At 37.5% G+C, this 144,179-nt stretch overlaps 3 protein-coding genes, 1 long non-coding RNA gene and 3 pseudogenes across 4 annotated transcripts; 4 read left to right on the top strand and 3 right to left on the bottom strand.

Annotated features, from left to right (window-relative positions):
* The first annotated feature begins 13,729 nt into the window (after positions 1-13,729).
* On the top strand, positions 13,730-15,231 carry LOC121744848 (calmodulin-like). Its single transcript, XM_042138522.1, has 2 exons — positions 13,730-13,895; positions 14,550-15,231. Exons 1-2 carry the CDS (start codon positions 13,820-13,822, stop codon positions 14,921-14,923), a joined length of 450 nt encoding a protein of 149 aa, XP_041994456.1. The 5' UTR covers positions 13,730-13,819; the 3' UTR covers positions 14,924-15,231.
* A 6,461-nt stretch (positions 15,232-21,692) lies between these two features.
* Positions 21,693-26,085, bottom strand: LOC121796905 (annotated as a pseudogene).
* Positions 26,086-36,940: 10,855 nt separating this feature from the next.
* LOC121796912 lies at positions 36,941-40,579 on the top strand (annotated as a pseudogene).
* Positions 40,580-45,605: 5,026 nt separating this feature from the next.
* Positions 45,606-53,271, bottom strand: LOC121805055 (annotated as a pseudogene).
* A 7,384-nt stretch (positions 53,272-60,655) lies between these two features.
* On the bottom strand, positions 60,656-63,317 carry LOC121796920 (calcium-dependent protein kinase 17-like). The gene is made up of 5 exons (XM_042195686.1): positions 62,387-63,317; positions 61,941-62,093; positions 61,219-61,630; positions 61,041-61,140; positions 60,656-60,840 (listed from the first exon to the last, which is right to left on the bottom strand). The coding sequence occupies exons 1-5, from the start codon at positions 63,213-63,215 to the stop codon at positions 60,730-60,732; spliced, it is 1,605 nt and encodes a 534-aa protein (XP_042051620.1). The 5' UTR covers positions 63,216-63,317; the 3' UTR covers positions 60,656-60,729.
* Positions 63,318-131,483: 68,166 nt separating this feature from the next.
* LOC121804715 (rust resistance kinase Lr10-like) lies at positions 131,484-133,349 on the top strand. Its single transcript, XM_042204354.1, has 2 exons — positions 131,484-131,545; positions 131,835-133,349. Exon 2 carries the CDS (start codon positions 131,999-132,001, stop codon positions 133,082-133,084), a length of 1,086 nt encoding a protein of 361 aa, XP_042060288.1. The 5' UTR covers positions 131,484-131,545; positions 131,835-131,998; the 3' UTR covers positions 133,085-133,349.
* Positions 133,350-140,049: 6,700 nt separating this feature from the next.
* LOC121756283 lies at positions 140,050-141,504 on the top strand. Its single transcript, XR_006040911.1, has 3 exons — positions 140,050-140,128; positions 140,325-140,377; positions 141,380-141,504. It is a non-coding gene; the product is annotated as an uncharacterized LOC121756283 (long non-coding RNA).
* Positions 141,505-144,179: the final 2,675 nt, after the last annotated feature.

Raw genomic sequence — 144,179 nt, forward strand, 5'->3', positions numbered from 1 at the left:
CGGGTTTTAATGTGGAATTGGTAAAGTAAGAGAAAAGGGATAAAAGTAAGAGAGAAGTAGTGTCAGTGGAATGTGATGTCCATATTATTAGTAAGAGAGAAGTTGCTGAAAACTTTCATTTTTTAAAACATGACCTATTTTTCGTGGACAATCAAAAATGGCAAATGTGATCTATTTTTCGTGGACGGGAGGGAGTATCATTTTTCCAAAACGAGAAATAAAAATGGAATATGTCAATTTTTCAGGGACGGAGGGAGTATTATTTAGTACGGAGTATCAATTAATGACAACCCAATTAATGATATAAGCGACAATAAATCTTCTGTGCACTGCATTTGGTAGTTTCATTGTATATAAAGCTAGTTGGTGATACCAAATATTCTTTAACTTTTAAATCTGGCGGTTTCGCGGTTCGGACCCGATGGTTCCTACACAGTTTCGATTCCATTTTTTCCAAACCGTAACCGGCTCGCATCCTTCAAACTCACTTTTCCGATTCTACATTGTTCTCACGGTTTCGGTTCCGAACCGTAATTGGCAATTCCGGATCAAGGAACCTTGGGCATCTCTAATTATTTGGAGTCCTTTCGAATATAATTTCACTCTGTAATACGTATATTTGTGGCTTCTTTCTACTGTCATGCAATAAATTTGTGCGGAGTAAAGTCGGTTAGGTGATAGTCAACAAGCGTATGTCGGGGTCCTTGTTGTGCCCACTGAGGATGATATTCAACAAATAACTCAATTTCACATGTTCGAATAGCAGATGCAAACTCATCCCTCATACATGCTTTGCAAAGTCAAATGTCCATAAAGTTATATCCATTACCCAAATAAATAGCGCGCTTCCATGACAAAGTAGTCTTATTCTCAATTAATACTTATTCCAATACAATCACAAATTCTGTTAACAAACTCATTGTATGCAACCAAGTTATCCAACAATTATGCATTTTCCATAGGTGGATCATAAGAAAAACTAATTCCACCTATCTATACTATTCCTCCATCTTAATAGAAAAAAATGCATACAAAATATGTATCCAATCTTGCAGTACGTACACACATTTATCTCAATATTTAAACAATTTAAAATACACCATATATAAAACCCTAAAATGAAGTAATATTAACAACACATCAAATACACCTTAGTGTTTTGGAAGATTCGTCAAGATTTACCTTGTTTTTGTCCAAAATAGGTAAAATTTGGAGGTATTTCGCGAAATGAGACTGTCTGCCTTAAATGCGTTACACATTTTAAGAATGCGTGTTTAGTTACACATTTATAGAATGCGTAACACCCTTTTTTAGAAGTAAAAAAAGGTGTCTCATTTAGGGACATGATTTTACATACATGCCTATTTTGAGAATTTTTCCCACTGATAGGATGCCACTGTTCGCTGGAAGGAGACGCTTGCAACGCGTCTCCCCGTACCTCATCTCGCCAAGACGAAACCCGCTCGTAATGGCTCGCCCATTGTGGATGCTTTATTATATTGCATTGGAAGCAAAAACTTATAGAGTTAATAATTACACATGAAGGTAGAAGATATGCTTCATGGAGAAGAATATTATGTAGAAGAGTAGTCCATGTATGGCAATGGCAGGGTCTTTTTGTGTTAGCAGTGTAATGACAAACAACACCCTATTGGAATCATACTAATTGTTTTAATTTATATTGGATTCATGTGATTTACTAAAGTTCGTTGCAATAGGGATTTTAGACTAACTATTTGGGGCTGCATGCATTTAATGTCTGACCAACCCCCTACATGCAATTACCTTCTTTGTTGTCCAAGAGGAAACTTAGAATAGTCATGCAATTGGTTATAGTAACCTTCGAAGTTAATAATTGGATATCTTAACTGTTTATTAGTAAATTAAAGTAGTGAAAATTATTCTGGAATCCCCTTTTTTTGTCTAATTAAACTCATGTGTATTTTGTTTTATTTTAAAATTTACTTGTTTCGGTTTTATTTTATAAAAATCAAATTGAAACCCCCATTTCTCTGGATAGTAAACGACACTCACTTATACTAATAGATAGTTTGTATTGTATTTTCCAATGTTTTAAAAACCGGACCGGTAAGCGAACCGGTGAAGCTACTGGTTCATGGTTCAACTGGTCGGATCGGTTTAATCACTGGTCGGACCGTTTTACTGTTACAAATATGTATAATTCAATTTATAATGTAAAATATAGTGTCCAATATAATAAATAATAAAACATGATCAATAATGTAGCACAAAAACATTCAATCTTACAAATAATTAGTATATATACAAATATAAAACACTAAAATTTAGTGAATATAATAAAATATACAAATTGTTAGTTAGTGTGAATAAAAATTAAATATTTTACATATAAAAATAAATCAAATTTATATTAATTCAAAAAAAAATATATGTGGTGGAATAATCGAATACAAATTATTAGTTAGTTTAAACAAAAGAATACTTTAATATCAATAGTTAGGCTACATAAATTAAATATATGCTATAAAAATATGTATTTAGTAAATAATAAACTATAATAAATATATTGAAAAAATCGAATCTTACTCCCTCCATCCCATGTTGTTCGCACTTTTCATTTTAGGCCGTAAATTTGGGATTGATTTTTTAGTGTAATTAAATTAGAATTTTAAGTATAATGAGACATCACTTAATAAAGGATCTCTTAACTTAAACTAACATATTAATTGAATGCATTAATTCTAACTTAAACTATAAATAGTGTAAGAAGTTTGTGATGAGCCGAAAAGCAATAGTGCAAGTAACATGGGACGGAGGGAGTATAATATAACGATAGTAATAAGCGTTATAGTAATAATATAGTAACTAGGAAAGTATAGATAAAATTTAGAGGATGATAATTATATGTATCATAATAAATAATTACATAAAAAATATAAAATAAATAAATTATTAGTTGGTTTAAATAAAAATATTAATATTTTATGTATAACATTGTTTAATGTTCTTATTTTTCCATGTGGGGCATGTGGTGGAGTGGTTAAGCTCTTGTTAATTGGAGTGGAGGTCATGAGTTCAAGCCCTTCCAACAACAAGTTTTTAAAATTTTGAACACAAAAGCAAAAATCGGTTTCCGGCCAGCCGGCCCAAACGGCCGGTTCAGACGGTTTTCAGTGGCTCAATCTCACACTGGTCTAAATAGGTAAACTGGACCGGACTACCTACCGGTTCGCGGTCGAACCAACACAAAAGCAAAACCCGGTTTCCGGCCAGCCGGCCCAAACGGCCAGTTCAGACGGTTTTCAGTGGATCAACCTCACACTGGTCTAAATAGGTAAACCAGACCGGACTACCTACCCGTTCGCGGTCGAACCAACACAAAAGCAAAAACCAGTTTCCGGCCAGCCGGCCCAAACGGCCGGTTCAGACGGTTTTTAGTGGCTCAACCTCACACTGGTCTAAATAGGTAAACCGGACCGGACTACCTACCGGTTCGCGGTCGAACCAGTCGAACCGGCCGGTTCAAACGGTTTTTAAAACACTGGTATTTTCTGTGATTATATACCATGCGCTTACTTTTGGCTATGCTATCCGAATCTGCCACCTAATAAAAATGTGGATACGCTTCTTCCAATAAATTTTCTATCAATTGCCAAATTTTTCTTTCCCCCCTTTTCTCTTTACGTACAATAGAAACAAAATAATCTCATCATCTTCTTTCCAATCTGCTTGTGGGTTGTGGAGAAAATTAATCACTCTCCTACAGTTCTATGTTATTTCACATGTATGAATTTTTTTCTCATGAATGTATTTCTTTTGATTCTTGTAATATTTGTTATTCCTGTTTCTTTTTATGAACTGATGGTGTCTAAATATTTGTTATTCCTAAGGCTTTGTGAGATGCATGGTTTTCCTTCATGAATATAATCTTACTTTAACTTGTTATTTGAGCTTGCCAAATATTGAAAGTAACAAATCAGTGATGCTTTTTCCACCATTTTATTCCAAGGGAAAATGTGAAATAGGTTAGAAGAGTTAGGATTTATGTTGAAGTTGAAGAAGAAGTTAATCTCACGTATATTATTATTGATGTTTCTATCTACATAAAAATTTCTCTTTGCATATCATCTACTCCCCCCGTCCCACGTTACTTGAGGCGTTTCTTTTTAGCACGGGATTTAAGAAAGTTGTGTTTAGTGAGTTAAATAAGTAAATGAGAGAATAAAGTAAGAGAACGAAGACAAAGTAAAGTAAAAGAAAGAATAAAGTAGGTGAGATTAGATGTTTTAGTTTTAGCAAAAAAAAGAAATGACTCAAGTAACTTGGGAAAATGGAATACGACTCAAGTAACTTGGGACGAAGGGAATATATGTTTTCATGCTTTAGTGGCGCTACAATAGAGTTTTCCAACATTTTTTTCAACGATGAATATGAGCTTAGATTCTGATTTCAAGCCTAGAATCGATATGGAATTTGATAGCTTAGATGATGCTTTGATGTTTCGGGTTCAATATGGAGGAAAAGTTGGATTCGGAGTTCGGAAACACTACTTTAATAATGCAAAAAAACTGGTCAAATAACATCATATTAATATGTTTGTTGTAGCAAAGGTTTGCGTAAAGAGGACAAAAGGGATTCTTTGACGCTCAATCCTCGACTTGAGACTCGAACAAATTGCAAGTAAGGTTGGAGGTGACCTATGTGAAGGGTATATATAAAGCAAAGGAGTTTAAGGAAACACATAATCATCCCCTCCACCTTCTGAGACAGTACATATGTTATCTTCTCAATGTTAGATTACTGAAGTTCAAGCACATGAGATTGATTTAGCATATGATGTTGGGCTCAATCGGAAATCATCTTTTGATTTGATGACCAGACAAGCTGGGAGAAGTGATGTGATTGGTTACACTATCTTAGACGCTAAGAATTATCTTCGATCTAAGAGACAAAGAAGCATCGTGTATGGAGAAGTCGGTTGTCTAATGAGGTACTTTTTCAAGACCAGTTATCTTAAAATCCATCATTTTACCATGCGAATCAAATGGATATGAAAGAGCATATAACTATGTTTTTTGGGCAGATGCAAGAATGTTCATTGATTATGAGTACTTAGGTGATGTTGTGTCTTAGGATACGTACAAATTGTGATAATAGACCACTTGTTGTCTTCTCGGGTTTCAATCATCATAGAAGAGCTGTCATTTTTGGTGCAACACTTTTGTATGATGAAACAACGACATCATTCAAATGGTTGTTTGATATTTTTTAGAGGCACACAAACACAAAATGCCTCTCATTGTCTTCAGTGACCAAGATCAAGCTATGACAAAAGCCTTGCACGAGGTAATGCCGAAGACATTTCACGGGGTTATGCACATGGCATTTAATGCAAAATGGAATCAAATATCTGGGAAACCATATGAAGGAAGGATTGTGTTTTGACAGGTTTTAAGAGGTGTATGTACGGCTTTGAGGAAGAAACCATGTTTGAGGAGGCTTGGAGCAACTTATTGACACAGTTTAATCATCAAGATAATAAATGGTTGAAGCATATGTATAGTGTAGAGGAAAAATGGGCATGATGCTACATAAAAGATTTCACACTTGGTATGAGAAGCACACAACTTAGTGAGAGTGTCAATTCTAGTATCAAGAATTGTATGATACCCAATTTTTAAAGAATTTTGAGCATCTTATGGAGGATAACGGTACAGTGAACTGAAGTGTGATTTTGAGGCACGCCAAAAGTTACCCAGATTGAGGTTGGAGAGCTCTCCTATGTTAAGACAACTTTCTAAGATCTATACTCCATCAGTTTTTTATCTATTCCGGAATGAGTTTATCTTGTTTGCAGCTGCATACATCAAGCATAAAGATGAATCGAGATCATCATTTGAATATGTTATTGGAATAATCAATCATGATAGGGAATGTAGGATGACATATTATCCCAATACAAAGATGATTCATTGTAGTTGTCGAAGGTTTGAGATGGTTGAATTAATATATTGTCTTTTTGTGAAATTGTTTGATGTGTTAGTGTTGGGGTTACCGCAGCAGAAGACACGGAAAACAAAACAGTTCCTTACGGATCTATTTAGGTGATTATGTATTCGATTCCAATTTCATGCAAATAATCTAGATCTATAGATAAAATGCATCAAATACACATAAACATGCTTATTTGATGTAGATCTGATTGTTACCTTTTGATCCATGGTTTCTTGACCACGAATCTCCCGGTAATCCATGGTTTCTTGACCACGAATCTTCCATTCCGTTCCCACGTCCTTGATTATTCATACGGGTGGGCAGAACTTGAATAATCAATAATATTGATATGAGATCTTGGGAGACCAGAACAAAACATGAGATTGTCTTGATCTAATCCTATGAAATATGATGGAACAACAACAAAAACCAAAAACCCTAATCTCCCTATAGCAAGGCATGAAAATCGATGCAAGAGGGAGAGAGAGAGGCCATGTGAATGGCGGCTAGGGTTAGAGAGAAATGTGTTGTGTACTGTGTGCTAGGGTTTCCATATCCCTTCACTATTTATAAGGTGGACTTGTTGGGCTAGAATGGAGATCCATGGAGTGATTAGATGTTGGGCTAGCTGATAAGGATCCATGTATTGTGAGATCCATTTCCCAAGGAAAACCCAAATTGATGTTTAGCTTACTAATTTTTTTTGTGGTGATTTTCAATTTTCCAAACAAACAAAAGATAAAAATATATCCAACAAAAACACATTGAATCTAAGCCAAAAAGATGGAAGATCAAGGTATGTAGAATATGGAAATGAAGATAAATGTCATTGATTGTCACGGCCGCCCTTACTAAGGATAGTAAAGACGGAGAAATCGCAACTAGGGGAGGGACTAAGAAGCGGGGAAGAAAAGGGGGACACAATAAAAGACAACATTTAACAGGAACCTCAAATAAGCTTCAAGTGATAATATTTTAATCTAGCAAAAGTTAAGCAGCGGATTTGTGTCTCAAGGTACTTAATGTCATAAAACAGTATCAAGTAATGCGGAAGACTTCTAGAAAATAATTTCAAGCAAGGCAGCGGAAAAACAAGTATCAAAGGAGAGTCTTAGGATGACGCTCATGTATGAAGACACGACGCATCCGAGAATTCCTAAAGCTCTAGTCAACACCCGCCGCAACATCCCGCTCAACCTGCACATAGAGAAAACATATGCAGGGCAGAGTACTTGATATACTCAGTGGACACACGCCGAAATAGTTGATAAAAGTTATGTCATCCATACCACAGTGAACTCGAGTTTTACATTTAGGAAAGAAATATCACCGAGTATCACAAAAACAGTTTCATAGTCTGGCCAGACAATCAATCTCCCCACTTTCTCAACAATCCAACAATCACATCATCTTTCCACAGTGCGACGAAAGTGTGGCCACACTATTTGCCCATGAGACCGTCCGACTAGCAAGGACGGCTCCTGATCCCACCGGTGTACACAGCCTGATATGGTTTGCGGCCCTACTCAGACCCGAATTCGTTTCACACATAGCCCTATAGCCTAACGGAGCAAGCTCAAACGAACTAGGCATCATGCAACAATCTCAACATCAAAACAATCATGGCATGACATAACACTTTAAACCACCCTTATAACTCCATAATCATACTTTTGAAAAAGTAAAAGAGTTTAGTAAAAGAAAGCCCACCTCGCTTGCTTATACACACAATTCACAACTTTAATGCAACCCTTGCTCTCCGTACCCACGTACGCACAACAACCCTTGTCAACACCATAACACAATCAGTTTTTCCATCAATACATTTATCATGCATTCCCTATCGTTCCTTTCATCATTTTTCTTTTATTGCCCTTCCCAAACGTTCACCAATATAAACGAAACGAACACTCTAGCATACAACAACGTCCAACACATAGCCACATCATAGGATACGTTCCTTATTCACAAATGTATCATGTAATTCACTCAAAACTTGTCAACAAAGCTTATTTCAACAAAACCAGAATCTGGCAGAACACCCTAAACCCTAAACCGTAAACAGCGCAGTCATTTTGTAAAAAGCATTAAAATTCCATCCGACCTCATACGACCCTAAATTTTGGTCACCACACAGTAGACACATAAAGGTTTATTCAGTTAAAATTTCACACCAAAATCATATCTTTTGATCGGTCAAAATAAAAACGAAACTCACTGGACGGAACACATAATTCTGGCAGTACTACGCAGTTCGATTAAAAAATTCATCCGTCATCAAAAAAGGCTGAAATTTTGACATAACACAGAAGACATATAAAACATCATCCATTTAAAAATTCGTGTCAAAATAAGATCGTTTGAGTGGTCAAATACCCATCGGAACCTACTGTCCGAACACAACAGTTTTCATGCTCAACATTCACAAACCCTAGTTTGTCCATCATACATCCTGGAAGGACTTGGAAAGAGACGAAAACGCGATTAGAATGCGGATCAAGTTATATGGAATGATAACTGAACCGGTCGGATCAGTTAGCAAATGTCGTTGCCACTTAATTAATGCAGTCTTGCTCTTGCTCTTTCTTCCTTACCAAATTAATTTGTAAACTCCCAATTTTACACAACTTTAACAGTAAAACGGCAAGTTCGGGGTCGATCCCACAGAGAAGTTGGTGTGTTGAGTGTGTGAATAGTGAACAGGGGGGTTGGCTGCTGCCACGCTTTAACTTGGGAGTTTTTAACTACTGTTTTTACTCTAGGAAGAATTAAACTAGCTAGCTTGATCAACGAAAATTTAACTACTGGGTCAAGTAAATTGCAGGTAACAGCGGAAAAGTAAATGTGAGGATGAAAACGAAATAACTTTGATTAAACTAAACTGAGAGCAATACAACGTGAAATTAAAACTAAGCTAATACTTCGGAAAATAAGAAAGCAAGTAAAACCGAGAAGAATCTCGACGGGTAATTTAGGAATACGCCGACAGAAAACAAGTATTTTGCAGTGCTTCTTTAAATCCTCCTTCTAACTACGCATTACTTTATCTAAGCTAAGCTATTCTAGAGAACTGGACTAAGCTAAACTAGACGGAAAGTAAAGTATATCCTCTTTGTGATGGCACACCCTCTATTTATAAGCTCGATTCGGCCTCCAGCTGGATAACGATCCTGACAGGGAATATTCGCTCATGCTGAGAATGAGCGACACATTGATTGCTACGTGCCTTTCTTCTAGAATGACGACGCTTTTGAGTAACAGATTCATGACTCAGCTTCGTCCTTGCGTCTCATAAGCTAGCTCGTGTCCCCTTCTAGAACGTTGTCCTTGATAACAGAATGGTGCGCCACATCCAGCTCATTTCCTCACGTGTTCTTCTTCTAGAAGCCAGTGGTCCCCGCCTAACTGCTTGATCACTCCCTTTGATCAACTCCCCCGATTCTTGGCCTTTTATCGCCTTTTGTACTTGCTTGATCAGTTTGGCCTTATTGCCTTGGTCAAGTGGAATTCCTGCACATTTAATACTTGTTTTGCGCGATAAACCGATCAAGCAGCGTACATTTTACCCTTAAACCGATGCATGAAATGAGCCTTATCACATCCACACATACATATTCATGCTTCCAACACATATTCATGTTTCAAAAACGAAATTACAACCATGCTTTCATAATCACTCATAACACTCACCAATGATTTAACCACACACTTACACACACACAAACATACGCGCGCACACACACATATTATTCTTGTGCAACCATCCTTCCCAACCAATTAATTCTTAGATTTACGATTCTCCACTCACTATATGCATGAGGGGTTCAAGAATCATGGATTCAATGATAAGAAGGGGAAAGGTGGATTAAATATTCTACCTTTCTCTTGAAAACAATCGCTAGGAATGACAAGTGGTTGATTTCTTCGATGAATCTTTGAGTTTCCAACTCCAAAATGAAGCAAGAACAAAGAATTGGTGAAGGATTTGTTGAGAGGGAGAAGAGAGGGAGGGAGGCGTGTGGGAGGAGAGGGAGAGAGGGGTGTGTGAAAATGGGGGCTTGGGTTAGGGTTTTGAAATTTATAGTCTAGGTTTAATCTCACACTTAAATAAAACAATTAAAATTGTGGAAGAATAAAATAGAGGTCAATGAATAAATTCCACAATTAAATAAAATAGGCGTGTAGTGTGGGGGAGGGGTTTTCGAAATTTTGCTATTTAATTAGCTTAAAAATTGATTTGGTATTTACTTGGAGAGAAATATACTCACAAATCAAAAATCTCCAAGTAGGAAAAGAAGGGGGGTGTAATATGGGAAGCAATTGAGAAAAATATTTAAATCCTCAAATTAAATAGGAATAGGATTTAAATTTGATAATTTCTTGTAGGAAAAGACTCTCACAAAATAGGTAACAAATAAATTAATCCCACAAGGAAATTTATAGGTATCAGGGGCTAAAATTATGAGGTCTTAAAGAAGGAAAGAGTCAAATCCTAATTAAAATAGGATATGAAGAGATTTAATTGGATTTTAATTCAATGGAAGGAGATAAGTAAAGTACCAATTAAATCTACAAAATAATTTATTCTCCTAATCAATAGGAGATTTTGAAAATGCCAAGAAATGGGCAAGGGGTCGAAATTTTATGTAGAATAACATAGGGATAATTTGGTGTGGATTTAATTTGGATAAATATCCCAAAACAATTAATTAAATCCCAGAAAGAAAATACTATTTCAAATAATTTGGAGGGCCGAAAATTCCAACAAAAATGGCTAGAACAAATATGCATGATCCCATTTAATTTAATCCACACATTGGAACATAATTCACCTTTATTCCACATATCTCACAACAACTTATTTCACATAATTAACTCAATTACCGAGAACAAATAAATTTCAAAAAAGAAATTCTCATTCAACATCCACATTAACAAAACAAAAGTCGAAAATTTTCGGGGTGCTACATCCTTCCCCTCTTAACAGAAATTTCGTCCCTAAATTTGGTCGTCTCACAAAAACAACTCGGGATACTTTTCCTTCATCCTATCTTCTAACTCCCACGTGGCTTCCTCGGGACCATTGTGTTTCCACAACACCTTCACGGATGCAATGGGCTTGTTTCGTAACTCTTGCACCTTTCGATCTAAGATTGCTTCGGGTCTCTCCTCGTAGCTCATATCGGGGGTCAGGACAACCTCTTCTTGATGAATCACATGCTTGGGATCAAACACGTACTTGCGCAATTGCGACACATGTAACATGTTGTGCACATTCCCAAAACTAGGAGCTACAAAACGTGGTTACAATTTGCCCTTCACTCCAAACCTCACAACTCCTCTCGTCGGGGATACTTTCAAGAACACTTTGTCACCAACACCGAATTTGATCTTCTTTCGGCGCACGTCGGCATACGACTTCTTCCTATCCTAAGCTTCCTTGATACTTGCACGGATTTGATGCACAATTTCGGTCATCTCCTTGATAGCGTCGGGTCCTAACATTCTTCTTTCACAAACCTCTTCCCAGTAGAGTGGGGACCGACACTTCCTACCATACAGGGCTTCATACGGCGCCATGTCGATCATCGCTTGATAGCTATTGTTGTAGGCGAATTCAACCAATGGCAGAACAATTTCCCAACTTTCCCCTTAGTCTAGGACAACGCCTCGCATCATATCTTCAAGTGTTTAAATCGTCCTTTCCGACTGCCCGTCAGATTGCAAGTGATAAGCAGTGCTAAAGTTCAACTTTGTGCCTAGCTCCCGTTGCAAACTCATCCAAAATTTTGACGTGAACTTCATATCACGATCGGACATAATGGTCTTTGGCACTCCATGCAAACGTACAATCTCACTCACGTAGAGTTTAGTTAATTTGTCTGATCCATAGGTAATCCTAATCGGTAAGAAGTGTGCGCTTTTAGTGAGTCGATCGATGATCACCCAAATCGCAGTGTTCCCCTTTTGTGACTTCGGTAAACCCGTCATGAAGTCCATGGCCAAGTGATCTCACTTCCATTCGGGAATTTCGAGCGGTTGCAATTTTCCATACGGTCGTTGGTGTAAGGCCTTCGCTTGTTGACACGCTAGACATCGTTCCACAAACGATGCTACATCCCCTTTCATTCCATTCCGCCAAAAACGTTGCTTCAAGTCTCGATACATCTTCGTGCTTCCAGGGTGAGCAGTGTAAGGCGTGTCGTGTGCTTCACTCAAAATCTCATCTTTCAGCACCTCATCGTTTGGCACACACAATCGTCCATCGAATGTTAAAGCATTGTCCACCTCCTCACGAAAGTGCTCATGTTTCTCGGTCCTCACCTTCACACGTGTCTCTTCCAAAATCTCATCACGTCGCTGAGCTTCTATGATTTTGGTTCTTAAGTCTGGCGCAATCACTAGCTTCGCTATTCTTCCTCCTACTGTCTCGGGCGCTTTCACTATCTCCAATTGCATCCTATCGAACTCACGGATCAACGCTCCCTCTTGAGTTAGAAAAGAAGCTAGTTGCGATTGGTTCTTCCTACTCAAAGCATCGGCTACCACGTTCGCCTTGCCAGGGTGATAGTGAATACCGCAGTCATAATCCTCTACTTGATCCATGCTTCACTAAGAATTGATGGATTCAAGAAACCTATAACTAGGAATTGAATAGGAAACCCTCTTCAAGAGGAACAAATCTCTCAAACATCTAATTTCATCAATAACCAAGGAATAAAATGGGAAAAATTGCTATTTATAGTTTAGGCTCAAAATTTAAGGAAATGGCCCACAAAATCTAAGTTCACGTGATTTGCCCGGTCAGATGAATTGTTAGACACAAAACGCCCGGACGGGCGTTCTTTCTGGAATGCATCATCGCTTCGCCCGGTCGGGCAATTTCAAGGTGAAAAACGCCCGACCGGGCGTTCTCTCTGGAATGTTGCGCCTCTTCGCCCGATCGGGCGATTTTCAAGGGCAAAATGCCCGACCGGGCGTTCGTTCTGCCTCGACGTTTCTTGCACCCCCGGTTGACCTTCATTCTTCAACATGATCCTCATCGCCGGCTCCTCCGCCTTCATAGACTCTTCCCGCATGGTATTTTGAATGAAAGTGGAAAGCCCTTCTCATAGCCGCCTGGCCATGGACCTTGTCGTGGGTCCTACACGTGGGGTCGCATCATTCTCCCCTTCTTGGAAAGGATTTGTCCTCACAAAAAATTTAGAAAAAATATATTCCATCCGTTCCACAAGAATATATAGTATTTTTATTTTAGTTTATTCTATAAGAATATACACTATCTAATTTTAGAAACACTCACTCTATTGAGGCGAGACTCATTTTCTAGTAACAACACTTTAATTACTTTTTCTTTATATTTCTTCTCTCTTACTTTATCAATTGTGTATTAAAATCTGTACCTAAGTGCATATTCTCATTGAACAAAGGGAGCAGTAATTATGGATTTAATTTGTAAATGCATTATTGTATGTTGAAAAAATAAATATTTTAATTAGATTATTTTAATTCAGCATCTAAACGGCAAATAACCAGGCTATAGCAGCAAAATAAAGATTAGGAGAGCATCGAATATATGGAGTAGTAAAAGAAGAGAGGCATATATTCTACAATAACAAAAGCAAGAAAAGAATTTCTCTCTGCTGTCCAAAGAAATAGTACTATAAAAAAATACTTTAAAAAAAAGAAAAATGAAAAAGAATTCCCTCTTCCTTTGCCGATATTATATAATAGCCCCACACTCTCCCTTCATTTTCTTCGTTGACGCTCTCTCTCGGTTCACCGATTCGACACTGATTTTCTAGTATCGCCTGACACCAAAAAAGCTTCGTGAGGATAAGTGATGGCGGTTCAGCTCACCGACGAACAGATCTCCGAATTCAAGGAAGCCTTCTCTCTATTCGACAAGGATGGCGACGGTCAGTCATCTAATTTCATTTGCATCTCGATCTCTATTTTCTGTGTTTTCATGTTCGATCTGTTTCCGCCTAGATCTGTTTACTTGTTTAATGCTGATGGTTCCTCGCCCTAATTTTGAATTTGTTTTGCCGTCGTCTGAATTGATTTTTTGCGAGAATTATAGATCGCAGTATTTTCTAATTCTAGGGCGTCGGAATGGAGGTTTACGCTCTATTGTTGCCGTTTATGGTAGAATTTCGTGGTTGTAATTTTTGGAAATGGATTTTCGATGAGCTTAGGGTTTTCTCTCCCTCTCTCCTTTTTCGTTGAGAGGTGTATATATTATGAATGATGACCTTATCCACTGCTTTTTTGGTGTAAAAATCAATCAAATCTAATCGTGTTCTGCAGTGATAAGAGTAGTATAGATTATTCGAGCCATTTATGGAACAAATATTTGGTCGCATTTTCACATTTGATCGCTCGTTTCCTTCATGTCATTGTGATATAATCTTTCTTATGCTTTGTGATGAACATTTTGAGCTTACAAATGCCTTGTGATATACACAGCATAATTTTACTTGGATTCTATTATACATTTATTCGATTAAGTTGATTGGGTATTGTGTGGCTTGCTAATTTCTTACATTTTTTCTGGAAAAATTGATTGATAGGTTGCATCACCACGAAGGAGTTGGGAACTGTGATGCGTTCTTTGGGACAGAATCCGACTGAGGCTGAGCTCCAGGATATGATTAATGAGGTTGATGCTGATGGTAATGGGACGATTGACTTCCCTGAGTTCCTCAACCTGATGGCTCGCAAGATGAAGGACACTGATTCCGAGGAGGAACTCAAGGAAGCTTTCAGGGTCTTCGACAAGGACCAGAATGGATTCATATCTGCAGCTGAGCTCCGCCACGTGATGACAAATCTCGGGGAGAAGCTAACTGACGAGGAAGTTGATGAGATGATCCGTGAGGCTGACGTGGATGGCGATGGCCAGATCAACTACGAGGAGTTCGTCAAGGTCATGATGGCCAAGTGAGAAACTGACCAACTCCCCAAGTTAATTTTTTTTTAAGTATTTAAGATTGACAAAAAATGAAGCAGGAGTTCGATAAGATGTGCTTTTGACATTATTAGCTTCGTTGTTTGGGTGCTTACCTGTTTTTTCCTGCATGCATTGTTTCAAAGTGCTGTTCTTTAGTATATGCTTGTTTTTTTTTGCCCTGTATTTTAGTACTTTTGGTTAGTCTTCGCAACTATTTTCCTTCAGTATTTTGTGTCTAGAACATTTGGAGAACTTTGTGCTTTGATATTTTTTCATCAGTGGAGAATTTGTTGATATTCCAATTTCTTGACTTTGTCTTTTGTTTACCATTTCCATTGAACACTTTGATTTGACCCCAATCCTAGAGCTAACATCATATATAACCTGATTGAGACATTATCGAATAGGTTAAACCCCTATGTCCGCGATTGCTCTAAAGAGATTGAGATTGATTACAAATTCTTTTGCTTCATCTTTCTCTTGTTGCTCCAGTGAAAGAACATAGACAACATAGTGCCCAAATCTTAACCTGTGTGATAGCTTCACCATAGGTAGGTTAATAATGTCTTCTCTCCTGCCCCCTGTAAACGACATTGGTAGACCAAAGGCATGGTTCGTGGCAGACCGCTTCCGAACTGAATTTGATAAGTATCATTACCTTATGGAGCAACAGAATTCTTGGGAATTCAACAGAAGGTCATGGTGAGACGAGCTGTTTATCAGTACTATATGTATCAAGTGGAAGTGCAATTATGTATGCAGCTGAAGCATTGAATTGATGAGGCACTCGCCATCTATTCTAAGTTCAAATCATGTCTAAATGGAAATGACCAATTATAAGTTGCTGCATCCTGCATATGCTTACTCTCAAGGAGATATGATTGTCTTCAGGAGCATCGGTTAGTTTGCATTATCATAAACATTGGCTTAGCTAAAATTTCACAACCACTCTTATCTCTTGATAATGCCAAATGCCGAAGAATTTCAACCTAGCTTTTTTTCTTTAAAACTCGACAAATTTGGTTTTGGAACACTTTTTTCGTGCCAAAGTGAGAAGATTCTGATTTGGTTGCCGCGTATCAGATGTTGGTATATTTTACCCACTAGTGTTGCTTTTGGATCCCCTCTGAGTTGGGTTGATGATTCCAACCTTGTTGTGGTGGTGGTAGTAGTATTCAAGGTAACTCGTTTTCATTATGGACGTTCCATTACATGTTTCTTAAAATGAAAATATCACTATCTTTAACTTTTGCTTCTTTGATGGATTGCTTTCTAGCTTTCTAGAGAAGTTGAGGGTTTATCTTTAATCTTATCTCCCATGTCTTTGCCACTTCACTTTGATATCGAACAAACATGGTACTTCCTCCGTTCTTTCATAGCCGAGTCGCTTCCTTTTTGCACTCATCTTGAGTAAAGTAAAAAAAAATAGAGACTAATGTAGAAAAGACATCAAAAAGATTCTTTTTGTCACTCGCAAACGTTGTGGAAGCTATTCAAACAGCCTGTGTTTTAAATTCCAAATTGGGAATAAACTTTTCTTTGAGATTTTAAAAGAAATTTTGGAATTAATAAAACTATATCTCACGACATTTGTTATGTTACTTTATTCTTCATATCTCTACCCCTCCCAAATTCGTTTGAGTGGATTCTTCAATTCAAGAAATGTAATTATCAAATCTAATCCCACTTCTAAAGATACTCTTGGATAATCAAAAATCAGGTTCAGTTTGTCATTTTCAGATTGCGAATCTCATATAAAGGAGGTGCTTAAAAATTATGCTAACACCACAAAGAGAGAAGAGAAATAAAAGAAATAAATTCCCACTACATTACTTCATTAATTTTTTCATATTCCTTCCTCGCAATCTCGTTTTTTTTTTTTTTAAAATTAGATTTAATTTAAAAAATCCAAATTAAATAAATAAAATATTTTCCCACTTCCCAATAAATTATATCCGTTTTCTCCCCACTTTTAATTTATTTTTCAATTTTTCCCCCAAAATTCACATTTTCATCTATAAATACACTCACTTCCACACCAAAAATTTCACACCACACTACACAATTCTCATCTAAATTCTCTCATCTTCTCTTATCAATTCTCAATCTTTCACTCTTACTTACAAAAAAAATGTCCGGCTCCGGCGATCACCCCTCCGACTCCCGCAGTTGGAACCACGAATGGTTCGGCTCACAACCATTTCCTAGTCCGAAAATGCAATTTTTGGCCCCTCCTCAAACCCAAGGTTCTCAAGTTCCGGGTGGCTACCGGCCTTACCCGGTAGACGACCAATATACCCCCGATGGGCGATACGGGTGGGCACCCGAACCTAGATCGGGAGGGAGCGGCGGTGGCAGCTCTCAAACTCCTCCTCTTCCTACTCCTACTCCTACTCCTACTCCTCGTGGTGTCCGCACCTCATACACTCGGCGGAGATGGATCAATTATTCAAAGCCTATTTGATTATCTCCGAAGATCCGGAGATAGGCACGAACCAAAGCAGGGATAGGTTTTGGTGGCGCGTCTCTCACCGGTACAATAAAAACCACCCGGCTGGAACCATCAAGCGCAATGAAAGTATGATGCGCAATGCCATATTCAGAGCCAACGAAGAAATCCAAAAGTTTAAGGGGTATTACCTACAGGAAGAGCGGTCGGCGGGGAGCGGTAGGAGCGAGCTCGACATCATCAGTGCTGCCTTGGCGACCTACCAATCCATAAATTACAAACCGTTCAAGTACCTCAGCGCTTGGCAGGAGGTGCGTGTGCATCCGAAGTATAGGGGAGGTGTATCATCCTCCTCCAGCTCCTCCAGCAAACGGTCGAGGTCGGCATCCCTATCCGACGCCGGCGAGGATGAGATGGCTAGCCAGCTTGCCGGAGCTAATTTGGGTAGCCCCAACGTCGACCCGAGCAGTTCCCAACGCCGACCGCAAGGAAGGAAGAAGGCGACGACCAACCGCCGTCGCTCCGTGACTCCATCCGCCCCCGCTCCCGCTCCCTTTGTGCCACCTCAACCCCCCACCAACTCGTTGTGGACCCTTTTGGCCCAACTCAATTTGGCCGATAGGTCAAATATGACCCCCAAGCAACTTGATTCACATTTGGCAATGATACGGGGTCTCCGGAGAACATTGGGGAAAGGGCCAGAGAAATAGTCTTCCACGGGGGTATTTTTTAGCCTTTAATTATGAATTTTTTATTTTTTAGGATTTTAATTATGTAATTTTAAATTTTTAGTATTTTAATTATGTAATTTTTAAATTTTAGTATTTTAATTTTTAGTATTTTAATTTTTTTGAAATTTGTAATAGTATTCCAGAAATTTTTAATGCATTTTAATATTGTGGAAATATTTTTATTTAAATTGAATAATGGAATGGTGGGACCCTTGAGCATGTCTTGGCGGAAGAGCATGGATATGGGTGTTGTGCTCTTGCCTAAGAGCAGGGAGTAAAAAAGTAATAAAAGTGGATCCGGGCCCACATCTGTGCTCTTTGGCAAGAGCACGGATGGGGATGCTCTAACTACTCCCTCCGTATTCAAAAAATAGAAACATTTGAAACGGCACGGATATTAATATATAATTGATAAAGTAAATGAGAAGAATCGGTAAAGTAAGAGAGAGAAAAAGAAAAATGAGTAAAGTAAGAGAGAGGAAGAGAGAGGAAGAGAAAAAGTAATAAAAGTAGAGTTAATGGATTGTGGGGTCCATATCCTAAAATAGAAAGATTCTAAAGTTTTTATTTTTAAGGAACGACCCAAAATGAAAATAGTTGCTATTTTTAAAAAACCGAGGGATTAATTAGCATTTAAAATTAAGACAAATTCCTAACCATTAGATGAAGAGATCTAATGGTTGAAATAATGTCAAATGGATTATATTATAAATTAAAATTATATTTAAATAAATTCAAAGGATATTAATGTCAATTCATATATAGTAGTTAAAGCTAACTACTTTCTCTCTCTTCAAAATCATTTCAAAACTTTAAATTTACGTAACTCTCTCGATTTAAATTATTTTTCACAAAAAATATATCAAATTAAAGATAATTTTATAAGGATTCTAACGAGATCTCAATTGCATATGTTCCGACGACGTTTGAATGATTAAATTTGATAATTTTAATTTCAGTTTTCGTATATGTTGATAAGCATATTTATATCAACAAATGCATCAAAAAAAATTAATATAATGCATGTAAAATCTCAATAAATTGTGTTGATATTTTCATGTACTTGTGTTGAAATAAACATGTCATTGTGTTGATATTTGTAATACACTATATTGATATAAAAAAATTCACGAAAATTATAATATGATAACTAAATGACGATTTTACCCCTTTGTTGATATTTTGTCTATTATTTATTAAAATTCGTGAGGTTTAATCTTATCCATTTATTTTAAAATTTAAGGGTGTACATTTGGTCTTAATTTTGGATTATAATACTATAAGCAATAAAAAGGACTCTATCATTAATAGTATAGTCAATAGTGTGCCAATTTCATACATGAATTAAAATATATGCTTTCAAATATATCCAATTGTTTTAGTACAATAGTTGTTTAGATTATCTAGACATTTTAGGCGCCCACCTCAACATTAATTTGGAGTTAATTGATAAGCGTATCAATCATAATTCATGCATTTGGAAGTACTTATTCCCTCCTCCGTCCTCAATGAGTATGAATATTTGGTTCGGTATGGGTTTTAATGCACAATTTGTAAAGTAAGAGAGAGATAGGAAGAAAAAGTTTTAAAAGTATTCTTAGTGGAGAATGAGTCACACCTCATTAGAGATAAATGAGTTTTCAAAATTAGAAAGTTCATACTTTTCAGAACGGACTAAAAAGGAAATAGGTATACTTTTTAGGGACGGAGGGATTATAATTTTTCATTAGGTAATTGATACACTTAAGTTTTACTAGCATTTATAGTCTCAACTTTTGACTTAGTTTTGCAAAGTTGAACTTTCAATTTGTTTTCATTTTATCGTCTTAACTATGATATAAAATTTTTGTGTAACCCGAACTTTCAAAAGAAAAAACAGTTTATAACCTCATCTTTGAAAAACTTCCAATCATAGCCTGTAAAAATGTTGAAATGTGACTTGGATTAATTAAAAGAGAAATTGGTCAAACATCTAACTTTCACAAAAATCTTGTATTTTCCATATTTTTAAATATGGTCATAAAAATCACTAATTTTTCGAATTGTGTGGATTTCACACACTAAAGTTTTTGGTATAAATTTTGCCTATGCAGAATGCAAAAAAACTCATGTGTGATAGTTAGAGCTACATTCCATCTTGTGGGGAAAATGAAACTGATGATGTTATTGATACTTTAGAATTAGTGTCGATATTCCGTATAGGCACAATTTATACAGAAACTTTAGTGTGGGAAAACAACATCATTCATGTCAACGTCTATGGTCATAACTTTGATTTTTTTTGTATAACCTGAACTTTTATTTTTTTTTTCAATTCTTAACATCATCTTAAGAAAATTTCAATCATAGCCTATAACAACGGTTGAAGGTGTGGCATGGATGATAATTAAAATGAGAAAGATTTTTTATTTTCCACCTTAATACTAGGAAAACAACGACGTTCATGCCAACTTCCATCCAATAAAAGTGGGACAAATATTCTTCTATGATTATCTAGATATTTCAAGAAGTGAACTGTAAAAATAATCCATGAACAATGTAGGATGCATATTTGTTGTAATTTGTAAAATTAAATTGCACCCGAGATATTTGGACAAAACTTTTAATTCATTTGAGGTACTTTTTCACATTTTCCGACCTTTTCTTTCTCATTTACTCTTTTTAACCTCTAGGACACTACTCTTTGTGTCCCATTAAAATAAAACGTTTTCCTTTTTAGGTTGTTCCAATAAAAATGAAACATTTCGTAAAATGAAAACAATATCATCTCTACTTTTTCATCTTTCTTATTTTATTCTCTCGTCATTAACACACAAAACAAAACTACATAAAATCTCATGCCGAAAAACAAATGTTTCATTTCTAACGGGAGGGAGTATTAAACTTTTCTTTTTAGCTATCACTAGCTTATTAATGCAGCTGCATGTTTGTCGATTTTTTGCAAATTTTATTTTATCCAACACGCCTAATAGTATATGATTTTGCAGGGGTAATGAAAGTATTTGGCAAGTGTATGCTTTAACTTTTCAAACTTCTCTTCTTTCTATTCTCTCTCTCTCTTCATAGGTGGTAACTTTCATCTCCCCCTTATTTCATTTTACAAATTTGAACTTAGACATTTTCTATAATTTTGATCTTCATTTTACTCGGTTGCTTCATTTTTTTTATGGATCGAAGGCACAACAGATTGAAAAGGTAATAAATTCAATATGTATCAGTAGGATTACACCATTGAAAAAAGACAACCACCAACCTTCTCTTTTTCTTTCACGAACAAAATACAACCTGTTACAGACTGAAGAAGTATAAGGAATGGATGTATTCTGTACTTATATAAATACTATGACATCACAATTTCAAACATAATAGAGTTAGTCAAATTTTTGCAAAAATAAAATTCTAACAGCAGCCTTCCAAATCCCCTGCTGTCTCTCACATATTATTATTTTAATCATAAAATATAACATTAAAATAATAATTTCTTTTTTAATAAAATAATGAATTATTAGAGACAGCATCCCCTGCTGTGCTTCTCTCCACAGCAGGGGATCCAAATCCATTCAACTCCACTATGCAATCAATATAAGTAAAAATGAATCATCATTCATAGAGAAAAAGAGGCAAATCACTTTTTCTGATGGGATCAATGAGTGACCAAAATCAATTTCCAAAATAGCAGAGTTGAATAATGAGGATGTACTCTTCTAACATGCTTACTGATACAAAATAATACTTTTACAGCAGCAGATCCCAAAATCAGAGACTTTAAAACTTGATCCACACCATAACTTCTATACTTTTTTTTGTATGGGGGTCTCAACATACTCTGTTTCCAACAGTCTGATAGAGTGATTTTAGCTGTGTGTTCCATTTGTCTATTGCAGTGTACTTCTTCATTCCTTTTGATCTGCAATCATAACATAAAGATTTTTATATACATGCTTGAAGTATAGATAATGAAACAGATCGTATTATTGAGGTTGAGGTAAAGTTCAAAGCTCGACCTGTCACCACGCTCCAACAGCCGATTCACTTGATCAATGTGCCCACTAATCCGATTATCCAAAATAAGCGACACCAACAACTCTTCAACGTCCTTCTCTGGGACGTTAAGCTCCTGTGTGTTGCACGCTTTATTAATTTAAATGGTATTTAATGACAAAACAAAAAATGACATTTGCTTGATAAATGCAGCATGCAGAAGCCTATATATAAGAATCTACTTTACATGATATGTCTTTCTGCTCTCTGAAATATCATAACAATTGGATTTTACTGTCTGTACTCTTCCATATTCTTTTAAACTCTTTCCAGGATGTGAAAACAAACCAAACCAAAATGATAGAGAGAGAGAGAGAGACGATAGAGGGAGAAAGAGTTTCCTTGGTAAGCTATGAGACTTGTCTTTACCCTTGATATGAAGGGGATCCGAATCCTTGTGTAAGGCGTGATGAGTTTGAGCAGCACTTGTGTTCTCACATTCTTTAAGAGATCTTCAATGTAATTGCGAATAAAAGGATCATCCATAATTGTCCTCCTGTTACTCTGCGGTGTTTCCAACAAATCATTAAGGGGTCTACATGCATAAGCTTATAAAGGGTCAAAAGCATACCTTCAAAATTTTTTCAAACTCCAAAATCTCATTCCTTTGGTATGCTGCGATTAGGTTTGTCATAGCTAGAATCTCAGGGTCATTTTTGTATCTGCAAAGCAAAAGAGACAAGTAGGCAACTAAGTTCAGATTCAAAATATACACTTGAGTTTAACAATTTTTCTAGTACACAACACTTGAACAAAACAATGAGATGCTAAAATTCATTGAACAACTTACGGCTTTGCCTCTTGACCATCAAAGGGATTGACTTCTGACTCCATCAGCATATTTGCTAGAACCAAGTACCTGAGATGTAACAACCACTTAATTGAATTCAATGAGCAGATCAACTGCATGAACAAAGTCGATAAAATTAAATAAGGTCCAAACATTCATCTACATAATCTAATAGGATTCATCAATAAGATAACTCGTGGATAACAACTATCAAGGTATCCCGCCCAACCAGCCTATATATGCAAAAAGTATCATAGTTCATAATTATTTACGTTTCAATTGGCATAGATGACAGTTGCTGAAATAGCTCATCAGTCATTGATTCTAATAACAATTAACTACTCAGGGTGAGAGCTGCTTCCTCAGAACATTGTCCAGCCTTTTGTGATTAATATATGAAGGCACATATGACTAACTTCAAAGTACAAAATCTCGGATGTCAATTGGATAGGCAATCATTAGACTCAAAATGGATAGAAAATAAGTTACATTTTTTACGAAAATACAACCACACACAACACAAACAACCTATGTCTCAAAATAAGTGGTAATAATATAAAGACACACAGACACACAAGTCTAACCAAACATTTGAACTGAAATGCATGTTAATTATCCTAGATATGCAAAAGAGGAAAATAAAACTCAATTCTAGCATCACATATAGACTAAGTATATTCATTTACTAACATCCAGATAGTGTTCTCAGATTAGCATGAATACAGCTAAAGAAAAAAATAGTAGTACCATCCCTCCATCCCAAAAAGTCGTAAATGAAATATATAAGTTAATGCATACTTTAGGCATTGGATGCGCCTCTGATTCCCAGCTTCATCATAGTTTTTGAAAGCTTCAAAGAAATCAGTGGCTGCATCTGGCCATTGTCGCTCTGCCATGTGCATTTTTCCACCACATTCACGAATAATACCCATGATTCTTGGATGAGGGATTGCAGATTTGACAGATAGTGCTTTTTGATATAATTCCTAGAATAAATTCAAAGCAATGGTTAAACTAGAGGGACAATATATAATATCATCAGTAGATCTCTTTTACTCCGAAAGTAAAAATATGTTACTGTACCTTCAGTTTTTTGTTGTTTTTAGTTTCAGTGTACATTTGGATTTCAATTGCATACACTTCCAACAATTGTGTGCCTTTCTTTTGATCATCAGTACCATCTTCTTTTTGACAAGATTTATGAAGCTCCTTCAAAATCTGAGAAAATAAATTTGAATCAGTTTAAATAAAAACATACTGAATCAAGTGTATTAGCTTGCAAACTTCAGAAATACCTTACTCATCAGCCCATATTCACCTATATCAAACTATATTTTACACAACTTTAGATTCGTCTTGAACCATAGCCGCTGTACTAAGAAAATAAATAACATGAGAATTATCCACAAAAGAAAAAAATGAATTAATTAAATAACTAAAACTTAAATTAAACAAAAACAGCACTTAACCTCGTTCATTGCCTCTTCAAGGGCCTTCAGGGTCGTTTGGTAAAACTCTTGCAGCAGATTGAAGTTCTGACCAGCAGATCCAGAGATAAAATCCATGATATTGTTTATGCATTTTTCACTGTAATTTCGAGTGACTGCAGACTTGATGTAAGTTAACATATCCCTGTAGGCATCCATCATTTCCTTGTACCTCCCAAGTTTGTAGTAAAGCTTAACAGTTTGTTTTAAAGCTTTGAATCCCCTGAGCATAAACAAGAAACGAACAATCAAAAAAGACAGTGATTTATTCAAGACACAGAGTGTTAAAAACAACAGGGATCTCCTCTACCCAACCAAATAGCACGTACAAGTTACAACATATTATATTGAATAATATAACATCACTTCAGGTAAAGAACTTCAAACCTTTCAAATTGAGAAAGTTATATGGTTAAATATTTTCAAACCATAGACCAACAGATCTCCACTCAAGTTGAAAGAACCTATTGCTGATAGAATTTCCTTCAACTAACAATGCTTGTCATCAGAAAAACATAAAAGAACAAACAAGTAGATATGGCCTTACATAGCATGCAAATGCGTCCTCTCATTTTTTAGTTGGAAAGATGAAAGACACAGTTGTCTTCTCACCCATGATAAAGCAAAAGAAATTTATTCAGATGACTTGCAAATCGAGCTGATCCACAAAGATCAGCACGAGCCATCAAAACAGAAGCTGTATCACGACTCAAGAGTAGAAGATGATATCCCATTATCCATAATGCCCACTTCTACTCCAACAATGAGTAAAAAAAAATTCAACTGAAGAAATCAACAGATTAAGGAAAGAGAAAAAGATGTCAATACACTCCACGAAGACCTTTCACATATGTATCCAATATCCATAAAACCTTTGACCAAAGTTACAATAAAGCAATGGGGATGAGAATAACACACTAGTTCCCATTATCAGCTTATTCAATCAATGACAAAACAGAAGAAACTAAAAGCACACTATAGCTGCAACAACTGATCAATTACCATTCAGCTTTCTCCGGCTCCATACGCACCACTTCTGCAAAACCTTGAAGTGCCCCTTCAGGGTCTGTTTCGACTAACCATATATGGAAACGAAAGATATTACACATAACAGAACTAGTAGCAACGGCTTATAAAAACCAATGAATTTTACTCAGAAATGGCGATTCAAGTCCTTAACCTAGTCAATCAAAACCCCCCCGAATTTTACTCGGAAATGGCGATTCAAGTCCTTAACCTAGTCAATCAAAACCCCCAAATTCCCAAATTCAAGTAATGTAAGAGTCAGCAAATATAAAAGAGGGTTAATTTGAGAAACCAAATTGTACCTTTAGAGTTGTAATACTGATTTTCAATATCAACGTCCTGTTCCTCGGGCTCCTCGTCGGAGTATTCGAAGCCGTAATCCTCCATATCAGCATCTGCAGCCACATTATTATACGATCAAAAACAGAAGGCATCAATGAATGAAGAAAGGATAAAAACCTAGAATCGTGGCATTACCGGAACCCATCGCGACTTAGTATCGTTTTCAACTGAAGATTTCGTGTAGAGAAGGAGAGAGCGAAAGAGGGAGATTTTAGTTTGATATGAGCAGTACTGTAATTGGGTCATCCTTTCCTTTCCTTTCCGCTCCGCTGTAATTGGGATTCTACTAGTAAGATTCACACCATACATAACTAATTTTATCATTCAAAATTATTTATTAATAATATAAATAAATTTAATTCAAACTGAAAACGTATCCGCATGTAGTAGTCCTATTTGATTTATGCATGATTTTTAAGAAATATAAAAAAAAGTAGTTGAATAAGCTTTTATATATATATATAGGATTGTGATCAAGGTAGAACCATTCTTAAACGTAGAACCATTCTTAAACGTAGAACAAATGCCAAACGGAGGTCGTTAGATCTTTTAATCCAATGGTGTTGATTTGCACAACAACTTCCCATTACAACCAAAACTATTATTAATGGGTGAATGCAGATAAGTGAAAAAATAAAGCATGCATGGACTCTTCTTCGTTTCATTCATTCTTCCATCAACATGTGAGTTTTTTCACATGTTGAGTCCGGAATGTCGTGAAAACATAGTCTAATATGTATGATTTTTAATCTTGACCGTCATTTTTTCCTTATCCAATGAATAAAATATGTAGAGTTCTAGGTTCTACACTTAAGAATGGTTCTGTCTTTAACGCAACCCTATATATATATATATATAGGGTCATGATCTATGGCAAACACCTCTTAACCATATAACTAGAGAACAAATAATAGCCACAAGATCAAAAAAATCAAGGGCTAGTATTAATTTTTGAATTTAAGGAGAAATTAGTTCCCTCAATCACAAATTTACTCTACAATAACAAGGCAGGGGTATAATGGTCATTGCATATCCAAAAATAGGATACGTCGGCAAATTAGAATTCATCTCCTCTTCTTCTCTTCTCCATCCTCATCATCGCCTTGTACCTGTCGTTGTCGCAGCGGCGGCAGGAGATTCAACCTCATTGTGCGATTCAACCTTTTCTTCTCTCTTCTGCAAAATTCGCGCGATTCAACCTTCTCGTCGATGTTGGCGTCGCCGTCGTCACGTTCTGCAGGAATCGGACGCTGAATTGGAGGAAAAAGGCGTCGCTGATGGTGGAATTGGATGCTAGAGATGAGCGAATCCATGTTTTGGAAAGGATTGTGGAGAAAGTAGAATCGGAAGATTTGGCAGAGTAGGAAATGCAGATGTGCTTTGATGAGAAGGAGATGGTGATTAGGGAGATCGGCGGTGGAAGGAGGTGGATGGTCACAGCCATTGCCACTGCTGCTGCTGTCATATTCTACTTCCATGCTCACATAAATCATTGATTTTTGTTAATTAGAGTTTCAGTTTTGGATAAATGTTGCTAAATAATGCACTTAATTTGCTTCAATTTTGTGTTTGCTGCACTGGCATATATTTTTGAACACTACTATTATGAGAATTTGATTTCTTGAATCTTGATGGTGCTTGAGTTTGGAATTAGATCACTTCATATTTATGTGTTGTTCTTTGTGTTTTGTTAACAAGAGTGAAGTAAAATAAGAATAAGAGTGATGTAATTTGTAAACAAGAGTGAAGTAAAATCAGAATAAGAGTGATGTGTTTTGTAAACAAGAGTAAAGTAAAATCACAATAAGAGTGACGTGTTTTGTAAACAAGAGTGAAGTAAATTAACAATAAGAGTGATGTGTTTTGTAAACAAGAGTGAAGTAAAAGAGTGATTTGTTTTGTAAACAAGAGTGAAGTAAAATCGGAATAAGAGTGATGTGTTTTGTAAACAAGAGTGAAGTAAAATCAGAATAAGAGTGATGTGTTTTGTAAACAAGAGTGAAGTGCTTTCTGAACAAGAGTGAAGTGTTTTGTGAACAAGAGTGAAGTAAAATCAGAATAAGAGTGATGTGTTTTGTGAACAAGAGTGAAGTAAAATCAGAATAAGAGTGATGTGTTTTGTGAACAAGAGTGAAGTGTTTTGTGAACAAGAGTGAAGTAAAATCAGAATAAGAGTGATGTGTTTTGTGAACAAGAGTGAAGTAAAATCAGAATAAGAGTGATGTGTTTTGTGAACAAGAGTGAAGTGTTTTTTGAACAAGAGTGAAGTGTTTTGTGAACAAGAGTGAAGTAAAATCAGAATAAGAGTGATGTGTTTTGTGAACAAGAGTGAAGTGTTTTTTGAACAAGAGTGAAGTGTTTTGTGAACAAGAGTGAAGTAAAATCAGAATAAGAGTGATGTGTTTTGTGAACAAGAGTGAAGTAAAATCAGAATAAGAGTGATGTGTTTTGTGAACAAGAGTGAAGTGTTTTCTGAACAAGAGTGAAGTGTTTTGTGAACAAGAGTGAAGTAAAATCAGAATAAGAGTGATGTGTTTTGTGAACAAGAGTGAAGTAAAATCAGAATAAGAGTAATGTGTTTTGTAAACAAGAGTGAAGTAAAATCATGCTAGGAGTGATGCGTTTTGTAAACAAGAGTGAAGTAAAATCATGCTAAGAGTGATGTATTTCAGGGTTATGAATTGGAAGGTATCGAAATCCATTTGCCTTTGCTGAATAATTAAGCTACTTTTTGCCCGATTCCTCTTAATTTGTGCAATTTTTTTTAGTTTCATCTTCATAATCTTGCAAATATGCAATTCACAAGTGCTTAACAAACTGCGAATCTTGCAAATCATACAATTCACACGCACACAAATTCCTACTTGTATTCCAATCACAACATACAATTTTCAGCTGCGTAGATCAAACAATACCAAAATAGTTCATACTTACAATTTACAATAATCATCCAATGAAATTATAGCCATGTATCACAAACTAGAATCGCCATTAACGAGGTGCTATCACAAACTAGAATCGATCAAAATGTTCGATTCTATGAACAGTGCAAATGATCAATTTCATAGTAATCTTAATTTGAATAGCATAAATCGCATGAATCCACCATAGTTCTTTCTTATTGAGATCAGATCTTGCAGATGCGATCAAATAATTGACGAAATATGGATGAATTGCAATTGCTAACTGCCGCTGTAACGTGGCGAATGCGCCGGGGAGCCTTGCGCCCGCTGCACAGGTTGAAGGTTTGAGCGTGGTGTTGGTAGGGTGGAGGCGGATGATGAGTTCGGCGGCGGAGCCTACATCGTCGCCGCCTTCATCGGTGAAGAACAGCGAGTCGCCGGGGGAGAATGGCGTTTTCATAATGAGAATGAAAGGAATCTGCGTAATTCATTTAAATTTGATAATTTAATTTCCAAAAATACCCTTGGCCTATTTTACATTATTAAAATAATTAATATTTATTTCATTAAGATGTGTGGCTGAGATTTGTTCTCTAGTTATACACTTAAGATTAGTTATACCTTGATCACTACCATATATATATATATATTAGTTTTATTATAAAATGTGGGTAGAATAAGTTGGTGGAATGTGAGGTCTACTTACAATTTAGGGAGAAAGTAAAATATGACTCTTATTGTGGGACGAACGAAAATGGCAAAATAGGACTTTTATTATGGGACGAAGGGAGTATTTTGCAATTTCATTAAGTTTCATTCACTGTACACAAAGAAATTATTCCACAAAGCATCCCTAAGTACAATGACGCCATGGAAATGCATTTGTACAACGCCCTTGGGTTGGAGAAGATTAGGCGTAGGCCATGGTTGGATAAGAAAAATAATCATGTAGTGTTCGTGTATAGTGTGTTCTTGGTATTCTTGTAAACACATCAGAGTATTAATTCAGTTTGTTTCTTTATTCTTGTCGCTTATAATAACAAGTCTTGGGCTATATATCGTACTTTGATTCACATCATTTTGGTATCAAGAGCCATAAGTTCTTGCCCTTGTGATAGATTGATTCAATGTTTCTTTTTTTCATTTTTTGTCATCTACTATTTGACTCATGAACGGAAGAGGCAATTTGACTTATTTTATCTGACTTATTTATTTTGTTGTATATTTGAATAAGCTTGTGGACAATGCTACCTCGTCATAAGTTACACAACACATCTCTCTCTCTCTCATTCAAATACCATCTATGAATGTTATATTGTATTCAAGTTAGACTAGAATCCTCGCGGACTCCAATCTGCAAATGCATTTGTGAGATTCACGAATGATGGAGTTGATGGTGATGGTGATGGTGATGTTGATGAGAGGACAGCTATTCTCGATCACTTTGGCCTCGAGAATGCTCGCGACCACCACAAACTGGAGATGCCCTGGTTAGGATAAGGGAAGGTGATGCAGTTCAGAAATACATGACTTGGAGGCTAACCAAGTTATAATTTTAGTTTTATTTATTTCATAGTTAATAGAATTAAGAATTAGTAGATGGAAAAATATTATGAGTAATTATTTTTCCTTCTATCAAATTAGATTTTCCTTTTTATTTATTTCCTTTTAGTTTTATTTTCTATAAGTTTAGGATTTCTCTTTGCCTATATAAAGGCCTCATTGTTGAACTAAAAAGACAAACTTTGATTATTAATATTACATTGAATTTTTATACTCTTGGTTCTCAATTCATTGAGTAATTTATTTACTGATCCATCCATTCTCCATATGTTTCTACATTAGATGTATTGGCTGAGATTGAGAAGGTGCATCAAAAGAAACATATAGAAATAGAGTGAGAGAGAGAACGAAATGGTTCTAAAAACTAAATATATAAAGGAAAACCTTTGCACCATAATAATGACACTAACTAGAATTCCAACATTACCCTCATGGGACATGGGTGTCATTTAAAAATTAAAAATGAATATTTTAGTGACAAGTACCATAAATGATATAAAACAAAAATCAAATATCTTTTTATACAAAAGTGAAAGATATATACTCCTTTTGTCCCACCACAAGTGGTCAACTTTCCATTTTGAATTGTTCCACCATAAGTGATCTATTATAAAAACGGTGGTTGATGATCGATCAAGCAAGAAAGTAAATCGACACGAAGACTTTAGGTGGTTCGGTGTAAACCTACGTCTACGGGCAAGGTAAAATGGTTTCACTATCTTTGATCTGAAATTACAATACACGATCACTCAAGAATCACACTATACAAGATCTAACTCTCCTTATTTCTCTCAAGAAATTAATGGAGCAGTAAGCCAGTAACTGCAAGTTTTTCTTCCCCTCTTGATGAACGAATGTGTATCACTCACTAACTGAATCCGAGACTCTCTTTTGTGTTCATATACATACCTCCTTATCTGGATAATCGACTGTTGACAGCTCATAAACCGAGCTCTTAACATAACCGAACACAAACAGCAGCTTGTGATTAGCTTGGTTTTGAGTCCATCCTTCCTCATTTTGCTTTCTTTTCCACAAATAGCAATCCTTCTCGAGGTGCCCAGGCTTCCTGCAATAGTGACAACTTCTAGTCTATTTGCCTTCACCATCCTTAAGTTATAGAATTATTTTAAAATTAAATATAGTACTATAATTATGTAGTACACTGCACCTCTTCAAAAGTAATGGTATTTTCCATACCATAGAGCATCGCATGTCGCATGTGATTATAGCTTTTTGGCAACACATTGAGTAATAGAATTGTCTTATTCATCTTCAAGTTTCACATCAATGTTCTCTAAATCATCTACTACCTTATTGAAATCAGTTAATTGCTCACTTATACTCCTATCTTCATAAAACTTGTAGGAACACAACCTTTGTTTAATGAACAAACGGTTTGCTAGAGACTTGTCATGTAGAGGAATTCAAGCTTTAGCCAAACACCTGCTGCGGTTGTTTCTCTGGCTATATCGCGCAGCACATTATCGGCCAACAAAGAATGATCAAGCTATGTGCCTTCTTTGCAATCTCTTGTTTCTTGAGGATCGTTTTCTTATCCTCTTCCTCTGCCTTCCCTTTCAGAGCATCGCCCTTTAGCGCCACAATCCGAAGTCGTTCTTCCCCGAGAACTTCTCCGTTTCAATCCTTGCCGTAGACATCTTCAAGAAAAAAATCCAATAGCCGCTCGATCAAGCTGCAAACACCTTCGCTCTGATTCCCACAAACGGCGCCACTTGTTATAAAAACAGTGGTTGGTGATCGATCAAGCAAGAAAGTAAATCGACACGAAGACTTTACGTGGTTCGATGTAATCCTACTACATCCACGGGCAAGGCAAAATGATTTCACTTTGATCTGAAATTACAATACACGATCACTCAAGAATAACACTGTACAAGATCTAACTCTCTTCTTCCTCTCAAGAAATGAATTGAATAGTAACTGCAAGTGTTTCTTCCCCTCTTGATGAACGAACGTGTATCACTCACTGAATCTGAGCTACTCTCTTCTGTGTTCATATATATACCTTCTTACTGTTGACAGCTCATACACCGAGCTCTTCAAACCACCCAAGAATGACATAACCGAACCAACTAACTTGTGCTCAATCTTATCTGCACATCTGAGCTTGCTCAATCCAAAGGTTCATATCAGTTCAAGATTATTATTCAACATGTATCAATTTCCTTTTTTAGCTAAAAACAAAACTTCAATCCTCTCTTACTTCATTTTCTCTTTCTTACTTAATTCTCTATTTCTTATTTTATTATCCCTTTATATTTCTTACGTTTTTTTCATACTTTATTTATTTTTACTTTAACTCAATATATACTCCATCCGTCCCAAGGAAGATGACCCCTTCCTTAGGCAGTACGAGATTTTATGCAACTTTATTTTGTGTATTAAGTGGAGAGAATAAAGTAAGAGAGATAAAATAAAGTAGAGATAGAATAAAGTAGAGATAAAACGTGCCTCTATTTTTAGTAAAAAGTCATTTTAATTGGGACAAACAAAAAAGAAAGTGAATCATCTTTAGTGAGACCGAGGAAGTACCATTTTCTTCAAATACGTATCCTAAAGAAATCCATTACCTAGAGCATCTCCAAGGAGGGAAGATATATAGAAAAGGTATATCATATATTTACCTTCTTAAAAAGTGAAATATACTCTTCTAAAAAGTAACATATTCCAAAGGAAAATGGTATATAGAAAGGTAAATTAATTCTTTTAAATAAAATAATCATATAAAATGCTTTAAAAACATAAGGTGTAATACCTTCTCAAATACCTTTCCCATTGGAGAATAATTTTTCATGAAAAGAAGGTAAATATGGTAGTTATAAGATTTTACCTCTCCATCAATGGAGAGGTAAAGATACCTCTTCAAAATGGAAAAAGGTATAATACCTTCTCAAATACTTCTCCTATTGGAGAATGATTTTTCATCAAAAAAAAGGTAAATATAGTAGTTATATTAGTTTACCTCTCTATTTACCTCTCCCCTTGGAGATGCTCTCACAGTGGGATGTATATCATCTATATACCTCATCAAAAAGTGAAATATATCATTCCAAAAAGAAATATACTCCAAAGGAAAAATGTATATAGAAAGGTAAATAATTTTTTAAACATAAAATAATAGTACAAAATGCATTAAAAAAACATAAAGTGTAATACATTCTCAAATACCTTCTCCCTTTGAGAATGGTTTTCATGAAAAAAAGACAAATATGGTAGTTATAAAATTTTACAATAGAGAGGTAAAGATACCTCTTCAAAATGGAAAAAAAAGGTATAATACATTCTCAAATACCTCTCCACTTGGAGAATGATTTTTCACAAAAAAGGTAAATATGGTAGTTATATAACTTTACCTCTTCATTTACCTCTTCCCTTGGAGATGCTCTCAATGATCACTCATAACTGAAACTCCATAAATAGTCAACACTGGTGTGAATCTGATTTCCATCAATCCCGATTCCCCTAATTTAGAGCATCCGCAATGGCGCCCGTCCCGGCACACGTCCGCGTGGGACGTCCGCCATTGTGCAAAGGTGACGCGGATACGGACGTCTGCTGCGGACACCGGAGTTCAGCGACGTTCCCGGGACATCCGTCGCGACGTCCTTGCGGACGTCAGCCATTGCGTTGACCCCACGGACGTCCGCGCGGATGTCCCGATATATTTTTTTTTGAAAATTCTATAAATACAGCTCGTTGAATTTCATTTCATTCGCACCACTTGTATTAACGAATATCTCTCTCTCTACGTTTCTTTTTTATATCCAGAATGGCTGGTAGTGGTTTTGGTGCGGGCGGTAGCGGTGCGGGTGGTAGTGGTGGGGGTATGATGACATTATGAGGCGAATTCATGCACGTGTGCGGGAGGCAGCGGAGAGAGAGATACAGGAGGCCTTGGCGCCGGCGGTACCTTGACCCATCCATCATCGATCTATAGTACCCCGGGACCACCTCGCTGCACACATTCGGTTGTACGAGGATTACTTCACTCCGGAGCCACGATTTGGGGAGAACATGTTCCGAAGACGTTTTAGGATGCATCATCCGCTCTTTCTGCGTATCGTGGGCGCTTTAGAGTGTCGATACGGGTATTTCAGGGTGCGGGAGGATGCGGCTGGTAAACCTGGCCATACTCTGATTCAGAAGTGCACTGCCGCAATCAGGCAGCTGGCACACGGAGGCAAGGCCGACATGTTCGATGAGTACCTCCACATCGGCGAGATGACTGCCCGCGATTGCCTTAAGTATTTTTGTCAGGGCGTTAGGGAGAAATTCGGGGATAGGTATCTTCGGAAGCCTACCTCCGAAGATTGTCAGGCCCTGCTAGATATGCACGGGACTCAGCATGCAGCATAGCTTGTATGCATTGGGAGTGGAAAAACTGTCTCACTGTCTGGAAAGGGGTGTACACTACGGGTTTCAAGGGCAAGAATCCCACGATGATCCTTGAAGCGGTAGCTGACTACCTGCTATGGATTTGGCATGCCTATTTTGGAGTAGCCGGGTCGAACAACGACATCAACGTCTTCTAGTCGTCGCCCCTTTCCAACGACCAGTGTATGGGCGTCGGTCCGGCCGTCAATTTCGCCGCCAACAGGAACCAGCACAACATGGGCTATTATTTGGCTGATGGGATATACCCTACGTGACCCGTCTTTGTGAAGACGGTCAGATGCCCAACAGAAGAAAAGAAGGTATATTTTGCGGGTCGTCAGGAGGCAGAGCGCAAGGATGTGGAGCGGGCATTTGGTGTGCTCCAGAGTCGATGGGCAGCAGTGAAGGGTCCATCACGACTGTGGTATGCTGAGAGCATCGCCGATATCATGTACGCATGTATTATCATGCATAACATGATTGTCGAAGATGGAGGTCCAGCACTGACGGATTGGGCCAATGATGATGTACTTTTTTTTGTGGAAATGTACTTTTTTTTGTTTTTTTAAATGTACCTTTCTTTTTTTTATTTAATGAAATTTTTACTCCGTAATCGTTCCGTAAATTTTAGTTCCGTAAATTGTTTAATTCCGTATATTATTTATCTCTCAAAAAAGCAAAAAATGAATCCCGGTGGTCCCCCAACAAATCTCGAAGGATATCCGACGTTAGCCGACGGTTCCTTCTTCGGTGGTCCCCCAATGTTGCCCGGTGGCAGACCCATGACTCTTGGTCTCCAAGTCGCATTCTACAACTTTTCTCAAGCCCAACGTATTGACCCTAACTATGGCGACGAAGTATATCGACCAGCCATTAATACCCAAGAATAGGGTAGTACCTCGGGAACACACAGCTCAACCATTGACCCGAACTTCAACACCAACAAGTATGAGCATTCCAATATCGATACTCCAAACTCCCCTTCGGAACAGGCTCTTGCTCCCTAGGTGCGCACAAATGGGAAGGGGAAGGGCATAGCGCTGAAGACGTCTCAGCCTCCTACTCGCAGGAACGACAACCCCGAGGAGTTGATGGCCCTGGCTAGGCGCTAAGTCGACATCTCCGAGGACTCGATCTTCGCGAATAGATTCTTGAAGCCGTCATGGGCAAAAGAGCACAGGGCATACCACCTCAGCAAGCACTAGAACCGAGAAAATTATATTCCCTCCATCCGGCATTAGGAGTCCCGGTTGAGTTGGGTGCGGATTTTAAGAAATGTTTGAGTGTGTAACAATTGGAGTGTGTGATAATGGAATGTGAGACCCATTTGTATTATTATTTGCTTTATTATTTGGATGTGTTTTTACTTGTGCTTTTTAGTGTTTTATTTTATAATATTTTTATTTCACTTTTTATGGGAATGTCTAACCGGGACTCCTAATGCCGGACGGATGAAAATGGTCAACTGGAACTCCTAATGCTAGACGGAAGGAGTATTATTTTTGAATTTTTTCCAAATTTTTTTGTTAGAATAGGTGGGGGCGCATGTACCGCTAGAATGGGCTCATCCCCGCCTATAGGGGCGGCCGATGGGACGTGACGGGAGGAAGCATCCACATCAATGACCCAACGACAACACGTCCCGATGGGACAGGCAAGCACCACATCAAGCCTACCGTTGTGTATGCTCTTAGACTCATAACGATTATATTTAAAAGAAATTTACGTTACTATTTACGTATGCACCAATTTAAGATCTTATTTGCAGAAAAAAAGTTATCTAGAAACAACCAAGAATTCTTAAAACTATATGACCTACTCCCTCTATCCGCGAATAGGAGTCTCATTTTTCCATTTTGGTTCGTCCACAAATAAGAATCTCAATTCATAATTATCATAAATGATAAAAAGACCATACATTCCATCAATTCATTTCACTCACATATTATTTAAAACTAGTATATACAAGTGGGACCCATATTCTACTAATTATTTTTTACCCACTTTTCTTAACATTTTTTAAAACCCGTGCCGAAAAATATTGGGAGTATCATTTAAATTTTGGAATGTGGAAGAAAACATAATTTGATCAAATAAATAAAGCTATAATTAAAGAATAACTAATAAATTGCATTTTCGAAAGCTATTAAACATATTTTCTAACGTGTAAAAATAGACTAACGTTCAAAATTATTTTGAAATTTTTAATTGAATAATAGACTAGGTGAGATGGGCTTGTTCCATTTGATTTTACTTGTTTTGTAGATTTGTAGATTGAGAATCCGTCATTTTATAATTTGGGATTAATAAAAATTTGATCTTTGTATGGGATGATTACATTTATTTCTAGTAATTTTACCCCTTTTGTTCAAATCTTGCTGATTGAGCTCTGTATTTCTAGGGTTTGTGATTTTGGATTAGTTAATAAGTTGAAGATTGGGTTTTCTTAATATGAATTGATGCTAAATTGGGACATCTTGTATGCATATATTGGTTGGAATCTGATTAGAAATTGTAGCATATTGGTGTATGCAATCCAAAAATGGCAATATGATAAATGAGCTTAAGTTGGTTAAGGTGTTGTTAAATACAAATGATTGAGCATTCTTTATCGTGTGATCAAATTGAAATACTTTGCTTTCCAGCTGTTTAAAGTGGAGTAGTGTGCACGATTCTTTGTGTATGACTCGGGAACTATTTGAGTGGTTATAATTTATGCTGTTCTTGCAACTCTGCATTGATCTTATAGGAAATTCCTTTGGTGTTATATTGTTCGACGAAAATCTGCAGCTGATCTCGTATCGAGCATTAGATTCGCCTGATCCTCTTTATGGAATCTCCACGCGAAGAAAGAGGCATTGCAAGTCACCCTTTAAATGGCTCCATGGATCAGGTGTCAGAGTCCAATTAGTAGAGCAATAGCCAGCAGGTATGCAGCTTTATGTTGAAACTTGATATGATTCCCTGTGAAGTATCCTGTAAAAACCATAAGAGATCTTGTTTTGAAGTAACGGTAAACAGAGGTGCTTGTATGGGTTTGTGATTGGATAATGTTTTGACGATATTTTCTTACATGTTCGAAACAAGTTTCTGGCATGCGTTAGCCTACTTTCTTAAAACTCAACCTGTATAAGGGGATCTATTGAACTGGTAAAGATAAAGAAAGTCCGTAGGAATTCGAGTTGGCCCCAAATCGCTCTTCACCGAAAGGATGTCTTTTTCTTTCCCAAGCTAGGAATATGACTGCGACTAATATGTTCATGAATGAACTCTCGAATGAATTCTTCTTCACCGTGCTTCATAGCTCTCATACCATTCATTATTGATCTTTGTCGTGATTAGAATATGTTTCTTTTGTCATTTGATTAATCATTCTAGCATTCTTCTTTGCTGTTTAAGACATAGTTACACGGAACTTGTCATAATTTGGAAACGACACTTATTTCAACTTTCACAATATATTGACTGTTGTCATTTACTTCTCAAATGAAGTTGCTATGATTGAAACGACTCCCACGAGCATAGTTGTTGAACTCTATGCTCCCTTTCACCAGATCTACTTTAGGGATGAAGATAAACAACGAAGAGATTGACGTGGAGAACGGGAGGTTCGAAAAGGACAGAGAACGAGGATTTCAAAGTAGAAGAAGGCTGGCATTACACAACCAAGCGTTGCTATCTGGCATCTCCTACTGCCTTTCCTCATGCGGAATGATACTGGTTAACAAGTATGTCCTCTCCAGTTATGACTTTAATGCCGGAATATCTTTGATGCTGTACCAGGTTACCTTCCATATAAATTTCTCCCGTCGTATTCCATCCACAATTTTCTTACTAGACTCTAATCAGGTTCTGTTGATTCAAACCATTCCCAAGTTCGTTTATATATATGTTTGTTTGTGCTTGCAGAATTTTGTAGCAGTAGTTGTTGTCTCAGGTTTAAGTATCTTTGGCATAATTAAAACGGAACCGCTCAAGTGGAGATTGATCAAGGTCTGGTTGCCCGTCAATGTTATATTTGTTGGAATGCTTGTTACGAGTATGTTTAGGTACAAATCTTTCATCTTGTTATCTCAGTTTTTACATTAGTTTTAGGGTTACTGTAATTACACAAGCTATGGCCACATTCAAGTTTTCAACTAATGCAGAACTCTTGGTTGAATAAAATAGACATGTTATAAGTTTTGGAATTTGGTAGGAGTCCAATTTTGTAGGCCAATAACTTAATTTCTCAGAGTCCGTTGGAAAATGCCATGGTATCATTGGAAAGCTCTGGATGGTATGGTACTCATAGTATTGGGTTTTGGTCATGGAGAGTGGTCGAGGAAGAACATGAAAGTTTCTCTAATGAAACTAAATCGTTTCTTCTTTTTTTTGACGAACTTTGGAGTCCTGTACCACATGCCATTAAAAAGCTATCATTGAGTGCTTTCCAACTGTATTTTCGGGTTTTTCATCGGACTCTGGAGAATCGAGTTATTGGGTAGTGATGTTTTTTGGTCCTGTTATGTAGATAATCTTCAGCAATATCAGGAGGATTCACTGATCTGTCGTTTGATGCGACTGGATACTTGTGGCAGTTGATCAATTGTGTGTAGACAGCTTCTTACTCCGTAAGTGATCTTGTGTTGTTGAAGCGAGTTATGGAGTATCAGAATTAAAATAGTGAATTGTTGTTTTGGTGAAGTTGCAATTGCGTAGTGTGATGGATACAGCGAAGCAAGTGACAAAATCGGGGGAGTTGAATGAATTCTCGATGGTGATGCTAAACAATAGCCTGTCATTGCCTCTAGGAGTTGTGCTTGTTTGTGGCTTCAAGGAGGTGGATTATCTTGTAGAAACAGAAGTAGTTAATAGTATGTGAGTACGGTAATGGGGTACGCATAGATTGATAAATAAAATGTGTACGACAAGATCGGGTTGGTTCTGGGTTGTGATGACGTTTAGCGATCAGCTTCAACTCGATGTGGTTTCTCCATCTACTACATACAGGTCTGTTATTTATGAAAGGTTGTTGCTTATTCTTATGGACTGTTGGAATTTTTCAATTGATAAATGAACAAAACTTTTTAAAGACCGTGTCACGGTGGACTAAGTATTTTCGGTTGTTTTGGTTTCAGCGGAATTCTCCTATTCAAAGTGCCTACCAGCTTGGAAAATTCTGCTAGCATTCTCTTTGGTAACTTGTTTACAACTTGAACACTTATTATGTACACATGGGATGAATGGATGTAATCAAATGCAAACTCTATATATTGTATAAACTCCAAACTATAATTTGGACCGTTAGACTTCAAGATTTGATGACAACAGATGACAAATAACGTCAACGAAACATCATCATTGTCAATCGATTGATGTTGTGCTGACCTATTCTGTTGACGTTATTTGTTATCTATTGACATCAAATCTTGAAATCTAACGGTCCAGATCATAATTTTGGAATTTGTACAATATATAAAATAAGTATTTTATCACTACAATGGAGTACTACATTATACATATCTTGTCTTATATATTCGTCTTATATATTCTCTTACTACATTATAGTAAGTATTTTATCACTACCATGGAGTACTACATTATACATATCTTGTCTTATATATTCTCTTACTAAATTATACATATCTTGTCTTATATATTCTCTCTCATAGGTTTGTTGTCTTATATATTCTCTCTCATAGGTTTGTTGGCAGGAGTGTTCTTTGCAAGAGCCAAAATGCGTTGAACATCTCAACCACTTTTATTCTACTTTTGTTTTTGTTTAATATGTGGCCACCATCCTTACCTTTTCTTCCATAATCAAATACATTTCATAATGAACCCTTAAAAGGTGATTTGTGTAATGGAACGATAGGAATATAGTAGTCATTACTCCTATGTATTTCCTTCGTTAGTGAAATGTTGTCTATTTTTGTCATTTCGATCCGTTAGTGGAATATTGTCCACTTTGCTTTTTTCTATTTTTGATAAATGGAGTGCCCACTTTCTACTAACTCATTACACTCACATTATATTTTAAAACCAATAGATAAATATGAAACTCACATTCCACAAACTTTTTCCATACACTTTTTTTCACAATTTTTAAAACCCATGCTGAGTCAAACATGGACAACATTTTGCGGACGAAGAGAGTAAAAAGGTAGGTATATTTACATGAAGGATATAATTTCTCCCTTTATATGTTCATGATTGTAATTGTGATTTATATGTTTCTGTTATCCACTTTGTGGTCTGTTCGTTCTTTATTTCAATTGAAATAATTACATGATAACAAACAACAACACATCACACAAGTTTTTAAGAGGTCGGATGCTTTTGTTTATGATGATAATTTCAAGTGACAATGGAGAAAATGGATGCCATTATGCTACCAATATGAGAAGAATATTTTCACCCATGATTTTTTTTTCAAACAAGGAGCAATATATTTTGATGATAGGTTTTGAACTAGTCATTAGTCATATAAATTTGCTGAGACTGAATCAAAATCACGACAACCCCTTTTCTAATTACAGACACTGAAACTAATTATTTGAACTAAAAATAATATGAAACCTGGTTATATTAATACATTCTCACATCATGCGGGGATAGCTCAGTTGGGAGAGCGTGGTCACGTGTTTGTGTAAAAGTATTATTTTTGGTTGCTTCTTTATATTATTATCGTTTTGGAATTTCCTGGTGCAATAATGAACGGTTAATTTTTATATTGTTTGACCGTTTAAACCTAAAATCTCTAGTCATATACTACAATCTACGTCAATCTAATATGTGTGAATGACGAAGAAAACGAAGGGGTACATCAAAGACATATTCCTATCGGATGTCTACATGGAAAACATGCAGCGAGGAATCAAGGCAACGGGTCAGCGATAAATATGACCCCAATGCCCTCCCAGTCGTGCCGGCATCAGCTTCAGTGATAGCCGGGGTATTCTCCGGTATAGACGAGTCCCCATTTACATCCATATGCCTCTCCAGCGTCTCCCTCACTGCTTCATATGACCCATCCTAGTCTTGGATGTGTGCTTATGTTGAGGGGTCATCCGTAAATGTGTTGCCCAGAGCTCCATGTCTCGGGGTCTGGCCCCTCCTCCGATTGCTTTATCTTCTTGAATCCAAGCAGCCAAGTTGCAGCCTTGTGAAATTCTTCCTATATTAGGTTATTTGCCACTTTCATTGAACGGTCGGAATGAGATACACACGTTTTCCCTTGCCGGTGCTGCATGCAATCTTTAGTCGGACTGAGGAGAAGGTGGAATATTATCATGCCGGGTGGTGGTACGCGGCGGTCGACTATGTGTACAATATCAGTTCTTATTTCATTCATGTGTAAGAAAAGTTTTAGAAGTGCAGATCTGTTTGTCTTAGAATTTGTTTACATGTTTACTTTTGGTCATTTTTTATTCACTGGAGATTTGTTTGGAATTTGCAAATAAAATTTCAATAGTGCATTAATTTTCTGGGTCTTTTTTTTCATTTAAAGTTGGCGTTACAAAGAATTCGTTCAGCATCACTTTAGTTTCATGTTCTTAATTGCCTATTAAATTAGGAAGTTTGATCACATTGTCGTTTTCCCGATATTTTGCAAAACTTGAATATAAATCACAAAGTTTCAAATATTTTTCACTGTTTCATTTGACTAAACTAGTATCTACTCCCTTGCGATGCACGGTTCAATTAATTTTATGAAAATAAATTTAATATATCACTTTACTATTACTTGAAAACTGAAAAGAAGCATAACTTAACATCTACAAAATATTTATAACAAGCATATATATAGACTTCACATATGTATTTGTTCTAAGGATTTTAAAACTATTATTTTAATTCTAGAATTCTCTACTTTTTTTATATATATTCTAAATATTCATAGATATTACTATTATAAATTATATTTAATTTTTAATTATAAAAGTCAAGCTTATTGTTTATTTGAGCACATCCTGTACAATGATATCATACTAAAATAATAAGACGATGATGCGCAATTAAGTTAATAACATGTTTTATCTCAATCCAATAGGTTAGGATTTCAAATGATATCATACTAAAATAATAAGACGATGATGCGCAATTAAGTTAATAACATGTTTTATCTCAATCCAATAGGTTAGGATTTCAAATCATCATTAGAATAAATAGAGAACCATTGTTGATCTTTTTTTGAAAATAAAAATTGTAGATTAAGTAGGTTTCCTAAAATGGTTTCTCTCTCAAAGGTATCTTACCACTTCAAACCTATAAAGATGGCCTAACTCGTCGTGCCTTTGTCTCATCTTGCCTTGTCGCATTTTTGCTCATGTGCCTCGCCAGATGTCCTTCCGCATTGCCTCGCTGTCCTCCTGCTTCATCGGCCTCGGTTGTTGCAGCAGTTATTGATTTTCATCAATTTAAGTATTCTGAACTTATTATTTATGTTCGAATTGTTTTGTTACTATTCTAGATTAAATTACTGCTCATTTTTATATGGTATTTCTAGATATTTAAAACTTATTCCGGAAGCCATTATCTCTCCATTATATGTATTAGTTAGTTATCTTGCCCAAAAGTTTCGGCGGTATTTCTTCACAATCACAATAGCTTTTTTCTAACTAATAAAATGAATATAGCTGACTCTATTTTTAATAAATCTATCTCTAACTCTACTTTTGATAGATCTATGTTTTGACTTTAAAATAAATTTTTATAATATGTTTCAAATATAGTAACCAAACTCTTTTAAGAATTTATGATATATCCCTTCAAAAGATAGCTTCATAGCATTTTTGAAAATAATCCCAAAACTCTCTCCTTAAATTAGTATAGATATAGATTCATTTTATTTTACTTATATTTATGCTTCTTAGTGCACTCATGATGGTCGTCCCTTATCCATCCCGTTCCTCAGGGTATTATTCTACATCCACCTGATGCGATCGGCGGGTTTATCAACGTTGTTGAAACCATCTGTTCAAAAAAATGCCATGGCGGTCGCCGCAGCTTAGAGATTTCCTCAGCGCTCCGATATGCGTTATTGTGGCGGGTTACACCAATATTTTTTTATTTTTTTACTATTTTCAGTTTATAAATATCTTATTTTCAGCCCATTTTATCACTCTTTCACTCCAATCTATTATCATCTCATTTATCTCTCAAAAAAGCAAAAAATGAAACCCGGTGGTCCCCCAACAAATCCCGAAGGATATCCGACGTTCGCTGATGGTTCCTTCTTCGGTGGTTCCCCAATGTTGCCCGGTGGCAGACCCATGACTCTTGGTCTCCAAGTCGCATTATACAACTTTTCTCAAGCCCAGGGTATCGACCCTAACTATGGCGACGAAGTATATCGACCAGCCATTAATACCCAAGAATAGGGTAGTACCTCGGGAACACACAGCTCAACCATTGACCCGAACTTCAACACCAACAAGTATGAGCATTCTGATATCGAGCCTCCAAACTCCCCTTCGGAGCAGGCTCTTGCTCCCTAGGTGCGCACAAATGGGAAGGGGAAGGGCATAGCGCTGAAGATGTCTCAGCCTCCCACTGGCAGGAACGACAACCCCGAGGAGTTGATGCCCTGGCTAGGCGCTAAGTCGACATCTCCGAGGACTCGATCTTCGCGAATAGATTCTTGAAGCCGTCATGGGCAAAAGAGCACAGGGTCCCTCTGTCTAACATTAGGAGTCCCGGTTGAGTTGGGTGCAGATTTTAAGAAATGTTTGAGTGTGTAACAATTGGAGTGTGTGATAATGGAATGTGAGACCCATTTGTATTATTATTTGCTTTATTATTTGGATGTGTTTTTACTTGTGCTTTTTAGTGTTTTATTTTATAATATTTTTATTTCACTTTTTATGGAAATATCTAACCGGGACGTCTAATGCCGGACGGATGAAAATGGTCAATCGGGACTCCTAATGCCGGACGGAGGGAATATTATTTTTGAATTTTTGCCAATTTTTTTTGTTAAAATAGAAATGCAACGGTCAAATCCAACAGCCAATTTAAAGGCGTCACATATGTGGGGGCGCATGTACCGCTACAACGGGCTCATCCCCGCCTATAGGGGCGGCCGATGGGACGTGATGGGAGGAAGCATCCACATCAATGACCCAACGACAACACATCCCGATGGGACAGGCCAGCACCACATCAAGCCTACCGTTGTGTATGCTCTTAGACTCATAACGATTATATTTAAAAGAAATTAACATTACTATTTACGTATGCACCAATTTAAGATCGGATTTACAGCAAAAAAGTTATCATGAAACAACCAAGAATTCTTAAAACTATATGACCTACTCCCTCTATCCGCGAATAGGAGTCTCATTTTTCCATTTAGGTTCGTCCACGAATAAGAATCTCGATTCATAATTATCATAAATGATAAAAAGACCATACATTCCATCAATTCATTCCACTCACATATTATGTAAAACTAGTATATACAAGTGAGACTCATATTCCACTAATTATTTTCCACCCACTTTTCTTAACATTTTTTTAAAACCCGTGCCGAATAATATTGGGAGTATCATTTAAATTTTGGAATGTGGAAGAAAACATAATTAGATCAAATAAATAAAGCTATAAATAAAGAATCACTAATAAATTGCATTTTCGAAAGCTATTAAACATATTTTCTAATGTGTAAAAATAGACAAACTTTCAAAATTATTTTGAAATTTTTAATTGAATAATAAATATATGCGGAACACAACAATAAAAAATACTAAAGGGCACTCGAGTATCAACTTCATGTGTTCCCAAATCATAAAAATACAAAAATCAACTCTGCAATAATCTAATACGACGCCTTTCAACCAAAACAAAAAAGATGATGCAACTCACCATCTCACTTTCATGTGAAAAATGGAGACAAGAATATGAGCATACTTGCGGTTCCCAACCTTGTCTTAACACAACGATACAACTCTCTCTCTCGGCATTCATTGGTGTGATATTGACTGACTAGCAAGTTGAACCCAAGCAAATTCCTCTTTGTAACTCGCACCTCCTTCACACGAGGCCTCACATGTGTAAACGGCAATGGTGGCCCAGTCGAGAGAATCTCTGTCGCCTTCCACATGGAAGAAGTAGAGTATCTGGGGTAGAACCTACAAGAGACCAACAAAAGAAGCATCAGTTTAGGAATCAAACGTGGTTGCTGACGAAAGCCAGTACAGCGATGACACTTTATTAGATGAAATGTGAATTGTAGAAGCAATAACCTGAAATTCAAAAGCTCGTGTGCCTCCACAATGGTTGCACCTAGGAATATCGGCTCTTGACGGCCGGCCACTAGAAACGGGCCATAATGGCTTTGCTTGAGAGGAGCTAGAGTATCTGCTCATCAAAAAAACAGATGCGAAGTTAAGAAAGCAACAGATGATCTAGCAACTCGTTTCAAAGATTTCACTAGACATAGTAAAATGCAATGTCTATGAAAATGGAGATTGGAGACACAGTTCGTTATATTCAATTCCAACTGATCACCTTAAGACTTGTTTGGGAGCTGAAGATATTCTCTCTTGGAAAGATGCCCAACTACTGTTGTCATCAGATGCCTAAGCAATAATTAAGAAAATCAGATTTTAACTATTTATTTGAGTATTAAGGCCAGAAATAAGAGATTACAGAGATGAGAAAAAATCACCAGGAAATTATTCATAAGATTTCCATCAGAACCCTCTGTTCGGCTTCTAGAAACCAATGCATTACCAGATCCATTTTCACTGGATATTGGCTCATCAAATTCACGCTCATCCTCACATTGATCTCATACTCGGACCAAAGGGAGTTGCTTGCAGCTGTTTGTTAATAAAAATCATGATCATTGGACACAGAAGTAAATAGTTAAGAAACTTCCACAATCCAACAATGTTTCCCTCCAGTACCCAGGACACACTCCCCCTTCGACATGGAAGATACGTACTAACCATATGATATTGTCATTAGCATATATGACTGGAATATGCATTTAAAGTTCAGAGCAAATAGAAGAATCTTTACTTCTCGAAAGTAAGCATATGAGCATGGGTCAACACAAGCCACACACACTATAATCATTTGTGTAGTCTAGAACTATTACCTAATTCAGACTCCATGCCAGATGGCTGCAACTGTTGGCATAGGACTCTATGATTTGAGCTACTGGATCGCCAGTGAGAAGCCTGCAAGTATTCCATTTGTTAGCTGAAGCTCAAAACCATATTGCATGCCTTGCTTTAGCTAAGTTAAGTACCTGGTGATTCCCAGAACAATAGCGCACTCTTCCACAGCTACATCTTTTGTCTCCTTTCCACGACTGACACCAATCACATAGCATTGCTGGAAAATTCTATCAATCATCAGTGTACATGCAAATTAATATGTTACATAAAATCATAACATGCAGCCCTCTATAACAACAATGATAGAGACCACTTCAGGAGATAAGATAAAATTACGAGTACCTTAGTAGAAACATTCGAGGAAACAAATTGAAGAAACACAGATAATTAAACAAATCCTCATTCTTGCACAATTGACTAAACAATACTTATACATCTTACCTAACATCCTTTTATCTAAATAGCTGCCATTTCCCAACCTTCAGCCCATGAAGGGTCCAATACAAATGACTGAGCAACCAAACTAACACAAACAATATATGAACCAATGAAAACTGATTAAGAAATACTCCCTCCGTCCCCAAAATTCGTCACCATTTGACCCGGCACGAGTTTTAAGAAATATAATAGAAAGTGGGTTGCAAAAGTTGGTGGCATGTGGGTCCTACTTTTATATATTAGTTTTATAATAAAATATGAGTGTGAATGAGTTAGTAGAATGTAGGGTCCACTATCAAAAATGGTAAAAGTGAAAGGTGACAAATTTTTAGGGACGGACGAAAAAGGAAATAGGTGACAAATTTTCAGGGACGGAGGGAGTAACTAATAAGTAGGTTCCTCCCGATTTGCAGGAGTATATCATATAGGCATATACACAGCACACCAATACCATCTTTCGATCTCAATACTATAGCACTTCTCAATTTCTCTCATTCGTAGGTGCAAATGCCATATTGTGTTCTGCACAATTCCCGCCACATTAATATAAATTTCTTCCTATCCAAAGCTTTGCACCCCAAAATTTATATAAGGTTTGGGGGGAAGAGAATGACCATTAAAGTTATCGTCATTGCAATAGTTGAGTACTGTGACAAGAATTTTCAACCAAACCAACAACCTGTAAATAGGACATGTACATAAAAATTACCAAAAAATTACCTCCAGCTGTCAATGGCTGCTGGCTCCCATCTTCAGCAGGCGCCACACTAGAATAGAAGGGGTTCACCCGTGGCAATTGGCAACGAAAAACCTTGATACTGTTAAAGCAATTTTGTTATCAGAAACATAACATAACAAGCAATTGATCATTTCAAACTCATATGCGTTGTAACAATTTTAGGGATAACGAATGAGAAAACACTTACCTTCTGGACTGGACTTCTGGAGACCGCCTCCACTGCTCATGCTGATCACGAAGAAGGCAGGGCATTGACAAACACATGAAAACGAACAGTGTTCGGTGAAAAGTTGATTCCTCAGGTAAAGGCGCGTAAACCTACTCAAAACAAAATAATGAGAAACAGAAATTGGACGAGTTACAATTTGTAAACTATATACTCCCACCGTCCACGAAATAAAGTATTGTTTCTTCCATTTTTTTTCTGTCCATCAAAATTAATCTCTATCTTTTCATGATAAATTTCACTCTATAATGAGGTGAGTCTAATTTCCAGTAATATTAACCACCTTTTCTCTCCATATCTCTCTTACTTTAGCTATTTTGTATAAAACCTGCTTCTTCCACTACTAAGACTATTTTTTTTGTGAATGGAATGAGTATATAGCATGTAGTCCCCAAAACTTAATACATCAATTTCATTACTACACCTGAAGCAGAAACTGCAAAGGCCGACGGCAAAAATCACAAAGACTGGAGCTTCCCGAAGGCAAATTAATGGGATCCAACCATGCCTAAATCACAAAAGTATCATAATAAGATTTCGTTATATTCATAATACAATAATAAAATTAATGCATAGAAACAAACACATGAGTATAATTACACAAGTGCTACAGCTGGAAATCCAAATCTGAAAGTGAAATCACAAAATTTAACAAATTTAAATTACCGGTGAACCACCAGCTTTACACGGGAAGTATTGGCGGCGCAATGACCAAGGATTTCTAGGCTCCTTCGCAAACCCTAAAGTCATAGGAATCTGATCCTCGTCATCGTCAATTTCATCACTCTCTGCATCCTCTAAGTTGTCGACTTCATCCTAGGCATGCACAAACCGACCCGGCCCGGCGGTTAACCGGCGGTTCGGAACCGCCGGTTCATGAACCGGAACCGGGCCCGGAACCGGCGGGTTGAACCGGCAGAAGGGTCGCAGGGTCGGAAGGGCCGGTTCAGGTTCGGCAATATATTGAACCTGAACCGGCGGTTCGGCTGTTCGAACCGCCGGTTCAAAGGGTCGAACGGCATAGGGTTCGTAGGGGTTCGTAGGGGTTCAAAGTAGGGATTGGTATGAACCGGCGGTTCGCCGGTTTTGGGCGAAAACCGCCGGTTTTGGACAAAAACCGCCGGTTTGAACCGGCGGTTCCGACCGGTTTCCGCCGGTTCCGGGAGCTTTTCAGGCGTAGGGGCTAGGTGAGGTCAGAAACCGGCGGTTTGTGTCGGAAAACCGTGGACCAACCCGCCGGTTTTGTGGAAAAACCGTCGGTTTTGTGGTTGAACCGCCGGTTCAGGCGGTAAACCGGCGGTTCGGCCGAAAATTTGAAAATTTGAAATTTGAATTTTTTTTTTATTTCTTCCAATTTTACTCCTATAAATACCCCACTTCTCCTTCATATTTCCTTACCCCATTCTTGTGTTAACAAGGATTTCATTCTCAATCTCCATTTCTCTATTCTCTCCTCATTCTCTCTAATTGCGCAAGTTTAATTCTACACTTTCTGCTCACTACTATATTTGTTGTGCTCATAATTTACCACTTCTTTTATACTTTATACATATTTCATTCCAAGTCAATATTACTTTTCATTTATCAATATATTCAATATGTCTTCTTCTCGTGGTGGATCGGGACGTGGTGATCGGGGCAAGGGAATAGCCCAAGATCAAAGCACTACGCGTCCCTCAAAATCTCGACGACCTAGTCGTCGAGATGTTATGGAAGAGGTTTCCCGATTGGCAGCCGAACGCATGCAAGTAAGTAATGAAAAATTTGTTTTCCAATTCACATGCACAAAATTTCATTAATTTTTTTTTTGCGTTCATACTTTTAACTTCTACTTACATAATATTTGTAGATGGAAGAAGATCATAGGACCGCCATGCTACTTGCTGAAATGCAACAAGGTGGGGGTAGGGGAGGTCGTTCCCAACAAGATGAGGAGTTCGACGTTACTATATCGTCGGACTCGGACAACAATGAGGATAGATCGCATTCTCGTATTCCTTCTAGCACCGGCGGAAATGAGGAGATGCCTCTCCCTGCACCCACTAACACGGCAAAAGCTTTGAAATCGGACATTTTTATCAAACACTACAAGAAGGTGGCGGTGGTGATTCCAAGTTCTCACGATCCGAACTCTCAAGAAGAGACTTCGGACTTTCATGTTTACTGCAACTATTGCGATAAAGTGTACAAATGGTCCGCCGGTGGTGGATATGGCACCCTCCGTCGCCATTTAGTGGCAAAGCATCCGGTAGAATGCGGCACTGCCTCTACCCAAAGCCAACTAAACTTCCAACCCGCCGGCTCGGGTTCGTCAGGTGCGCCTCTATTTAAATATGATAAAAAGAATTTTGATGATACAATGACTAGATGGGCGGCTATGAAGCATATGCCCTTTAATGTTTTTGATGACAAAAGTTTTGAGGTTACTATGCAAAGTGGGTTGAATGTAGCAATCAAAAGAATAGGTCGAATGACCGTGCAACGATCTACCGTTCGGCAGTGCTTGGAGAAAAAGGTAGAATTATCACGTTATTTAGTTAACATGGGCCACAGGGTGAACATTTGCTCAGATGTTTGGACGGATTGTTTTAACCGTCATTCATACATGGGTATTACGGTTCACTTTGTGGACAACAGTTGGACTTTGAACAAGCGTTTAATTGGTTTTAGAGAATTTGAAAGTCCACACACTGCACCCGAAATTGCTTCTTTGATTATACAAGTGTTGAATGAGTTTCAGTTATGCAACAAGATATTTTCTATTGGTTTTGATAATGCAACTGCCAACACCGCAAGTATTGCCGATTTGATTGCGGCTTGTACACCGGTAATTGGAGGTAAGTATTTTCATCAAAGATGCATTTGCCATATTTTAAATTTATGTGTACAGGATGCGCTTGAATTATGGCAAAAGCATGTCTCTCCTATTAGACATGCAGTTAGATTAATCCATCAAAAGCCAGCTATTGGCAAAGCATGGAAGAAATATTGCCATCAAAAGAATGTCAGGTACACGAATTTTACTATGGATGTGTCTCATAGATGGAATTCGACATATGATTGTCTGAATTCTACCTTGACACATAAAGATGCTTTATGTGATTTTTATAGAACTAACCCCTACCGTGATTTATATCTTTCGCATAGTTGTTGGGATAACAGTTTGGCTTTATTTAAATTGTTCAAATATTTCAAAAATGCTACTGTTGAATTGTCGGGTGTTTATTATTGCACTGCTGTTCGTGTTTTGGAGCATTGCATGTACATATCCCTTGGTTTTAAAACTGCAATGAAAAATGCTTCCTCTTCTCCCGAGTTAATGTGCGTTTTGTATTATATGATTGAAAAATGGCTCAAGTATTTCAGTGAGATTCCTAACGTGTTTTTGATTGCAAAGGTATTGGATCCAAAATGGAAATTAGCAGGTACCTCTAGAATTTTAGATTTTTATTATAACAATTTGAGTTCAATTGATCTTGGTCCCCTTCAAGCAATCCAATCGGATACCAGTGACGAATTTGGAGTCGACCTCTCAGAAACCTTTCAAATAAACCTCCCGGACCGGTCAGTTGTGCAACAAAACCTCGAGTATAACTTGCGCTCTCTCTACACCGAATATGAAACCAAGTATAACACCACTCACCAAGTCAGAAGACCACCTCCTCCACAACATAACTATGGCTTTGCATTTCAAGCCGATTATGATGACCCCGACGCGCAATCCCAACTAGCCGACCTATACAACTACAGCACCGGCGGAAGGTCCTCAGGTATGGTCAGTGAATTAGATTTATATTTTGAATCACTCTTTTCCTTTGGTGATGAAGGTCCTACTCCTCCCGCCCAAATCGACGTCCTCGATTGGTGGGGAACCCACGACAAAGATTTTCCCATCCATGCTTCAATGGTCAAGGAGATTTTTTCTGTTCCGGCTTCCACCGTCGCCGTCGAGTCCGCTTTTAGTGTTGGCTCGCGCGTTTTGGATGAATCACGAAGTAAGCTCTCGGCGAAAAATATGGAAGCCGTGATGTTACTTGATGATTGGGCCAAAGCTGACGTCCGAGAACAAGAAAATGATTGGAATGATCGTCAAGAGGGATCACAAGATGAATTCACCGGGGATGAAGATTAGGCCAACCGTCAACCGCCGCCGGCCAAGCAAATAGGTAAGTAAGGTAAGAGAACTACGTGGACTTTGATTCCCTAATGCAAATGAGCAATTGGGATACGTAGGCACCTCAACTTAAATTTTTTAATTTAAGTTGAGCTCAAGTCCTTTTTCTTTTATTTCTTTTTTTTCCCATTAATTCCTACTTTAAAAATATGCAAATATAATTACATAATTGTATTTGTATATACTCTAGTCGATGAAGTATATTTCTCTATACGACTAAATGAGGGAAACTTTTGACAATTCTACTATAATTGCTGATTGTTAGACGAAACTCAACATTTAAAGTTGAATTGCTAAAGGTGTCCTTAATTTAGTTATGTAGAAAGATCTTCTTCGCCGGTTAAGAGTATATATATAATACACTTATACGTTTAAGAACTTCAACGTCATTTCTTGTCATTTGTAATTAGTTCTTCACTAGTAGTCTCATTTGTATTTAAATTTTGTTTAAGACTTCAAGACCGCCATATGTTTTCAATTTGTAATTGTTGTAACTTGTCACGTGTAATTTGTAAACATGCAATTTCAATAAAATTGCAACATTAGCCGTATTTTTTTCAATTTTATTTACTCACATTGCATACAAAAACAAACTTGAAAAGTGTAAATTAATTTGATTAAAATTGAAAAGTTGAAAAATGCAAAAAAAAAAAAAAAAAAAAAAATTCGTCGAACCGCCGAACCGGCCCGGAACCGGTGGTTCAAGCCGAAAACCGGCGGTTTTGAACCGCCGCGTAACCCGCCGGTTTTTTGAACCTGAACCGGAACCGCCGGGAGCTAGGCGGGCCGGTTCAGGTTCGGCATTTTCTCGACCCTTGAACCGCCGGTTCGGGCCCGGAACCGGCGGTTTACGACCCTTGTGCATGCCTACTTCATCCTCCTCACTGAGAGATGATATCGGCAAAGATTCGACATCAATGTCCATCTCGGTCGAAAAACTTCGCAACTTTCAGTTTGACGAACTTCAATCGGATTTGGGAACAAATTCGACAGTTAATCGCCGGCGAGAGGCTAGGGTTTTAGTCTCAGAGGTTTAGGCCAAAAAAATTATACTCTTTCGTCCAATTAAAATAGGTACAGGCCGGCTCGAATAGATTATCAAATTTATAGGGTCAGCTTAAAAAATTTTAACCTAATAAAATTAAAATTTAATTAGCCCGCACGCACCCGATGAATCCGCAACCCGTTAGGGCTAGACCCAAAAATCCGATATGCTAGCTCGAAAACCTAATAAAATTTCTATTATTCTATTTATTTTACTCGACACTTAATTAATTAATTTGATAATATAGATAATTGAAAAATAGCTTTTCAATTTTATATTAAATATAAAATTGTATATAAGATTTTTATTAATATAATAATAGACAGATAAATTAAAAACATTAAATTCACAAACAAATATTTAAATTTCTGAAACATGCATCAAAATTTCTCGGAATATGTTTATGTTTCATTTTGCACAAATCTCAAATATTAGTATTTGATCATGTTTATGTTTGAGTTTAATCATATATCTCAAATTTATTATAATTAAATATTTTACATTTTAAAATATAACTTATTTTCATTATTATTTATTGGATTGATCGCATGCTAATTTTATAGGTATCAACCTGATTAAACAGTTGGGCTAGCCTGAAACCCGAGCTTTTAGGATTGGGGTCGAACTTTTATAACCCGAAAAAATCACAACTCGATTAGCCCGCACCCGATTGACTCGCAACCGAGTAGGGTTGGCCCGAAACCCATTGGGCCGACCCGATTGACAATCCTAAAAATAGGGACTTTTGGTGGTCGTCACAAATTGTAAAATAATTGGCCCGCGGGGCTGACCCGATTGACAAAATTAGAAAGAAATGTAGTTAGAAAAAATAATTGAAGTATTGTTAGAGTCTCACCTACTCATTAAAGAGAACATATTTTTTAAAATTAGAAAGTGCATACTCTTTTGTGATGGACTTAAAAGTACATACTTTTATGGGACGGATGAAGTACTTTTTATTTATTTCCTAATATTCTTTTCAAAAATATGTAACATGAACTATTTATTTCTTTCGATCCACTTTTGATTCATTTGAATTCAGCTTCAGCATTAAATAAGGCAACGACTTTTTATTTTTCACTCTTGCAAGTCATCAAGTTTGCCCTTATAAATGTAGAGTGCCCTAAGGTAGACCGTGTGCCAACTGGATTCCATCCCAATCTGCATGTGTATCAATGCACTCCTAGGTGTCTTCCTTCTTAATATCACTCTGTATCTTGTAGTTCCCTATAAGTATTTAAAAATTCTCAACGCAACCTCTATATGATCAACCAGTGGTTGGTGTATGAACTAGCTTACAATTATGACTGCATTGTATAGGAGTGATAGTGTACGTTTCATGCATTGACTTTTGGGTGATAGTGTTTCCTGTCGAATAGAAATATAAATTTTTAATTGACATGAATTTTAATGTATAATTAATAAAATTAAAAAGTTTTAAAAAAAGTATACTCATATTATTGACACTTTATTAAAAAATAAAAATACTCCCTCCGTCCTGGGCTACTCGCTCATTTCTTTTTCGGCTCGGAGATTAAGGAATGAGTGTATAGGAAAGTCAAAAATGACGGCTGTAGGTGAAATTTTTTACTAAAAATGGAAAGAGTGCAAGTAACTTGGGACGCCCAAAAAGGAAATAAGTGCGAGTAGTGCGGGACGGAGGGAGTATGTTATTTTATAGAACGGATAAAAATAAAAATTTGTTCGACAATAGAAAAAGTTTCTTTATTTTTTGACATATTAGGAGAAAAGAGTTTTTATTTCTATCTAACATGAACTATATTTATCTTATTTAAAATTTAGTGGATGATTCAAAATTGACATATAACAAATTAATAAAGGCAGATCGCCCGAATAATTATAAAGTTTGACAAAATTCTGGTTACAACTATAATTTTCAAAAGAGATCAAATGTATCATAATTTAAAATAAAATTCAACTGTCTTATGGAGAAAATATCATATTCTAATTTACCAAGTAGCGCATACATGTATAAAAAATAAAGGTAAAATTGACTAAGTGTAATAAATAATGTCTATGTAATATTTTTTGTCTATCAAATCATACATAATTTCCCGCAAATCATAGATTATGGATGGGACAATTGAGAAAAACATCAAATTATGATATACTGTAATTGGTAATTTTTAAAAGTTGTTGGATTGACCAAAATTTGACCAAGCTTCATACTTTATCTGTCCCCCATTAATTGTCCATTTTTGTCATTTTCATCATCCTACCTTTAATTGTCCACTTTCTCTTTTTTATCATAAATGATAAACATATCTCACATTTCATTAATTCATTCAATTCACATTTCACATTTTATTCCACTAACTTTTTCAACCCGCTTTAATTTACATTTTTAAAAATCCATGCTCAAACCAAAGTGGATAAATATCGGAGGACGGATGGAGTACTTTTCTTGAAGTGGATCCAACAGAGAAGGTTAGCTCTACCACCGAGCAGGCCTCAAACACATCAGCAAGCCCGCTGAGCCTAGTGGCGAGGCCCCAAGATCCCTGATTGATTATCCTGAGGTAAGGGATTCAGACCTAAGTGAATTCGATGTTATTAAGACTGACCTTGATTATAGAATGGAAACTAGCCAAGGGGAGCCAGAAACTTCAGGAAAACATGTCCTTCATGTCCTTCCTTCACGAATTAACAGACGAGTGCCTCCAAAACGGTACTCCCCATAGTGGAATGGAAGAAAAGCCCGCTATCCCATTACCTACTCTATGACTGCCCAGATGACTGAAATGGCACGAGAATTTGAAGCTACCTTATATGGGGATGAAATACCGAACTCAGTAGAGGAAGCAATGAAGCACAAACACTGGAGAGAAGCTATGAAAAAAGAGATGGACGCACTCCTGAAGAACAACACTTGGGAGAAGTGTACATTGCCAGAAGGAAAGAAACCAGTTGGGTGCAGGTGGATCTTCACAATCAAACGACGAGCTGATGGAAAATTGAGAGGTACAAATCTAGACTGGTCGCAAAGGGGTACACTCAGACCTATGGAGTGGACTATGCTGAGACCTTCTCACCTGTGGCGAAAATGAGTACTGTCAGAATCCTACTTTTTGTCGCTATAAATCAGAATTGGTCCCTCCGCCAATTTGATGTCACCAATGCCTTCATCCATGGTGAATTGAAGAAGAAGAAGTATATATGGAGGTTCCCCCTGGATACTCGGATGATTTTGCATCTGGACAAGTCTGTCGCTTAAAGAAAACCCTATATGGCCTAATACAGTTCCCAAGAGTATGGTTTGGAAGATTCTGCCAAGCAATGGAGAAGTATGGCTACCAGCAAGGTAACTCGGACCACACTTTGTTCATCAAGAAAGTAGGTAACAAAGTAACTTGTCTTCTTATCTACGTGGATGACATGATTATCATAGGAAATGATACAAAAGAAATCAAGGAGCTGAGAGCGAACTTGTTTAACGAGTTTGAAATGAAGGATCTAGGTGCACTAAAGTACTTCCTTGGAATTGAGGTCTTAAGATCTAAAAAAGGTATATTTCTATGGCAAAAGAAATATGTTCTCGATCTTCTGACAGAAACTGGTCTACTTGACTGCAAACCAGCTGAGACGCCCATGACACAGAATCATGGCCCAAAGATAGAAGCGGGAGCACAAGCCACAGATAGAGAACATTGTCAATGTTTGGTGGGAAACTAATCTATCTAGCCAATACCAAACCGGACATAGCTTATGCTGTTGGAGTTATAGCCAGTTTATGCATAACCCATAGGAGGAACACATGAATGCAACAATGAGGGTGGTGAGGTACCTAAAGGGCACAGTAGGATACAGAGTTTTGCTAAAAAGTGAAGGGCACTTGGAAGTCTCGGGGTACACTGATGCTGATTGGGCGAGTAATCAGATTGACCAAAAATCTACTGTCGGATACTTCGCATTATAGGTGATAACCTTGTCACTTGGAGAAGCAAGAAACAGAAAGTTGTGGCACTTTCTAGCGCTGATGCAAAATTTCAAGGAGTCAAGAGTGGAATCACGGAACTCCTATGGATACAAAGACTGTTGACAGAGGTTGGCTTTCCACCCACTCAGAAAAGCAAATTGTTCTGCGACAACAAGGCAGCAATCAGCATAGCAGAAAATCTTGTCCAACATGATCGAACAAAACATGTGGAGATTGATCGCCACTTCATAAAGGACAAGATTGAGAAAGGGATCATTGAGCTACCCTTCGTTCGATCAGAAGACCAACTTGCAGATATTCTAACCAAAACAGTCAACTCAAGGATGTTTGAATATGTACTGGACAAGCTAATCATTGGAGATGCCGTCACTTAGCATGAGGGGAAGTGTTAAAATATAGAGGGAAAATGGTAGTTTCTAGGAGTATACCATTTATGATATCATGAGTCCCAATTTGTAGAGTTCATGTGCTCATTTATTGTGTAAGTTCAAGAGTCTCCTCCATCCCTATAAATACATAGATGTAGGATATTCACAATACCAAGTTGAAATCAAATTCCCTATAATGTCTAATGCTTCTTCCCTCTCAGTTATCCAAAACAATACATACATCATCATTAAAGGGAGACTGTTTTACCTGCGAATTCCTTTTACAAGAGATTATTCATTGAAAAGCCAAATATCGTTCTACACTTGAGATTGGAGCAAGAGAATAAAGAGAAGACTAAAGCCATCAAGATTCTATCTTTGGGTTGTATCATAGATTGTTTAATGGTTTCATACTTTACTATGAATTTTGTTACTTCATTCATAAGTAACTAATTTGTTGAATTCTGAGGATTGGAAAATAGTTCTTCATGTTTATTTTATTCCTATATTTATACCCCAAGACTTATATTTACTTTGTTCAATTTTTTATATAATGCTTCAAGTTGCATGACACATCTTATCGATTTATTGGCATGTGGGGGAATCGAAAGATGATCCATATGTTAGATTCAGATTGATGACACTATAGTTAATATCCAAAAAAAGGTAAACCTAAGAGTGAACGCATTATGAGGGTCTAAATTGTGCTTTTAGGATCTATTAACTAAGATTGACAACCTTAATGCTAGTAATCCACGTTGTTCGGTCAACTGCAGTAATTAGGTGATTTGCCTTAGTAATCCTGGAGTTGTTGTATGGATATCATAATTGTGTATTGAATAAATTGAAGTAGTTAACCTTATCCCTATAATTCCCTTTGTCTCCTCTATTTTTTCAAGTCAATTCATTCTATGCTTTAATTCACTTTGCTATTTAATTGCTTTTGTTTATTTAATTGTGTTTTTCAAACTAAACTCCGTTGTCTAAATAGTAGTTGAAAATAAGTACTTGATAGCCAACCTGTGTAACTATTTCCTGTGTTCGATATCCGATACTAACCTTGACCTATACTAGAAATACTTTTATGTTTAGATTGATATCTTAGAAAAGTCTAGAATGCTAGTAGTTTGGATTTTTACTGTTCTTTAATTTTTGTTTTCAATTTTCTACTGGCAGTGCATGCGAACACGCTATGGGAAGGACATCATAGAGCCATTAGACTTTAGATCGCAAGAACCTATAGGAAACTCAAGTGTGAAAAGATGGGAGATCATGAGCGCATCGCAAGTTTGCAACAGAGAGTTGATATGCTCGTGGTAGAACTGGCAGAATAAAAGGCTGAAGAAGAGAGATTCAGTGAATGAAATTCATGTGTTCTCAGGTAGCTTCAGCGGGATTTTTTTTCACTTTATCAACGTAGAGTAAAGTAAGAGAAAGAATAAATAGTTAAACTGGAAAACGAGATGGAAGGCTCGAACTATCGTGTGGAATAGCGAGTAAAGTTACCAAGCAGTGAAAGTACTCTGTAATTTACGAGCACATTGTGAGTGCAAACCCAGTCATTAACCTTTAGCTATTTTAGTGGTTTTTATGTGTTGAATGTGTGCTAAGCGACTTAGAATTAAAATGAAAACTACTACAATAGATTAATTTATCACTTTATTGTTTAGTTGTGGAATGAATGAACACGTAGTGTAGTATTGAGGTAGAGAATAGAGCTTAGGCCATGTTTAGTTGCCAAGATTTTATCTGGGAAAGTAATCTGATTCCTTAAATTTTAAATTCATGTGTTTGTTTCTGTTTTTTATCAAACTGGGAAAGTAATCAAAATCCTGAAACAAGGAAAGTTAGTACAACTTTCCAGGATTCTGAATCCTAACTTTTCTTAGGTATTCTTTTTTCTCAGTTTTAGGATTCTTACCTATTTAATGCAATATAGTACAGTTTATTATTATTATTATTATTTTTATTATTATTATTATTATTATTATTATTATTATTATTATTATTATTATTATTATTATTATTATTATTATTATTATTATTATTATTATCATCATCATCATCATCATCATCATCATCATCATCATCATCATCATCATCATCATCATCATCATCATCATCATCATCATCATCATCATCATCATCATCATCATCATCATCATCATCATCATCATCGTCGTCGTCGTCGTCGTTATTATTTATTACAATGTTTTAAAAATAATTTAAAAGTATAAACCATAATTAATTTCAGAAATAATTTAAAAGTATAAACCATACTTAATTTCAGGATAATAAATAACTATAATTTAAATTATCATAATTATAACTATATTATTAATATTTATTTTTATTTTTATTATCATAATAATAATAATTTATTAAATAATTAAATATAATTATAATTATATTATAATAATAATAATAATAATCTTATTTATTATTATATTATTATATATTATGATGTATAATCCATATTTAAACTATCCATCGTAATAATAAATAAAATAATATAATTATTATCATTTATAATTAATAATTTATTAAATAATATGTATTATTATTTTTTATAAATAAAAAATGATAAGTATATTTTTAGTTTAGTGTTTAAATCAAATATATACTTTCAAATCTTGATATTTTCCAAACACGGGAAAGTAAAGTTATTAGAAATCATATCCTAGTGATTCATTTTCCAGAAATCATTTTCCTTGCCAACTTTATTTTCCCGCTAATCAAACATGGCCTTGTGTTTTGCGAATTTACTGAGTTACTAAGAGGTATAGAAGAGCAAGACTGGGCCCTTTTCTTTTTCCTCTCTTAGACATCATTATAGCCATTTTCTTTTTCCTCTCTTAGACATCATTATACATGTTATGTTTAGAAAAATGCTACAATACAAATCTAAATATGTTTGTACATAAAGCCTGTCATATTAGTATCCCTTCCCTCCATCAACGAAAATATATTTGCATATTCAGTTCAGAAAATACACAAATAAATACTCATAAATCACTCTTGGGGGCCCTCGGTAAAAACACCACTTCTTCTTTTCTTTATAGCCTTATCTGGATTACCTTTCTTCATCATAGCTACAAATTCTTCGTAGTTCACCCGACCATCCTGCACAGTTTTTAAACATGTAATCCATCACTAATTTAGTTATTTCTATTACAAAATACGGAGTAGTTTATTACTCTATCCGTTTCAGATCGCACATGAGTTGTGAAAATGATCATAAATAGTTCACCCTTTACTTTAACTATTTATTATCATTTTCACAAAACATGTGCAAAAAGAAACAGAGAGAGTAGTATTCTTACATTATCAGCATCAACTTCGGAGACGATTTCATTGATGTCCTTGTGAGTAGCCATGCCAAATTCTTTGAGAGCACGCTCTAGTTCTTCAATGGTAATGTAGCTGATGGTACATATAGTTTGAAAAGAAATGAGTAATATAGACATGAAAAGAGGTGCGCGTGAATGAAATGAAAATTACCCGCTGTTGTCTTTGTCGAAGAATTGAAAGGCGGTGTAAAGATGTTCCTCTCTATCCACTCTATTCATGTGCATTGTTGCTGTAATGAATTCTTCATAGTCTATGGTGCCATTTCCATCGGCATCGGCAGCTTCCATCAGTTGTTGGACTTCACTTTCGGTGAGCTTTGTTCCGGAATTCGACAATCCTTGCTTCAGCTCTTCTAGGGTTATCGTTCCGCTGTTATCCGTATCCATCCCCTTGAACATTTGTTTCAGCCCCGTGATTTCTTCCTCCGACAAGCACCCCGCGATCACTCGCAACGCTACCTTCTTGAACTTATTCATAGCTCTGAATTGTTTCAGCCTGCTGAGGACCGCGTTGTCTAGTGGAGTATCTGGTGCTTCTCCTTCCTCCTTAATCCAAGGATGATCTGCAATGCAATTATATGTATACATCATATTCTCACAAAATGCTATGCAATTAACAAACAAGATTATATGGTACTGATAAAATGCAAACTCTATTGTTGAAACTCCAAACTCCTCAACAATGTCAACACAATGTCAACAAATAGTAAAGTTTCAAGATTTTGATGTCAGCGCGTTGAAACTTTTTGTTATTGTTATTTTGTCATCTGTTGGTATTTTCTAACTGTCCAGATAGTTTGAAATTTGTATAATATTTAGAATTTGCATTCTGATTACATCCCAATAATATATATACTACATAGATATACTTACTGAGAACTTGGGCTGCTGTGAGCCTTTGGGTGGGGTCTGAAGCCAGCATCTTACTCACTAGGTCCTTTGCCCCATTCGAAATGGTCGGCCATGGGTCCGCTAAGAAATCTACGTGTCCCTCTAGAATCGCGTTGAATATCTCCGCCTCCGATTCTGCACCCAAAATTCAACACCACCTTGCCTTTATTAGATTGTATTTCTCTTGAAGTAGGAAGCAGCATATAATTATTGTCTAATTGTAACTAGTTTGAGGACTTTTTAGAATGATCAGAAAATAAATCGGTGAAGACTTGCCCAAAACGGACAATATAAACTAATGTTAACTTACCTAGAATTTAATACCACCTTCCCATTTATTAGACTGTATTTTACTTGAAGTTGGAAAAATTGTTTAATGGGAATGACACAGAATTAAATGCGTGCAATATTAAACTAATGTCACCTACCTGCCCAAAAAGGAGGAACCCCAGAAAGAAGAATGTAAAGCATGACACCAATACTCCAAACATCAGCTTCTGCTCCGTAGCTTCTTTTCAATACCTCAGGAGCTATGTAATAGGCGCTTCCGACTACGTCTTTGAATTCCTCTCCCGGTTTATAAAACACTGAGAGGCCGAAATCCGTAGCCTTGAGTGGCGAATCTTCGTCCTTATTCAACATCAGGAAGTTCTCCGGCTTGAGATCCCTATGAATGATTCCCATCATATGGCAAGTGTGCACGATCTGGACAATGGTCCTCATGAGCGTCGCGGCCTCCTTCTCGGTGTAATGGCCTTTAGCAATGATCTGATCAAAGAGCTCCCCACCGCCACAAAGCTCCATCACGAGATGGACTGAGTGCGCGTCCTCGTAGGCCCCCTTCAAGTCCACAATGTTCTCCTGCCCCGTGAGATGGTACATGATCTGCACCTCCCTCCGTACATCCTCCACGTCCTCCTTGCTCTCCAGCTTGTGCTTTGCTATGATCTTGCACGCGAACTGCTCCCCTGTCTTCTTGTCCGTGCAAAGATGGGTCACCCCAAACTCCCCCCGCCCCACCTCTTCCCCAATCGTGTAGTGCTTGTTGATGTCCTCCATCGCCCGCTGCAGGACCGTCCCCATCTTTGGTGAACCAGCCTTTGGGGGTGAACCTGCCTTTGGGGATTCGGATGTGGGAGGGGTGATCATTTGGGGGGCTTCAGGAGCGGTGGTATCGGTTGCGTCATCGTTGGTGGGGACGGTGTCGTCGGCAGGAAGGGTGTCGGTGTCGTCAGGCTGGGAGCAGCAGTTGCCCATTGGTTTAGGGAGGGAGCCGGCGAGGGCGCCCTAGGAAAGAGGGCCAGGAGGAACTTTGGATATATATTTTTTTTATGGAGGCTGGATGTTGATGAGAGGAGAGAGAAGCATGCATGGGCGCGGTAATGAGGAGAGAGAGATAGAGGGGTAATGGAAGTTACTGCATTGGAGAGATTTTAGGAGGGAAGAGAGGAAACCCCATGGCCATGGAGATACAACTAAGTTCAATTTTTCATATTTACATGTTAAATAATATTATGATCCATGTTCTAATATTTTAGATAGTCTAAAGCTGTAATTAGGGGTGATTAACAGTATTGAAACTTTATTATATTGGGCTATCATATCTGGTTTTAATCGAATTATCAATTACACTTTTGAAATCGTAACCAATTATCGGACTGTTAAATAAAAACCAACATATCAATTCCAATAGGCTGATACATACTATATATTTTAACTTCCCTTTTATAATAAACTGACACATGCTATATATTTATTTAATATTTATTTTATTTAATATAAGAATATATTAGTCCATAATTAAATTAAGCTTATGGCAAAAAAACATAGGAGTGCTATGGCATATCCTTATCCTTAGTTCACTAATTAGCTAGCTTTATTATCTTAGTTTGAATATCTCGTTGCCTGCCTACATCCAAATGAGGGGGTTTGGGGTAATACTCGTGTCGTATCAAATGTATCTATTTTTTTAGGGAGTATTTCTCTATCATCTAATCTCATATATAGTATATTTATATACCAAAATGTAATATTTAAATTTTTCTTTAATAATAAATTACTTTTGAAATAATGCTTAATCATTTATTCGATTTTCCAAAGATGTTTTATTTTATTACAAAAATTCTTGCCATTATTTTTATTTATTTTAATCCTCATATTATACTGCTCTTAGCTTCTTAATCCCACATAAAATTTAATTGAATCATATTAATTAATTCTATGCAATATTTAATTTTGCCCCCTATCGGCGAATTTCACGCCGTAAAATGATTTGCAACTAAGCCATGTTTTTGGGATGTTACATAGATAACTATTTTAACATAAAAACAAACCAAAATAAAACAAAACAAAACTTCATTTCGTTGGTCTTCTAAGTGGATTGTACATATAAATATGTGTGCATTTAAAGATTTTTCAGTCGAAAAATAGTGTTAGTTTAGTTCCAAATAACTTTATTCTGCACTTGTTCCTGCAAGGTTAGTTAGAAATCGGAAGGAAGATGTTTCTTCAAAATTTGACATTATAATAAACAAATAATTCAAAAAGATGTAGCTCCTTCGAAACGTTGTACTATCTATAAACTAGTAGATTCACTAATGCTAACTAAATGTTTGCAAAACAAAATCGAACAGAGTAAAGACAAATGTACAATAAAATAAAATCATACATGGCTGTGCGAAATGTTAATAACAAACTATTCAATAATCCATGTTAATTCTTTTATAGATGGTTGCAGATTTATTGGTATAACATTTGTAATTGTATTAATTTGGCATAACTAATTTCTGCTATCAATTCGCGGATTGCTTCTTCCATTTCAGGCACAGATCATATGCTGCAAAAATAAAGAAATTGTACGTAGAGGTTAGTAAGAGGCCAAGCTAAAATTTACTAGCCAATATTGTGCAATATGAAAATACACGTATTGTTACCGAGAACAATTGTCATAATGTTGAGAATGTCCCCTCAAATGTAAGAATGACCACAGTAGGGAGGCCACAGCGGACTATAGGGGGACGGGAGGGCGCCGCGGCGGGGTTAGGTGGACGGGAGAGAGCCACATTTGCAACGAGGACATGGCGGTGGCGGCGGAAACGCGGCGGTGTCCGACTCCAATTTTTTTTTAATTTTTTATCTAAAAAAACTATTCCGAAATCATTTTTTTCATTACATTCCATTATATTTATTTTTGTCCAATTAATTTTGTTCTAGTCCAATTAAAATATACCAATAATTGATAAAATAATGTGATTTATGTTGGAGATATAGTGGCCTTTACACTGGCAACCCTTGCTATTACAAAGAACACAAAGCTGGAAGGTAAATGTAACAAATAAATTACAACGAAATTAAAGAGATGCAAACTAAAGTATTCTTCAAGTCGAGTCGAGGTATCCCTCTCTCCGCAAGACGAAATACGCCCCGGCTAGTGCTCACGGATTGGCGTAATGTCCCCAAAGATGAAACGACTTTCCTCCTATCGAGTTGAAGCACCTCAAACTCGTAGGCTCCGGCGAACTTGAATTGGAGGCGAGAACCGAGCTAGACAATGCTCCTAGAATGCCCACTAGAATGCTTAAGTGATGTAGAGAGAAGATTTGTTTTTGTTGTCTTCTTCTCCTCAAAACAAGCCTATTTATAGGCTAGGAAACACAAGTGAAAGGTCTTGTAATTAGGGCACCTCATAAAGGTTACACCATGTGAAAGGCCAAAGGCCTAGCTTTTTGAAATTATCACATGTGTTTTTCTACAATCCCCCACATTGGTTAGAGCGCTGCAAGCTCAAACCAACACTAGACATGTATGCATGTATGCAGACTCTTTTGCTCAGTTCTCAGGAAACGATACTGTATTTGGAGAGGTAACTTGTGGTTTTGAACCTTCCATAGTCAACACTATCGGACATACCGGCGGACTAGTGGACGCGATGCCTTGAACTATTCCTCTTTGGTGTATGCCTAGTCAATAGCATTAACACAATATTGTCTCAACTCCATCAGTTCTCACGTTTGTGTCCGATTCGGCCGTGGAACACCTCTTTGGAATTCATAAGTGACTTACTCACACGAAGCGGCCTCACTTCTCACTTATATAGGTGATTCTTTCATGAGTATCCTGCCATACTGCATCTCCTTGAGATTTCAAGAATCATTAAAAGTCAAAAGACTTAACCTCTTACCACCTGCAGGTTATAACACTCAAAGCTTTCTAAAGAATGGGCGAAGATTAAAAATCTTCTAAGTGTTACAGCTAGATTTGTATAGCTTCGTTTTCCCATTGAACCAATCCCATGGGATCTCCAATCGTTTGGTTGGGTTACCACTATACTCATCTTTTAAGATGTGGTTTTCAGTCCCATTCCTTTTAGCAATTTATGCATTTGATCACGGTTTAAACCTTTTGTTAACGGATCCGCTAAGTTATCCACTGACCTTACTTAGTCAACTGTGATAACACCACTTGTGATCAATTGTCTGACGGTATTATGTCGCCGACGAATATGTCGAGACTTACCATTGTATAAGCCACTGTGTGCTCTACCTATAGCTGCTTGGCTATCACAGTGTATCACTACTGTCGGCACTGGCTTCTTCCAACATGGAATATCTTCTAGGAAGTTTCTAAGCCACTCGGCTTCTTCCCCTGCTTTATCCAAAGCGATAAACTCAGATTCCATGGTGGAACGAGCAATATACGTCTGTTTCGTTGATTTCCACGAGACAGCACCACCCCCCACAGTGAACACAGAAAATGAGTCTTTTGAATCAGAGATCCAATTTGCATCACAGTACCCTTCAAGTATTTGGGGATATTTTGTGTAATGCAACCCAAAGTTAAGAGTATACTTCAAGTATCTCAAAACTCTACACAGAGCTTTCCAATGTTCCTTACTTGGGTTGCTCGTAAATCGGCTCAACTTGTTTACAGGACAAGCAAGATCAGGTCGAGTACAGTTTGTGATAAACATCAAACTTCTTATGACCTTTGCATACTCTTCTTGAGCAACAGAATCACCCATATTCTTGCTCAGATGGACATTGAGCTCCAAAGGAGTCTTTGCTGGCTTACAATCAGACGAGTTGAATTTCTTAAGCATTTTCTCAACATAATGAGATTGCGTTAAGGCAATTCCCTCATTAGTCCTCAATATTTTGATTCCAAGAATCACATCAGCTAGACCCATATCTTTCATATCGAAATTTCTTTTCAACATGTTTTTTGTCTAGTTAATAATGGCACTATTGCTGCCCATTATCAACATATCATCAACATACAGACACACAATAACAAAACCGTTATCTGTGTTCTTAATGTAAACACACTTATCGCACTCATTGATAGTGAATCCATTTGCCAACATCACGTTGTCAAATTTCAAATGCCATTGTAATGGTGCTTGCTTCAACCCATATAATGACTTTACCAGTTTGCATACTTTACGCTCTTGCCCAGGCACAACAAACCCTTTGGGTTGTTCCATATATATTTCTTCTTCCAGATCACCATTCAGAAACGCAGTTTTCACATCCATTTGGTGAATCTCAAGATTGTGCAAAGCAGCAATCGCAAGAAGCACCCGAATGGAAGTGATTCTCGTAACAGGTGAATAGGTATCAAAAAAGTCATGCCATTCTTTCTGCTTAAAGCCTTGGACAACTAGGCGAGCTTTGTACTTATCTATAGTACCATCGGGCTTATATTTCCTTTTCAGAATCCACTTGCACCCTAAAGGCTTACAGCCTTCAGGCAAGTCTACTAACACCCAAGTGTTATTTCTCATGATAGATTCAATTTCACTGTTGATAACTTCTTGCCACCACGCCGCGTCTGGGCCAGACAGAGCTTCCGCCAATGACTTTGGTTCGTCATCCAACATAAAAGTTATGAAGTCAGGACCAAATGTTTTAGCAACTTTAACTCTTTTACCACGTCTTGGTTCAACATCCTCAGGACTTGACCTCGTCCTTTTTGGAGGATTAGAACTAGTGGATTCATCCATCATTCTTTCACTAGAACGATCCTCTTGCCTCTTGCAAGGGTATACATTCTCAAAGAATATAGCGTTCCTTGACTCAATCGTTGTTCCTTCACCCACGCCAGGCACAGCTGACCTATGGACTAGGAAATGATAGGCACTACTATTAAGTGTATGGCCAATAAAGATGCAATCGACTGTTTTAGGGCCTATTGCAACTTGTTTCGGAGGTGGCACTTCTACCTTCGCTAAACACCCCCACACTTTGAGGTATGTATATGAAGGTTTCTTCCCTTTCCACAACTCATAAGGAGTCACATCCCTATTTTTTAGTGGAATTTTATTCAGGATATGATTCGCTGTTAACACAGCCTCCCCCCACATGTTCTGGGATAAACCAGAATTAATCAACAGAGCATTCATCATCTCTTTAAGTGTTCGATTTTTTCGTTCAGCAACTCCATTTGACTGGGGAGAATATGGAGCCGTTGTTTGGTGAATTATACCACTTGCATGACATAATTCTGCAAACGGGGCTACATACTCACCGCCTCTATCACTTCGAACACACTTAATTCGACAATTAAGTTGATTTTCGGCTTCATTTTTGAAGTCTTTAAACGCTTCAATTGCCTCATCTTTACTTCTTAATAAGTAAAGGTAACAATACCTTGTGCAATCATCTATAAATGTGATGAAGTACTTTTTACCACCTCTAGTTTGCACAAATTTTAAATCACATACGTCTGTATGGATTAACTCTAGAGGTTTTGTGCTCCGTTCTACCGAGCGAAACGGTAGCTTGGTCATTTTTGCTTCAACACAGACTTCACATTTTTCTTGTGAGTTAAACTTATCTACTTTTAGTAAATTAAGATTTACTAATCTTTTTATAGCATTTAGATTTACATGTCCCAATCTTTTATGCCATAAATCAGAGCACTCAAGCAAATAGGAGGATGTATCATCTTCCTTATTTCTTAATCCTTTTCCACGGTGAATGACCGTAACATTCAGCTCAAAAAGCCCATTCACTAGGTGACCTTCACCTATGAACTTTTCATACTTGGTCAATATAACCTTTTCACACTCAAATTCTAGTGAAAATCCATGATTTACTAGAAGTGAGCCTGACACCAAATTATTTCGGATGTCAGGGACATGCAGCACATCCTTGAGGGTAAGAACCTTTCCGGATCCTAATTTTAGGAACACATTACCCACACCAACCACCTCGGAAGAGGCTTGGTTTCCCATACGTACTTTTCTACCTCCAACAGATTTGTAAGTAGAAAAAACGCTTCTCTCGGAGCACACATGACATGTGGCACCCGTATCAACAAACCATTCATTTGGATTATTACCATGGTCCACGTCGGAGACCACTGCGATCACCTCGTGATCTTTGTTGTTTATAACAACACGTTCAAATAATTTGTACAGTATTGTTTCCAACAATAAGTACACAATTATATTGAACCAAATGTGCATTGGTATATTCATCAACCCATGCATCCCAATTACTACTACCAAATCTAAATTGGTCTTGCTTGTCAAATGACAAACGAGAAACATCATTCTCAAGAGAATAGATCTCAAGGAATTAACCACTCCATAGCGCATCGACATTGCGACCGTTCGTTGCTTTATTCCAGCTTTGAATTTCATGTTTCCTCCGTCATCGGTCGACATGATTTCAACAAGAGTACAATATTTCGTCTTGCGATTGTTGGAGATATAGTGGCCTTTACACTGGCAACCCTTGCTATTACAAAGAACACAAAGCTGGAAGGTAAATGTAACAAATAAATTACAACGAAATTAAAGAGATGCAAACTAAAGTATTCTTCAAGTCGAGTCGAGGTATCCCTCTCTCCGCAAGACGAAATACGCCCCGGCTAGTGCTCACGGATTGGCGTAATGTCCCCAAAGATGAAACGACTTTCCTCCTATCGAGTTGAAGCACCTCAAACTCGTAGGCTCCGGCGAACTTGAATTGGAGGCGAGAACCGAGCTAGACAATGCTCCTAGAATGCCCACTAGAATGCTTAAGTGATGTAGAGAGAAGATTTGTTTTTGTTGTCTTCTTCTCCTCAAAACAAGCCTATTTATAGGCTAGGAAACACAAGTGAAAGGTCTTGTAATTAGGGCACCTCATAAAGGTTACACCATGTGAAAGGCCAAAGGCCTAGCCTTTTGAATTTATCACATGTGTTTTCCTACAATTTATGGTTGTGGCGTGACTGTTATCGGGCTGAATAAGTTTTTGTGGTTGTGGAAAGTTTTTTTGGCTGTGCTTTGGTGGAATCGTTGTTGTTCCACTCGATTGTGGACACTCTAAGTACTAGTGATTAAAGAAAAGAAATCTAAACTGAAGACTTCAACCTGAAAAGAAGAAACTAAAGTTGACTTTGCTCCTAAAGTATGTCTTTATTGTAAATAAATGATAAAATGATTAGTGCACTTTATTTAAAGCATACCAAAATAAAAGAGGGATCAACACAAAAGTTTTGCTTTAAAGTTTGTATTTGCATAAATAAAAGAGTAGAGCTCTTTTTTAAAACAAGAGAAGAATCAAACAAAAGTTTTGCTTTGAAAGAAAAAGTAAGCCAGTGTTTTGAATATTATTTTTCTTGAATAAATAGTGAGTGTTAAATAATACAGTATAAATTATTATGATCAGTGTCACAATCGTGATCAAAACTGACTTATTATCCAAATCCAGATTACCGAATTCGGACTCCATAATTAAATTTATTTTTAATGCTTAAGATATTTTATGTATATTAAGTAATCAAGCTTGTTGCTAGCTCGGTTTAATATCATACTTTTGTCCAAAAAGTGTTAAGAGTTTCAGGGCATTTATATACTCCCTCCATCTCAACAAAGTTGACTCTTTCCTTTTTTGACAAAAAACAAAACATATAATCATTTTATTTTGGTCAGTCACCTATTTTACTTTCTCCTATCTCTCTTAGTTTTTTACTATATCATGTTTTATTTTATTACTATTATTTAATTTATTCAACATAATTTCTTAGTTTTTGTGTTCAAAAGAAGTAAGCTAACTTAATTGGGTCAGACGGAGCACTATATTGGAAATAAATTTCAACTAACTATGTTTTATAAAATTAAGTCTTGTTCAAAATATCTATTGGGGATAATATCACCTCCGACGGACTGAGACGTGATTCCTAATCATTCTTATATACACTAGTTATCGTTACCTAATATGCCGTTACGAAAAACTTGCACCTCTTGACAAATCAAAATAGAGTATAACTATAATACTGCCCGCTCAATGTTAATTTCAGAATTATAAGATTAAATCACCACGAAGATATCGAAATTAGTTTAACTAGCATGAAATACTTATCATTACGCAATTCATCCACTGTTATATAGCACTCAAGTATAGCCTGTCACCTAAGATATGAAATGACTTTAGATCAACAACGATATGAAATGACTTTAGATCAACAGTAGCAATCGTCCACGATATATTTTCCATGTTGTAATATACCACTTCCTCTGTTCACCATTAAACAACCTATATTTCTATTTTGTAATATCCATCATTAAATATCTAATTTCATTTTTAATATTTTTAGTAATTGGTGCTCATATTCACCTAGATCATTTCACTCATAAGTTTTTATAAAATTAATATACAAAGTAGGATCTAAATTCAAACACTCACTTTCCTTTATATTTTTTGAAACTCATGTAAAGTCAAAATATGAAATTTAATCAAAAAATGAATATTCCCTCGAATCAAATTTAGTGTGGGCATGGTTTTTAAGAATTGTGAATAATAGTGGGTTGGAAAAGTTAGTGAAATATGAGGTTGAATTTTTTATATGGGTTTTATAAAAGAATATGAATTGGTGAGTTAGTGGAATATGAGACATACTTATCATTAATGGTAAAAGTGAAATGTGACTCTTATTGTGGGACAGACCGAAATGGTAAATGTGACTCTTACAGTGGAACGGAGAGAATATATCACAATAAACCTCTTAAAATTTAGTTAGATTATTAATGCTCAAGTATATTTTTAATCATTTTATATAGAAATTAAATACTCCCTCTGTCCCATATTTTTATTTCTATATCTGGTTTTAATCGGATTGCCAATTCCACTTTTAAAATTGTAACCGGTTATCAGACGGTTAAATAAAACCCAACATATCAAATCCAATAGGTTGGTTTCAGTTCAAAGAAAAATAGAATGTTTAGTGGCGGTTGATCGCGTCACCTCCACTACAAAAAAAACTGCGTTTACCGAGCACCAAAATGTTCGGAAAACCCTAAGTGCTAGGAAGAATAGTGTTTTCCGAGCATAAATCATGCTAGCTATTTGCTCCGTCGAAATTATCTCCGAGCACTTTGGTGAGCAGAACACTAGTTTTTCCGAGGACTTTCGGGTGCTCGAAAGTATCGGTCAAGTCCTCTATGCGAAGTTTTGTGCACCGGAAGTGCTCGAAATTTCCCAAGTACCAACTTGTGCTCCTATTTCACCTACCTACTCTTCCTAGCACTTGCATGCGGTCAAAATATGCGAGCAACAATAGATTTTTCAACAATGCTAGCACAATTTGGTGCTAGGAAGGTTTTAATTGTCATGTTATATTGCGAGTTATGTGCTCAGTCCTTCAACTTTTTCATATTATTCATTATATTTTTAGTTTTTTTTATTATTATTCAGTTTCATTTTAAATTTTTATCCAATGACATTAAATTAAAAATAGGAATACAATAAACAAATTTAAAAAACATTAAACTCAAAATGTCAAATGCAAGCACTAAATTATTTCATTAAGTCATTTAAGTTCAAAATGCTTAAAGTCAAATTCTATAATTCACCATTTTTTTCATTAAATGCTACTCCATTCCACAAGAATATGCATTCTTTTCTCTTTAATCCGTTGATGAGCTTGCAGGTTCACGGTGTCTGGTTAAGCAAGGATCTTCCCTCCTGATCAGGATAGAAATCCCAACCAACCTGAACCTGGCATCAATAAATTCCTCAACCCACTTCTACTGGTTAGTATAGTGGAGGTAAGGGTCGAATCCCGCAGAGATGGACGCGCTTTGGGTAATTGTGGTGATAATTTGGAGGGTTTTGGTTAGCTACCACGCTTGAGTTGAGATTCTACCTAGACAGGAATTAAAGGTGGTACTCTACTGACTGGGTGGGACACGGTGTAGTTGTGTACGTTGTAGTTGTGTACAACGTGAATGACATGTAGTTGTGAACCCTAGACAGGAATTAAAGTGAATGACATGTAGTTGTGTACGTGAGAGTGGGGGACACGGTGTTTCAGGAACATGTGGAAAGTACTCAGTTACTATAAAAGGCTAAACGGAATATCAGAGAAAAAGTGGTGGTTGGGTGGCTACACTGTCAGATCTGTAGGGTACCAGCAGAAAAGCAAAGGACAAAAGCAAAAGCAACTAAAAAGCAAAAGTGGTCCCAAACTTGGATGTGGATATTACCTTCTTCAATAAGCATGAGCAAAAACAAACAAACTCAGATTCCATAAATGAAATTACAGATTAACAACTCCACAATTCAGATCCACAAATTAATACTCTAAAATCCAAAGATTAATCTACCGAAACAAAAATCACGCTTACTGGGTGACATGCAAGGTGGCAGAATTCACATATTAAGCTTTCGCACTTAACCACGTCAAAACTAATCTAACAACAAACTAAACTCATAATCTCAGATCGTTCAACTCCAAATGGAAACATGCTTTCAACACTTAGAAATTAGCGCAACAATTAGATCTAAGCTACATAGGCAGAATGAAACAGATTCAAATCGAAAGAGATGCATAAAAATAACTTCATTGCATAGAACGTTTGGATCCTAACAAAACACTTCAAAAGATCACAAGTACTGAAAATGCAACAGATCCAACGAAAGGAAAACAAGTAAAGATTAACTAGGAAAGCAAATAAAGATTGTTTTGCCACTCCGGGCGATGAAACTGCTATAACTACGAAATGAACTGGCTGGAACGATGGAAGGCGATTCTCCGGTGGACTGAGGTAGTTCAGGTGACCATGGCTGTGGCGAGGAACGAGAAGATTTGGACGATGCTGAAGGAACTTCACTACCGAGAGAGAAGATTCTAACTAAGTGTGAATGTCGATTCTGATTCTCTCTCCAAGCGGCTTCCTTTTATAGGGAGGCCTGCCCTTGCTCTTTAGGGTAGACTCTCTGCGTGAAATGACTCTTTTGCCCTTGTTTGTGGTTGATCCTTCCCAGCAGTCCTTCTTCTCCATCTCGAGCCTTTTTGGCATGCATCCTGGTCAGTATTGCACCCTTTTGGCGCTCTTTTCACCTGAGTTATCCGAACCCTCTCGTACTAACTGGGACCTTTTTCCTGTGCACTTTAGCAACTATTTTGCAGATATAATCCAATTACGCACGTTATACTGACCAGTAACCAAGGCCTAGAATGCGACTTATCATCCGTCTCATAAGAATATAAACTTTCTACATTTAAATTTTTTTTCTCTAATGAGGTGTGACCCATTTTCCACTAACATTACTTTAATTACTTTTTACTTCTACTTCTCTCTTACTTTACCAATTGTGCATTAAAACTCTTGCCCAACCAAAAGTGCATATTCTTGTGGGATAGGATCTTCATTAGTTCCTTCATTTGTTCCATGAGTAGATCCCTTTTCTTAACCGACGCTTCCTCTATTTTTCCATTTGCTCATATATTTGCTCACGCTCTTCTGGCAGTCGTTTGCTCGAAGAGCTACCGGTCGAGCGCACAAATGCATATGTTGAAGTAGCTGATGGGAAGTATAATTTTGTTGCACTCCCTGCACCGGGAATCTGTTTTCTCTTCCTCACCTTCCCATGAAGCTCTAAGAAGATGGCACAATCCGGGTTGTCCATCCCTTCAGCTCTTAATTCTTCGGCCCTTCTCATAACATCATACTTCCAACAAGCAAACACAAATTAGATACTACTATAAGTATGCGATCAAACAAACAAACAGTTTCACAACATTCTCTTCAATAATGCAATGCAGCATGTTATCCTGCTGATGGAACAACAAGCAACGGAGAATTCAGTTGCGTTCAGATGGTTGGACTAACTAATGATGAGAGACTCAATGGAATCTCAGTTTTGGTTCTGTATTTTGTTTCACTTAAGTTGTATGACTGTATTTTGCTAGCTCACAATACTAGGTATTATCATGTAGTTCTAATAAATTAATTCAAGTTGGAATGTACCTTCTGATTATAACTTTCCCTTTCTTTATCATATACTTTTACTCTTTGCTCTTTGTAGCATGATAATTATGAGACCATATATCTAATGCAGTGGGGTTTTGAAAATATGAACTAACTAAAACAATCCACTGAATATTGGAAGAATAACGTGGAGAGTAGAACATGACCATGAAATGGAGTCCCTCTAAGTTTAATAATACCATGCATATAAAAGGAAGAGAAGCTACAACCTGTATTTATAGACTACCGTATTTATTTTTGTACAATGCTTAATTTGAATCTTTAGTTCACAAAAAAAGTCGTGACTTTATATTCAGAAATTACTAATCATGTTACGTTTGTTATATATTCACATAATCAAATTCGTGTCATGATTCACGATTCCAAGTTTTAGCATGATGTGGCAATAATGGCAATTTAATAGTCAGAAATTATATAACTGGGAGTCATCTAAATGATAAAGTTTCAAGCCTATGCACAATAATGGCTTTCATCTTTTTTTTTTCTCAAATACCAAATAGGGATCAAAAGCCCAAAATTAGTCAAATTAAGATGAAACATGATTGAATTTGTGTGGCGCATTGCGAAACCATCCCTTGTGAATCTTTTGTTCTGAACGTGTGGGTCTTACTAAAGACTACTACATATATCCCATTATTTTCCTTGGTCTGCAAACAACATTAAAAAGGATTAAAAAATAATTAAAAAAGTAAACAAATTAAACTAGAATAATATAATTTTTACCATTTTTCAACTATCTTGTCAAATGGAACACAACCATTACACTGTGTTCCAAAGGCCTTCTCCTGCCCATGTCTACCATTTTTCGAGCACCTTATAAAAATCATGGATTAAATATGCCCGGTCAATGGATTTTGACCAAATAATAAATGTGACGAGACATTTAATTTTGTGAAATTAAATGACATAGCGTCGATCTACATTTTACGTAGATAAATGTAGTATATTCACTTTCTCAAATCCGATTACCGGTGAGTGAGAAATAGTGGATTAAAGTTGGACATAATTAGCTTTTAATTAAAGCTTGGAGTTGGAGCTTAGGGAATAATTAACTAGTGTTAATTATCCCACATTGGAGGATTAACACAACTTTTAATGTGTTTAAATTAAATGACTTTATGTTACTTAATAATTATAGTGGACCAAGATGGGTGAAAGAGCCCACACGCGCGCACACGCGCGCACCGCCGCCGCCACCTGCGAGGCCGCGCACGTGGTTGCGGTAGCGGGCCCGGTCCCGATCCCGATCCCGATCTTGGACTTGGACTTGGATCTTGGCAATTGGTCTTTGGGTGGTCTTTGGGCTTGGTGCTTGGGCTTGTCCCTAGCCCAAACTTAATCTTTTTATACCACCGTAGAGTCAGCAATCCAAGTGGCTTGACACGTCGTCAAGCGTGGCACAGTCAGAGCTGCCACGTGAGAAAAGCATACGCTCCGCACGCGAAAGGCACACTCCTGCCACACGCTCGTAACCGTCGGCAGTTACGAATCTGCCATGATGAGCCTTCATGGTTGTTGACCCACAGCAGTGGACTGAGCCTATAAATAGGCTAGCCACTCCATGCATCTACACTACTAATTCACAAGCATAACAGCATAAGCACTCTCCCTCTCTCTGCATTGTCTTTCTGTCGAGGCTCTGCCCTCTTCTTCATCCAGTTCGCCGGAGCTCTGCTGATTGCGGTGCTGCATCAAAAGAGACGTAGCCGTTTTACCTTTGGGGACGACACGCCAAACCGAGAGCACTACCGGGGCGTATCTCGTCTTGTGGGAAGAGGCCTCCTCGACTCGGCTATCATACTGGTTCAGTTGTTTCGATTTCCAATTGTAATGTCATTCTGTTCAGTTTCTCTTTTTCTTCCTTTTGGGTTGTATTACGCCCGGTTGTATCTCTTGTAATCCCCAGAAACCAACAATCGCAAGACGAGATATAACTTGCCTTTGAAGGAATTTGGACCATTAAACTGAACTAAAACTTTCGAAACTTTAAACACCTTTGCTGGAGATGTCGACTGAATCGAACACTGCTGCCGCCACCTCCGCCGCTGCCATTCTCTCTACCATGGCGACCACTGGACCCGTCAACACTTCATCGATCCCCTCGATGATGCCAACCCCCAGCTTCCCAGCCGCTTCTTCAACTGTCCCATGGGTTTGGGACAACCCTTTCGGGGCGTCCACTGGTTCCACCTTTGGTGGTTCGGTTGGTTCCACTTTTAGTGGTTCCTTCGGATCCTTTAATGGATCGAGTGCTGGGGCCTTCGGGTCTCACACGAATGCTCGGGCCTTCGGGTCTCATGCGGGTGCTAGTCCCTTCGGGGCTGGTACGACCATGGCGGGCTCTATGCCCAACATGACCATGGCGGGCTCTATGCCCAACATGAATGGTGGGGGCTCTATGCCCAACCACATTATTGGCTCCTTCGGGGGCAACGGAATTGGTTCATTCCATGGACCAAGTTCGGCACCTTTGGCACCAAGAATGATGCCACCTGCCGAGAAACCACCCAAGTTTGGAGGATCTGACTTTAAGAGGTGGTACCAAAAGATGTTGTTCTACTTGACAATATTGGGCGTCGCCAACTTCCTCACGGAGAACGAGCCGCCCGTGCCAAGCGACCAAAAGACTAGGCTCGAAGTCATGGCGGACTATGAGGCTTGGAGGAAAGGAGATTATCTTTGTAAAAATTTCATTCTAAGTGCTTTAGATGATAGTTTGTACAATGTATACTCCAATGTAACCACATCTAAACAAATGTGGGAAAGCCTAGAAAAGAAATATAGCATAGATAATACTGCAGGGACTAAACAAGTTGTAGCATCCAAATTTATGGACTACAAGATGGTCGACTCTCGACCCATCATGGAGCAAGTCCAAGAGCTCCAAATGATCATCCACGCATTAGTGGCTGAAGGGATGACCTTGCCTGACAAATTCCTAAGGTGCACGATCATTGACAAACTTCCTCCTAGTTGGAAGGACTTCAAGAGCTATCTCAAGCACAAGCGAAAGCAGATGACCCTTGAAGACTTGATCGTGAAGTTGCGCATTGAGGCTGATGTGCGCAAAAGCGACCAAAAGGCTAAGGGGTTCACCCCACTTGAAGCCAAAGCCAATCTGTTGGAGCGGGGCGGTCTCTCCAACAAACGCCCTCGCCCAAACCGTCCAAATGACAAAGGGAAGGGAAAGCAGTCTTCAAAGAAGTTCGAAGGCGACTGCTACCAATGTGGCAAACAAGACCACTTTGCTAAAGACTGCCGCAGCAAGAAGAAGAAGCCGACTGCCCACGTCGTTGAGAAGGAGTTCAAGGACTGGGACGAGAACGACCTCATTGCTGTGGTCACTGAAGAGGTTAACCTTGTTGATAACAAGGGTGGCTGGTACATCGACACCGGCGCTACTGCTCATGTCTGCTCAGATAGGAGCAAGTTTGCCTCCTACACCGCTGTTGAAGGAAGGAAGATCAACATGGGGAATCAAACATCCTCCGAAGTCCTTGGCATCGGAAATGTGATCCTCATGATGACGTCTGGCGTCACAATAACATTAAAGGATGTGCTGCATGTCCCGGACATCCGCAAGAACCTAGTGTCAGGATCAATACTAGTTAATAAAGGGTTTAAACTTGTATTTGAGTCTGATAGGTTTGCTTTATATAAGTTTGGAAAATCCCTCGGAAAAGGTTATGTAACCGATGGGATTTTCAAACTTAGTGTGACGACTCGCAGTGTTGCTAAGCCTTTCGCTAATAAGAATAAAGCGTCTACTTCCTCTTACTTGACTGAGTGTTCAAATTTGTGGCATTGTCGATTGGGACATGTAAATTCAAAAGCCATTAAAAGATTAGTAAATTTAGATTTACTAAAGACTAATGAATTGGATATCCAAGATAAATGTGAAATTTGTCTTGAAGCAAAAATGACTAAGTTGCCGTTTCACTCGGTTGAACGAAGCACAAAACCCCTTGAATTAATTCACACGGACGTATGTGATTTAAAGATGGTGCAAACTAGAGGTGGTAAAAAGTACTTTATCACTTTCATAGATGATTGCACAAGGTATTGCTACATTTATCTTTTAAGAAGTAAAGATGAAGCAATAGAAGCATTAAAAAATTATAAGAACGAAGTTGAGAATCAACTTGGTTGTAAAATCAAATCGATTCGAAGCGATAGAGGAGGCGAATATGTAACCCCGTTTGAGGAATTAAGTAACGCAAGTGGTATAATCCATCAAACGACTGCACCATATTTACCACAATCTAATGGTGTTGCAGAACGCAAAAATCGAACTCTAAAAGAGATGATGAATGCACTGCTTCTGACTTCAGGATTACCACATAACATGTGGGGGGAAGCTGTTTTGACAGCCAATTATATCTTGAATAAAATCCCTCTCAAATGAAAAGATGTTACTCCTTATGAGTTGAAGAAGGGAAGTAAGTCATCCTACAAATACCTCAAAGTGTGGGGGTGTTTGGCAAAGGTGATGGTTCCTCCACCCAAAGAAGTTACAATCGGACCTAAAACGGTTGATTGCATCTTCATTGGATATGCACTTAACAGTAGTGCATATCGATTTGTTGTTCACAAGTCTGAAATATCGACTATCACAGTAGGAACAACAATTGAGTCGAATAATGCTGTATTTCTCGAAAATACATTTCCTTGCAAAGACAAGGAAAAAGTCTCAACCAATTCTGAAACAAGAATTGAAGAAGCCACTAGTTCTGAACCAGTGGAAGAAGAAGCCACTAGTTCTAAATCAGCGGATGCAGAACCTGAATCGCGCAAGCGTGCAATGCCCGATCCAAAAGATACAGTACTAAGACGTGGTAATAGAGTCAGAACACCAAAAACATTTGGTCCTGACTACATTGCTTTCATGTTGGATGAAGAACCAACATCGATAAAAGTAGCCTTTGTTGGCCCAGACGGGCTGCATTGGAGAGAAGCTGTTCAAAGCGAAATTGATTGCTAAACCACACTTGGGTGTTGGTAGATCTACCTGAAGGTGCGAAACCTCTAGGTTGCAAATGGGTACTTAAAAGGAAATTTAAGGCCGATAGAACAGTTGATAATTATAAAGCCCGATTAGTAGTAAAGGGTTTTAAACAAAAGGAAGGACATGACTTCTTCGATACATATTCACCTGTAACAAGGATTACATCTATCCGAGTGCTTCTCGCTATTGCTGCATTGCACAATCTTGAGATTCATCAAATGGATGTAAAGACCGCGTTTCTAAATGGTGAATTAGAAGATGAAATATATATGGAGCAACCCGAAGGGTTTGTAGTACCTGGACAAGAGAAAAAGGTATGCAAGCTCGTAAAGTCTCTATATGGATTGAAACAAGCGCCATTGCAGTGGCACTTGAAGTTTGATAATGTGATGTTATCAAATGGGTTTAAAATCAACGAGTGTGACAAATGTGTCTACATCAAGAGCACTAATAACGGCCATGTTATAGTATGTCTATACGTTGATGATATGTTAATCTTGGGTACTAACACTCAAGTAATTAACAATACAAAGGCCATGTTAAAGAGAAACTTTGACATGAAAGACATGGGTCTAGCCGATGTAATTCTTGGAATGAAGATTCTAAGAACGTCTGATGGAATCATCTTAACACAATCACATTATGTTGAGAAGATATTGAATAAATTCAAAGCCTATGATGGCGCGCCGGTTAAGACTCCAATTGAACTCGACGTTCACTTGAGCAAAAACAAAGGCGAGCTCGTTGCACAAGAAGAGTATGCACGGGTCATCGGGTGCATTATGTACTTGACTAATTGCACTCGACCTGACATTGCTTGTGCCGTGAACAAGTTGAGTCGTTACACGAGTAATCCAAGCAAAGAGCATTGGAGAGCTCTTGTGAGGGTTTTGAGATATTTAAAACATACTCAAAATCTAGGGCTACACTTCTCGAGATACCCCCGGTACTTGAAGGGTACTGTGATGCGAACTGGATATCCGATAATAGAGACTCACTTTCAACAAGTGGATACGTCTTTACTATTGGAGGTGGAGCTGTATCGTGGAAATCCACAAAACAGACATGTATAGCCCGATCAACAATGGAATCGGAGTTCATTACCTTAGATAAGGCGGGTGAGGAAGCCGAGTGGCTTAAGAACTTCCTTGAAGATATTCCATGTTGGTCTAAGCTAAGGCTGGCAAATCGTGCGGATTGGGTCGTTATCTGGTCAACCTGATAATGACCCAACCCAATAAGGCCTAACCTGAACCCGACCTGTTAAGGAAACTGTAAATCCGAACACGAACCCGACCTGCTACCTTCAAATCCGAACACGACCCGCACCCGACATGAACCTGTTATCGACACGATATAATATGGGTTGACACGACACGATAACAACCCGAACCTGATATTACACGATTAAAACCTAATATTACACGATTAAACCTTAATTTTTAACCTAATTTACACAATTAAAATTCGTTTTATACTATTTAAACCTAATTTATAAGAAATTAAAAAATTAAAGTAATATATATTTTTATAAATAATAATAAAAATAATAATATTATTTCTTAATGGGTTACCCTTATCCGACCCGCATCCGACCCGAACCCAACCCGAAATTATCGAGTTCTTAATGGGTCAACCCGATAAGGACACGGATCCAATAAGACTTGACCTCAACCCAATAATTTCGTGCGGATACGTGTCTGATTATCGTGTCGTGTCGAAAATTGCCAGCCCTAGTCTAAGCCAGTGCCACCAGTGCTGATCCACTGCGATAGCCAAGCAGCTATTGGAAGGGCAAACAATGGCTTCTATAATGGTAAGTCTCGACATATACGTCGACGACATAACACCGTGAGACATTTGATCACAACATGGGTGATTACAATTGACTATGTGAAGTCAATAGATAATCTAGCGGATCCGCTAACCAAAGGGTTAAACCGTGATCAAATGAATAAGTTGCTAGAGGGAATGGGTTTGAAATCCACAAACTAAAGAATTATCATAGTGGTAACCCAACCATGATGACTGGAGATCCCAAGAACTTGGTTCAAAGGGACAACTAAGCTATGAGAGTTCATGAGAAACACTCAAATATATCTATTCCATAGAGAGCAATAGAGTGTTAGAGAACTTGCCTAGTGGTAAAGGCTAAGTCTATGACTTTTGATGGTTCTTAAGGATCTCAAAGAGATGGAGTTCTCAAAGAGACCAAGTATGGCAAGGTACTTGACTAAGAATCACCTATGTAAGTGCGAAGTGTGGTCGCTTCATAAAACACACTTATGAATCCAAAGTGGTGTCCAAGACCGCAATGGACACAAAATGTGAGAATGGATGAGGTTGAGGTGTTTAAGCGTTAACACCATTGTCTCGGTGCACGCCGTGGGGGATTAGTTCAAAGTATCGCGCTACTAAGCCGCCTGTGTATCCGATGGTGTTGACTATGGAAGGTTCAAAGCCAACAACTACCTATCCTTATGCTTATATACCTCTCGAGGGTTGAGCTTGTGTCTGCATGCATATGCATTCGGCTATTTCCACTCATGTGGGGGATTGTAAAAATCATGGATTAAATATGCCCGGTCAATGGATTATGACCAAATAATAAATGTGACGAGACATTTAATTTTGTGAAATTAAATGCATAACATCGATCTACATTTTACGTAGATAAATATAGTATATTCACTTTCTCAAATCCGATTTCCGGTGAGTGAGAAATAGTGGATTAAAGTTGGGCATAATTAGCTTTTAATTAAAGCTTGGAGTTGGACCTTATGGAATAATTAACTAGTGTTAATTATCCCACATTGGAGGATTAACACATCTTTTAATGTGTTTAAATTAAGTGACTTTATGTTACTTAATAATTATAGTGGACCAAGATGGGTGAAAGAGCCCACACGCGCGCACACGCACGCGCCGCCGCCCGCCCCCCCCGAGCCCGAGCCCGCGGTCGCGGTCGCGGGCCGCGGGCCCGATCCCGATCCCGATCCTGATCTCGATCTCGATCTCGATCTTGATCTTGATCTTGGACTTGGCAATTGGTCTTTGGGTGGTCTTTGAGGTTGGTGCTTGGGCTTGTCCCTAGCCCAAACTTAATCTTTTTATACCATCGCAGAGTCAGCAATCTAAGTGGCTTGACACGTCGTCAAGCGTAGCACAGTCAGAGCTGCCACGTGAGAAAAGCATACGCTCCGCACGCGAAAGACACACTCCTGCCACACGCTCGTAACCGTCGGCGGTTACGAATCTGCCATGATGAGCCTTCATGGCTGTTGACCCACAGCAGTGGACTGAGCCTATAAATAGGCTAGCCACTCCATGCATCTACACTACTAATTCACAAGCATAACAGCATAAGGACTCTCTCTCTCTCTGCATTGTCTTTCTGTCGAAGCTCTGCCCTCTTCTTTATCCAGTTGGCCGGAGCTCTGCTGATTGCGGTGCTGCATCAAAAGAGACGTAGCCGTTTTACCTTTGGGGACGACACGCCAAACCGATAGCACTACCGGGGCGTATCTCATCTTGCGGGAAGAGGCCTCCTCGACTCGGCTATCATACTGGTTCAGTTGTTTCGATTTCCAATTGTAATTTCATTCAGTTTAGTTTCTCTTTTTCTTCCTTTTGGGTTGTATTACGCCCGGTTGTATCTCTTGTAATCCCCAGAAACCAACACACCTCTCAAAAACCTCGATATTCTTAGGAAGCTTCCAGGGATCGGTGTATGTCTGCCATTGGGCATTCGTAAAGTAGGTCGGTTTCTTTTTCGTCGTTTTCTTATAACCAATGTAGTCGCCGTATCTAGCTTTGCACTGACTACGAAAAGCTATCTTGCATAGCACTTGATCATAAGCTTCAAAGTTGGCATATTTATGCAAAATATAAAACATTAAATAATTTAAGATAATTGAGTTATAAATACAAAATGCACATTCTGACCTGAAATTCTTTCCAATAATGATCAATGTATGCTTCGGAAAGCTTTGTCGGGCTATATCCTACTGGGTCAAATATGTGCTTGAAAGAATTAATGCATATGTTGGCCACTAAGCCAGTCGGATACAATGTGTAGATTAATATACAATTAGTAACTTAAAATAATATAATATGGAGCCGTTCGGTTGGCCGAATTAGCCAAGATTATATCTCTAATACCGTGTTCGGTTGCTGAGATTCAAGAAATTCTCGGCCCGTAAGGCCCGCGTCAGCCCATCTCGGCCGATGTATTTGCATTTTTAAGCGAGACTATTACCCCTCCGTCTATTTTAATCTCACTTCTCACTTTACCCCCCGCTTTCTATCTTTCTCTACAATCTACAATTTTTTTAGAATAATTGATTATAATTTTTTTGGTGAGATTGTTGATGCTGGTTTTTTGGGAGAATTAGATGTTTAAGATGCTGTTTTTATTTTATTTTTTGGAATTTGGCTTATTAATAAACCATTAGTGGAAATTTGCATATTTGGGCGAGTTCTTGAAGAAAAATTGGGAATGAAACGGATGGGTTGTGTTGGGAACTGGGATGGGGTGGGTGAGAATATTAATTAATTAGTCAATTTGATAGTTAACTAAAATTAATATAATCTTAGATAAAGCCCATCCGATCATATCCTATATTGTATCCACTATTGTTTTATATGCTAAACCGAACGGGCACTAAGTGCATAAAATAATATGAGCACGTACATTCCATCCCTAAGGTGTACATATATCGGCATTTTGCGTCCTTAAATCCATCTTTTTTTGACTTGTTTGCATTATTAGTTGTTACATCTCCCTCTTCCCCTTCAATGTTATCAGCAGTTGAATGTTCTCCTTCGTTATTTCGTGAAAGCCCCTCATACAACAACTCTATAGTTCACTAAATAAGACATAAAACTGAATTATAAAAGGAGAAATGAACATGTAACAATCTTATTACTAAGAAATACACTAAACATGATTTCCAAACAGTTTAACATAGTGTTTCTTATCTTAGTTTAGAACCCACCATGCCATATTACATCCCCATCCCTATCTATATTTCTTGCAATCTGTATCACTTCTTCTCCTCTTAGAATTATGTTAGTGGAGCGACAGAGTAGGAGTGATAAAATTCACAATGGAACAAAATTGACTTTACATAAGGGCACCCGCAACGCTGTGCCGTTGCGGTTCCTATGCCGTTCCGGCGGAACGGTTTCGCGGCGGCACGCGTTGCGGGCTTCGTTCCGTCGCCATTCCGTGCCCATGCCGTTCCTATGCCGTGCCGCGTTCCGTTCCGGAGGAACGCGGAACGAAACGTTCCGCCACGCGCCGAGGCGACGTGGCGGCCTCCCATTCGACGGGTGAAGCCCACTCGCTGCCCCGCGAGTGGGCTTCGTCCCGGTGACGCAATAATTCAATTTTTTTTTAAAAAATTTGAATTTAATAAAAAAAAAAAAAAAATTTTGCAACGGTAATGTGACTGTTTTTTTATATCCGTTTTGTATTTTTTTTTTTATTTATTTATTTACTCTATAAATACTCCTATTTCATACTCATTTCAATCACAAACACACATCTATTCCTCTTTATTTCCACCCCAATTTTCATCTCAAATAACCTCTCCTTTCCTTCTCCCAAATTTAATCAAACTAATGGATCCTTTTGAACAAATGCGTCAAATATTGCAACAATCACTTGAAGAAGATCGACGACGGGAGGCCGAAGAAGCCGCGCCGCCCCAACGACGCTCCCGTACGTACATCCATCGTAACCGGGAGGAAGCCGCTGCAAGGTTAGTACGCGACTACTTCTGCGATAACCCGGTTTGGGGAGATACGTACTTCCGTCGCCGTTTCCGCATGGGGAAACCGTTATTTCTCCACATCGCGAATACTTTGGCAGCCCGGGAAGAGTTCTTCCAGGAAGGGTACGACGCGGTCGGCCGTCCCAGCCACACAACGCTGCAGAAATGTACTGCAGCAATCCGCCAGCTTGCGACTGGACAAACGGCCGACATGTTCGACGAATACCTCCACATCGGAGACAACACTGGGCGAATGTGCTTGCTCAAATTCTGCAAAGGCGTCCGGGCAGCCTTCACCGACGAATTTCTCCGGAGGCCAAGCACGACCGATTGTCAGTTCCTGCTCGACCTTCACGAAACAGTGCACGGATTCCCCGGGATGCTCGGCAGCGTCGATTGCATGCACTGGCAATGGAAGAATTGCCCGGTGGCGTGGAAGGGGTCCTACACGAGCGGCCACAAAGGCACCCACCCAACCGTTATACTTGAGGCTGTTGCCGACTACCGCCTTTGGATCTGGCACGCGTACTTCGGGGTCCCCGGGTCGAACAACGACGTAAACGTGCTCCACCAGTCCGACCTCTTGACCGAAGTTTTGGATGGTAAAGCGCCGGCCATCAACTTCGTCGCCAACAACCGGCTTTATAAAATGGGGTACTATCTCGCCGAGGCATCTACCCGAAGTGGCCTACCTTCGTGAAGACGTGCAGTGGGTCTGCGAACCCAAAGCAGGCTCTTTTTGCGCAGAAGCAGGAGGCTGCTCGCAAGGATGTGGAGAGGGCGTTCGGGGTTTTCCAAGCGCGCTTCAACATCATCAAAGCCCCGGCTCGTACGTGGTTCATGGAAAACATGGTCGACATCATGTATACGTGCATAATCTTGCATAACATGATTGTACAAGGCGAAGGACCCGAGGCGGGAAATTGGTTCGACGACGAATCCCCCGGAAGCTCAACCGCAAGTAGTCCGCCTCGAAGTGGAGCGCATCCGTCTATACAAGAACGGTTATCTATTCGTGCAAGGACACGCGACTCTAGTGCCCACACCCAACTCCAACAGGATCTAATTGAGCACATTTGGGCAAATTTTGGCGGATGAAATTATTAAAATTGTGTACTTTTATTTTTTTAGGATTTTAATTGTGTGCTTTTTATTTTTTTAAGATTTTAATTGTGTGCTTTTTATTTTTCTAAAAGTTTAAATTTTTTTAATGTTGTGTGTTTTTTAATAAAGTGTGTTTGTTTTTTAATAAAGTGTGTTTATTTAAATTGAATTTGGTTGGAAATAAAAAAAATGAAATTGAATGAATAGTAATTTAAGGAACGGTTAAGGAACGGTTAAGGAACGGAGGGTTGCAGGTTCCGTTCCTTAGTTAAGGAATGGAGTAAAAAAGTACAGTGGGGCCCTCAAATAGTGGTTTAAGGAATGGTATAGGAACGGTATAGGAACAGCGTTATGGCCTAAACATCATCAAATAAACAGTTTAAACCTGTGACTAAATTTATTAGTGTATAAGCATCATAATGCAGGTCATAATTATCTCAAAATTAATAGAAACACAAACACAATACAAGTATCACCCGATAACTGACATACCGATGCGTATTCTTCAGTTCTGACAAAAGAAGTTGTCTGCGAATTTGTTTCTGTGAAAAAAAAATAAGAAGTGGCTGACTCCCCTTTCTTTTGTTTTTCAGTAGAGGAGGCTTAATAGTAATATCACTATTAGTAACCTGAAAAGATTAAATAGGATTTCATAGAATAGATACTCAATGATTGGTGCATTATTTGAGAGACTGAAACAATTTTGGCCTTGTTTAAGGTTTTCCTACAGCCAAAGTATAAATGAATTCCAGGATAGGACTCATGTCACTTGAAACTATATCTACTTTTGTTTCTACCATCTAAGAATTGGTTACAGATATTAGAGTGTAGTAAACTCATGCATCACAAAACACTAGATGTTCATGATTCATCTCCAAAAAGGGACATCAAGAGGACTATATAGATCGATGTGAAAAAAGTCCTTAGCGACAGACAGAACAAAGTCAGCTAACCCAAAATGCCAAAAATAGTCTTACCTCTGAAGCTTATCAACTCTAATTAAGCTAATTAAGCCTTAAACCTTGAAATTACGCCCATCCAATAAGAAACAACTGAGAAATAAAGTGATGATTAAATATATGGATCTACACAAGCATTTCCAAATATGAGCATTTTGGAAGTAAGAAACAGAAAATGACCTATTTGATGCAGTGTTAAAAAAGGAAGCCAGATGCACATACACAGTAAAACCCTATCTCAAATGCACAACTCCACACTCAATCACATTACATGAGCAAAGTAAGAATAAATTGGTTCAATTAAACTGCACTGATGAAATGTAGGATTAAAAGCACATTTTATCGGCGTCGAAAAATGGGGAAGGTGTACCTAGGATTAACTTTCAATAGAGGCTTTAAGTTCTTCCGGTAGCGGAGCAATCGTTGCATAGTGAGAGGAAGAGCCATGGAAGAAGCGGCGGCGGTTGGGCCTGAAGACGAGAGAGGAAAACTGAGTTTAGGGTGGAAGAAGAAATCGCAAGTGTGGAGTGTGAGTTAGGGTATTATGCGGGGTAATTCTTTTATTGTTTTAGGCTGTATTTAACATTCCATAAGTGTACTGGACTTTTTTTCATTCCTGCTTTGGGAGAAACACATGAGGGTCATGCGTCTCCCGTTAATAAAACGCATCATGGTCATGCGTTTTTGTGTAAGACGCATGAGAGAGATGCGTCGTCTGTTTTTTTATTTTTTTTAGGAGACGCATGAGGGTCATGTGTCTCCCTGTAAAACGCATCTTTCATATGCGTCTCTTTTTTTTATTAGACGACGCATGACCGTCATGCGTCTTAGGGTAAAACGCATGAGACTCGTGCGTCTCTAACTTGCATAAAACAGACGGACCAGGGCAGTAGCTCCCATTTCTGCGCGAGAGAAGGAGGTAGACGTATTCCTTCGCGATTTCTTGGCATTTCCGGCGATTTCCCGTCATATTTCGGTAAGTTTTCTTCAATCTTTCAACATTCCTCCCTTATTTGTTGTTTATTTGCATATTTTGTGTAGGTTTCTCCCAAATTTATCTTAAATTTACTATATTAGGGTTTATAGAAAAAAATGTCTCTAATTGTTGTTGGTTTGTATTTATATTTTTACAGAAATCATGCAAGTATTTGTGAGTTTATATTGGGGGTGGTAGAATAGTTCAACTTCCTCAAGTGGGTATTTGTTATGATCCTCCTCGTGCGAGAGCCTCCATCGTATTGAATTCGTGTGTTTCATTCTCTGAATTAGTTGCAATTATATGTGCTAAGATAAGAATAGATTCATATCAACACTCCATCGAAATATCATGGAGGCATTGTCTCTTTGGTACCGGTACAAGTTATATATGTACTGGGTTGGGGTTGACAGTGATGAAAGTGTGATGTTTATGTTCAATGAGGCTCTAAATTCTACTCGTCATATTGAATTATTTGTTGAGTATTCGTCTGTTGGAAATTTAGAAATCCCACCAGTTGTTGATTATGGTGTTGGATCATCTACGAGGGTTGAACATATGAGCTTTGATTGTGGTATGAATGAGCAAGTAGATGTTGCAGATGCTGTTGATGTTGGAATAAATAATCAAGTGAATGTTCAAGAGCATATTGATGTTGATGTTGTACGAAGAGACCTTGATCCTCCATTGTCGTCATAATCATCTGATGCTATTTTAAGTGATGATTCTCCAAGTTTCTAGTGATGAGGAGATAGTGTGTAAACCCGTCGTGCAAGGTGAACAACCACTTCGAGAATACGTTCACAGTGGGCTGAAATATTTTCGCAGACTACCGAGTAGTCCTTCTGAAGTACCTGATGTTGGTAATGAACACAGTACTATGTACTGGGATGAAGCACACCCGTATCGGATTAATTTGGGAACAAAATTTGATAGCAAGCTGCATGTGGAGATTGCTATTACTATGTGGAGTCTGAGGCAACACCGACAATTTAGGGTGGTTGAGAGTAAATTAAGAAGGTGGCATGCCGTATGCAAATATCCAGCAGGGAGGACAGAAGATGGGGTAGCTATTATCAGCAAGACCGACGCTGAAAAAACGAATGAATGTTCGTGGGAAGTTTCTGTTACACAAAGGGCCCATGATGATATGTGGGAAATTAGGAAGTGGATGGGACGCCATAGTTGTGAAGGCCATCGTAATGATAGAGGACATGCTAACTTTTCATCATCAATGATTGCTTTGTGTATTTGCCATCAATTGTTAAAAAATGTCAAGTACAAAGCCGCAGCCGTAAGAAATTTAGTTCATGACAGATTTCATGTGGTAATCAGTTATAAGAAGGCATGGAATACACGGAGAAGGGCTATAGAGATTGTATTTGGTGGATGGGAGGAGTCATTTAGGGATTTGCCAAGCTACATGCTTGAACTGCAGTCAAGGAATCCAGGCACAATTGTTGAGTGGAGGCACAATGAGTTGTTGAGCCAGGGACGTAATAAAGTCTTCTATTACGTTTTCTTGGCACTTGGGCCTGCTATACATGCTTTCCAAGAGTGCCAACCAGTTTTAACAATAGACGGGACTCACCTTCGAGGAAGATTTAAAGATAAGTTGCTTGTTGCTTGTGGTGTTGATGCTAACAAGAAATGCTTGCCTATTGCATATGCTGTTGTTGATGAAGAAACTAGCGACAGTTGGGAGTGGTTTTTGGATCATGTAAGAATTCATGTGGTGAAATACCAAAGGGAGGTGTGCATCATTTCGGATAAGCATAAAGGAATCCTTAAGGCTATGCGTTCTGATGAATGGAATAAGACGCTGATATGCCACCACAAATTTTGTTTGATCCATTTGAGGAAAAATATCTTGACGAAACTTAAGGGTAAGAGCTCTAATGTGAAAGGCATGGTATGGGCATTGGGTGTCACAACTCAAGTACGTAAATACATGTGAAGGAGACGTGCACTACAGGAGGAAATTCTTGTTGCGATACACGAGCTCAACAAAGCCAAAAAAGAAAATTGGTCTCTTTGTTACGATGATGAACTGAGATGGGGGTGACCTCAACAAACATGTCTGAGAGCTACAACAAAGTGTTGAAAGGTATAAGAGAGTTGCCATTTAGAGCTTTGGTTGATCTGACATTTTGGAGAACAGAGCAATGGTGGGCAGATAGAAAAACAGAAATACAACATACCGAAGGTCGATTAACCTCCTGGGCGAGGGACAAACTTGCTGCGAATGATGCGAAGGGGCAAATACATTACTGTTTAGTACTTGACTGAGAACTAGGTCAGTACCAAATTCTAAGTCGTCCACGTTTAGAAAATGGACAAGCACAGGGCAATAACAGACAAGAGGTCGAGTTAAGGGATTCAAAGTGCACTTGTGGGAAGTGGCAGATGTGGAGAGTTCCTTGTTCACATGTGATAAGTCGTATTCTAGGCCTTGGTTACGGGTCAGTATGATGTGCTTAATTGATTATATTTGCAAAACAGTTGTTTAAAGTGTGCAGGTTAAGCATTCTAGCCAGTAGGGAAGTTTCGGAATGTTCAAGTGAAGAAGGCGCCAGCATGATCTCATACTGATCAGTATTCGTGCTAAAACGGCTTGAGATGGAGAAGACGGATAGCTGGGACGGATTACCCACAATTAAGGGCAAAGAAGTCAAATTGCAACGAGGATTTACCCTAAAATCAAGGGTAGCCTCCCTATAAAAGGAAGCCAAATTGGAGAGAGAGACATCATCATCTATATTCGGATACATAGAGATTCACTCACTCACCACCATCTTTAGGTAAAAAGTTCTCTCGGTAGTTTCAGTCTTTCAGCCGTGTCCCGCTTCTTGCCTCGCCGTAGCCATGATCACTTGACGTTCAGATGTTCCCAGAATTCCAGTCATCGTCCATTCCAGCCAGCAAGATCATAGTTTAGAGTCTCATCGCCCGGAGTGGCAAAACACTTTTATATTGCTTTCGTAGTTTTAAATTTCTCGCTTTCCTTACGTTGGATCTTGTTTGCCTTTGAATATTTTCTGCTTTTGAAGTACTTTGTTGAAGATCCGAACGTGTTTATGCTATGAAGTTGATTTCCGTTTCGTTTATTGTGGTGTTTCTTTATTCCCTTGCCTAGTTAGCTTAGATCTAAAGTTTCTCGGTGTTCAAAGTGCTTAATCTCTCAATTCCGTTTACGTAACAAATTTCTTTAGGATAGATAAACAAGTGCTGTTTGATCGGAAAGTAGATCGTTGCATGCAAAGCTTAGTTTTAATTTCTGAATCATTCTTTCATGTTGACCAGTATGCAGAAGTCCAGTTTCAGTGTTTGATTTCAGATTTGATTTCTTAGTTTTGGATCTGTGTTTATGAGTTGTTAATCTGAGTTTTCCGTGTTGAATCTGGAATTGTTATCTGAATTTTGGAAGTGTTTGTTGAAGAAGATGATGTCTATTTCAATTGGAGGGGACCACTTACTTTTTGAGATGCTTTTGCTTTTGTCCTTCACTTTTAGTTAAGCCCTGTCAGCCTAGTCATCAAACTTCCACTACACTCTGAATATTCTGTTTAGCCCAAAATAGAAACCCGTACCTTCCAAATATTTTCTGTTACAAAATTGTCTCCCCATTCCACGTACACAGTTACATTCCAAATGTTTTCCTTACCGTCTGACCAGTAGAACACCTTCTTTAAGTTCCAGCCTAGGTAGAAACTCAACCCAAGCGTGGTAGCTAACCAAATCTTCCAAGTGTCACCGCGGTAGTTTAAGAACGCACCATCTCTGTGGGATTCGACCCTTACCACCACTATACTGATCAGTAGAAGTGGGTTGAGGAATCTTTGAAACCAAGGTCAAGGTTAGTTAGGATCTCTATCCTGATCAGTAGGATATATCCTTGCTTGAACGACACCTACGCACCTTAGGTCCTTTCAAATGGCGCCGTTGCCGGGGATGGATAGCGTTATTTGCAATTACTGTGAGTGATACTTCGGTGTATATATTGTGCATAACCTTTCTTTTTTTTTCTTTCCTTTTCAGTTTATGAGAAGCAGTTCGGCTCCTGACCAGTGGAGGCCGAAGATACTTCAGCGAGGATCGATACTCGTAACCACTCGATCCGGGTTGTCGACGGCTTTATCTGACTTAGGTTCGAGTAGCGACGAAGAGCAATACAACATAGAAGGACCAATACCAGAGGAGATACCACTGTTGGAAGGCATTCCAATTCAGATGGCCGCCAACGGAGATGAGGATCCAGAGATCGGTTCCCTTAACGCGCATACCGAGGGAGAACCATCGCAAGCCATAGTCGTTACTCCAGGGCAAACCGCCTGCGATGTGAAGCCTCATGTGATCGCGATTCTGCCTACATACTGTGGGAAGAGCTATGAAGGGCCGTATGAGTTTCTGCATGAGTTTTGTAAAATTTGTAGGGCGCAGAGGAGACCAGCAGGAGCGAATGAGGATGATTATAGGTTGAAGGCCTTGCCATTTGTGCTCAAGGGGGAAGCCAACACCTGGTTCATGCGCCTGCCACCCAACTCCATTGAGACTTGGGCCGATTTCAAGTCAGCATTCCTAGGCGAGTTTTTCCCGTCATCAAAGACAAGCGCGCTGAAAAGGGAAATAACTAATGTGAAGCAAGGGTATGATGAACCCTTGAGCGATTATTGGGCAAGATACATGGGTCTTTTGGAATCATGTCCCAATCATCGTATGTCGGACATTGAAGTGCATCATACTTTCTACGAAGGTATGAACGCGGTAACCAAGGATCTAGCAAATTCATCGTCAGGAGGAAGCTTCACACAATTACGGGTCAGCGAAGCAAAGAGAGTCCTAAGGAAGCTACTGAATGCAAAAAAAAAGTATGACCATTCAAGGGAAGGATACAACCGAGAGCGGGCTGCTGTTGTCTCGTCTACTGATCAGGAAAATAAACTGGAGCAGAAAATTGACTTGAAGATGGATGAGCTGAAGAAGTCACTTCTGAGTGCGATCGAGAAAAGCACCCCACCATCTCCCCCAGCTGCGAATTACAAAGGTACAGAACAGGGAAATCAAGGACCGAACTATGAACAGCCTAGTGACTACGTGAATATGGAACAGGTCAATGCTGCGGGGTACTTCAATTCCAGTGGGCATTGGATTCAGGGTAGACAACGGGATGCACCATGGAGGGATCATCCAAACTTTCGATGGGGAGACGGGGGCCACAATCAGAACCAAGGACAGAACCAGTATAACCCCAATCCAAACCAAAACCCTAACCGTGGACTAGCAAACCCAGACTACCAGCCCAACTGGTCAGGAAGAAACCAATAAACCCAAAATCAAAGCCCACAAAGCCAAAACCCGAATCCTGTTTATGTACCAACCCACCAGAGAAACCTCCACAGTTTCCAAAATCAGCCAAATCATGCACCCCAACACCAGCAGAACCAAAATCAGTTTCAAGCCCAGCACCAGAATCAATATCCTCAAGATCAGTACGTCCCTCCTGCCCAGTATAACCAATACCCGCCTAATCAAGGCCAGCAAAACTTCCAGAACTATCAACACCAAGGGCCGAATCATTTCCAAAATCCGAACAGGCCAAGGAGGTCCGTTGAGGACATGATGAGTGAAATGCTAGCGTCACAACAGAGCATCAAAGGAGACTTGCAATCCCATAACGAGGTCGTGCAGGGGATGCAAAATGCCCAGAAAGAACATAAGGCGAACATGGATATGATGAATAGGCAGTTAGCCCAACTGGCCAGTTCGGTGGGGGATTTGAAAGGAAATGCAGGTAAACTCCCATCTACAGTCCAAATGCCCGACAAGGCAAATGTGAGTAAGGTTACGTTGAGGTCAGGAACTACTTATGACGCGCCTCAACCCAAACGACCTAGTGGAGGATCTAACGGAACGAAGATAGGAGGCGGTACCATTTCAGCGGAAGAACTAGGGAGACCTATGCCTCAGATGCAGGATCCATTCTTCTTGGATGCTACACCAATTGTAGGAGATGAACCCGAAACCCTACTGACCAGGAAGGAACCTCATCGAGAGGAAGAGCCCAGAATGGAAGCCCAGACTCAGGAACAACCCCGGAAAGACTCCAAGAAGGTCGCTAAGGGACAAGTAGATGAGAAAAAAGGGGAGAAACCATTCCCATTCCGATTTGTTACAAAGAGAAAGAAAGAGAACCCGGTTGACTATTTGTCGATTTTTGGGAAGTTGGATGTCACCATACCATTTCTCCAAGCTGTGAAACTACCCCCTCTTGGGAAATTCATAAAGGACTTCATAGCCGGGAGAGCCCAGAAAGATGGCAAGATTATGGTGGAAGGGATAGCGTCAGCAATAGTGCAAGAGACGTTACCACCCAAGAGAGCCGACCCAGGTATGTTTACCTTACCAATAACTGTTGGAGATGTGAAGGTCGAACATGCAATATGTGATTTGGGGGCGTCTATAAATGTCATGCCATTGTCTATCTATAACCGGTTGAAGGGAGTGAGGCTGTCAAGTACTAGAGTATTGATCCAACTGGCTGATAGGTCATGCATAAGTCCGGAGGGAGTTTTAGAGGATGTATTAGTTAGAGTGCATGATTTTACATACCCTGCTGATTTTTATGTGATCAAAATGAGTGAGCATGAAGCGAGGGAGTCTAGTGGAGTCTTGTTAGGAAGACCATTTTTGAGAACGGCCAAGACGATCGTGGATATGGCTGATGGGACTATTTGCATTGATTTTCATGGGGAGAAGTTTACCTTTGATATAAATGATGCCATGAAGAAACCTATTGATTCTGAAAATCTATGCTATGTTGATGTGATTGACCCTTTAGTCCAAGATTTTCTTGAGACCGAACTATTGCAGGAGAGACTCCAGGCTTTAGATGTTTATGAACAGGCTGACGTAGAAGCTGCTGCATGGTGTGATCTGATCAGTAGCCAGGGGTTGACCGATGAAGAAATTGAAGGAGCAATCAAGGATTTTTGTCAAAAGTCGGAGTTCATAGGAGCCGCAGGGGCTCAGCTACCAGTCAGTATAGAAGCACCATCAGAAGGAGATTTAGAAAAAGGGGAAGAGTCCGAGAAAAACCCCCTAACCGAAGACACACTTCCACCCCAAGTTGAGCTGAAGAAGTTACCCTCGAATTTGAAGTATGCCTTCCTCGGAGGTGAGGACTCCTATCCAGTGATCATCAGCAGCAGCCTTACGAAGGAACAAGAAGCTAGGCTACTGACCGTGCTGAGCAAGAACAAGAAGGCGATTGGATGGAGTCTTACAGATTTAGTTGGAATTAGCCCCGACGTCTGCATGCACCATATTAGGTTGGAAGAGGGAGCAAAGGCACATCGAGATACCCAAAGGAAAGTAAACCCTAACATGCGAGAGGAAATATTGAAGGAAATCTTGAAGTTGTTGTCGCTAGGGATTATCTATTCAGTGCCAGACAGCGAGTAGGTCAGCCCGATCCACATGGTTCCAAAGAAGTCGGGAATCCAAGTCGTCCAAAATGAGAGGAATGAGCTGATTCCAACAAGGCTAGTCACGGGTTGGCGAATGTGCATCGATTACCGCAAGCTGAACAATGCAACAAGGAAGGATCACTTCCCTCTGCCTTTTATCGACCAGATGTTGGAGAGGCTCGCTGGGAAGAAGTACTTTTGCTTCTTGGATGGGTACAGCGGATATTTCCAAATCTACGTGGATCCTGAAGACCAGGATAAGACCACCTTCACTTGCCCATTCGGAACTTATGCATACCGGCGCATGCCTTTCGGCCTATGCAACGCTCCAGGTACGTTTCAACGTTGCATGATGAGCATATTTTCTGATTTGATTGAGGATTGCATAGAGATATTCATGGATGACTTTACAGTCTACGGGGACTCGTTCGATTCTTGCCTTTATCATTTGGATATAGTTCTTGAGAGATGTCAAGCGAAGAGTTTGGTTTTGAACTTTGAGAAGTGCCATTTTATGGTCACCGAAGGGATTGTTCTGGGACACGTGGTCTCGGAAAGGGGAATCCAGGTGGATCGAGCAAAGGTGGACGTTATATCTAAATTACCGTTCCCTACTGATCAGAAGGGGATTAGGGGTTTTCTGGGGCATGCCGGATTTTATCGACGATTTATTAAGGATTTCTCCAAAATCGCCCAACCCCTTACCAGGCTACTTCAAAATGACGTGGAGTTCGTTTTTGATGAGCAATGCAAGGCTGCTTTCAATCTTCTCAAGGAAAAGCTGATATCCGCACCTATCATACGAGCTCCTGACTGGGACCATCCTTTCGAAGTAATGTGCGACGCCAGCGACTTTGCGGTAGGGGCCGTGCTGGGTCAGAAGATCGATGGGAAGAGGTACGTAATTTTTTATGCGTCCAAGACTTTGAATCAAGCCCAGCGGAATTACGATACCGCTGAAAAGGAGATGCTGGCAGTGGTGTATTCTTTCGAGAAGTTCCGGCCGTATTTGTTGGGATCCAAGGTCATAGTATATACTGACCATGCAGCCATTAAGTATCTGATTGCCAAGAAGGAATCCAAACCACGCTTGATCCGATGGGTACTCTTATTACAAGAATTTGATTGGGAGGTGGAAGATAAGAGAGGAGTCGAGAACAAGGTGGCAGACCATTTGAGCAGAATAATGCAAGATGGAAACAGTGACGAAGTGCATGATAAGTTTCCAGAGGAACATTTATGTGAGGTGATTTTTGCGCCCAGGAAAATTGATTGGGAAGAAGTGTACAAACTTACTGGTCAGAATGATACAGCAAAAGGAAAGGAGAAGGTAGGGCAGGAGCCATGGTATGCGGACCTGGCCAACTACCTAGTAACTGGAGAACTTCCAGAAGCACCAAGTATTACCAAGGCACAAAGAATGAAGATCAAGAGTGAAGCAAAATACTACTTTTGGGACGACCCCTACCTATGGAGGGTAGGATCCGATCAAGTGATAAGAAGGTGCATTCCTGACTGGGAGCAGCGGGATGTTCTAACCCACTGCCATTCGTTAGCATGCGGAGGACATTTCGGATCCAAGAAGACGGCAAGGAAGATTATGGATAGCGGCTTTTATTGGCCAACACTCAACAAAGATGCGTACGAGTTCTGCAGAAGTTGCGAGCGTTGCCAACTGACCGGTGGAATATCTGCCCGGGACGAAATGCCGCAGGTACCTATAATAGTTTGCGAGCTATTCGACATATGGGGAATGGATTTCATGGGGCCTTTTCCTTTTTCCTATGGCAATCTGTATATCCTAGTCGCGGTAGATTACGTCTCCAAATGGGTAGAAGCCAAGGCCACAAGTACGTGTGAAGCAAAGGAGGTGGCCAAGTTCTTAAAGAGTCATATCTTCAGCCGGTTCGGAGTTCCAAGGGCGATCATATCAGATCAAGGTACACACTTCTGTAATCGCACAATTGAAGCCTTAATGAAGAAATACGGTGTGCACCATAGACTTTCCAGCCCGTATCATCCGCAAGCCAATGGTCAAGCGGAGATCTCTAACCGTGAGATAAAGAAGATTTTGGAGAAGACTGTGAACACTTCGAGGAAAGACTGGAGTGTGAGGTTAGAGGATGTTCTCTGGGCGTATCGAACAGCCTACAAAACCCCCATAGGCATGTCCCCTTACCGGATCGTTTTTGGGAAGATGTGCCATTTACCGGTTGGGATCGAGCATCGAGCATACTGGGCAGTACAGAAAGTGAATATGGATGCTACAGCCTGCGAAGAGGAAAGGAAGCTGCAGCTGCAGGAGCTTGAGGAACTTAGATTGGAGTCATTCGACTCAGCCATGTGGTACAAGGAGCGAACCAAACTGTGGCATGATCGAAATCTGAGAACTAAGGAGCTCCACGTTGGCCAGAAAGTACTACTCTTCCAGTCAAGATTGAAGCTTATGCCAGGGAAACTCAAGTCCAAATGGACAGGACCTTACATCATAACTGCACTCAGATCCAATGGAGCAGTAGAAATTTCAGGGAGTTTTCCTAACTCGGAACCTTTCATAGTAAATGGACATAGGTTGAAAATATTCAGGGAGAATAGCGAAGTGGGTGTAGTGGATGAAATTCCGCTGCAAACACTTACATCGGTTTCATACTGATCAGTAAGATGGGAATTTGGAATTCCACATGGCTAGTTCCTTTTTGATAATTTTCTGCGTATACTGGCCAAGTAGGATTCCAAATTACCCAAGAAAGGTGTAAATATTGTAAATACGTAATTAGTCTTTGCATGTCAGATAATTTCTAAGAAAATCCAAAAATATTTTCGGGCCTTAAATTTAATTTGGAATACACATTGACCAAGAGACTACCTATTTGGTGCTATTTCAATTCTAATTTAAGAGCCCATTTGAATTATTTCCCTTATTAGGTAGGTATCGAGAAAAGACGAAATTTTGAATTAAGACTTATGCAGCTTTTGCAGGGTGGCAGCGGCTGGAGTGGCGTGGAGCAGAGAGATGTAGACGCGATAGCCAATCAGGGGCCAGCATTCCTAACCGCCTTCTGTCCAAGCGTCGCGACCGGCAACTCCCTATAGCCGGTTGCAACCACCTGCAACTGCTATCTCTCGCCTAAATTAAACGACCGTCCCAAACTTTATCCCTCACAAACCCTCATTTTCAAATTCCCTTTCTCAAGAGATATTATCCCATACTCTCTCAAGAAAGCGTAAACCACAAACCCTCATTTTCTTCCATTTTCTCCCGGATATCAAGACCAAATTCCACTCTTTACAAGCCCTAATTTTCTGCCATGGGGAAGAAAGCATTTGCTACCAAAATCAAACCGCCCTCAAAGAAGGTCAGTGAGGAAAGAAACCTCGAAATACCACCACCACCAAACCCACAACGTCCCGCGCCAACACAACCAGCCCTGCCGATGGTCTCTCTGGATGCAATGACGGAGTTTCTCCGATTGCAGGATCCGAATAGGAATTGGGCAGCGGAGTTAGAGTATTTTAACCAAGGTAGAGGGCAAGGGAGCGGAGCCGGAGCAACTCATGCGGCAACCATGCCAGTAACCACTACGCAACCCTTGACCCCTATTTCATCTACATTGCCGATTCCGTCGATGATTCCCCAAGAAAGCAACTCCTCAACTGAAGCCGAAATGACAAAGACGGAAGAATTTTTTCCGACGACCCAGGAAGCCGAACTTGAGGATCTCGAGGCCATTGCGGCTTATTATGCCTCTGATGAAGAAGAAAGAGCGGAAAGGCTGAGAAGGGAGCAACAAGACCAGGAAGGGGGAGAAGGAATTGAGGAGACGCCGGAAGTGGAAGCGGTTCACCAAGAAGTAATTAGGGAGGAGATCGACCTGAATAAGTCGGCCCAAAAGCGCGGCCTCATGACGGAAACGGAGTTTGAATCAATAGTGGAGGAGGTGAATCGCAGGGAAGATACTGCTCTAATGGCTGAGGGTCTAGACCTCGCATCGAGGGCAGTAGGAGAGGATGAACAAGCTTTTACAGAACCCATACCGAAGGATAAGACATCCCAGTCAGTAGGGGAAGAGGAGCGGAAAGAACAGAGTGAAGAGAAAGGGCCAGAGCCAGTTGATACCCAAGTGGAAGCAGGGGATGATCGAATGCAAGTAGAGGAGGGGAGACCAACCGTAGACACTCAAGTGCCGGAAACTGTGGCGCCTCCCGTCTTAAAACCCCACCCAGTGAAGCGGCAATTGGTACTGAAGACGCGGGTATCTCAGCGATGCCTGGGCAAAAGAGCAGCCAGCAAGGCCAAGACAAACACGGCTGAGAACCCGGTAGAGATCGAGAGCGAGGAAGAACAAGCCACTCCAACGAAGGCAGGGGGTGAACCTGCACAGCCTACTGCTCAGGAGGAAGAAGCACAATATCAGCGAGAAAGAAAAAGGAAAGGAAAAGCCGTTGTGAAGAACAAGCCGAGTACCAAAAAACCGCGTACCGTGAACACAAGCATCGTGATCACTGAGGCTGACCAGAGGACCCCATCAAACCGGCAAACACAGAGTGACAGTGAATATGAGATCAGTGAAGAATCTGAATCCGATAGCGATACGACCATGGAAGATGAGGAGTACAAGGAGCAGCAACTCCCTAACGATCATCGGGAACTATTGCATCCACCTGCAGAACCACTCCGATATAAGCGTTGGACGGTGGAGCTCACAGATGACGTGGTGGAGGGGATGCAAATTTTTTACTCCAAGGAGCTCCAATCCATCTATCGCACCAAGAACGCAAAAGGCAAGAAGGTTAAGTGTGGAAAGGTAATTCATCTCCCCTCGTTAGATGAATTGAAGGTTCGGGAATCGTTTCTCGCCCTTTTCCACGAATTGGGTTTTGAATGGCTGTTAAGGAATGAGAATTTGAATGTTCCGGTCGATTTGGCCAAGGAATTTTTCGCGACCTTTCGATTCAAGGTCACAACGGATTTGGATGTAGAGTGCATCAGTTTCAGAGTATTTGGAGGAGAGATTAGGATGAATTTGATTGAATGGACTATTCGGCTAGGGATATGCAGTTTGGAGGAGGCCATAGGGCCCGAGTGGAGAGATAGGGAGCGGGGGATTCCCCGCAGGCATGTGGACTTTGAGCCCCAGGTAGCTTGGGAAGAGCTTACTCACCCCGGGGCAGGACAGTTTCAGTCCACTATCTCCCGATCTATCCATCTCAACGATCCTAATCTACGCCTGGTTCAACTCTTCTTGGGTTACAACCTTTTAGGACAGTCGAATTCGGCAGTCCGGACATCGATGACGGAATTGTATCTTATGTGGTGTGCCAAGAGAGGCAAGAAGTTGCACTTAGGGTTCTGGACTGCATACACATGTCACCTCATCGCTACCCACCCAGCACGGAATATTTCCCTCTGCCATATATTAGGAATCTTTGTGAGAAACAACGTCACCGTTTCAGAGGACGAAGACTTAACCCCCTTGACGATGGTGAACGCCCCAGGATTGTTTGATACCCCCCTATTCGTCCGGACGAATGCGATATACATGAGGCAAGGCGTGCCACACTTCTACGCGATGGGAGAGGAAGCTACACCCACTGCTCGGTTGGCAGCAGCTCATGAAGCACCGGCACACGACCAGAGACAAGAGGGGATGGAAAAAGCTGTGGAGAAGATAGCGGAGGGAAGCAGGCAGATAAGGGCAGACATGATCAGATTGGCATCGGACCAGGAACAGCGTCAAGCCAGAATGGAGAAGGAAATGGATGAAGTTAGAGAGGAGAATAAGCAATTGAAAGCAGAGATGGTCAAGCTAGCGGCAGTGATGGAAAGGATGTTGGAGAGATCTGCAGAGCAGGAGACATTGGCTCAAAAGCAAGACGCTATGGAGACGTTAGTGACTACTTTGGGAGAGGAAAATCATCGATTGATCACGGAGATGGTCCGGATGGCATCCGTGATAGATGTGTTGTTGGAAGAAGTGACCAGCCGGAAGAAAGAACAAGCTACAGGAACAAGCGGCCATGCTGGCCAGGATGTTGAACCACAAGTCCCAGAGACCGTAGTGAAGGAGCAAGAGGAAGAGAAAGCCGAGGTGCTGGCAACTGCCGAGGAGCCGACAAAGAATGATGAGAACCAAGCTGGAATGGAGACAGACCAACCGGAGGACCAACCGATAGAACGACCTGCACCACCTGCCCTACGAAGGAGCAGGAGACTCCGATAGCCCCCCCCCCTACTGACCAAGTTAGTTTTTCTTTTTAAGTTTCAGTTTTTCTTTTAACTTTTCGTATTGTTGTTATGAGTTGGTTTTTGTTTAGGTAGTATAATTTGTGTTTGCGCGCAAACCCCACTTCATAACACTTAGCCTATTCCATAGTCTAAGTGTGAGAAGTTAAGGGTTTGTTTCTTTGGGGCATGTTTTCTTTGTTTTGTTTGTTTTGTTTTCTATGTCGCGTGCATGTTAGCTCACACGTAGCCCATTGCATGGTCTAAGTGTGTGGAGTTTGTATATATGTGTTTGTGGTTATGTTTTGTTGATCTCTGTATAGGTGATAAAACCTCTCTCACTTAGCCTATTCCATAGTCTAAGTGTGAGAAGTTTTTGTTTTAGTTTTGCTGTTTGTTGTCTGTGTGCCATCGTACTGGCCATTACCTTTTCCACTTCACAGCCTTATCTGAGGGCAGACACTTGTGAAGTGGGAGGGGGGACGCAATGGCCAGTAGGATGTATGTATATATGTGTAGTCTTTGTGTTTGTGCTTTTGTTTTGTTTTGTTAGGTCTAGTTTTATGTTGTGTGTGATTGGGCTTAAAACTCAACCGTCTTGAGCTGAAGGTGAGGGGAATTGAGGGAGATGGGACATGCTGGAAAACCTAAACCATCCCCGTTAGTACCTCCTAGTCAGGATAGATGAGGTGAGTATGAGAGAAAAGCCCATACTTAGAGCCAAACACGAAAGCCCTCTAAAAATGTGAGTTATAAGCCTTAAAGTGGAACCACTTTCCACATACATTGAAAAAAAAAAGAGAGAGGCTGCCACAATTCGCCTAGGGTGAAGTGATCACGGGTAGCAAATACTGAAGGCAGTAGGAACCACCCCCCCCCGTTTAAAAAAAAAAAAAAAAAAAAAAAAAAACCGCCTTTAGAACCCTTTCTTCTTAACCTTTTATATACCCAGATAAACACCCCAGCCGACAGGGACTGTGTAAGGCATGAAACAAATGGAGCTTACTGGCCAGGAGGAAGTGCGGAAAAAGCAGAAACCAGCTGGGCGAAAAAGTTCGAAGAAAATCGACCAGGGAGTCATTCCCAGTCCAAAAAAAAGGAGAAGAAGGAATAAGGGTGGCGAAGCCACGGGAAAAAAAAAGAAAGAAAAAAAAAGGAGCCGAGAAAATGAAGAAGATGGTCAGAAAGATTTGACCACAAAAGAAGAGATGAATGAAGGAATAAGGGTGGCGAAGCCACAAGATGCTACTGACCAGTGGAGACCAAAGCCAGAAGCGCCAACTAAAGAAAGCAACTGATCAGAAGCCTAATATACACAGTCCCCCCCGCATAAATAAAAAAATAGAAATTTTGAACCTTAGAGCCTTAGGAACATCCACCGAAAACATTACAAGCCAACAACCCCGTTACAAGCCTATAAGTCCTTCAGTAGCCGCTCGTGGAATCTAAGTCCGAAGCAATTGTGGTGGGCATAATGAGAGAATGCAGTCCTAACATTCCTGGTGAGGTATGAGTGACTGAGCGAACCTAGTGTTTGGCCGAGAGTGTGGGCGATCTTGACAAACAGATATACTGACTGGAAGAGAAAGGGGAGGTGGCAGAAGTTCAAGGTTGTTTAAGGCTGGATTGCACCTGATCCAGAGGGGAGGGATGGTTGAAAATATAGCCCGATCTATGTGTTTTCAGTCTTTTATGTGTTTATGTTTCTCTGTGTTTGTTTGTGTTTTTCTTTGCGTCATAGTTTAGAGTCTAAGTTAGGTAGAGTCGGTCAGGGGAGTAACCAGGCTAGAATTCGACTTATTCTTTTTCTTTGTTTGTTCTTCACGCTTGAGGACAAGCCTGTGGTAAGTGTGAGCAGTTTGATAAGTCGTATTCTAGGCCTTGTTTACGGGTCAGTATGATGTGCTTAATTGATTATATTTGCAAAACAGTTGTTTAAAGTGTGCAGGTTAAGCATTCTAGCCAGTAGGGAAGTTTCGGAATGTTCAGGTGAAGAAGGCGCCAGCATGATCTCATACTGATCAGTATTCGTGCTAAAACGGCTTGAGATGGAGAAGACGGATAGCTGGGACGGATTACCCACAATTAAGGGCAAAGAAGTCAAATTGCAACGAGGATTTACCCTAAAATCAAGGGTAGCCTCCCTATAAAAGGAAGCCAAATTGGAGAGAGAGACATCATCATCTACATTCGGATACATAGAGATTCACTCACTCACCACCATCTTTAGGTAAAAAGTTCTCTCGGTAGTTTCAGTCTTTCAGCCGTGTCCCGCTTCTTGCCTCGCCGTAGCCATGATCACTTGACGTTCAGATGTTCCCAGAATTCCAGTCATCGTCCATTCCAGCCAGCAAGATCGTAGTTTAGAGTCTCATCGCCCGGAGTGGCAAAACACTTTTATATTGCTTTCGTAGTTTTAAATTTCTCGCTTTCCTTACGTTGGATCTTGTTTGCCTTTGGATATTTTCTGCTTTTGAAGTACTTTGTTGAAGATCCGAACGTGTTTATGCTATGAAGTTGATTTCCGTTTCGTTTATTGTGGTGTTTCTTTATTCCCTTGCCTAGTTAGCTTAGATCTAAAGTTTCTCGGTGTTCAAAGTGCTTAATCTCTCAATTCCGTTTACGTAACAAATTTCTTTAGGATAGATAAACAAGTGCTGTTTGATCGGAAAGTAGATCGTTGCATGCAAAGCTTAGTTTTAATTTCTGAATCATTCTTTCATGTTGACCAGTATGCAGAAGTCCAGTTTCAGTGTTTGATTTCAGATTTGATTTCTTAGTTTTGGATCTGTGTTTGTGAGTTGTTAATCTGAGTTTTCCGTGTTGAATCTGGAATTGTTATCTGAATTTTGGAAGTGTTTGTTGAAGAAGATGATGTCTATTTCAATTGGAGGGGACCACTTACTTTTCGAGATGCTTTTGATTTTGTCCTTCACTTTTAGTTAAGCCCTGTCAGCCTAGTCATCAAACTTCCACTACACTCTGAATATTCTGTTTAGCCCAAAATAGAAACCCGTACCTTCCAAATATTTTCTGTTACAAAATTGTCTCCCCATTCCACGTACACAGTTACATTCCAAATGTTTTCCTTACCGTCTGACCAGTAGAACACCTCCTTTAAGTTCCAGCCTAGGTAGAAACTCAACCCAAGCGTGGTAGCTAACCAAATCTTCCAAGTGTCACCGCGGTAGTTTAAGAACGCACCATCTCTGTGGGATTCGACCCTTACCACCACTATACTGATCAGTAGAAGTGGGTTGAGGAATCTTTGAAACCAAGGTCTAGGTTAGTTAGGATCTCTATCCTGATCAGTAGGATATATCCTTGCTTGAACGACACCTACGCACCTTAGGTCCTTTCAACATGCGTGCGTCGTTGCTAGAGATAGAGGTAACGCTATGTTTGAACTAATTGATAAACACAACCATAAAGCTACATGGGAAGCACATTACTCTGGTGGCCCATTTCACGCACCAAGACACGAAGACTATTGGGCTAAACCTGGATGGAAATTGCGTATCACCCCTGAGCAGTTGCTTCCTCGAAAGCGCAGATGAGGCATAACAAGGAGGATTCCTAATCAAATTGATGTCCGCGAGGAAGATGAACCAAGAGCTCCCCGCAAGTGCAGGAATTGCGGCGTAGAGGGGCATGACCGAAAAAATTGCTTAGTCGGTCGTGTTATGTAGGAGTTGTTGACATTTGTAGTGCAGGTATTTTTTCTTCTCAACTTTTGATTTTCATAAATTTAATTTCGTGTTATGAGAAATCATACTCTTTCTGTTGTAACAGGACTTGTTGGTGAAGACAGTGTTTTTACTGCGGTTGGATAAAAAGCATGTTGCTGCCTTGCTGGAACTTTTTTATGTAATGGTTTTCTCATTCTGGGATGGTTTGATTGAGTAATTGAGCTTTAAGTACACTTTTATTTTGGCAAAAATAAATTATGGCATTATATATAGTGTCATTATTTACTTATTATTTACCGGCCATGACATAATATTTTTATTTTTGAAATAGTCCACACAGTCAAACTAAAAATAAAAAGATTCTCTTCTTTTTTATCTTAATTACTTATTTAATTCATATCTTAATTTAAGAAAATATATATGGACTTGCATGGGAGAAGAAAGTTAAAACGCAAATGATAAATATTAGTCAAATCTATCAATATCTAAAGGGACAGTTTTTGTGAAACTTTTTTTAATGACGATTTTGGCCTTTTTGGCGGGAAATTTGGCAGAATGACTGCTGTATTTTGACGTTTTTTTTTGCATTTTTAACCTGTTTACTAGATTGATTGTATTTTTTTGTGAAAAATAGTATAGAAGCAGATCTATACACTGCCATTTTGAGGGCTACTTTGTAGAGGCGCACGAGTTACAATATTTGATATTACATATACATATAACTATTAAATATAACACAAAAAATCCTAACAATGAATAAAATGGTTTAATAGAATCTGTATTGAGAATTAATCTTATTGCTGTAATCCATACCTGAAAAATGAAATACATCATTAGTTAAAATCCAAGCAAATGTTTAGATATAGTATCACTACTTTATCTAAGCAAATCTAAGCAAATTATCATATATAGTATCACTACTACTCTAAGCATTCCAACTTACATTTTGGTGGCTATTTGTATTAAATATTGAATTTATTAAAAGGATGTATGACAAGTTTCAGAATCAGCTGGAATGTTTAAGTTTTATTTACCTCAAGTCATTAAAGTAAATTATATATGAAGACATTTGACAGAATAAGTTAATTTCATTTATGGTCTATGTATCTACAAATGTGTTATTAAGTATTTGGACAGGCTCTCTTTCTTTACTTATGTTGGTGTGTGAATGTGTAGATATGGACAGAGGGGAATGAAATTAGTATGTACATTATATCTAATCATAATATCTATTAGAAACTTCTGTTGAAGGTTCTCTTTCTGTAGTTATGTTGGTGTGTGAATGTGTAGATATGGACAGGTTCAATTTCATTAGTATGTACATTATATCTAATCATAATATCTACTATAAACTTATGTTGAATATATACCTTATGAATTCATATCTAAATCCATGTCAAAGTATTAGTAGAGATAATAAATTGAATATATGGCATACCTTGTGTATGGCTTTTTCCTCTATTCCTCCTATTTTGTGGTTCTGTTGTAGACCATAATAGGTGCCATGCTTGAAGCAGTCCTCTGCAGCTGTATAAAATGATTGTGTCTTTAGGTTCTGTTATAGAATGGTCTCTCCATTTCTTGCTATAGGAGAGGCGGCTCATGTCTTTAGGGTTTTATTTAAAACCATTGGTATTCCTACAATTAATGCTGTTGTTAAATAATGCAGAAATCTAAAATAAGCTATTTAATATTAGAGTTGATTCGGCCCATATATTGAATATCCAATTGCATTTATGTTTTAAGATTTCCTTATATTGCAATTAATAAGGGGCCGTTTATTGGGAATCTGCAGCCTTTTCTAGGTAGTGCATGCCTTAATTCAATATGTTTAAAATATCTCTAAATAGGTAATTTTCATAATGATATATGTAAACAATATTAAAATAGATATTTGTTATTTCCTATTAGTACATGTGAAGGGTTTTTCTCATCATTATGTTTTTTTAGGCAGTAGGCTTCTTTCTACACGCCATTTCTTCCCTGATTATCTCTATAAATACCCATTTCTGTTCAAAACCCTTCAGTCCATTCCATTCACTTCATCATTTCTGCTTATTCAGATTTTAGGTAGCTCTCAAAACTTTTAAGCTGCTATTTCTCAAGTTGTGTCCATTCAGAGTTTAATCACTTACATAAACTGTTTGTTATACATTTATTGTTTCTATTTTTACATGGATCTAATTATTATTTATTAGCATTATGTATGCTGAGAGGTCTAACCTGTGTTTATTGCTTTGTTTCCCTCCTTTGTTGTCACTTTAATGGTCCTTCATTTCACACCTTATAAGCTGTCGAAATAAATAGAATGAGTTTTAGACAGAAAATATATATCAACATATACAGTGAGATATGTGTTCAGCATTTGTGACTACTCTTTTATACACTTTTTGGCTGGAGATATTATTAGAAGTTTTATATAAAAATAGCGTTTCATTACCTATATTTGTAGCTTTCATTTTAGGGCCTCCCTCATGCATTGCTAATGGGGTATAAGATACCTGCAGAACAGTGTAAAAGAGTGTTAAATAATAGCTTTGTATCAGTTGTTGAAGTCATTACCTATATATGTAGCTTTCATTTTAGGACCTCCTTCATGCATTGCTGATGGATTATAAGATATCTGCAGAACAGTGGAAAAGAGTGTTATATAATAGGAACAAATGCTGAGTTGTTGAAGTCATTATATATGGCTGTATTTGAAGCATTTTTTTATCTTTTTACAGGTTTACTTGTGAAATAAAGGCTCCATTCATTACATGTGTTAACAATCTCAGCAAGTCAATCACCAATTCAACAATCAAAGTCAGGTGTGTTCGGGCTTATCAAGGTTTACCCGAAGATAAGAATGATAAAAGCTTAGAATGTGTGTTTCATGACTCGAAGGTATATATTCATTAATGCAGAATATGCAAGCTAACAGATTCTATTTTTTGAACTACAGTTAAGAACTGATGGTGTTCTTTATAACATAAATCTTTGTTCTGATTTTCAGGGTACTAGAATTCAAGCTACATTTCCAAATAGTTTGGTCCAGAACTTTGGAAGTAAACTCAGGGAAGGAGGGATTTTTTGTATTAAAAATTTCTTTGTCAGACCTAATACACTCAGAAACAAAGCATCAAATCACCAATTTAGATTGCTAATGAATGTCAAGACAGAGATGGTTGAGGTTAATGATCATAGGTTTTTGAGAGAAATGTTTGACTTCAAGCCCTTTGCTGAAATATCACAATATGAAAATGTTGATGATTCATCCTTCTTTGGAATGATTTTATTGCTCCTTACATTTACTTTAGTGTACTTCTTCAATTTACTTGCCACTGATTATTGAATTAAGTTTCAATCTACTTAATTTTGAATAAAATTGCAACTGTATATTCCTCTTAGTTTCTGTAACAGTTGTTAACTTATTGTGTTATGCTTTCTGAAAGTTAATGCAATTGATATCTGTAGTGGATTGTCTGTTATGCTGAAATTTATTGTTCATTATGTGTAGTGGATTTAGCCTCAAATCTGCAAGTTGGAAGAAATGTTGATTAAGTTTTCATATTTGTAATTTCTGTTTGTTAGATGTCATTGGTGTGATAACCGGACCTGGTAGAGTGATCTCTCAATCTAAGTATAGATTGATTGAAATTGAGATTTCTAATGAGAAGTAAGTTCCTTTCTGGGCCTGGTATTCACATTTTATATTGTACATATGTTAAACTAACTAAGTGTATATCTTCTTTAACAGCCATAACAAACTATTTTGTACAATTTGGGAATCAAATGTGGACTTATATCTGGATCAGTTGAAGAAGAGTGAAGGGACAATTCCAATTGTTATTATTCAGTTTTGCAAGCGCAATCTATTTAGATGTTCTTTATATTTCAGGTCTTTTGTACTCTTTTTTTATTTGTCATTCGGTGTGGTAATCATTAAGTGATTGTGTTTTAGGTGAAATTCGCATTTCTACACATTTTCAAGCTTCTAAGGTTGTCATAAATGCTGATGTTAAAGAAGTTACAGAATTTAGGATGAGGTATTCATTATCCATAATTTGATTTTCAAGTCAAATGTCTAGGACATCAATTTTTGTTTATTCCTACTGATTTGTATTCACATATTACTCAGTTTATCTAAATGTAATTTTATTTTATTTAGGATAAGGGATGATAGCAGATTTGTTCAGCAAGTTTCTGTCATTGAAGGAGGACAAAGGCTTGGGGGTGAATATGATGATCTACAATTGAAGTCCCTTGAGGATTTATCTTGCCTAGAGGTATTGAATAAGTTTCACATCTCTGTCTTTTATTGGTCTCATTTATCTTTAGTTTTATGTGTAACTTTTCAATAGTTTATTTCTTTTTGTGATTCACAGGAAGGTTCATGTTGGGTATTTGGCAAAATTGATTCAGTTGAGTGCCACTATGGTGAATGGTATTTTTTGGCTTGTAAGACATGTGTTAAGAAGGTCAGAGAGGTTGATAACAAGTTCAATTGTTCTGGATGTACAAAAACCCATACTTATGCTGTTAAAAGGTTTGATACTTTGTCTCTGATAGTTTAGATTATAACTGAAATGTAGTTAAGTAATTTGTATGTATTCTTTTATCTTATTCAGGTTCAAGTTTGTGGTGAATGTTGTTGATCATACTAGCAATGCATCTTTGTTATTGTGGGATAGGGAAGGTACTCAATTGTTAGGGAGAAATGTGACTGATTTCTTAGGAAATGGTGGTCAGGTTTGTATGTCTAAACACTGTAATTTGCTTTCTTTTTCTATCATGGAGAGTTCTAATGTAATTTAAAATTTATTTCAGCAGGTTGCTCCTAATAATTCTATTCCTTCACTTATTGAAGAGATACTTGTGGGTCAAAACGTGCTGTTTAAACTTCAGTTGAAAAACCATATTGAATATTACAGAAGTTACACTTTCATTGTCAACGAAGTGTGTAATATCCCTGAAGTAGTTGATAGGTATACTCCTAAAGACTTGGGTGAACAGATCTTTAACTTTGAACCTAAGTTATCTGATCTACTTTTTGGAGCTGATCTTGCTGAGGTATTTTAATTTTGATATTATTCAGCAGTTGTACACCTTTCTGCATTTTTTAAAAGTTGTGTGGAATGTTTTTTTCTGAATTCTTTTTACGTATAGGTGTCTCAGAAGCCCTATGGTACAAGTGATCTGGCCATTCTTGATAATGATGATAGCAGTGAGTTTTCTGTTGGAGGCTCTCAATTAAATTTTGGAGTTGATGTTGCTGAGGTATTTCTGTATATATTATAGCTATATTGTTTATTTTGTAATTAGTTATCATATTTTGTAATTGTAATTATTTATCATATTTTCCTTTGAATATAGGGTTCTCAGAAAGTGTTTGTTACACCTGATCTTTCCACTGTTTGTAATGAGAAACATAAATGATGGGGTGTTGAAGGCTCTGCAAAGCGATGCTTGGATTTAGATTTTGACATTTGTGATGATGCTGATGAAGTTCAGATGAAGAAGAAAGACAAAATTGCTGGTTCTAATTAGATGGGCAGGTTGTTTTGGTGTCTATGAACTGCTGTGTTTTTTACTTAGCATTTTAAAACAATTGTCAGTCTGTTTTTTGCGTTGGTTATGGATATTATCTCTGAAATTGACAATTTTTGATGCTGTTAGGGCATGTTTTTGTTTTCCATGTTGTGAAGTTAGTAATATGAGATCTTCAGACTGAATTTTGAATTTTCAGCTATCCCAACATTTTATATGCAAGTTTTTACTTTATTGTTCTGTTTTTCCTCTTATTAGGTTATAGGGTTTAGTGTTATTGTTCTGTTTTTAATGTTTGACAATGTTTAAGGATGAAATATATCATAAAGCTCAGTAAAAGAGTTTTACTAATTTAATAAACATACCTGCAATTTTTTTCATGCATTACATACATTAGTTCATAAAATTAAGTAAAGTTTATTAATCTTAGAGGCAATTATTCTGATTCATTTTAGTTATACATATATTACTGTAACATTTATACTATAAAGCAATATTAGCTTCAAAAAGGAGATAGACTAACCTGTATAACACTGGAAGTCTTGTGGGATTGTCTGAAAGGTCTTCTTAGTTATGTGACATAGCAAAGGTAGCAAAAAGGAGATAGACTCAACAGGACTTGCATTTGAAAACACAATAGTAAGTTAGATAATATAATTTTGAGAGGTTGAGGAAAAGTAATCTATGTCTAACAAGGTAGGACAAACCTATAATCTTCCCCCACTTCAAACTTCAAGCATATAACCAAGAAAGTGTGTAGCAAATTCTCATTTCATGCAAAAGGTGCTTCTGCCAGATAAAGACCACAACATTGTAGAATTTTAAAAGTGAATATAACTGATTAATAAGTGTAGAATAAATGAATAAGTGTAAGTAAAGTTTCCCTCCCACTACTCTAACAGGTGCTTCAAGGCCATCCCCGTTTCTTTCTCTATGTTCCTGTGGACAAAAAATTAATAGTAAACAGTGAATAAAGGTTGAGTTATCTTTCATCAAATTGGTGTCATTATTTGTAGGACTGAGTTTATTTAGTTTAATCAGCATTCAGTAGCAGATATATGTCAAAGGAACATGATCTTTTATCTTGGATTTATTGTGGATTAATCAAACACAATGAAAATAGAATGCAGACTGATATTATAATTTTTGTCAAAGAGAAAGGAGACTGATATTGTACACACTGCAGTCAGCATTAATGCATTAAACTGATAGGTTAATCTTGATGCTGATATATGTAAAGTTAAAGTCCTAATTCCAAGCAAATTCTATATTTTGAACATAACAAGCATAATTATTGGCACATTATCATGGATTTGTTATTAAAAGCTGTCTGATTAAGTGTTTAACTTGATCTAATCTGATACTCCATATTTTTTCTTAAATTCCTATTCTTCTACTCCAGATTCTTTCTTAATGTCCTAATCTTTGACTCCATATTTTTTGTTAGAGAAACTTTTCTGGTCTTTATCCTTTTAATTTCTGAAATAACAATTTAAATAATATGTGTTTGTGGGAAAATCTGAAAGGTCTTCTTGGTATATGTGAATTTTTTATTCCTTTAAATATGCAGTTCTCCAGAGATTAGTATATCCTTACTATACTCTGAAGATTCTTATATCTCCAAAGATAAGTTGTTATTACCTGCTCTGTCATTCAAGTTGAGAATCTTATTGAATGAAGAAGTTAAAAAGGTCAGCTATACTTAAAAGTTCTGCTCTTCAACAGATAACAACTCCAACATCAGGTGAAACATGTAACTCTTACTCTTCTGAAATTTTCCCTAAAGCTCTATGATTTTTTTTGTTTAATTCATTTAGTACATGTACCTTTTGTATTACATCCTAACATTTATTCCACCTGTATAAAAATGAAGAAGAGCCTTTGCTATGCAATGATTTGGGAAATGTTATGCAGAAACAGATTGTGGACTTTTATTGTCAGTAGTTGGATCCAGTAGCCAAATCAAGCAATTCTGTTTATCTGTAATGGCAAAAAATAAACTTTGAAATTTATTCACTATGGTGATGCTCCAAGTTCAATTATTTGTCTATTTCTGCCTTCTAATCATTTGTGTCCAACGATTACAGATGTGTTTTGGCCATTTGTGTCAAACAATCTGTGACAACATCTAAGTCTGTAGCTGCATTCAGATGTGGGCTTCTTTGATTGCTTCTAAGCATGCATTTCCAATCAGATATAGGGTTCTTTTGTAGGTTCTAAACATGCATTTGCAGTGAGCTTCTAACCTAATCAAGCAACATACAGTGAATGGAAATATCAGATTACATACTTTGTGAAATTTTTGCTACCTTTTTAGAATTGGATTGCTCGGTTTTGGTGAGGAAACTGTGATTCCCTTCTGATCCATTATCCAAGTGATGAGCGAGTATGTCCTGGACACTGTCGTCTGGAATTAGGTTTCGATTTTGAGGCTTCCATTTTTTCTCGGTTTGTGGGTTAGGGTTTTGAGGTATTTGATTATGGGAATCGATTGAGGGATCGATGCTTATGGTTTAGGGGAGGCCGAGCTAGAAATATATTAAGATTGACGGTAAGCAGAACCTGAGACATTCGAATTAGCCGTGTATGGAGTCGCTTCGCCGGAGACGGAGTCGATTCGCCGTTCATAGGCCGCGACGTAGGTGGAGTAACAGGGAGATGGATTGGTCGGCTGTTTCATCGGGAAGTAGGGAGTCTTGATTCTCAAACCCTAGATGCTTAGGTATTATTATTGTGCCTCCATAATTTGGGCTAATTCAGTTGGGCTTCTGTTTTAAATTTTAGGGGCCCAATTTTATGCTTCCTAATTGTTAGGGGTGTTTGGGCCCTGAAATTAAAAATGATAGTGATGGGTTGGATTAAATTAACATTGATTAGATGGATTAATATTTCATTAACATTGCTTGAAATTTAGAAAATTGGGCTAAATTGCAAATAACCACGACAAATGATTGAAGTTATTTAACAATCAAATAATTTAGTTTCATATTTAGAAAGGACTTTATTTATAATTCGCTCCCATTTTGTCAACGAATCGAGTTCTATAATAAAATTTGTTATTCTAAGAATTATCTATCCTTGGTCCAAAATTTATTAATTGTTTTTTATAAAACAATTATTACAAACTCTTCGAATTCTCTAAAAGAGTGAAAAAACAATTCCATTGTGATTATTTAGTATTATTTTGCCCTTTTTTAGACTTTTTATTCTGCCCTTTATTAGACTTTTTATTTTTGAGTTGATAGTATTATTATGCCTTTTATTAGACTTTATATTTTTACTTTCTGACAATATGCATAGGAGTGGGAAATTGTTATATAGACAAAAATATAATGAATACATAGAGAATAATTGTTTACATTTTCTGAAGTGAAAGCATAATTCCAATTGTAGGCCCTTACTTATTTGTTTTGCGAAGATATTAATTTGTACTATTGTTTAAAGTATGAAAGAATACTTTTGGTAAAAGTAATCTTTTAAATTTATTAACAATGTATTGTATTTCTTTTAATTTGGCTAGTAATACTCAAATCATATATTTTGGACTAATGTGATTCAAATTTTGCTCTATATTTTGTAGCTGTTGTGTGTGGATCACTTGAAAGTCCTATTGTTATAAGTGATGATGTGCTTGATGAACGCAATCAGTTTATTGTTAATGACAGATCTTTCGGTTCATCTTATGTTAATCAAGATGGAGGTATGTTTTATCGTATCTTGGTTACTGACTTAATTTTCTAATTTTGTATTTTCCTGATTATATATGTCAAATTGTATATGTGAATAGTTTATGCTTTACTAATTTTTTGTATAGAATTTTGGGATATTGGTGATCCTTCGTATATGTGTTCACATTGTGGAGCATTATTTTGGTATGAGGAACGTCTTGGCAACCCCAATAAGGCCACAAATCCAAGATATTCGGGTTGTTGTATGAATGGGAATGTTGAGATTCCTAAGTTGACTTCTCCACCTGACGTTTTGCACCAATTAATGTTCTCTAATGACGCCAAAAGCAGTCACTATTTGAAAAATTTTCGTTCATATAATTCGATGTTTGGTTTTACCTCCATGGGAGGTAAAGTTGACAATAGTGTTAACACTGGTGGTGGCCCCCCTGTTTTTCGTTTACACGGGCAAAATTACCACTTAATTGGTAGTTTACTACCATTAGACGGTTGTGAGCCGAAGTTTGCCAAGTTATATGTGTATGATACAGACAACGAGATTAATTACAGAATAATGTCCGTGAGGTAATTAAGTTTTCATTAGCTAACAAATTAAATATATATTTAGTTTTGTTAAAAATAAATATAGTATTTTTTATTTTAAAGGCAAAGGGATGCAGTGAATAACCTTCATTTAGAGATTGTCAGTGATTTGCAACATATGTTGGATGAAAATAATGCGTTAGTGAAGTCTTTTCGTATGGCCAAAGAAAAGATTGGACATGAAAATCAACCCAATGTAAGTTTGAGGTTGCTTGGTAAGAGAGGTAGGGATGGAAGAACCTATAACCTACCGTCCGTTTCTGAGGTTGATGTGCTTGTCGTTGGTGATTTCGATGAAGCTTTGGGTGACAGAGATATTGTTGTTGTAAAGAAGTCAGGGCAATTGCAGCGCATTAGTGAACTGCATCCTTCTTATCTTCCACTCCAGTATCCACTTTTGTTTCCTTATGGGGAGGAAGGTTATAGAGAAGATATTGGATTTTTTAAAAATTGTTCTTCTTCATCGACCCATAGAAAAAGTATTAGTCCTAAAGAATTTTTTTCCTTCCGCTTACATGAAAGAATTTCTGAGTATTCTATTCTTTTATTTGGAAGGCGATTGTTTCAGCAGTTTGTCGTTGATGCATACACGATGATTGAGACTGGACGTCTTACTTTTGTACGAACCCATCAAAAAAGGTTGCGGGCTGAATTGTATAGTGGTCTGGCGGAAGCTGTTCTTCGTGGTGAGACAGATGGTTCAAGGCATGGGAAACGAATTATCTTGCCTTCCAGTTTTGTTGGTGGAGCTCGATATATGGTTCAGAATTATCAAGATGCGATGGCGATCTGTAGGTGGATTGGGTACCCAAATTTATTTATTACCTTTACGTGCAATCCTAAATGGCCAGAGATATGTCGATATCTTGCATCTAAGGGCTTGAAATCAGATGATCGTCCTGATATTATTTGTAGAATCTTTAAAGTCAAGTTGGATAATTTGATAAGAGATCTTAAGAGTAAAAAAATATTTGGAGCTGTGAAAGCAGGTATTTTTAAAGACCTTGCTTTCAAATATTTTTTAAAGTTGTTTTCGAATAAGTAATTTAGTAAATTATTTTCTGCAGTTGTGTACACAGTTGAGTTTCAGAAACGTGGATTGCCCCATGCTCATATTTTGTTGTTTTTAAGCAATGAGGACAAACAGCCTAAGCCTCAACGCATTGATGAGATTATTTCAGCTGAACTTCCCGACCAAGTAGTTGATCCTCACTATTATGAGTATGTGAAAGAATACATGATGCATGGGCCGTGTGGTGTCGTTCGAAAATCGTCTCCTTGCATGGTCAATGGATGTTGTTCCAAATATTTTCCCAAAAAATATCTTGCGGTCAAAAGCATTGATGAAGATGGCTATCCTGCTTACAGACGTAGAGATAATGGTCGTGTTGTTGTGAAGGATGGTGCGCCCCTAGATAATAGATATGTTGTTCCACACAATCGTTATCTTTTTATGAAGTATGGCGGTCATGTCAACGTTGAGTGGTGCAACCAGTCGCAATCTATTAAGTATTTGTTTAAGTATATAAATAAGGGTTATGATCGTGTGACAACTTCTTTTTTCCAATCTGGTGCGGATGGTGCTGAACGATGTACTGATGAAGTAAGTTTGTACTACGATTGTAGGTATATATCGTATTGTGAAGCTGCTTGGAGAATATTTGGATTTGAAATTCAATACAAAGATCCTCCTGTTGACAGATTGAGTTTTCATCTTCCAGATCAACAACATGTCATATTTGATGAAGCAGCTGACTTGGATACTGTTTTGAATAGTAAGACAATTCATGAAAGTAAGTTCTTGGCTTGGATGGAAGCAAATAAGATATATTCTCAAGGTAGGGACCTCACTTATGGTGAATTTCCTACGAAATTTGTATGGAAGAAGAATCACTGGAACCTAAGAAACAAAGATATTCTATTGGAAGGTTGTTTTATGTTGCTCCTGGTTCTGGTGATATGTATTATCTCAGATGTTTGTTAAATATTGTTAAAGGAGCTTCTTCCTATGAAGACATCAGATGTGTTAATGGCGTTCAGTATGCTACATTTAGAGATGCTTGCTTTGCTTTAGGGTTGTTGGATGATGATAAGGAATATGTTCATGGAATTGTGAAGGCTTCTTTTTGGGCTTCAGCTCACTCTTTGAGATTGTTGTATGTGAGTTTGTTAACATCAGAATCTATTTCACGCCCGGATTTTGTTTGGCAAAGTTGTTGGAAACAGTTGTCCGAAGATATTCTTTATAGCCGTCGAAAATTAACAAATAATCCTGGTAAGCTATTTTTTAATTATTTTCGTTGCACTTTTGTTATGTTATTTATTATTCATTTTAATTGACAAGTTGACAATAATTCTATCAATGTATTTGTAATTACTATAGGTTTGATCTTGAGTGAGGATGAAATTCAGAATTTTGCGTTGGCAGAAATAGAGAAATTGCTGCAGAATCTTGGCAAAACTTTGCGTGATCTCCATGGTTTGCCGTATCCTGATATTCAGTATTTTGAATCATGTGAAAATAGACTGATTATTGATGAGTTGTGTTATGATCGCGATGTTTTAGCAAGTGAATATTCGGAATGTATTTCCAAATTCACTGACGAGCAACTTTGTGTGCATGACACTATAATGTCGTCTGTGTATTCTAATGATGGAGGAATATTTTTTGTAAACGGGTATGGAGGTACTGGGAAAACTTTCATTTGGAGAGCATTGTCTGCAGGGATTCGTTCGAAGGGCGATATTGTTTTAAATGTGGCGTCAAGTGGCATAGCATCTTTATTATTGCCGGGTGGTAGAACGGCCCATTCTCGGTTTAAAATTCCCATTATTGTGAATGAAGATTCTATGTGCAATATTAAACCAGGTAGTGCACTTGCTGAGTTGATTGTGAGAGCAAAGCTTATTATATGGGATGAAGTTCCAATGATTCATAAACATTGCATAGAAGTCGTGGATAGAACTTTAAGAGATATTATGCGTGTATCTGATCAATTAAACATGAACAAGCCGTTTGGTGGAAAAACGGTTGTTTTCGGTGGTGACTTTAGACAAATTTTGCTTGTTGTTCCTAAAGGCAGTCGTCAAGATGTTGTGAATGCTACTATTAACTCATCTTATCTTTGGAAGAGTTGCACAGTTGTAAGGCTAACAAAAAATATGAGGCTTTTGAATGTGGAAAATGTTGATGAAGCCTCCAAATTGAAGGAATTTTCCTCTTGGGTTGCTACTATTGGCGTTGGTGTTGTTGGTGGTCCAAATGATGGGGAAGTGAGTATTCAACTTCCTGCTGACATTGTTTTGTCAAATTCTGGTGATCCTCTAAGAACCATTGTTTCAAATGTCTATCCTTCTTACATGATTCCTGAAGAATTGATTAGCTGTTTGAATGGCCGTGCTATACTTGCTCCTACATTAGAGGTAGTTGATGAGGTTAACCAATTCATGATTTCTTTGGATCAGTCTCCAGGTCGTGTTTACTTAAGTTCTGATAGTATTTCAAAATCTGATTTCACATCAAATGGTCTCGCTGAGATACATTTTGTGGAGTTCTTGAACAGTTTGAAGTGTTCTGGTACTCCTAACTATGAATTGTTGTTGAAAGTTGGTACACCAGTGATGTTGTTGAGGAACATAGACCTGTCAAATGGGTTGTGTAATGGCACAAGATTGATAATTACACGATTAGGTGATTATGTGTTAGAAGGACGGGTATTGGGTGGCCATAATATTGGCCATAAAGTGTTGATTCCTCAAATGTCCCTAATACCGTCTGATCCGAGATTGCCTTTCAAGTTCCAAAGAAGACAGTTTCCTTTGACTGTGTCGTATGCAATGACCATTAACAAGAGTCAGGGTCAATCGCTCTCTCATGTTGGATTGTTTTTGAGAAAACCTGTTTTCAATCATGGACAGCTGTATGTTGCTATATCAAGAGTCACAAGTCGTGAAGGTTTGAAGATTTTGGTGTGTAAACATGAACAAGGTGAAGGCTATGGTGATTCTACTGTTAACATTGTTTATAAAGAAGTTCTTCAAAACTTATGAACCTTGAATTTTTGTTGTATTAGTAAGTTTCTATTTAAGAATATTGCGTTTTGTAATGAACTTATTTTACTATTGTCTTACGTATAATGTATGTATATAAGTATCATTATCTCATCCTTATTATGTATTATATTTTATTTGTTCCTCTCATATCTGCGTTTCAAATGCATAACAATTTTGTGGTATGTATAAAGAGACACTTATGTATTTCTCTGGATATTTATGATGTGTTTTTTTTACAAACAACAAATTCTCTGTTTGCAAGCATAACAATACAAAAGTTAATCATGTGAATTTTTTTACTTCATTTATCTTAGAACCTTTTACAAGTTTCATGGCCCGTGCATAGTGCATAGCACGGGTGGTAAAACTAGTATTTTTAAAAATAAGGATAATAACTTATCTTATACAAAAGGATAAAATGACGTTTTAGTTAGGTGCATAGTTCCAAGGGAGTTTTACAACGCCCAATCATAACATTGTTAAACAAAAACGTAAAAAAATCAAGGAATAAATCTTAAAAGGCATCGTAAATTCTTGTTGCCTAATTTTAAAATTTTGCAAGAATTCATCTTAAAATATGTCACCATAAACCTGTTAATCAAGTATCAAAACATCAATATATAATGAAAAATGAGCTACTTATACGACGATGTGGTGTATTTCGATGGTTCAATCCCCTTATTCTTCCTGGTTGACAATCTCTTGTACACTTTGCTCATGTACTTCCCAACCCCGCGGCGTGATGAACCCTCCGCAACTGGTCGAGGTTGTACATGGATGTTCTGAACAACCACTTATTCTTCATTTTCCTCTTCTCTTTCATCATTTTCTTCTTCTCTTTCATCATCATCTCCTTCTTCAACTCGTTCAAGAGGCACAAACTGATAATTTTGGAAGAATGAATCGATTGATGCTCGGGCTCCACTCCATTGCGGCATATCTTGGCTTTTTGAATATGGGCGACGATTCCAATCAGGCTCAGGTTGGCTTGGAGAAAATAGGGGATGGTCCCACTGTGATTGAGACTCATGCGTCGGATATAAAGACCACTGAGGTGGGTCATGCTCTGAATGCATCGGCTTTGGTACTACATAATCGGGATGCGGCTGCGACATCCTAAACTGTTTTGTGAAACCGTGTCCACCAGTCCGAACACTAGTCACTCCACGACGTGGTAGAATTACTTGTGGTTCATAAGGCATGACCACATCTTGGTGTTGGGAAGCCGGGTACTCCATAACATCGGCGTGGTTCGTAGACTGAAGGACATGCCTAGCAATTTCTCTAATTTGTCTCATTTTTGGGTCTATTTCTTCTTCAATAGTTAAATGCCAAACCTGCTGAAAACCCTCAACCTAGATAAAAAAAATCATACAAATATCAATACGAAACAATCTATAACACATGAAAGCATATAGTTTAATATAACAAACTTACAAGTAATCTCATTGAAGAAGCCGACTCATTCATCCCAGCAGTTGACCGTACCCCAGGTTGAGTCAGGTACGTCACTGTAATCCTGTTATACCAAGCCATATACCCCGGACTAATAGGAATGTTCATGGACATTGTTGCGGCGTCTTCGGTTGCCTGGAATCTTTCATACCTCTTGTCCCACTCCCCAATGTAGAACTGATGCGTGTTTTTACAATTGTTACCCTTCTTACCACGCCGATCATTTTTGCCCAAATGATCGGCATTTTTAGTATCCTATCTACAAATTGAAGAATATCCTGGTACCGATTAAACTGTCGGTGCACTCGTCCAGCCTCATGTGTCTCGACATAGGACCAACACACCAAGTAAGTGTCGCACAAGGAGCATCTATTCACATCATTGCAGTAGTCAGACAATATGCAATCTGCATATGGCGTCCACATAAACTACAAACCAGCAATGCAAACGCCAAATTAACTTCATAATAAATTCATAAATTAAGTCAACATTAAAATAATATTCACCTGGTCAGGTCTAATCAAGGATATTTGATCACGGTAATGCTCAACCGAAAATCTAGGAGCATTTCCTATTTGCGTAGTTCCTTTCCATCTATAAATAAAACTGATGTAAAAAAATAACCCAAGATACATAAACAAATAAATATTTAAATATATACCTGCCGCCACATGGCGTATATGGCTCGTGCACAAGTGCTCCCATGAACGACGACCTCAATGTGAGCATTCTTTCCCACGCTCATAGCTGCAGAAGCATCATAGGCCCGCCCAACTCTTTCCTCTTATCCATGGAAGCCTCGCACAGATAATGATACAGGTACGACAAAGCCGCACTTCCCCAACTAATATTCTGCACCTCGTCCGGATCCTCAAATGCATTCAACCACATAAAAGGCACCTTACACCCCGTGGTGTCTGGTAGAATGAGTCTTCCTAATAAAATTAGGGCATGGATACGTGCCCTTTGGATGTATACATATGTAGGTAGGTCATCACCCAAAGGTATCCTCGTCTAGTTGATCAGAGCGGTCATCAGCAAACCGCCTTTCTTTGTCTCTGTGTTTGTATCTGGTATCCATCCCAACAAATCTCGGCACTTGGTAGGCCAATCGGTATATCCGACATGATGGTCACGACCTGTGAAAACTCGACCGTCCGCTCTCAAGCCCCAAATGGCTTGCATATCTTGTAAGGTCACCGTCGCATCTCCAATCGGTAGATGGAAAGTGTGCGTCTCCGGCCTCCAACGCTCAATCAAAGCCGTGATAAGCTCATTGTCAACCTTTATCGACTTCCCACAATCCATCACGCCTTTGAAACCAAATAGGTCAAGCCAATACCTCACATTGTCATGAATGTCCACATCCCATGTCTTACTTTCCGTCCGACGAACTTTGAAAAGTTGTGTTGTGCCACCTTTCTGTAGTTTATTTGAAATGTGTTTTTTCTGAAGATATAGCACCGACGGATCTTCAGGTCCATATAATAACTGTCCGCTAGAACATGAAGTTTCCATCTAATCTAATAACATATTCACAAAACAAGAATTACAAACTCACATTTAAAATACAAACAACATATAAATTCAAATTCAACATCAAAACAATAAAATATTATAAACCAAATGATTCACTCCTAATCCATTGAATACTATATATTTGAAACTCCAATTCATCACAATTCATGATGTATATGGCGTAATTTACATATAATTACTAAATTAGAAATTCACAATTCATTACACTTCAATGTATATATAACTTGTGAATTATTATCACAATCAAAGTAAGTAGTCATTGCAAAAATTACCCAATATAATAAGCCAATGAATGTTAAATAAAAGATAAATTTCAACCCCTACTCTCTTCTCCAATAACAACCAAAATCACAACACCACGCATCACAAACAAATCAAAAACTATACAATATAATGAATTTCACCAATAAAATCCATTACAATTAACAAAACAACAAAACATCGACCAACATTGAACAATTTGTTATAAACCCTAATTTACAAATTTGGGAGAAACCTACACAAAATATGCAAATAAACAACAAATAAGGGAGGAATGTGGAAAGATTGAAGAAAACTTGCCGAAATATGATGGGAAATCGCCGGAAATGCCAAGAAATCGCGAAGGAATGCGTCTGCCTCTTTCTCTCGCACAGAAATGGGAGATACTGCCCTGGTCCGTCTGTTTTATGAAAATTATAGACGCATGAGCCTCATGCGTTTTACCCTAAGACGCATGACGGTCATGCGTCGTCTAATAAAAAAAAGAGACTCATGTGCAGGATGCATTTTACAGGAAGACGCATGACTCTCATGCGTCTCCTAAAAATAATAAAAAAAATAGACGACGCATTTCTCTCATGCGTCTTACACAAAAACACATGACCATGATGCGTTTCATTAACGGGAGACGCATGACCCTCATGCGTTTCTCCCAAAGCAGGAATAAAAAAAGTCTAGTACACTTATGGAATGTTAAATACAACCTAGAACAACAAAAGAATTACCCCGGTATTATGCTTATTTATAAGCTTATCACGATAATCACCTATAGTAGTACAAATTTGGGATGTACTCATATCTCAACTCAACTAAGAGGTGTCCACGATTCCGGAACCGGCAGTTACGGTTCGGAACCGTCGGTTCCGGTTTTAGAAATTGCCAAACCGGAACTGAACCGTGAGGGTGTTTTGCGGTTACGGTTACGGTTCCGAACTGAAGGTTTTCCGGCGGTTTTTTACGGTTTTTCACGGTTCCGAACCGTCGGTTTTTTGCGATTCCGGCATTGTTTCACGGTTTTCTAGAGGTTTTTGGCTATTACGGCATGGTTTCAATTTGAAAATTTTTGAACCTGAACCAAACCACGGTTCAAAAATTGACGGTTTCGGTTCGGAACCGTAACAGGCGGTTACAGTTTCGGTTTTAACCGCCGGTTCGGTAAACCTTGGGCAGGTCTAACTCAGCTATAAAACACTTGTGAGACCATTGGAATTCATAATCTAATTGTTGGATTAACATCATATGTCATCTAATAATATATATTTTTAGTCTAAATAATGTAGCTAGACTAATAATATTAGCTTTTTAGTCAATCTAAGATTTTTAGTCCAATAATATACTCTATCTGTCCCATTAAAAATGAAACATTTTCCTTTTTGGACTATCCCATTAAAAAATGAAACGTTTCCTAAAATGGAAACAACTTTATCTCTACTTTTTCATCTCTTTTACTTTACTATCTCTTCATTAACTTACAAAACAACCCTACATAAAATTAGCTGGGCTTTTTTATTATTTCAATTTCTACTTTTACTGTTTTTTATGATTTTTTTATATTTCTTACCGCTTTTATATACCAAAAATTCACGTTTTATACTCCCTCCGTCCCATAAAAACATGGGCGTGCACGAGAATTAGGACAAAATTGTTAAACTAAGATATGAGGAGAATGGTAATTAAAGTAGTGTTAGTTTATAGTGGAACATACATTATTAAATTGATAATAACTTTCCAAAAAATAGAATACACATATTTTTATGGGATGAATGAAAATGGAAAGTGCACATATTTTTATGGGACGGAGGGAGTAGTATTTTATTAATTAATTAACTTATTTCAAAATTTATTCTATAATTAAAATTTTTCTTTTAGCTATTTTTTGTGATGTTTTTATTTTTTATTTCTATACGACTATTATACACAAAATTTTCATGTTATTTCCAAAAAAATTTAAATTAATAATATTATATATATACATATCTCTAGTTTCTATATCATTTAATTATTTCTATCTTATTATTCCTCTCCCTCATATCGTAATAATGTCGCAACTTTCAGCTACGCTGACATCAAAAAATACCTTGAAATTGTTACCATGAGATTGGACCCCCTAATTACAAAATTCTGCATCAACCACTTCTCGGAAAACATCGGTGGATATTCTTCATGTATATATTTATTTAAAAATATATTGTTTAAATTACTCGGAAATTTCCTAGCACATTCTTACTGTTTTCGGAAAATTATACGCAATTGCCAAGAGCATCCCTAGTACGTTGACCGTGCTCAGAATGTGCACAGTTTCTTTAACATTCTGACTATTAGACTCATGTGCTTGGAAAGTGCTTGGTAAACAATTGTGTTTTTATAACAGTGCTCCTATACCTATCGAAAATATCAATACTAAAATACAATTGCTATGTTATAGATACGTGGAAATTTTGTTTTCCAACTGAAAACGCGTAGAATGGGAAAGGAATTTGAAAATGTCAACTACAATGGAAATTATTTTCCTTTTTATTATGTGAACGAAATTAATTTTCGACTTCAATTTTTCAAACCGACTATTAATGTCCTACAGCAACTTACAAGCGATTTCCTTGGATTATTATTTTTTTAGTGTATAAATTCCAGTTGTCTTTCAGCATTGTATCATACAATTTGTAGCATCTTCAGTTTGATAAATTCAAGAGTTCAAATTCAAGATATCTGGAGAAGAGGTTAGGGTTAGTGTTAGTGTTAGTGTTAGTGTTAGTGTCAGTGTAATAATTTACTCTCTGCAGACAAAAATTTCACTTCACTCACATATTCCAAAGATATATAGTAGAAAATGACATAAAATATATTGTGTACTCCTTCCATTTGCCATTAGACTTTCATTTATGTACGGCATGGCATTTAAGAAATATTTCTTCTGTCGTAGCTAAGATGATTCATTTCTTAATCGGCACGAGATTTTAAGAGTTATTGGCTAATGTGCTTAATTGGAAATAGTGGGAGTAAATATTAAATGGAGTGAAAAGAGAGTTGGAAAATTAATTAGAGATAGAAAAAAGTGATTGAATATATTAATTGGAAAGAGAAAGTTACTAAAAGTGTTAGTTGGGACGGGGTGTATGAAGGAATGTGGGTGAAAAAAGTAGTGTAATGTGAGACTCATTTTTATATACGTTTTATAATAAAATGTGAGTTAAATAAGTTAGTGGAATATAGGGTCTATCTATCACATATAGTAAAAATCAACCGGGACTCTTAATAGTAATCATATGGAGTATTTTCCACTGTTTTGGAAAACGGAAGTAATTTATATTGATCAAGATCTTTCATAAATTTTCTTATTTTACTTTGCGACACTTTTAATTAGTTCTCGTATGGTATAGGAGGCGCCAATCCATTTAGATTCGCAGTACGTCTCCACTATGATTATATCCTAATTTTGATTATTATATCTTATTGGAAGTTTATATACACTTATTAAGATTGATAAAGGATTGGATTTAATTGGATAAAGTATTGGATTTAATTGTAGCGACCAGAATCGTTTGTACCATTGGTGTAGTTCTCCCCGTCCCACAATAAGAGTCACTTTTACTATAAATTTGTAAATAGGCTTCACATTCAACCAACTTATTCTACTCACATTTTATTATAAAATTAATATATATATATATATATATAGGGGAGCGTTATTCTCCTATTCATCCCTTAGATCCTTTATTCTTCTTAATATGAGCCGTTAGATCTCATTCATCAACGGTACAGATGATCTGCATTATTATACTATAATGGTGCATTATTAGTCGGTATGCATTATTCAACTGAAAATCTGCATTATTAAATGACACGTGGCACCAATCTAACCGTCGGATGACAAAATCGTGAGGCTGAGATTAAAAAGAACAAAGAACAAAAGATACAAAAAGGAAATGAATACATCCCTCTATATATATATATATATATATATATATATATATATATATATATATATGATTATGTTAAGATGACAACCCTTTTTAAAGTGATAACGTACCACCAATCTCGTGCTGTCACGTGGCACGTTATCCAGCAATATTAGAGGCATATCCAACAATATTCATTTAGTATGCGTTTACAGTTGCATGATAGTAATAGGTGGATTGTTGTGTAGATTGTTGAGTATTGCTGTATAGGCATAAATGTTTCAGTTGCAGTATATATATAGATAGATTGCTTTTTTATACCATTATTTTGTTGTATAGCTAATACAACAATACTCAGCAATCCACGTAGTACTATCATGCAATCTGTAGAAATCCATCTAAAATGCTTACTATAATATTGCTGGATACACCCCTAATATTGCTGGATAGCATGCCACATGGCAGCACGATGTTGGTGGTATGTTATCACTCTAATTATGGTGGCACATTAATGCTCCCCTAGGATTGCATTAGTGTGCTAACTAATTTACAGTAATAACTAATAACCTTCAATTCTGTATATTAAAATTATCAATACAAAGACATAATTATATCAATACAACATGTAAATTTAAATATCAACACAAAGACATAAATTTATCAACACAAGAATATTGATAAATTTATGTCTTTGTGTTGATATTTTTAACATACACAATTGATATTAGTTATTACTGTAAATTAATTAGTATTTGATCACAGACCTATATATAGATGATCAAAACAAGAATGCAGTTAAATCCAGAAATACAGGTCAAATCTTGGCCCTAGGATTAGATGATCTAATGACCAATAATTAACCAAAAACACGGAAGGTCATAATTAAGCAGTTTTAGGTCATATTATAAGATTTGGTTTTAATGTCATGTTAAGATCATTCTAGGTCATTCTTTGTTAGAATGACCTAAAAATAGATTAACAATGACCTAAAAATATCCTACGCATGATATTGTTCTGCGTTTCTGTATTTAAATCTAGTTTTTCATAGATTAAAGTGAAGTCGCCGTTTTGGTCTGTGACTCTGTCCTAAAAAGAAATAGACTAGTTTTACTATTTTGGTCGTCTCCCAAAATTAGATCAAGTCTAAATATGAAATGTTTTTAATCAATTACACATCAATAAAAATGTAGACCCACAACCCCTGATACTACTTCTACTATCTTTTCCCTTTCTCTTTCATATTTTTTCATCTATGTCTTGCTTCATCAATTCCACATTAAAATTCATATCATATATAATTAGACAAAGTCTAAATATGAAATGTTTTTAATCAATTACACAACAATAAAAATGTAGACCCCACAACCCCTGATACTACTTCTACTATCTTTTCCTTTTCTCTTTCATATTTTTTTCATCTATGTCTTGTTTTATCAATTGCACATTAAAATTCGTATCATATATAATTAGACCAAGTCTAAATATGAAATGTTTTTAATTAATTACATATCAATAAAAATGTAGACCCCACAACCCCTGATACTACTTCTACTATCTTTTCCCTTTCCCTTTCTCTTTCATATTTTTTTCCATCTATGTCTTGCTTTATCAATTGCACATTAAAATTCATATCATATATACAAGTTTGTCTATTTTGATAACATTTTTTTATTTTTTATTATCATCTTCTTCATTAAACTCAACGCAAGGAGGACAGTCATTGTTATCCTTTTTTCTCTGCAATTCATCATTTCCTCGGTAATTTCAGCATCTATGGCAATTTATTCTATATCAGTATAGTTTTGATAAGGGCTTAACTTAGTTTTTGAAAATTTTAAAAATTTTTGAAGTGGGAAACTAAATAAAAAATAAATTGGGTAGGGGCTTAAGCACCTCCGTTGTGCTTAGTGTGTCCACCACTATGAGCAATATCATCAATTTTCCGGCGAAATGTTGTTCCAATCGCGTAAAATTTAATAAATTGAGTAAACGCTAGCTATTTATACTATTTTTATATGTTGAAATTTAGTATTATGAAGTTATAAAATCTGAAATTGTTGGTTGAGATAGGCCTAATTTAGTGTGTGATTTTATGTTTGATAACTTGTCGGATACGTTACGTTTGGATGTCGATAAGCATGTTTTGATTGCTATTTTGAAAGTTTAAAAACCTTGGCTTGATGATCATGAAATGACGGAATGTAAAGCTGTTCAATGTTAAATTTGGTTGGGTTTTAGTTTGATTTGGATAGAGATACAGTTATACGATGCGTAGAAATGCGTTTAGGATCGAAAAATGGAAGAAAAAAATAAGATTAGGTTGAAATCAGGAAGAGAATCGAACTGATCAGCCATGGGTTCAATATGTAGTGATTTTATTTTGATAATTTTGATATTGGATTTGGTTTCTAGACTGTCGATAACCTTTAGAATGAATTTATTGAAAATTTAAGACTTTGTTTAGTTGATTTTCGAATTCTAGGTGAATTTTTCTATGAATTTCAACTTAAAGGTCAACACACTTAGCATATAATTAGGGTGATTAAGAGTTGCAAAAAGTTCAATTTTCCGTCCAAATGTTGATCCAATCGCGTAAAATCTAATAAATCGAGTAAGCCCTATCTATCTATACCATTTTGACATGTTGAAATTTAGTACTCCATTTGTGAAGTTATAAAACCTGAAATTGTTGGTTGAGAAGGCCTGATTTAGTATGTGAGTTTATGTTTGATAAATTGTCGGATACGTAACGTTAGGATGTCGATAAGCATGTTTAGATTTCTATTCTGAAAGTTTGGAAACCTTGGCTAGATGGTCATGAAATGACAGAATGTAATGGCTGTTCAGTGTAGAATATGGTTGGGTTTTAGTTTGATTTGGATAGAGATATAGTTATACGACGCGTAAACTGCGTTTAGGATCGAAAAACGGAAGAAAAATGAAGATTAGGTTGAAATCAGGAAAAGGATAAAACTGATCAGCCAGGGGATCAATATGTAGTTATTTTATTTTGATAGTTTAGATATTGAATTTGGATTCCAGACCGTCGATAACGTCTAAATGAATTTATCCAAAATTTTAGACTTTGTTTAGTTGGTTTTTGAATTTTAAGTGATTTTTTCTATGAATTGCTAAGTTAAAGGACAACACACTTAGCATAAAATTAGGGTGATCAAGTGTTGCGGTGTAAAACAAAATGACTCCAATTAATTCAAATAATCCATTAACAGTAGCTTGTGAGTAATAGTTACAAATATAAATGAAGAATAAATAGATTATGGATTAAGTGTATAATGTATGGCTAATAGTAATAATCAGGATAATCGATTAATATTTGGAAATGAAGAGTTAAAGGTCAAAGAATTATAGAAACATGATTAATGTTAAAGCTTATGAGATTAATATGAATTGTATTGATTAGTAAGTAAAGAAAGAGGGTTCCGGGCAATAGACGATCAAAGGGAAAAGGATCCGGAGTGAACGAAACATTAAGATGGTAATAAGGCTTACGCTCATAAGTTTATAAGGTAGCATGCTCAGCACTTAAAAGCTTAATTCTGTGTGTGCTATTATATAGTTTTTGCGATTAATTGTGTACATGTGAGATGTTAGCACAGTGAGGTAAATATGGGTAGGATATGAATTGACAAACGAATTGGAGGTAAGTGGGTTAATGAGTGAACATGATAATTTATGTGTTTTGGCCATGCTTGGTCGATTACATAGTTACAGTGCAATACAAAATGATTAGTGTGCGTCCCATTTTTATTACCGAGCACATTAATGGGAATATATGATGCGATTGTCTGCCATATCATATGGTTGTAGCTATATGATATGGTTGGTAGATATATGACGTGATTTTTCTTCTTTATAATACACACGTATATATATTTTGCAAATGCTGATTTTAAATATTCGTAAAAAGGAACATATTTATGGTATTGGAATGGTGGCATCTCCGTCTTACATAAGTCGTAATATTAGTAATAATTTCGTGCAGCTTACTTTGTGTTTCTGTCATCGACATATATTATGTCATTCAACGGAGACTCTTCTCCCGTTGATGACTCTTTCAAAGGGCTCACCAATACGGCACAAACGGTATCGATTATTTCAAGTAAGTATCGGCTTTTCATTTCGAACTTCATTGCTTAGTTTTAATTGCATTGGACGACAAGCCATGAATTTATAGCATAGGCAAGAAAGGGATGGGTGAGGAGAGAAAACAAATTAGGGGATGAGTGATATATTGGATTGTCCTTGATCATTCGGTTCGGGCCATAAACTAAAAATCATTTGTCCTACATCTCTCATTTTTTTTCTTAAGGTGAACCTATGGATTTGGTGAAATCATGTTAGAGCTAGCAGAATGCATGATTAAAATGTGTACAAATTTTCCACTGTAGGTGTGGTGAGCATATTGATTGTGGGGATTGTTGTTGTGGTTGTTGTTTATGTTTGCAAGAACAGACAAAAAATAGGCAAAGAAATTGTTGATTTAAGAAGAAATGCTACGTCCACACCGCCGTCGTCAAATAGTATCCCGATTTGGGAAGCAGATGCTCCGACGATGGACAGATTCTTCAAAGAATTGGCTCAAGATAAACCGGTCCGTTTCACAGCTCAACAGCTCTATACATTCACGACCAACTACGCCGAAATATTGGGTTCCGGCGGGTATGGAAAAGTGTACAAGGGAAAATTCCCCAATGGGGTCAAAATTGCGGTGAAAGTCCTCAATAAAAGCAGCAATGATGTGAGCAAACAATTCATGGCCGAAGTTGGAAGTATTGGTAGAGTTCATCACATCAATTTAGTGAGGCTCTTTGGGTTTTGCCACGATCAGTTTATGAGTGCCCTCGTCTATGAATTCATGGAAAACGGATCGTTGGATAGGCATTTATTCGGTGAAAATCAGTTGTTGGAATGGGAGAAGTTGCACGACATCGCACTAGGCACTGCCAAAGGGATCGCGTATTTGCATGAGGAGTGTGATAAGAGGATTATACATTATGATATTAAGCCGGAGAATGTGCTTCTGGATGCAAGCTTTTCCCCAAAAGTAGCCGATTTCGGGCTAGCAAAGCTTTGCAATAGAGATGATACTCACGTTTCCCTCACAGGGTACAGAGGAACTCCGGGGTACATGGCCCCAGAGTTCATGCTCAAAAATTATCCTATAACGTACAAATGTGATGTGTATAGTTTTGGGATGTTGATGTTTGAGATAGTTGGGAGACGAAGAAACACTGAAATGAAAGGTAATAGTAGTGATAGTGTAGATTGGTTTCCGGAGCAGGTGTGGAAAGAGTACGAGAAGGGGGAGTTGATTGCGTTGGTGGAAAGTCGAGGGATTCCGGAAAACGAGAGAAGCAAGGCCGAGAGGATGTGTATGGTGGCATTATGGTGCGTGCAGGATCAGCCACAGACGCGGCCACCCATGAGTGTGGTGGTCAAGATGCTGGAAGGTGATGTCGAGATTCTACAGCCACCCAAGCCATTCAGTTACTGGTTTAAAAATACTGTGATGGGCAATTCACTTACTAGGACCACATCCAATTCTTCCACCAGCCAAGGAATGGATTCATATTGGATTAAGGAGAAACCCACTACTCCCGTTATGAACAAGTACGAAATTACCATTGCTACACTCTGACGAAAAATAAAGTTCAAGATATTACCTCCACCTCAAAATCGAGTCTTATTTTGTCATTTTAGTCTGTCTTATAAAATTAGTCAATTTTCTGTTTTTTTAAATATTTTCTCTCACATTGCCCTATGAATACTTTCGTCTCACCGTGTAACACTATCTTGAATACTTTTATATTTCTTTCTCGTACCTTAATATGTAATATTAAAACTCGTGTCATCCTCAAATATTTTATTTTGGTGAAATGCTAGTGGAAAACCAAAGAGCTTATCTTTCGAAAATTTATATGGTGATATTGTGTGTGGAGAATTCTTTTAGAATACTCGAGTAAACAAAGATTTTAAATATCATTCTCGTTATACTACTATTATAGAAATGAGATAGCTACTGTGTTAGGATTGGTATACTAAAATGTATATTTTAGCAGTTTGCACGATTATAATTGTTTGTATACGGTAAACTCTACAATCCACTTTTAACCTAAGATAAGGAGAAGTAATTATATTGCATTGGGTGCTTCTTAAATATTTAAATGTATAAGAAGCAAACAAGTCTAAATTTTTTGCACAGTAGACTGTTGTGAGTCTCGTTCACAATATGTAACACGGTCGGTGATACGCTCGGATTTTGCACTGTTTTAAGGCCCTTATTTGGTCCATTTTGAGTATCAAAGTTGCACTACACGTCCATTAATTGTATATTTTATCTATTTTGGTATTTTGACGTGTTTTGTGAAAATGTGCATATTTGAGCCAAAAAAGATAGCTAAAAGTCGAAGTTGGAAATATGGAGTTTTCATCACCAGATCGTACTTTTGCTCGAATTTTCTCCATGATGTCATCTTGTCTTTGTGCGTTTATAATTTGAGTTCTCAAATCTGGTTCCATCACTAAGGTGGCAATCCTTGCTTCCACTATTTCAAGTGTTTGTACTACTTCTAGCCCCATTTTGTCGAATTCTCGCCATAGTTCTTCTTGAGTGATCACCACTGCCAATTGCTGAGATTTTCGACTAAGAGCATCGGCTACCACATTAGCCTTGCCTGGGTGGTAGTTTATACCACAATCGTAATCTTTCACTAATTCAAGACATCTTCTCTGTCGCATATTCAGTTCCTTTAGTTCAAAGAAGTATTTGAGACTCTTATGATCAGTGAAAATCTAACATCGAACTCCATAAAGGTGGTGCCTCCATATTTTCAGAGCATGTACTACCGCGGCTAATTCCAAATCATGCGTTGGGTAATTCATCTCTTGGGGCCTCAGTTGCCGTGACGCATAAGCAATTACTTTTCCATTTTACCCAACTCATTCTTTGAGGCATTAGTATAAACTACATAGTTCGCTCTTGATTCAGGGACTGCTAACACCGGAGCTGTTGTTAATTTTTCGTTAAGTAGTTGGAAGTTGTGTTCGCATTCTGTAGTCCACACAAACTTGATGCACTTTTTAAGTTGTTGCGTCATTGGCCTAGCAATCCAAACCTACTAAATCACTGACTTCTACAAATAAAATTATGAATTTTCCTCTGCTTATGGGGATGATGTGGAAGACGCAGTTAAACGGGCCGGGTCATTTTGGATGTATTTTGTAAATGGGCCTTTCATAATTCCCTTATAAGCGCAGCCCAAACCTACTAAATCACTGACTTCTACAAATACAGATTCAATCTTTATTTCAAGAATGCTATAATCACGAAACATTTCATTAAACAATTTTTATGCAATTACATATATAAGCACTATGTTTGTATTTAATTGATAGAGCTAATAAGAAATGCATTGAGAAAATCACGTTCGCCTTAATATTGGATCATGAAATATTCTACGAAATTTGAACTGAATAAATAACATGAACACATGGTTTCGTATAAGAAGTTTAGACATTTCAAGAGTTTTAATGATTTAGAACCTCAGAAATAGAATATGAGATAGACCTAAACTTTGCAAAATAATTATGGATTTCTTTAAAATTTTAAAATAATTATGGAACTAGTTTTGGGTGCTTGAGGAGAAACACTGGATTTGCTTATTTGATCTTGAAACTGAACTCTTAATTGTTTTCTCCCCTCCTACTCCCGACTCTATTACCATATGTTTCACGAATATCGACTATTTACTTTGGAGGGCCGGCTGTGTCTTAGTGATTGTAAAAGTGGTTGCAACGTTGTTATTTGGCAGATAAGTAGCTATGTCGATAATAATTCTTGGGTAAAAGAATATACCTTTAGCTTACTACCACCTGTAGAGCTTAGATCCGTTGGACTTGTCTTCCCCATGAAATCGTTGGACAACGATGATTTGTTGTTCACACTGGATCGTGATCGCCTGTATATTTACTCCGAAAGCACTGAAATTGTCGTGTATTCTAATTTTCTGCAACACTATAACTACTCTTATTCTAGCATCACTACTTTTACCCCAAGCTTTCTTTCACTTAAAGTTATGGGGATTCAGGATGTTCAATTTCTTAAAATTTATTTTTAAAAATTCTTAAAATTTCTTTATGTGTAAATTTGCCCCTCTTCCTATAAATTTCTAGCTCCGCCTCTGGTTCAAGGAGAATATTATCATACCCACTATGATAAAGTATGATATTATTGTTGGCTTGTTGATACATACTAAGGGAAACCTGAGTAGTCTCTATTACATTATGTATAGTCTAGTGGCAGTTACACAGAGTAAACCACCTACACAACTTCTAGATGTAGACGAATCAGCCTTTTTAGCTCCAATTTCAGCTCTCAACTTCTCACTTAGTGCTAGTGGAGTGGAGTTGTCACTACCTTCACTCAAGAATCTTAAATTTGGTAAAAATATCTTTATTATATTTCGTTTCCCTAATTAAAGAGCTTCTCTATACTGAAATAAAATATTCAGGAAAAACATAAAATTACTACGAGAATATAATTATTCTCATTTTCATGACATGTGGGCAATTTAAGCAGTATAGCTTGTATTGTTGTTTGGATCCATTTGTTATTATATAAAAAAATAGAAGATGAAGGAAGGAATTAGAAAATTAGATTGAGATGAATTGGAATGAAATAAATGTAATGGAAAGGAATATTTATCGAGGGAGAAAATAAAAAAATATACTCCCTTCGTCCATAAAAATAGTCCCAGTTGTGGATAACATAGGTTTTAATAATAAATTTGTAAAGTAAGGGAGGGAAGGAAAAAAAATGTAGGTGAAGTAAGAGATAGAGACAGCGGCGAAAATGTGAATAAAGTAAGAGATAGAAGAAAATGTGAATAAAGTATGAAAGGGAAACTTTCATTTTTTAGAATTAGAATTATTTTTTGTGGACGTCACAAAATGACAAAGCGATACTATTTTTTATGAATGGAGTAAATATAATAAAATAATAAAAGAAGAATGTTGTTTGAAGATGTAAAAATTGTTGGAATGAGGAAATCAATTGATTGGAGAATAAGAAGACAAAAGATGAAGTTATGGCAAGAAATAAAGAAGGAAATCAATTAAAGATTATGGAAAATCAAATACAAAGTATATTGGTATAATTAGAATATATTTTCCATGTATATCTAGAATTAGAGCTTATAAAAGTTTGTGTAATCATTGAGAGAATTCAATTCAAGTCTAATACAATGTAGTCCATAAAGCTTTTAGTGTTTTTTATTTTCCGCATTTTACTTTTCAACATGGTATCAGAGCAGGTTCGATCAAAGGGATCATTCACTGTCTCTATATCAAAAAAAACAAAAAAAACTGATTTGTGTTCGTTCATGGTTGGATCTATCTTCTGTTGGTTGAGAAAAATCAAAACTAATAAATAGTCCAGATCTTGAATATCAGCTTGTTTATCTCAAATCTCCCGGAGACAGCCTGTTGCCGGCTTCTAACTTGGAATCCGTCAGAGGGGGAGAGGCTGTCACCAGGAAGAGGGGGTCTTCGAGGCGGTTGCCGACAGGAGAAGCTCCGAGAAAGCAATCTTGGAGTCATGGTGGCCAAGTTGAAGACTAAGTGGCCGAAGTTTACACACACCTATGAGTCGGCGGAGGAACCGCCAAAAACAGACAAGAAGGCTGCAGAGGAGCAGTCATGGAAGAGATCGAGTCTCCACCCCCAAAAGAGAAGAAAATCTAGAAGTAGTTATCCGACAGAGGGGGGAAAGGAAGTACCCTACCGGAAGAAAGGCTAGAAAGGCGATGTTGGGAAAAGCCAAAGCCAATAAGAGAAGATGAGGCATTCTTAAAGTAAATGAGAGAAGATCCAGAGATGGGAGACGCACAATGGCCGCGAAGCGTCGCCTGTTAATGAATCAGAAAACGTGACGGGAGAATTCTCACCGTTTGGAAAAGCTTGTGTCGGCTTCAAGTGGAATTCGTCACTGGGGGAGAAACTGTCATCAAAAAGAGAACCAACGATGGTGGATAATCAGTTGTCTGGAGAAGAGAACAGCCGTGAAAGAAGAAGATCAACACCCTAGCTGCTTGGTGTGGCTGCGTCTGTTATTACTATAGGGGATGCAGCAACCAAGGAAGATGAGGAGTTGATCAGTAAAATATTTGGAGCCATTGGGAAGGTTTGGACAGCCTAGGAGAAACTCATCGGACATAGTGCAGTTCCTCAAGTTCTAAGGAATTGCAAATCAGTTTCTTAATTGAAGAAGATTGAATAATGTTCCCAAATGCTCGAAGAATTGCAATAAGACTAAATGTCTTTTGCAAAAATTTGAAGAAGAGCCAAATCAAGTTAGTCAGAAAAAAATAATGAAAAGACTCCTAGATATGAGCAAAAACTGTCTAGATTAGCTTCTCGACAAGAGTCAAAACTGTCTGAATTAGCTGCTCGACAAGAGTCAAAACTGTCTAAGATGGCTCCTGGATATGAGCAAAAACTGTCTAAGATGTCTTGTGGATACGAGCTAAAACTATCTAAGATGGCTCCTTGATATGAGTTAAAACTATCTAAGATGGCTCCTGGATACGAGCTAAGACTATCTATGATAGCTCCTAAATATGAGTAAAAACTGTTTAGACAAGCTCCCGGACACGAGTTAAAACTGTCTCGATTGGCTCCTTGACACGAGTTAAAATCGTCAATAGAAAATTGAAGAACTCCTTGAAACGACTTTAAACTTTCAATGATGAATGAAGAGCTCCTTGAAACGAGTCTAAACTTTCAATAACTCTTTGATACAAGTATAAATTAACAATGATGAATTGAAGAAGCTCTATGATACATGCATAAACTATCAATGGTAATTGAAGAACTCTTAAATACGAGTATAAACTATTTATCAAACTAAAGGTCGTGCAAGTTAAGTGTCGAAAAACTCGATACTCAACTTGAGGGGGGGTGTTGGAATGAGGAAATCAATTGATTAGAGAACAAGAAGACAAGAGATTAAGTTATGGCAAGAATAAAGAAGGAAATCAATTAAAGATTATGGAAAATCAAATATAAAGGATATAGTATAATTAGAATATATATTTTTCATATATAGCTAGAATTAGAACCTATAAAAGGTCGTGTAATCATTGAGAGAATTCAATTCAAGTCTAATACAATGTAGTCCATAAAGGTTTTTGTGTTTTTTATTTTCCGCATTTTACTTTTCAACAAAAATAAATAAAAATATCATCTCTGCAACCGTTGAAGTGAATTGCCAATTAGGCTCCCTACCCTTCCCTTCTTGTCACCAATATTCAAAATGGAATGTCGCTAAAGTCTCCTATGAAATACTCCACCTGTCCCATTAAATATGCAATGTTTGCTTTTGCGCACTTGTTTTGGAAAAATTATAATAAATAACTAAAGTGATTAAAAAATAAAGTAAAAGAGAGAATAATGTAGAGGAGAGTCCCCTTTACACTATTCTCTTTTTAAGTAATTTTTTCTCTAATTTAATTATTTATTATTATTATTTTCAAAATATATGTTAAAAAGTAATGTTTCATATTTAATGGGATAGATGTGCAGTACTAATCTTTCTCAAACTTCGGTGCAAGTTTCATGAATCCCCTTTCCTAGATGTTTCCAAATATCCATAGTAACCTGTCAATTTTCATTTATTTATTTATCTTATTGATATTCTTCTGTATCCAATTTAATATTCATATGGTGTACGAAAGTTTATGTTGCGTCATACAAAATTTAAAATAATATAAGATCCAGCTGACTAATAAATGGTTGGAAGTGATTGCGTAAACCGTCCTCAAATGAAAACGCGTTCCCATCGATAGTTGTCGTATACACTCCATCCATTCAATAAAAGATTTGAATATTTATAAATATAGGGTGTGAAATTTGGACTATTATGAAAGAGTTAAATCCCAATATTAAATATTTGACGGTTACACGATTTTGTGTGCAACTATTTTAACTGTTTTTATAAATAAAATTTATTTATTATGACATCTAATCAAATTCATGGCAAAAAAATACTATAACAGCATGGACGCGTGTATATATATTTAAGGATGTATTCATATCCTTCAAGTAAATATTATTCAAACATTCAAATATATATATATATATATATATAGGGATGCATTCATTTCCTTTTTGTATCTTTTGTTCTATTATTCTTTTTAATCTCAGCCCCACGATTATATATATATACATATATATATATATATAGGGGCATTATTCTCCTATTCATCCATAAGATCCTTTCTTCTTCTTAATATGAGTCGTTAGATTATCTTAATAAACGGTCCAGATTGACGCCTCATTTTAATCTCCGCGTTGCATTATAGTGGTTATCTTACTGCATTATGAGGGTATTATGGACAAAGACTGAAAATGAACCGCCATAATTTTGGTAGTTCCGAAATTTGGGAGATTTGGAGATTTCAAATCAGGAGACGGTTCATTCTCACACATTCAATACTCTGTATTTCCTCTCCACTCTCTCCACTCGCTACCTTATCGAATAGTGTAGGCCGTCGTTTTGCTCTCATAGTGAGACCGTGAAAATCTTGACATCAATCGTCCAAGATCCCGTCTGCCACCTCCACCGGTGCTAAAGTCGAAGCCAAACCGCCAAGAACTCTCCTTTTGTATCCATCAAATCGCCCAGGTATGTTCGGAAAGGGCTTTCTGGAAGTCGTATTCAAGATTTTGTAGATACGAAAAGTAAAAATTGGAACTTCCAATATGTCGCGTCTTTTGAAATTCAGAATAATAACTTGAAAAATCCGTGTGTTATCTGTATCCGTAGAGTATTCGGTTTAAAATCGTGGATTATGCTATCTTATATCTGTTTGTTTTGACAGATTTAAAATGCCTAAACGAGGTCGTCCGCGCTCCCAACCTTTACAAGCTGCAGGTATATTTGTGTCGCTAATTGTGCAATTCAAAATCATATGTGTTGAGTGTGTGGAAGGGTAATTGCATGTCTGTTTAGTGCGCATTAGGCCATATTAAAACCGCATTGCAGATGCACTGGGTTGCATTATTGGAAAAAAATTTGATTAATGTACCAGGATTTGTTGTTGTTGTGCGAAAAAGTGGTTCCTGAATGAATTTTATATGCATTATTTTGATTTGTATGTGCATTATTTTGTTTATGAAGTGCATTATGAACATGTTTTTTGTCATAATCTGCAGTATATCATGCATTTTAGGGGTATTGTGTGTATTGTTTACGCAACTCAGTCAAGAGTACATGTATATATTATTTGGTTTGAGTAGTGCATTATGTATATATTTAAAATGTCATTATGTCCAGTAAATTATGCAATATGTAGGGCATTGTGTGTTTTAGTGACTAATCACAGGAAAGATTATATATGTGCATTACTTAGTTTAGACTGTGCATTATATACAATGATTTATGCATTATGTTGAGTATATTATGCATTAATAAGGGTATTGGCTGTGTTGGTTAAGCAACTCAGTCAAGATTATATATGTTTATTATTTGGTGTGGGCAGTGCGGTATTGATCTGTAATTATGCATTTGTTGGAGTATATTGTACATTTCGAGTGGTATTCTATATATGGGTTAATAACCTTTGTATGTAATACATGTGAATTTTTGGGTTTAGACATTGCATTATGTACCATGATATTTACATTAAGTGAAGTAAATTAAACATTATCAAAGGTAATTTGTATCTGTACTTACATTGTGAAGCAGGTAGTGTATGTATCAAATGTGCATTACTTGCCTTGTCCGACGCATTATGAGTCATTTTTAATTCATAATTTAGTATGATTTATGCATTATTTGATATGATATATGTATTAATCCTTAAAAAGCTAATAGCATTATGTATTCTGATTAATGATAATTTTCTGATGTATTAATTTGTTTGTTCCATATCAGAGAAGCAACTTAGATTATAAGTAGACGATGTTGTGGACGACGTTATTACCGTTGCGCTGGCGAAAAAGTTTAGGGATAGGTTGGCCGTGGGAGGCCCTAGTACGTCTGGAGATGATGGTGAGCAGACACAGACTAAAGGACGAAAGGGTGATCGACGGTACTGTCGACGGACCCCGTCAGAATAGTTTATGGATAGTTTTGGTACTTTTGCATTTCAGAGATTAGCCGTGACTTTGTAATATTTATGTTCTGTGATACATTGTTTGTCAAAAATGGATGTAGCTAAGGGATATGGAAATGTGCATTATTTGAATTAAACCTTTCATTATTCTTCGAGAAATTATCATTATTCAGCAATATACATTGTGCATTACGTTTTTTTAGCTCTGCATTATGTGTATGTAAATTGTCATTATTTGCAATATATTATGCATTATAGGAAGTATGGTGTATATGGGTGCATTGGTTTAATATTAATTACCATGCGTGTGTTTTTGTATTGTTTCTTAAGTACTTTTGGTAATTGGGATATTAAAGTAGTTAACTACCATTGTGGGCATCAGTCAAACAAACGTGTACATTATTTATGTTCAGGGATGCATGGTATATTAAAAGTGGATATAAATTCATCATTAGACAGATAAGTGCATTATTTGACTAAAACGTTGCATTATTTATCGAGAAATTATCATTATTTAAAATGTTGTAAGTAATACGACCTATCAATGGGCTGCATTATTTAATCAAATAAGTGCACTAATTTATTCAAACGTTGCGCCAGAATTCAGGGATGCATGTTTTATTAAATATGGATATAAATTCATCAGTAGACAGATAAGTGCATTATTTGATTACAACATTGCATTATGAACCTAAGACAACCATTATTATTTATAATATGTACATTATGTAAATCAATCAAAATTAGTCCATAGCCGCGATTATAACAAAACACTAGTTTTATAACTCAAACTAGTGGTCTTTGTTAACGTTGTTATTAATGTGTACATACTACACCCTAGCCCCTAGGCTTGTTAAACCCTTAGGGAAAACAAGAAACGTGCGTCAAACATCGAAACACGGCACAACTTAAATTAAACGGGTCAGGATAAATGTTCATTACATATCACAAATAATGCATTACAGAAACTAAACTACACATTATACTACACAAAACTGTACATTATGTATCTGTTTTAAAAAATACCTACGCGCTATGCATGTGCAGCTCGTGTATTTGGACAACGTTTTTTAGACTTAGAACATACTACACCCTAGCCTCTAGGCTTGTTAAACCCTTAGGGAAAACAAGAAACGTGCGCCAAACATCGAAACACGGCAAAACTTAAATTAAACGGGCCAGGATAAATGTTCATTACATATCACAAATAATGCATTACAGAAACTAAACTACGCATTATACTACACAATATGTAAATTATGTACATCTATTTTTAAAAAAACTACGCGCTATGCATGTGCAACCCCAGACGAATTACTACAGCTCGTGTATTTGGTCAACATTTTTTAGACTTAGAACATACTACACCCTAGCCCCTAGGCTTGTTAAACCCTTAGGGAAAACAAGAAACATGTGCCAAACATCGAAACACAGCACAACTTAAATTAAACGGGCCAGGATAAATGTTCATTACATATCACAAATAATGCATTACAGAAACTAAACTACGCATTATACTACACAATATGTAAATTATGTACATCTGTTTTAAAAACCAAATCCGGCGATGAACTGCAGGCGACGAACACAGTGTTGGAACATAAACGATATGTACCTTCTTCCATTGTTCAATTAATAACAAACACCAACGAGGCACACCCGGAAATCATCGACGAACGGTTGCAATAGACTGCACATCTACTGTTGCAATATATAAATGAACGGTTTTCTTCAATAACCAAATCCTACGACGAACTTCAGGCGCCATGATATTTGTGGAGTGCAGACGCATAAATTTTTGAAAGATACCAACCACCAACATTAATTTTAAGCAATATATATGTGCTGGCTGAGTTGCTTGCTAAGGTTTTTAGCAGTAAATTCATTATCAAAGATGAAATGTAGAGACACTGAAAATCGCAATTCGTCATATTTTCTAAGCAAAAGATAACCAATACACATTCTATAGCTTTTAAATTCAATACACACTCGAGCAATGAACAGAAAGGAAAAGCCCTAAATTTACTAATCAATTTATCTATGCCTGGCCAAAATCGGCGACTTTGAGGATTCCGTCGGCGGAAATCAGCAAATTGGAGGCCAACAAATTGAGGAAGATCTTCAACGGAGTTTAAGGAAGTTTCCATAACCAACAAAATATTGTTTACCAATTCTGCCCTACACGGTTTTTTAAAGGATTAAAATTAATGATTAAAGCCAATAATTTAGGCCATTGGATGTAGGAAATCAACGGCTGAGATCAAGAAGGAAATAGGAGAATATATGGGAAAAGGAAATGAATACATCCACACACACACACACACACACACACACACATATATATATATATATATATATATATATATATATATATATATATATATGGATGAATAGGAGAATAATGCACACCGACTAATAATGCACCATTATAGTGTAATATGCAGATCATCTGAACCGTTGATGAATGAGATCTAACGGCCAATATTAAGAAGAATAAAAGATCTAAAATGAATACATCCCTATATATATATATATATATATATATATATATATATAGGGGAGCATTATTCTCCTATTCATCCCTTAGATACTTTCTTCTTCTTATTATTAGTCGTTAGA

The sequence above is a fragment of the Salvia splendens genome, chromosome 1 (assembly GCF_004379255.2).
Source record: "Salvia splendens isolate huo1 chromosome 1, SspV2, whole genome shotgun sequence".
In the NCBI taxonomy this organism is placed as follows: domain Eukaryota; kingdom Viridiplantae; phylum Streptophyta; class Magnoliopsida; order Lamiales; family Lamiaceae; genus Salvia; species Salvia splendens.

Coding starts and splice junctions, on each gene's coding strand:
- LOC121744848 (XM_042138522.1), top strand. CDS start 13,820: ATGGCGGTTCAGCTCACCGACGAACAGATCTCCGAATTCAAGGAAGCC. Junction 13,896..14,549: donor ATTCGACAAGGATGGCGACG/GTCAGTCATCTA, acceptor ATTGATTGATAG/GTTGCATCACCACGAAGGAG.
- LOC121796920 (XM_042195686.1), bottom strand. CDS start 63,215: ATGGGCAACTGCTGCTCCCAGCCTGACGACACCGACACCCTTCCTGCC. Junction 61,631..61,940: donor CACAGCAGCCCAAGTTCTCA/GTAAGTATATCT, acceptor ATTGCATTGCAG/ATCATCCTTGGATTAAGGAG. Junction 61,141..61,218: donor TTCGACAAAGACAACAGCGG/GTAATTTTCATT, acceptor ATGTACCATCAG/CTACATTACCATTGAAGAAC.
- LOC121804715 (XM_042204354.1), top strand. CDS start 131,999: ATGGACAGATTCTTCAAAGAATTGGCTCAAGATAAACCGGTCCGTTTC.